The sequence below is a fragment of the Haliotis rufescens genome, unplaced genomic scaffold (assembly GCF_023055435.1).
Source record: "Haliotis rufescens isolate VD_foot unplaced genomic scaffold, xgHalRufe1.0.p SCAF_16, whole genome shotgun sequence".
In the NCBI taxonomy this organism is placed as follows: Eukaryota; Metazoa; Mollusca; class Gastropoda; order Lepetellida; family Haliotidae; genus Haliotis; species Haliotis rufescens.
Window position 1 is genome coordinate 514,216 of NW_025963846.1, and position 121,673 is coordinate 635,888.

Below are 121,673 nucleotides of genomic sequence, written 5' to 3' on the forward strand. Positions count from 1 at the left end.
GCCTTTGCATAGCTTTAAAATGTATATCTGTTCCATCAACCACTAGCATGGCTATCTTAAAGAACATCGTAATTGGTATTTATGTTCAAAGAGGGTGCGAACCCATATCATCGGGTTTTATTACACATCACGGAAAGTTCCGACAAAGCTCATTGAATTTCTGTTATATAAGGAAAGTAGCCTTGGGCAGGTGGTTGGACAATGCTGTCATGGTGCTCAGATAATCTGGGCCAATCATCACAAGTTCCCCGCCTGTCTGGGTGTAAGTGAAAGCTGCTTAAAACATGCATAAAATAGGATTTAGGGAAGCTTTAGTTAACCAGCTGGGTCCTATTTTTAGTGATTAAATTACTGCTTGTGGTACATACATATGGTAGGCTTGTGTAATATGAGCTTATTTCACGTGTTTTCTTATGGGGTCGTGAATGTAGTTGTTAGTTGCAGTGGTGCTGTTGGCTGTAGTTGTAGCTGCAGTACAACTAATAGTGATATTATAGTTACAGTAACAGTGGGGATGGAATGGTAACAGTATGTGTGAGAGAGTGAGAGTGTGTGTGTGAGGGAGAGCTTTGTGCGAGAGAGAGAGAGACAGAGAGAGAGAGCATGTGTGTGTGTGTGCGAGAGAAAGAGACAGCGTGTGTGCGAGAGAGAGTATGTGTGTGTTTGAGAGAGAGAGAGAGCGTGTGTGTGTGAGTGTGAGGAAGAGAGCCTGTGTTTGTGTGTGTGGGATAGCGTGTGTGTGAATGAGAGCGTGTGAGAGAGAAAGGGAGAGAGAGCGTGTGTGAGGGAGAGCGTGTTCTCGAGAGAGAGCATGTGTGTGTGCGAGAGAAAGATAGAGCATGTGTGCGAGAGAGAACGAGTATGTGTGTGTATGTGTTTGTTTGAGAGAGAGCGTGTGAGTGTGAGGAATAGAACGTGTGTGTCTGTGTGTCGGGGGGGGGGGGGGGGGGTAGCATGTGTGTGAACGAGAGAGTGTGAGAGAGTGAGATCGTGTGTGCGAGAGAAAGAGTGTGAGAGAGCGTGTGTGCGAGAGAGAGAGAGAGCTTGAGTGAGAGAGTGTGAGGGAGAGAGCGTGTGTGAGAGAGGGTGAGCATGTGTATGAGAGAGCGTGTTTGTGAGAGAGAGAAAGCGTGTGTGTGAGAGAGAGTGTGAAAGAGAGTGTGTGTGTGTGTGTGCGAGAGAGAGAGAGAGCATGTGTGTGTGTGAGAGAGAGAGAAAGCATGTGTGTGTGTGTGAGAGCGTGTGTGCGAGAGAGTGTGTGTGTGTGAGAGAGAGAGAGAGAGAGCATGTGTGTGTGAGAGAGAGAGAGAGAGCGAGCATGTGTGTGCGAGAGTAAGAGAGCATGTGTGTGTGAGAGAGAAAGCATGTGTGTGAGAGAGAGAAAGAGAGAGAGTATGTGTGTGTGTGTGAAAGAGAGAACGTGTGTGAGCGAGAGAAAGATAGAGCATGTGTGCGAGAGAGAGTATGTGTGTGTGTGTGTGTGTTTGTTTGAGAGAGAGCGTGTGAGTGTGAGAAATAGAACGTGTGTTAGTGTGTGTGTGTGTGGGGGGGGGGGGGGGGGTAGCATGTGTGTGAACGAGAGTGTGAGCGAGTGAGAGAGTGAGATCGTGTGTGCGAGAGAAAGAGTGTGAGAGAGCGTGTGTGCGAGAGAGAGAGAGCGTGTGTGAGAGAGAGTGAGCATGTGTGACAGAGCGTGTTTGTGAGAGAGAGAACGCGTGTGTGTGACAGAGCGTGTGTGAAAGAGAGTGTGTGTGTGAGAGAGAGAGAGCATGTGTGAGAGAGAGAGAGAGAGAGAGAGAAAGCATGTGTGTGAACGAGAGAGTGTGAGAGAGTGAGATCGTGTGTGCGAGAGAAAGAGTGCGAGAGAGCGTGTGTGCGAGAGAGAGAGAGAGCGTGTGTGTGTGAGAGAGAGAGCATGTGTTTGAGAGAGAGAAAGAAAGCATGTGTGTGCGTGAGAGAGCGTGTGTGCGAGAAAGTGTGCGTGTGCGAGAGAGAGAGAGAGCATTTGTGTGCGAGAGTAAGAAAGCATGTGTGTGTGAGAGAGAGCGTGTGTGTGAGAGAGTGTGTGTGTGTGCGAGAGAGAGAGAGAGCATGTGTATGAGAGAGAGAGAGAGAGCCTGTGTGTGCGAGAGTAAGAGAGCATGTGTGTGTGAGAGAGAGCGTGTGTGAGAGAGAGTGTGTATGTGCGAGAGAGAGAGAGAGCATGTGTGTGAGAGAGAGAGAGAAAGCATGGGTGTGAGAGAGAGAAAGAGAGCGTGTGAGTGTGGGAGAGAGCGTGTGTGTGAAAGAGAGATAACGTGTGTGAGCGAGAGAAAGTGTGTGTGTGTGAGAGAGATAGCGTGTGTTTGACAGAGAGAGCGTGTGAGTGTGAGGGAGAGAGCAGTGTGTGTGTGTGTGTGAGAGAGAGAGAGAGAGCGCGCACGTTTGTGTGTGGGTGCATGTATGTGTGTGTTGTGGAACGCCGCACTCAGCAATATTCAAGCTATGTGATGGCGATCTGTAAATATTCAAATCTGAGCCAGACAATCCAGTAAATAATATTGTGAGCAACGATCCACGCTGTCGGACTTAGGGGTACCCGCAATCAACCAAGTCACCGAGCCTGTAGTAGCCAGTAGTAGTAGTGGTAGTAGTTGAAACAGCAGTAGTAGTAGTAGTAGTAGTAGTTGTAGTAATGGCAGTAGAAGAAGTAATGTCAGTAGTAGTAGTAGTAGTAGTAGTTGCAGCAGCAGCAGCAGCAGCAGTAGTAGTAGTAGTAGTAGTAATGATAGTAGAAGAAGTAATGGCAGTAGTAGTAGTAGTAGTTGCAACAGCAGTAGTAGTAGTAGTAGTAGTTGTAGTAATGGCAGTAGAAGAAGTAATGTCAGTAGTAGTAGTAGTAGTAGTAGTTGCAGCAGCAGCAGCAGCAGCAGTAGTAGTAGTAGTAGTAGTAATGATAGTAGAAGAAGTAATGGCAGTAGTAGTAGTAGTAGTTGCAACAGCAGTAGTAGTACTAGTAATAGTAGTAGTAGTTGCAGTAGCAGTAGTGATAGTATCAGCAGCAGCAGTAGTAGTAACAGTTGCAACAGTAGTAGTAGTAGTAGTAGTTGCAGCAGCAGTAATAGTAATAGTAGTAGTAGTAGTAGTTGCAGCAGCAGTAGTAGTAGTAATAGTAGTAGCAGTTGCAGCAGCAGTAGTAGTAGTAGTTGCAGCAGCAGTAGTAGTGACAGTAGAAGAAGTAATGGCAGTAGAAGAAATAATGGCAGTAGTAGTAGTAGTAGTAGTAGTAGTTGCAACAGCAGTAGTAGTACTAGTAGTAGTAGTAGTAGTAGTAGTAGTTGTAGTAATGGCAGTAGAAGAAGTAATGTCAGTAGTAGTAGTTGCAGCAGCAGCAGCAGTAGAAGTAGTAGTAGTAGTAATGGTAGTAGAAGAAGTAATGGCAGTAGTAGTAGTAATAGTAGTAGTAGTTGCAGTAGCAGTAGTGATAGTATCAGCAGCAGCAGTAGTAGTAACAGTTGCAACAGTAGTAGTATTAGTAGTTGCGGCACCAGTAGCAGTAGTAGTAGTAGTAGCAGCAGCAGCAGCAGTAGTAGTGGCGGAAGCGACATCAGTAGCATTAGTAGTAGTAATAGTAGTAGCAGTAGCAGCTGTAGTCAGTAGTAGTAGTAGTAGTAGTAGTAGCAGCTGTAGGCAGTAGTAGTAGTAGTTGCAGCAGAAGCTGTAGTAGCAGTAGCAGTAGTAGTAGTAGTATCAGCATTAGTAGTAGTATCGGTACTGGTAGTAGTAGTAGTAGTAGTAGCAGTAGTAGTAGTACTAATTGCAGTAGTAGTAGTAGTAGTAGTTCTAATTGCAGTAGTAGTAGTAATTGCAGTAGTAGTAGTAGTAGTAGTCATTGCAGTAGTAGTAGTAGTTGCAGTAGTAGTCGTAATTGCAGTAGTAGTAGTAGTACTAATTGCAGTAGTAGTAGTAATTGCAGTAGTAGTAGTAGTAGTAGTAGTAGTAGTAGTAGTCGTAATTGCAGTAGTAGTAGTAATTGCAGTAGTAGTAGATGCATGTGGCTGTACGCCACTGTACGTCTTCAAACACCTGTTCAATGACACACTACTATCTACGTATATGCATGTATTTACAGATCAGGATGAAAGTTGCTGAAATCTAAAACAGAAAATATGGATCGCCATCCTTCGTCTTTGTTTCCCTCAATTTTAACATGTTCCGCGATAGATGTCGCCCGGTATGTCGTCTGCCACCACGGCACGTGCTGTGAGGAACAGTATTATCGCCTGACAAACAAGTCAGTCAGCAAGGACAGTGAGATATCTCCTGCTGGCCTTGTGGCGTGACCTCAGACAAGGAGACTTAGATAATAGGCCTAGATTGAACAGAATGATATAGCACGCAATCAGATTGTCTCTCGTATCCGATATTGAATAATCAATTACGATGCTGTCCATTTTATATACGCTCCTATATTCGGGATAACACTGATCGACAGTATAAATCGTTGCATGTAACGATGAACACGGGCCGTATCAGTGGTTATAGTTGTGTAACATTTAGTGCTGTTTAAAAGCCTAAGGTTTTCTAACCTTAAAATGGATCCTATTGAAAGGTCTTAATCTCGCAAATCGACACTTAAAATAGAATACATATCACTTCGTATTTGGAAGTCGACAATTTCCGGCAAGGTTAGAAAATCTTCGGAATGAAATGTATATTTACGAACGCATCAATCGCGTTGTAAAAATGTGAATGGTACGCAATAGCGGTGATTGAGTGATTATTGTTTAGGTCATCAGCCATATTCAAGCTACGACAGCCTGTGAATAATCAAAGCCTGGACTAGACAAACCAATGTCATTTACCCCGGAATCCCCACATGGATGGTAGCTAAAAAGCCTACCTTGAAACCATGCATTGTCACTATTCTATTCCTGTCCGATGTGAAATGTGAGGTGAGGTGAAATGGGGTTTAACGTCGCATCCAAGATTATTGCACTTATATAGCGACGTGCATGCACGTGTGTGTGGCTGCTTGTACTTGTCCGGACTGATGCCGATGTATAGAGCTGGCCCACCGAGATACCATGCCGCAGTTTAACATGAATACCCCACTCAGATACAGTATACTGACTCCGAGCCGACCATTCCTTGTTTTAGCCCCTTAATGCCGAGCGCCAGACAGGGTAACAACAAGTACCATCTGTTATCGTATTTTAGTATTACGTGGCCGGGTATCGAACCCCGGACCTCGCGCTCTCCGTGCGGACGCTGTACCACTAGACCACGGAGGCGGTCCGATTTGCGTGTGTGAGTATGGTTTTACGCAATATCACGGCGGGAGACACTAGAAATGGGCTTCACACATTGCAGCCACGTGGAGAATCGAACCCGGGCTTTCAGCGAGACGAGCTAACGCTTTATTCACTAGGCTACCTCACCGCCACCGCCTGATGTATTAAGGGCGGTCGGGTAGCCTACTGGTTAAAGCGTTCGCTCGTCACGCCGAAGACCAGGGTTCGATTCCCGACATGGGTACAATGTGTGAAGCCCATTTTTCTGGTGTCCCCGCCGTGATATTGCTGGAATACTGCTAAAAGCGGCGTAAAAACATACTCACTCACTCACTAACTCTGATGTTTTGTCGCGGAATAAGCCGAGAAGACCCAAGTACGTCGAAATTGTGTGTGTGTGTGTGTGTGTGTGTGTGTGTGTGTGTGTGTGTGTGTGTGTGTGTGTGTGTGTGTGTGTGTGTGTGTGTGTGTGTGTGTGTGTGTGTGTGTGTGTGTGTGTGCTTGGCAATGGAGTATGTCTCTCTGCAGTGAGTGAGTGTATGAGTTGGATTTTGCGCCGCTTTTAGCAATATTCCAGCTAGCGAATCGAGTCTTGACCAGACTATCCAGTTATTGATATTGTGAACAATGATCCACGACGTCGGGGTACGATGACACGCAATCAACCATCACAGAACATGTCCACCTGATACATTGGGTCGCCTGTTACATCCAGTGGGACGTTCGGGTAGCCTAGTGGTTAAAGCGTTCTCTCGTCACGCCGAAGACCCGGGTTCGATTCCCCACATGGGTACAATGCGTGAAGCCCATTTCTGGTGGCCCCGCCGTGATATTGTTGGAATATTGCTAAAGGCGGCATAAAACCATACTCACTCATTCTTACATCCAGCACAGGTTGCTGTGGACCAATTCTAACCCGGATTCGTCACGGGGTATATATCAGTAGCACGATCGTATCAATATTGTAATGGTTGTTGCTGACAAGAAAAATAAAACGTCGGTACTCAGACATACGACTCGGAGGGGAATACATAAAACACAAATCAATTTAACTTGAACATCACGTTTTTTGTTTCGATCATATCAATATATTATCCTGCGAAAACATGTGATGAACCTTTTGATGAACATTACCTGATTCCGTATGGAATGTTCTGCATACGTTTGTACTGAACCTCTTCATGGCGATGCCGGTTTTTTTCCAGTCTTTGCAAGTAAGCAGACGACATATCACTGTGCTTGGTAATGATTCCGTCAAGGTCGCGTGACGTCGACCAACCTTCAACCGTACTCCCATCCAAAGGGAGACAACGCTCTGACGTCATCGGATGGAAATGTTTTCTGCTTTTATTACCATCCATGACAACTTCTCCTTGAATGGACTAGAAGTGAAGTGAAGGGAAGTGCGACAGGCGTTGATATTCTGTCATAAAGAGTCGGATCTCTAATTTCGTCTCCATCAACTTCAACGTCAGCAAACCGACGCCACCTTGGCGTCACCAAGAGTATGCTTCACAGTTGTCACGACGTTGAACACAAAATGGACACGGTGTGTCACCAGGAACACCCTCGTATCATTGTAGGTATTCAGTTTTCAGAAACGCCTTCCTAAATATCCTGGAACACTTGGATCAAGATGGCGTCTCTTGGTTTGTTAGGAACAATACTCATTCAACGTTCATTGCCATGTTTCATACTGTTTTTACGTGCTTGGTTAAAAAGGTTTTGTCATCAAAGCCCGGAATTTATCGCTTAATCACACAGGCGGTACAAAGCGCTACACACCAATATCTGAAAGTGTGTGAAACTGTAACAAGATCCGTTCTCCCGTTGTTTCCGAGCCTCTTGGGCAAGTCATGAACATACACACAATGGAACCTGCCGTAGTGATTGTTGAAACAAGTGTATCTGTATTGACAAGTCCAGTGTCTCAGACCATCGTCATTCCAGACAATAATCGCCCAATTTGGAAGAACTACTTCAGGGAGATATTCCAATGATTTGTCATTAAAACACACGCGAGGAGATGTGGCTGATTCTCATTTATCACGAACAAGGTAACACGAGTGATGAGAGCTGTTGTTCCGTGCAATAAACACAAGTTGTATATATGGAATGATGGAATAGAAGTACTTACAACAGCAATAAAAGTGTGGCAGTTATGTTTCTGGGTTTCGAGAAATTCAATTTCCGTTCCGTCAAATCTGATTGAAACTGTTGAAACTCTTATGCATTAGAAATGCATTTTTATCAGATCTGACACACGCAGCAGGTACGGTGTATTCTCGTGGAGCAGACTTCTTTATAGATCGCACTGTCGTCTGCCCAGGACCTCGTGCACAGAGTACGCCAAGTACAGGAGTCACAATGGGAACGTCCCGCACTGTTCCTATAGCCCCAAGAAAGAAAGAAACGACTTCAATTCAGTTTAAATGTATGGCAACATGAGCACATTATCACAAGATCATTTTAACTTTTCCTAAAAGACGACCCGAGGCTGTTCCTGTGAGATCCGGTTATTGATACTGTCTATCCTGGGGTTTGTCTCAGGGGCATATCCTTTGTACATCTATGCCATCAGACACACATTTTTAAACTCATATTTTCCGCAGCTTGAGGGACACAAAATGTCATCCAAACTGAATTAGAACAAAAATGTCCTTTACGACACCGATTGTTCATTACCACACTGACTTGAAGCGTTGCCCAGGTGCAGGTGTGGTAGGTATTAGTATCAAGAATATTGTATTGGTCAATATCAAGGACGTAAGTCCTCCATATCCGTAAATCCGCAATCGTAAGACGCCGGGTAAACAGACATGTCAAACTGTTGACGTCTCAATAACACTATGTGTTGTCCCAGATACACTACGCGAAGTGTCGGTAAATATGTAACATTGAGCATTCCGACGATAATGAATGTCGTCCTCAATCGTTCCCGGGCCTGAAACCTGAATCTGCTGGTGTTTTTGTGTTCTTATATAACGACCGTCCCATTATGCCGCTTTTCATAACGAACATCAATCAGAATGTCGTCTCCCTTCTCTTTATCACCAAACTGTTTCACCTTTGTACCAAACATATTCAAACGCTTTTGGATTCAGTGAATCACTTTTCTTGATGCTTTCTTGACAAGCGTATTACGAACACTTAACACGCTCGTTTAATTTATCCGCAATTCAAAATGATTGATTAGAAAATCAATAGCAAAAGTGGTTATCTTTATGCTGGCGTCCCTCAAATAAATAATTGTAGCCAGTTTCCAAACACACATACCATGTTCGTGTTCCAAGTGTCTACACTGATGGCCAAACAATGTAATGCTTTAGAATCCCGGTTTTGGAGACTTGTCAAAAGCTGTCGTCTATTCGTTTCAAGAACAAGACTTGAGTCGATCATATTCAAACTTGTTTTTTCCGCCCAAAGCCATCTATCCCCAGAAGGAGTATTTTAGGAGATCGCGAACGAAAAAACACTCCAGTATTTCTCCTGGCGTTTCTTACGATCAAGGCAGCTGTTCGGCATCCTGCATGGCAAACAATTTGTCGTCTGCTGATAATCATAGTCCAAACACCAAATCACCCTCGTGGCTCTGTTTGGCCATGATTTCAACACTCTGACACCAGTTATTAATTCCCCTCGCTGAAAACTATCACAATCAAATTGTCGTCTGCTTTCATGTGAGTCATGACTGACATCGCGGCGCGCGGAAAGCCACTCCAAACGGTGGGTCAATGGGTCCGATAAATCTACTAAATTGTAATACGACCATTGGGATCATAGGGCATTGACAATTGATCACAATCAATCGCTTATTGACTTGCTACCCCCTGGTAATAATACGGACCCATTTATCAGCCCATACCAGCAGGCCGCTAATGTGAAGGGTGTTCGCTCATATTTGCTTCTCAATAACAGTGTCGATGTGTGTGTGCGTGGGTGAAAAGACGTTGAATTCCTTTAAACTAAATGTACTTTTTTACGCCGGCTGTAATGAAAACAAGCCTATTTATTACACTACTACGACATGCAGCTACCAAACTGTAATTTGTCCGGACACAATATTGACTTCATGAGCATGAATAGAAGCAACAGGAATTGCCTCGTAAAGGAACAGTCGCAGATATGTTTAAGATCAATATGGCTTAACGAACCAATATATTCATCGATCTACAGATTAACTGCCTCTTCAGGCAAACGTTAACGTCGAAGAAGGTCGGTCGTTTTTATGGGATAACAAGAAACACAGGGGAGTCAAGGCCGAGTTTGAATCGGGCCCTCCAGTGACTGCAACCTACTCGAATTCCCGTTGTAAATCCATAAAGCACTTACTGGATCTCTTCAGGTGTTGACGTGGATTAGAATGTAACCATTTAATACCTAGGTCAACTTGGTAACACTTGCGAGTATCGTGTCAAGATGCATATACGAGAATTTGATTTACCAAGAGTTGATTCTTAACGATGTGAGGTTTAACATTTGAGCCCGTGGGGATGTGACGTAATTTCAAGTGTACGAATAGCACTTGAAGTAAGAGGGAGGTGAGGTGAGGTGAAATGGGGCTTAACGTCCTTCCAAGATTATTGCACTTATATAGCGACGTGCATGCACGTGTGTGTGTGTGGCTGCTTGTACTAGTCCGGACTGATGCCGATTTATAGTGCAAGCACACAGAGATACCATGTCGAATACTCCACTCAGACACAGTATACTGACTCCAAGCCGACCAGTCCTTGTTTTAGCCCCTTAATGCCGAGCGCCAGACAGGGTAACAACAAGCACCATCTTTTAACGTCTGTTGGTATGACGCAGCCGGGGATCGAACCCCGGACCTTCCGCTCTCCGGGCGGACGCTCTACCACTAGACCACGGAGGCGGTCTGTAGTAAGAGGGGTTTATATTACTGCTTCGTATATTTTTGTAGGTAAGCCAATAAACGTTAGTGTGCAAACGTAATTTGGAATGTGAAGATGTTCGTCGGGAATTTATTCCATCGATGAATTAACGTGAAATGGTCCCATAAAGATAAACTGACGGATGATAAAAACAACGTCGAGCCTGAACGTCAGATGATGAGTTTTTAAAAAATACACTGAAATGTACAGGTTCACACTGAGTGTGTGAGTGAGTGAGTTGGGTTTTACGCCGCTTTAGGGGCGGTCGGGTAGCCTAGTGGTTATAGCGTTCGCTCGTCATGCCGAAGACCCGGGTTCGATTCCCGACTTGGGTACAAATTATGAAGCCCATTTCTGGTGTCCCAGATATTGCTGAAATATTGCTAAAAGCGGCGTAAAACCATACTTACTCACTTAAAGCCGCTTTAATCAGTTTTTTCAGTCCTATCACGGCCTACCAGCTTGATGTGGGAGAAAAGCCAGAAGTGATGCATATCTAAGATGCTTACCTCCTTGGGCCCACTTGCACAAAGCGATCTTAGTGCTAAGATGATCGTAACTCCCATACTTTAACATAGGCTTACAATAGTCGTAGCACTAAGATCGCTTTGTGCAAGTGGGCCCAAGTGAGACCCACGGGCATAGGTGTGGTGTCAAACCCAGAATCACAATCAGCACGAATCTGGCAATCGAACGCATAATCACAGAATTCTAACATGAACAAGGAATTGTCCTAATTCCGGCGCCTGAGATTGGACCCAAGACATCCTCAAAGGCTGTACTGAAAGATAAGTCCATGGATGTGTAGTAATTCTACCCTCCTAATAGGCAAGTCTAGATATGTGGATTCCATTCTCTTATGGGGATAGCGTGTTCTTTTTATTTACATGAACTAGAAATTGTTTATGTTTCACGCCGTTTTATGCCATTTTATGAATATCTCAGCCTTGTCTCGGTATGAGGGATCTTGGACATGCTTCACACATGGTACCCAAGTGGGGAATCGAACCCAGGTTTTAGGCGCAGCAAGCCACCGTTTTAAGCAGTGGTCTACCCCATCACCTCCTGTGAACCTGTTGATGGGCTAAATAATCAGCCCCGTTACTAGGATATGATCTGTCTTTTCTTAGTTTTTCTCATCAACACGTTATCCTTCAACGAAACAGCATAATATATGTATGTTTTATATATAGCAGGTGGGTCAGTATAGGTTTGTGAATAATAGCATGTGTTTGCCGATATAACGTATATTGCCTGTATATTGGTAGACCTGACACGGGGCGGGCGCGTGCGTGCGTTGGCGTGAATGCGTGAGTGTTTTATTTATTTTCCTATTCACATCCTCGACATGTAACCTTTGTTCGTTTTGTTTGTTTGTTGTTTAACGCCGCACTCAGCAATTGTCCAGCTATATGACGACGGTCTGTAAATAATCGATTCTGGACCAGACAATCCAGTGATTGACAGCATGAGCGTCGATCCACTCAATTGGGATACGATAACATGCATCAACCTAGTCAGCGAGCCTGACCACCCGATCCCGTTAGTCGCCTCTTACGACAAGCATAGTCGCCTTTTACGGCAAGCATGGGTTGCTGAAGACCTATTCTACCCCGGAATCTTCACGGGTCACATGTAACCTCCTCGCCTTAAGTACTCAACGTAAAATGTCAGTTTGTTCAAGTACACATGTCCGACAAAGTTACTAGTCAACATACCTTTCATAACCTATACAACGACTGTAGCAAGGTGCATTGTGGCCAATCAATTATTTCACCCTACATTATACGTCAAGTAGAGGACAAAGGGCTGTATAAACACAGTTCAAAAGAAATAATCACATCCGTCGGAAACCAGAATTAGAAGTCGATAGAAGTTCATCGCGTGTGTTAGTAATATAACCTGTATGTTTGTGCGTCTGTAGCGTGATTGAGAATACTCCATTTTGTAGCGGAGGGAATCGACACAAACAGCCGGAATAAACATACAATGAAATGGGTGTGTTATTGTCGTGCAGTCACACACAGTGATACATTATTCTGGTTGTATTGGGCAATGGAGATGGATTGTGCAACTGTAGATGTGGCAACCAAGACATTCATCCCTGTTTGTTTTGCTGTGATCATAATCTACATGTGACCGTCTCAAATTCCGGTTTCATCATAATCCTTGTGGACCGCCACTGTGACCTAGTGGTGGAGCGTCCGGGGTTCGTCATACCAAAAGACGTTAAAAAATGGTACTTGTTGTTACCCTGTCTAGCGCTCGGCATTAAAGGGCTAAAGCCAGACTGTTTTTGTTTGTTTGTTGTTTAACGCCGCACTCAGCAATATTCCAGCTTTATGACGGCGGTCTGTAAATAATCGAGTCTGGACCAGACAATCCAGTGATTGACATCATGAGCATCAATTCACGCGATTGAGATCCATAACAAGGACTGGTCGGCTCGGAGTCGGTATACTGTGCCTGAGTGGGGTATTCATGTTAAACTGCGGCATGGTATCTCAGTGAGCTAGCACTATAAATCGGCATCAGTCCGGACTAGCACAAGCAGACAGACAGACAGACAGACAGACAGACAGACACGTGGCGATATAAGTGCAATTATCTTGGACGCGACGATAAACCCAATTTCACCTCACCTCACCATGATACTTGTCCTGTGTAATAGATCTGCTAAAACAGTCCATGGGACACGAAATGAACATGAACAGTTAAATAATAGTGATAATACAAATAATAGACGACTTATATAATAGTATTACGTGTTTCTTTGTTCTTTTAACACCGCACTCAACATTATTCGTATTAGGGGCGGTGGGGTAGCCTAGTGGTTATAGCGTTCGCTCGTCACGCCGAAGACCCGGGTTCGATTCCCCACATGGGTACAATGTGTGAACGCCACTTCTGGTGTCCCCGCCGTGATATTGCTGGAATATTGCTAAAGGCGGCGTAAAACCATACTCACTCACTCGGCAATATTACACCTATATGTGACGGCGTTCTGTAAATAATGTGGACCAGACAATCCAGTAATTGACATCATGAGCATCGATCCACGCAGTTGGGATCAATGACATGCATCAACCAAGTCAGCGAGCCTGACCACCCGATCCCGTTAGTCGCCTCTTACGACAAGCATAGTGGCCTTTTACGGCAAGCATGGGTTGCTGAAGACCTATTCTAACCCGGAATCTTCACGGGTCACATGTAACCTCCTCGCCTTAAGTACTCACGTAAAATGTCAGATTGTTCAAGTACACATGTCCGACAAAGTTACTAGTCAACATACCTTTCATAACCTATACAACGACTGTAGCAAGGTGCACTGTGGCCAATCAATTATTTCACCCTACATTATACGTCAAGTAGAGGGCAAAGGGCTGTATAAACACAGTTCAAAAGAAATAATCACATCCGTCGGAAACCAGAATTAGCAGTCGATAGAAGTTCATCGCGTGTGTTAGTAATATAACCTGTATGTTTGTGCGTCTGTAGCGTGATTGAGAATACTCCATTTTGTAGCGGAGGGAATCGATACAAACAGCCGGAATAAACATACAATGAAATGGGTGTGTTATTGTCGTGCAGTCACACACAGTGATACATTATTCTGGTTGTATTGGGCAATGGAGATGGATTGTGCAACTGTAGATGTGGCAACCAAGACATTCATCCCTGTTTGTTTTGCTGTGATCATAATCTACATGTGACTGTCTCAAATTCCGGTTTCATCATAATCCTTGTGGACCGCCACTGTGACCTAGTGGTGGAGCGTCCGGGGTTCGTCATACCAAAAGACGTTAAAAAATGGTACTTGTTGTTACCCTTTCTAGCGCTCGGCATTAAAGGGATAAAGCCAGGCTGTTTTTGTTTGTTTGTTGTTTAACGCCGCACTCAGCAATATTCCAGCTATATGACGGCGGTCTGTAAATAATCGAGTCTGGACCAGACAATCCAGTGATTGATATCATGAGCATCGATTCACGCGATTGGGATCCATAACAAGGACTGGTCGGCTCGGAGTCGGTATACTGTGCCTGAGTGGGGTATTCATGTTAAACTCCAGCATGGTATCTCTGTGTGCTAGCACTATAAACTCAGCATCAGTCCGGACTAGCACAAGCAGACAGACAGACAGACACGTGGCGATATAAGTGCAATTATCTTGGACGCGACGATAAATCCCATTTCACCTCACCTCACCATGATATTTGTCCTGTGTAATAGATCTGCTAAAACAGTCCATGGGACACGAAATGAACATGAACAGTTAAATAATAGTGATAATACAAATAATAGACGACTTATATAATAGTATTACGTGTTTCTTTGTTCTTTTAACACCGCACTCAACATTATTCGTATTAGGGGCGGTGGGGTAGCCTAGTGGTTATAGCGTTCGCTCGTCACGCCGAAGACCCGGGTTCGATTCCCCACATTGGTACAATGTGTGAACGCCACTTCTGGTGTTACCGCCGTGATATTGCTGGAATATTGCTAAAGGCGGCATAAAACCATACTCACTCACTCGGCAATATTACACCTATATGTGACGGCGTTCTGTAAATAATGTGGATCAGACAATCCAGTGATTGATATTATGAACAGCGATCCACGCAGACGAGGTACGAGGACACCAGAAAGGTCACTGAGCCTGACCACCATAGGTTACTGGGGACCTGTGCTCTAACCCGGAATACCAGCTGGGATATATAGCAGTAGCATCTTATAGCTTCATGTGTTCTGTGTTCATTCAAATTCATTCTCGAATCTCAGAACAGCCATCTATTTTAACGATAACAATAATTTCATGTTTTGTGAGCAGACCAAGCAGAAACTGTCACATCACTGATGATGATGATGATGATGATGATGATGATGATGATGCATACTGACTATAGGTTTATTCCACTTGTTATCCGGATCCGTGAAGATATCCGCGTTAGAATAGGTTATCGTATCCCAATTGCGTGGATCGATGCTCATGATGTCAATCACTGGATTGTCTGGTCCAGACTCGATTATTTACAGCCGCCGTCATATGGCTGAAATATTGCTGAGCGCCGCGTTAAACAACAAACAAACAAATATGGATTGGTTTTATAAACCCAACGTTTGTAAATGCATTGGGAAATTAGAGATTTTAGGTAAGTGTAGCTCTCATTACAGTCCGATGCAGATGGCAACGTAGGGAGCGTCCATCAGTGGTGAAAATAATGAATACATGTAGTTTGTTTGGTTGAAAATACCCAAACGTCAAATGGTTGGTGTTAATTGTGAAAATGGATAGATTGTTTTTTGGTCCTCGGTAAATAGATATTTTGTTTGGTTGAAAATACCCAAAACGTCAAGAGTTTGGTGTTAATAGTAAAAATGGATAGATGGTTTGATGGTCCTCAGTAAATAGATAGTTTGTTTGGTTGAAAATACCCAAAACGTCAAGAGTTGGGTGTTAATAGTAAAAATGGATAGATTGTTTGATGGCCCTCAGTGAACAGATTGTTTTGTGGAAAATTCCAAACTAGTTAGTTCAAGATGGTTGTAGCCCGTTTACATGCTCCTAAAATACACCACGTGAGTATATTCATCACGCAAACGCAAATACATACCTGTGTATATGGTGCAAACTGCACCTAGTCCTAGTCCTAGTATGTGCAAAGTACTTTTACATATGCAATGTCACGCCAGGAGTATTGCTATGACAACTCGTTCATTGACCCTTATTGGATCTTGGACTGCAATGCCCCGTCGCTTTTGTCAGTACGCTTTTACGCCGCTTTTAGCAATATTCCAGCAATATTACGACAGGGGACACCAGAAATGGTCTTCACACATTGTACCCATGTCGAGAATCGAACCCGGGTCTTCGGCGTGACGAGCGAACGCTTTAACCACTAGGCTACCCGACCGCTTTCCGATTTTACTCATCTTAACAATCACATATATCAGTAAAAAATGCATACGTGTGGATTATACACATGTAAGCATATATGAGCATGTATGCGGCGTCTACCAGGATCATATCTGTACCTGGCTCTGTGCTATTCTGATATGTTGTATTTTAACTTGCTATCACAAAACGCACCATTCCTTTTCACAAAAAGCTGTATTCCCACCTGCCGAGTGTTCTGTGCTCAATAACGATAGACAACCACAGCAATGCGTGTACGGAGCATCGGTTTCCATGTTAAACCGTTTCACATTGTAAAACTCTTTGGGAAGTGACAATGTTCAAAACCGGATGGCTGTGTTGAAGCAAGTTGGAGATGATTATCTGTCATGTAGGTCGTTTGTTCCTGAAAACACAACCTGTTTCCATTCTCCTGGTTTCAAACCCCGTGAGCACTCTATTGTTTGTCTAAGTGTCAACTGACTTTAATCGCGTGATCAGGGGATGGACACACTTGTTGCTTGGGTGTCATCGTACCCTGGCGTGGGGCGGCGCTCATTACATCAACCACTGGTTTATCTTTCCCAGACTCAATTATTTACAGGCCGCCGTGATGTAGTATGTATATAGCTGGGGTGAGTGCGTGGGTTTGTTTTACGCCGCTTTTAGCAATACTCCAGCAATATCAGGGCGGGGGACACCAGAAATGGGCTTCACACATTGTACCCATGTCTGGAATCGAACCCAGGTCTTCGGCGTGACGAGTGAACGGTTTCACCACTCCGACCGACTTTGGCCGGGTCTTTGGCGTGATGAACTAACGCTTTAACCACTAGGCTACCCGACCGCCCAGTATAGAGCTGGGACATTCCCACTACCGGGGCGGTCGGGTAGCCTAGTGGTTAAAGCGTTCGCTCGTCACGCCGAAGACCCGGGTACGATTCCCGACATGGGTACAATGTGTGAAGCCCATTTCTTGTGTCCCCCGCCGTGATATTGCTGGAATATTGCTAAAAGCGGCGTAAAACCATATTCACTCATTCCCACTACCGAGGGGGACTTTAAACTCACTTGATCATCGTGTTGATTCAGATAAGTGCATGCAGCTTTAGGAAACCGCCCAGAAAAGAACGAGGGGGTGATTAATATGAAAGATGGGTGATTAATATTAAGGGTGAGGGGTGGGAGAATAATGAGAAGGGTAAATGGGTGATTGATGTGAAGGGCGGGTGTATTTGTGATTAAAATGAAGGGTAGAGGGTGATTGATGTGAAGGGGCAGGCACCACGTCCAGGAAGTACCCCAAGATAACCCGATATCAGTCCTCCCCTACCTGTCACCAGGCTGCAGTGGAGACCCAGCACTCTTGCTCAAAGACATGCAAGCCACGGCAGATTATCGCTAGTGTTCTATCGGTGGCTGTTAGGGGTGTTTTAGGTAAAGGTTGGAGTTGAAATATCAGTTAAAGCCAGATGCCATCTCCACTATAGAACTTGAAACACTTCCTAGTTATTGTTCATAGAACCTGGACATCTGGCATATTTAAACAGAATTGTTTTGATAACCGTATTTAAAAAGACATTCAAGACCTCTGTTTAGGCGTGATGAACTGTGCGAGTCGCCACCATATAGTGCACGTACAATGTTCACTGAGCTTATTCACGTGCACGTTATGTCCTGGGGCAAGATAGTCACGCACGCACAAATCCAAAGATTCGTCTTTTGTGTTACATGTTATTTGGAGTTAGTTGGTTTAATACTTCATTTAACAGTATTTCAGTTATATGTCTGCTTAATGTGGGAGGAAAGCCCGAAGTGATGCCGGTCTCAGACGTTTACCACTTAGGTGAAACCCACGAGCAGGTATTTGGCAAACCAAGAAATATCAGGCGAACCCGGTTTTGAATTATGTCTATGGAGTCCTAGCGTTTCTTGATGTTGTATGTTGTTTGCTTTCAAATATTTATGGTTATGTCGCATGTAGGTTATAATGTTATATTATTCATCTTTCAAATCTAAGTGTTTCCTCTATATGCATGTTGTATCTATATGTGACATGTATACAGAACATCAAAGTAACCTAGTGAACAACATACTTTGTCCTTTTCACAAATCTTGCTTTTCATTGAAAACCATCTTCCCGAGGCAAGGATTAACTGATTGTAAAAGTCTAGTCTCCACCCTTGCCGAACTAGGTCGGAATTTCTGGATTCGATGGTAGCGCCACCAGTGGCTATTACGAGTTATGTCCCTTCTATGTCCCACCTATTGACCAATCAGATTCCACCGCTGATATCACTTGCATTTGTTTTAAACAAAACGAGCGAGGCCAGTGAACACTATCTGATCGATAATCAAGATCTATTTTGTAATAAAACAGGTCTTGCTGAACGAAGTACATCACATCCCTTGATTAAAAACATGGAATAGTCAGTTAGTTCCCTTGCTTGGGAAGATGTTGAAAACAAAACAAAGTGTCATTTTATCAACATTTATTGATGTCAGAACTCCCACAGAATGCTTCCTCTCAGTCACCAACCTCACAATGACAATGGGCATGTACAATGAATGATGTTCATGAATTACTTCTTGACAAGACAGCTGTAAACATGAAGGTTGTAGACTGCTATATGAAAGGAATGAAAAATATTTTATCATGTACAGATATACAAAATGTTCATAGGTTCGTCCTCAGGATCATATGATTTGTTTGTTTGTTGTTTAACGCTACACTTAGCAATATTCCAGCTACATACAGTGGTTTGTAAATAATTGAGTTTCGACCAGACAATCCAGTGACTGACATCATGAGCATCGATCCACACAATCGAGACGATGACATGCATCAACCAAGTCAGCTAGCCTGACCACCCGATCCGTTAGTCACCTCATAATGATATGACAAGCAGTCTCCGCTTAAAACAAGCATAGTCGCCTCTTACGGCAAGCATGGGTTGCTGGATTATATATGAAGCGCCCCTTTCTACCAACCTGGTACACACACATATATTGATGCATGAGTGTCAGCACACCCTAAAACCCTGGTTGTGCTATTCCACACATGCCCCTTTGATAACTGGGCAGCTAGGTAGCCTAGTGGTTAAGGCTAGTGGTTAAAGCATTCGCTCGTCACGCCGAAGGCCCGGGTTTCGATTCCCGAGATGGGCACAATGTGTGAAGCCCATTTCTGGAGTCCCCTCCCATGATATTGCTGGAATATTGCTAAAAGTAGCGTAAAACCATACTCATTCCCTCACTCACTCACTCCCAATGATAACTGCTCCTTGTTGCAATATTGCTGATGTAATGTTAAATATTAACTCACTCTCTCCAAATCTAACAAAGAGACTTTCAAGAATATGTCAGTTTGTTGTTTAACGCTGCACTCAGCAATATTCCAGCTATATGACGGCGGTCTGTAAATAATCGAGTCTGGACAAGACAATCCAGTGATTGACATCATGAGTATCCATCATGCGGGTTTGTTTGTTTGTTGTTTAACGCTGCACTCAGCAGTAGCTAGCTACATCATGGCATCCTGTAAACAATCGAGTATGGACTAGACAATCCAGTGATTGATGTTATGAGTAGTGATCCACGTCATCGAAGTACAACACTTTATCAACTCAGTCACCGAGCCTGACCAGCATAGGTTACTGTGGACTATTGTATTCTAACCCAGAATTAACACAATTATCAATAATCTCATGAAGAGAGTCCAGTAAAAATCTCATTGTATCAAACGACAAAACTGACAGCATACAATTTAACCCTATGAATCTCTCTTTTCATGCATTTGATGCACCACATATATTACATACTTAATAGCAATATATTTATTGACAGCAGTATTCAACAGAGTAAAAGAGGAGAGAGAATTCCAGGAGAAATAAGCGCTGGCCCTCTGTAGCCGATTCCCAGGGGTTTGTGTGACACCTCAAGTTGGCAAACATAACAAAATTCCCCTGCATTGCGAGGGTGGTCCGATCAATCCCTCCACCCATCCAATCTTAGGCCAAACAACAAAACACTTGATTTTCAGGTCACCTGGACCAGAGACGTATAGGTTTGTAGGTGGGATTGTTTGTTCTTTCGCAAAATTTTAAAAGAAAATTATATCTATTATTAGCTCAAAATAGCTAAAGAAACAATATATCAGATTACTTACTAAATGTTAAAATTGGATTTCTTGAGGGCTTTCCACCTGTGATAAAAACATTTGGGTCGAAAGTGAAAGAATGGATCGATCGGGTTACCTGAAACACCATTATTTTTATTTTTTGACCTTATTAGCACCAAGATAATGGTATAACAATGGACGTATATGGACTCCCGGAGAAGTATTCTTTTGTGTGATTAAAACCAACATGTATTCAGAGGAAACTGTACACTTCTTTATCGTATGCACTTGTAAAACATATTATCATTATGAGAAAATCCACTACTTATTAGTGTAACTTGCAACACAGACTCTGCCCTCCTAAGTGTTGACATCCAACCATCTGCCTACATGGGGCATTAATCGTCATTCGTTGATGGCAGACTGATTCTCCCCAAGGGCCTCAAGACACTGACACAAGGTTTTAATCTTTGTGATGTAGATGTAATTCCAAGGGCTGCATCAACCCATGGGCCAGCCATCCCCTGTGAGCCCTGCCTGCAGTGTGACCCAGCACAGACAACACTGATAGCACTATGTGTTGGAGTCTCAGTTGAAGATCCACATGATGTTCAGTCCAGACATGCCGATGTTGACTCTCCTACAAAAAAAACAAGAAATAAAAATAAAATACTGTTTTCGACGTAATAAGAGCGATATTTGCTGATATATTGGCTAGTGAACAATCCCAATTAGCACCCCTTCCGATTTATCAATGTACACATGACTTATTTATTCGCGTATAATACACACTCGTTTGTTATATGCACCCTTAATTATGGGCAATTAAATTCTGAAAAAATATATCTGTCGTACATAAACATTTCAGGCTGTCGCCATAAACCACGAAGTTTATCTTTCAACACTGTTTTTTTCCACCCAAATAATATTCTAATAAGAGCCCCCTATTTCTAATTTTGAGAGCACCCTGGGTGCTTATTGTGTCAAATACGGTAATTCATTTTCACAGAAAGTCATGTAGTCATCTGCTGTAGGCTCAAGGCTGCTCAGCATGTGCAACAATATGACAAATCAAAAGTAATATTCTAATAAGAGCCCCCTATTTCTAATTTTGAGATCGCCCTGGGCGCTTATTACGTCGAATACGGTACAGCCAAAATTGAATGTCAGTGAGGGAGGTTAAATATCAGCTTTGTAAAGTTTTTCAATCATATTTTGTTTGTTTGTTTATTTGTTGTTTAACGCCACACTTAGCAATATTCAAGCTATATGACTGTGATCTGTAAATACTCGAGTCTGGACCAGACAACCCAGTGATTGACAACATGAGCATTAATCCACGCAATTAGGACACGATGCCATGCATCAACAAAGTCAGCGAGCCTGACCACCTGATCCCGTTAGTCGCCTCTTACCTTTTACAAATTTCAGTCACATAACAGCGTGTAAGCTTGAAGTGGGAGCATGTTTGAAATGAAAGCAATTGCCAGACTGCCATCAGAACCAACAGACTTTAGAAGCAGCAGGCCCTGACTAAACACTTCGGGCCCTCATACAAAAAACTGCAGCTTCTTTTTACAAATAAATCGACACAAAAATTTTGACAGAAAGATTTACTGCAGGGTATAAGAGCCATACAAATTTGCAACAACAGGCCCGACAGAAGGTCAATTGCTAGGGGCAGGCATTTATTTCAAACACTGTGTGGGAGTAAAGCCTGAAGTGATGCAGGTCACGGGTGTTTACCACTTTGGTGAGTGAGTTGAGTGTAACGCCACTTTTAACAGCATTCCTCTAATCTCACAGCTAGAGTTGGGAGGAAAGCCTAAAGTGATGCAGGTCACGGGTGTTTACCACTTTGGTGAGTGAGTTGAGTGTAACGCCGCTTTTAACAGCATTCCTCTAATCTCACAGCTAGAGTTGGGAGGAAAGCCTAAAGTGATGCAGGTCACGGGTGTTTACCACTTTGGTGAGTGAGTTGAGTGTAACGCCACTTTTAACAGCATTCCTCTAATCTCACAGCTAGAGTTGGGAGGAAAGCCTAAAGTGATGCAGGTCACGGGTGTTTACCACTTTGGTGAGTGAGTTGAGTGTAACGCCACTTTTAACATCATTCCTCTAATGCCACAGCCAGAGTTGGGAGGAAAGCCTAAAGTGATGCAGATCTCAGGGCGAACCGTGATTTAAACCCACGACCATAGGTTTCTGGCATGCCCAAGATACGCAACTCTGCACTGCAAATTGTGGCGTCTTAGACGACTGGGCTATCTGCGCCCGACTACATTGGTGAAACTCACGAACAATGGTATGCTGCCAATAACAAGGATCATCTTGGAGATTTGAACCCATGATTAGCCGATCTTGGCAGCTAAGGCATGCAACTTTGTGACATCATAGACGACCGGACCAGACGTGACACAGCAACATGTTTCATATGGACCATTATTCAACCCACACATCTATTCAGTTTCCAGGCAACTGTGTCCCAGACACTCACCCCAGCATACCACCACGCTTCATCTTGATGTAGAAAAAGAACAGCAGAATAGCCTGGAACATATTGTTCCTGCCCTGGAACAAACAAGAACATCTCATACAGGCTCATGTTTTATTTCAGTTTAAATAAGGAATTATGTTTTAAGCTACTCTGGCTAAAGCATCAAACTACAAGATATAGTGGTCCCTGGATTCAAATACCACAGAAGACCTCAAGGGCTCTTAGGCCCCAACTTAATTTCGAGTGAGTGAGTATGGTTTTATGCCGCTTTTAGAAATATTCCAGCAATATCACGGTGGGGGACACCAGAAATGGGCTTCACACATTGTACCCATGTCTGGAATCGAACACAGGTCTTCGGCGTGATGAGTGAACGCTTTAACTTCTAGGCTACCCGACCGCGCAACATAATTTCAATGTCTTATACGATGGTATATGTATATGCTGGCATACTTTTAAACACTATATGCTGGAATACTTCCATGATGGAACACATGGATTGGTTATCACTGTGTCTGAAATTTCTGCCTGCTTGACCTCTTGGGGCAGGCAATTCTTATCTTCCAGTTCACCTGCCCAGCAGACAGGCAGGATTTTATCTAGGCATGTATGTTATGACCATAGAATATAATTATTGAAAAAAAAATATGTGTGACCTAATTAATAAATTCTGTTGTTCTTTTGATTCTAATTAATATCCCTTTGGCTCCATGTTGAATGACGACCTTGGACAGGTAACTTTTTGACAAGGCAAGTTTGAGGAGTTGCCTCCCCTGTGGTCTGGTTGAAGATTTGGAGGAATTTCCTACGCTGGTCAGAAACTATTGATGCCAGCTGCCTCCTAGTATACTGACTGGACATACCTTGGGTAGGTTGAAGGTCTCATCTCCGATGATCACCTGGAAGTGGGGAGGGTTGATGGACACCTGGTACATGTACATTGCATCCTTCTTCCCCTGGTCTGATGGACAAGAAGCAACCTCATCATCAATACAGTCAAATACATCACTGTCATCTCTTTACTTGTGTGACTGTGTGGGCATCTGTGTGTCTGCTTATACTCTTGTGGACTAATGATGGTCTTGTCAGCAGTTTAACTAGGATACCTCACTCAAACACTGTATACCGACTCTGAGCCAGTCCTTGCTTTATGCAGTTAATGATGAGCACCAGGCAGAGTAACAGGTAAAGTCTTGTGGAAAGATGAGTCCTGGGATTGAACCACCTAGCAACCATCAATTCCCTATGGCAACACTTTGCAACCATCAATTCCCTATGGTAACACTTAGCAACCATCAATTCCCTATGGTAACACTTAGCAACCATCAATTCCTTACTGCCACACGTAGCAACCATCAATTCCTTACTGCCACACACAGCAACCATCAATTCCTTACTGCCACACACAGCAACCACAATTCCAGGGTTAGAAACAAACAGTTTTTGTCCACTAGTCCTCATAATGATAACATATAGCAAAACCCTTAAAATGAGCCAATTTCTACAAGTCCTTAGGATACCTTTACTATTGGGCAGTTTGGTAAGGACTACAGGACTAGTGCCAATTTCTAACGCTGAATTCTCTACTGCCACACCCAGCAACCATCAATTCTCTACTACCACACCCAGCAACCATCAATTCTCTACTGCCACACCCAGCAACCATCAATTCTCTACTGCCACACCCAGCAACCATCAATTCTCTACTGCCACACCCAGCAACCATCAATTCTCTACTGCCACACCCAGCAACCATCAATTCTCTACTGCCACACCCAGCAACCATCAATTCTCTACTGGCACACCCAGCAACCATCAATTCTCTACTGGCACACCCAGCAACCATCAATTCTCTACTGGTACACCCAGCAACCATCAATTCTCTACTGCCACACCCGGCAACCAGCAATTCTCTACTGGCACACTCAGCAACCAGCAATTCTCTACTGGCACACCCAGCAACCATCAATTCTTTACTGGCACACCTAGCAACCATCAATTCTCTACTACCACACCCAGCAACCATCAATTCTCTACTGCCACTCCCAGCAACCATCAATTCTCTACTGGCACACCCAGCAACCATCAATTCTCTACTGCCACACCCAGCAACCATCAATTTTCTACTGCCACACCCAGCAACTATCAATTCTCTACTGCCACACCTAGCAATCATCAATTCTCTACTGCCACAACCAGCAACCAGCAATTCTCTACTGGCACACCTAGCAACCAGCAATTCTCTACTGGCACACCTAGCAACCATCAATTCTCTACTGGCACACCTAGCAACCATCAATTCTCTACTGCCACACCCAGCAACCATCAATTCTCTACTGCCACACCCAGCAACCATCAATTCTCTACTGCCACACTCAGCAACCATAAATTCTCTGCTGCCACACCCAGCAACCATCAATTGTCTACTGCCACACCTAGCAACCATCAATTCTCTACTGCCATGCCCAGCAACCATCAATTCTCTACTGCCACACCCAGCAACCATCAATTCTCTACTGCCACACCCAGCAACCATCAATTCTCTACTGCCATGCCTAGCAACCATCAATTCTCTACTGCCACACCCAGCAACCATCAATTCTCTACTGGCACACCCAGCAACCATCAATTCTCTACTGGCACACCCAGCAACCATCAATTCTCTACTGCCACACCCAGCAACCATCAATTCTCTACTGCCACACTCAGCAACCATAAATTCTCTACTGCCACACCCAGCAACCAGCAATTGTCTACTGCCACACCCAGCAACCATCAATTCTCTACTGCCACACTCAGCAACCAGCAATTCTCTACTGCCACACCCAGCAACCAGCAATTCTCTACTGCCACACCCAGCAACCAGCAATTGTCTACTGCCACACTCAGCAACCATAAATTCTCTACTGCCACACCCAGCAACCATCAATTGTCTACTGCCACACCTAGCAACCATCAATTCTCTACTGCCACGCCTAGCAACCATCAATTCTCTACTACCACACCCAGCAACCATCAATTCTCTACTGCCACGCCTAGCAACCATCAATTCTCTACTGCCAGCCATGATGAAACTCACCAGGTTGATCAGGGGTCTTCACAAAGTGCTGGGAGGTGAACGTCTTGCCATCTGGGTACCTGGGCTGTGTGGGCAACAGAGAGTCCAGGTAGGTGCACAGTAGGTGCATCAACAGCTGCAACACAGAACACACAACCTTGGGGTACGCAGACACACAGCCATGTCACCAAGCCAGACCACTAGATTGATTTGGTTGCCTTTTACAACCAGCATCAGGTGTTAGGGACCTATTCCATCCCGGAATCCCCATGGGTTTACTGTATTCAAAGCCAATGTCAGCAACATCACATCCCTATCATCATGATCATGGTAGACAGTAAAATATCAAATCAGGTGAGGTGAAATGAGGTTTCACGTCACGTCCAAGATATTGCACTTATATAGCAACGTGAATGCATGTGTTTGTGTGGCTGCTTGTACAGAGATAACATGCTGCAGTTTAACATGAATACCCCACTCAAACACAGTTTACTGACTCCAAGTCGACCAGTCCTTGTTTTAGCCCCTCAATGCTGAGCGCCAGAGAGGTAACAACAAGTACCATCTTTTCACATCTTTTGGTATGATGCGGCCGGGGATCAATCCACGGACCTTCCGTTCTCTTGGCAGACGCCCTACCATTAGACCACGAAGACAGTCATATCCAATCAGATACAGACAAACCTGTGGTTGAAAGCATGAGCAACCAGTCATGGTACTTGGGAACTGAGACATACAATCAACCAGGTAAAACACTCTAACTGCCCAATATTCATTAGACACCTCTTACAACAAGCATAGGTAACCATGGTAACTGGGGAGTATTCTGCACATGAAACCTCACAGGAAGAAAACAGTGCGGTTACCTAGCAGTAAATTGTACTTCAAAACATGCTAACACAGACCAATACTGAAAGGCTATGGCTAAAAAAAATAATAGTCTTGGTTCTCAGGCACCGCCCACATCATCATAAAGTTTGCCGCACGTTTCGTTTTTATTTCCGTTTTTATTTCCATTTTAAAAAAAAAAAATTAAAAAATCTAATCCAACTGTTTATATTCCAAGTCCAACGGTAGTCAAATACTGTATTCCAGTATTTAACTCATCAAGAAATAGATTTATGTAGGGAGGACTTTTCCCAGGTTGATTGTACACAGTTGTTTATTGGTTACATACCAGTTTGAACAACCAAAACAAGAAAAAGACACCGCCCGCCCGCACTATATTTTCAAAAACCATTGCCTGAGAAACAATTCTTTTATTTTTTAAAGCCTATTAAGTGCATTCCCCTTACCACGGAGTCTGTGGGGAGATGCTCCCCCCACGGCTTGCCGTAACTACCTCCACTGTTCCATGCAAAGGCGGACATGGCGCCTGTAGCCAGGTCTGCAATGAAATACAATATTTGAAGATTCTACCATGACACTGAAGAATGCTTGATTCTAATTGGTTAAAAAGAGGTTTCCTTTTTGCTACAAAAACCTGTTTTAACACAAAAAACATGCCTATGAATACATAGATAGTCTGCATATCGATTCATAAAAAATGGCTGCCAATCGATCACCAACAGGAACTGTAAAACGCATTGATATTTGCCCTATTACATGCTGGGTCTCTAATACAAGCCAGGTCTCTAATACACGGCGAGTCACATTTCTCGCAAAATTAATAGACGGCCTTGCATCTAATAGAGGAAATACGGTAATTTGATACCAGATGTTCTTGGCACCTGAATATGAAATACTATATTTGTAGAAAAGAGAATTGCATGATCCAAACATCGCACAAACAAGTGACATATTGTTTGTTTCTTTGTTGTTTATTGGCACACTCAGCAATATTGAAGCATATGAGGACGGCCTGTCAATAATCAAGTCAAGCCAGACAAACCAGTGATCGATATTGTAAGTACAAAATTAATCAAGAAAGTCATTAATCATTACACTTAATCAGCAACTAATCATCAATTACATACAGTAACATAGAGGCAGTGTTCGAAATAATTTCAAAACGCAAAAAAAAGAGTGAGGCAGGTGACCCATAAGTGTTGCCTTCCCATCTTCAAACTTACTTGCCCACATACTGGTAAACACTAAGACACAAATCATGTCTTGATTCAGCTGAAATAATGCTCACATTTACTTTAGATTCTAGAAGGAGATATAATCAAACTGAATACATATTAAAGCAGTCTTAATATTATCTGCCTGAGTGAGTGAGTGAGTGAGTATGGTTTTACGCCGCTTTTAGCAATATTCCAGCAATATCACGGCAGGGGACACCAGAAATGGGCTTCACACATTGTACCCATGTCGGGAATCGAACCGGGGTCTTCGGCGTGACGAGCCAATTATCTGCCTGAGAGTCGGGCAGGTGGAGGGAAAGTTACCATCCACGGGCAGGCAGTCATTTCAGACACTGCAGAGAGGTGTAGGTCTGCCACACTCAGCACTAGGCCGGATATGACAGCAGCCTCTGGACCAGACAATCCAGTGATCGCTATGGTTACAATGTTGGGGTATGATCACACGCAATCAACAAAGTCGCAGATCCTGACCACCCGATCTATTTGGTCGCCTCTTACGACATCGTGAGATAATTAATTTTGCCAAAGTTGGGTTTTCTTTTTCTTTAGCTCTATTGCCGGCTATATGATGGCTGTTTGTTAATGATCAAGTCAGGACCAGACAAGTCAGTGACTGATATAATGAGCAACGATCAACGCCATCAGGGTATGTTGACACCCAATCCACCGAGCCTGACCACCCAATCCATTAAGTTGTCTCATACAACAAGCGTAGGATGCTTGGGACCAATTCTAATCGGGAATCGTGACACGGGGTAGTTGACACAGTATTTCATACCTCGTATACGTTTGACGACATACTCCTGGTTTGACGACACATCCAGATATGGTATGATGGTGTTTAAAGATGGTACAAAATTTCCTTTCGTCAAAGCCAGCTGTTTTAACGTAGACACACTCACATCTGTGGGAGAGATGAGGTGAGTGAGTGAATGTTGTTTTATACACATGTCAGCATTATTACATCACATTACAGGGAGCGTGAAATGGAAGAAAGCAAAAGACAATAGACCTACAACATTATATTAAGATCTGGACTGGTTTGAAGGAGCAATATCTGAGAGCAAGGAAATTTCATCAGAATATTGAAATTTAGCAATGAGAAATACATTGGCAGTTCAGAGTTCAGAGTTCAGAGTTCAGAGTGAGTGAGTGAGTGAGTGAGAGAGTCAGCGAGTGAGTGTGGATTTATGCTGCTTTTTAAGGAATATTCCAGCAATATCATGGCGGGGGACAACAGAAATTGGCTTCACACATTGGTCCCATGTCGGGAAAGGAACACGGGTTTTCCGCGGGACAAGCGAACACTTTAACCACTCTGCTACCCTACCCAACCCAACCCAAACCCCCCCCCCCCCCCCCCCCCCCCAACATAATTTCGAACCCTTTCTTATACAAGGCAGCAATCAACACTTCTTCATTGCAGTCGGTATTCGTTTCTCGTTTTTACATCATTCCAGCCATAGAAGATAGTCTGTAAATAATAGCCTGTAAATAATTGAGCCTGGGACCAGACAACTCAGTGATCGATACTGTGAGCAACGATCCACGTCATTGGGGATTGCTGGCATTCAACCAACCAAGTTTCCAAGCCTGACCACCCGATCCATTTGTTCACCTCTTACGGCCAGAAATATTCCAAGCATTCCAGACAAAACGGTCACACTATGAACAATGATCTTCAATGTCAGGTATTTTGACAAGTAATCAACCAAGTCACCGAGCCTGACCACCCGATCCATTTGTTCACCTCTTACGGCCAGAAATATTCCAAGCATTCCAGACAAAACGGTCACACTATGAACAATGATCTTCACTGTCAGGTATTTTGACAAGTTATCAACCAAGTCATCAAGCCAGTCCACCTGATCTAACAAATTGCCCCATACAACCAGTACAGGTTGAGGGACTTAGTCTGACCCGGAATCAGGACAGGGGGCAGTCTGTGAGTGAGTGAGTGAGTGAGTTGGGTTTAACGACGTTTTTAACAGTATTCCAGTCATATCACGGCGTGTCAGCTTAATGTGGGAGGAAAGCCCGAAGTGATGCAGACGTTTTCCACTTCGGTGAAACCCACGAGCACGGGTATGGCAGTCTGTGAGTGAACATGATCAGTATGTTGACACACAGAAAGAAGATGACACAGTATTGTCACCAAATCCTCATTCATGCCCCTCAGTACAACAATTGGGGTACTTGGTCCCTATTCTGTACTGGAATACCGTGTTTCAGTGTGTTGACAGTGCCGATTCTGTCGGTCATGATAATAGTTGAGGGCCTTGTGTCATCACATTCAGTCCACATGACAGTTTGATCTGCTGCCACTACCCACTCATTTTATAACAACTTTTCTGAATGCCTCACTCATGTTATAACATCGGAATCTGTATGACCCACTCATGTTATAAGTGATTGCATGAGTTGGGTTTAACGCCACTTTTAACAGTATTCCAGTTATATCGTGGCGTGTCAGCTTAATGTGGGAGGAAAGCCCGAAGAGATGCAGATCTCAGTCGTTTACCACTTCGGTGAAACCCACAAGCATGGGTATGGTGCTGACAAACCTAGAAACATAATTGGGGCGAACCAGGAATCGAACCCACAATCACAGGTTTCTGGCATGCCCAAGGGAGGCAACTCTGCACAGCGAATCGCGGCGCCTAAGACGACTGGGCCATCCTTGCCCCCCCCACTCATGTTATAACATCAGTATGTCACACTCATGATTATGATATAACATCTGTATCTGTATGCCCCACTCATGTTATAACATCAGTATGTCAAACTCTGACATGATTATGATATAACATCTGTATCTGTATGCCCCCATTCATGTTATAACATCTGTATATGTATGCCCCACACCCATGTTATAACATCTGTATCTGTATGCTACTCATGTTATAACAATTGTATCTTCATGCCCCTACTCACGTTGTAACATCTGTATCTGAATGCCCCACCCGTGTTATTACGTTTGCCCCCCACTCATGTTATAACATCTGTATCTGTATGCCCCACACTCATGTTATAACATCTGTATCTGTATGCCCCACACCCATGTTATAACATCTGTATCTGTATGCCACTCATGTTATAACAATTGTATCTTCATGCCCCTACTCAAGTTGTAACATCTGTATCTGTATGCCCCACCCGTGTTATTACGTTTGCCCCCCACTCATGTTATAACATCTGTATCTGTATGCCCCACACTCATGTTATAATATCTGTATCTGTATGCCCCACACTCATGTTATAACATCTCTATCTGTATGCCCCACACTCATGTTATAACATCTGTATCTGTATGCCCCACCCGTGTTATTACATGTTTGCCCCCCACTCATGTTATAACATCTGTATCTGTATGCCCCACACCCATGTTATAACATCTGTATCTGTATGCCCCACACCCATGTTATAACATCTGTATCTGTATGCCCCACACCCATGTTATAACATCTGTATCTGTATGCCCCACACCCATGTTATAACGTCCACTACCTCCTGCCTGCAGCTCCTCACAGCCGATGCACCTCAGCGTATTGTTGACTCTCTCAAGTTCATTGGCCAGCTTGATGATCAAGGTAAGACTCAGCCACTGAAACAAGATGACATCATCAGCACTGCAGGGGAGAATTACATAACCTGGTCTATCTATTTTCCAGGCCAGGGAACTCTCAAGCTCAGTCATAATTTCTTGGGAGTCCAAAACATGAACATTGGCACCCAAGGCTAGCAAAATGTGTCAAGCTTCTTTTGATTTGTCATATTGTTGCACATGCTGAGCAGCCTTGAGCCTACAGCAGATGACTACATGACTTTCTGTAAAAATGAATTACCGTATTTGACACAATAAGCACCCAGGGCGCCCTCAAAATTAGAAATAGGGGGCTCTTATTAGAATATTATTTGGGTGGAAAAAAACAGTGTTGAAAGATAAACTTCATGGTTTATGCTGACAGCCTGAAATGTTTATATGCGACAGATATAGTTTTCCAGAATTAAATTGCCCATAATTAAGGGTGCATATAACACACGAGTGTGTATTATACGCGAATAAATAAGTCTTTTGTACATTGATCAATGGGAAGGGGTGCTAATTGGGATTGTTTACTAGCATATATATTAGCAAATATCGCTGTGGGCACTAATTAGAGTGGGGCGCTTATTACGTCGAATACAGTACGTCCTTTTGATTTAATCAGTCACCTTCATAGTTTTCGTTCTTTCGTCAACAAGTTGGACATTTTGCTGTTACTGAGGGCATTTGCATGTCAATACAAATCATGCTTGACACTGTTGGTTGAGACAGATTGTCTAGCGGAACGAGGACATGAAGTTTAACATGAATTAGAGACTGGAGAATGAATAGCTCACTTTTCGGAGTCTCTCTGTCCACAGGTACAAGTTGTCCTCAGTTACTCCAAAGCTACTCCACACCTGGAAACATAACAGCACAATCAGGAACACTTTTACAATCAGGAACACTATCACAATCAGGAACACTATCACAATCAGGAACACTATCACAATCAGGAACACTGTCACAATAAGGAACACTATCACAATCAGGAACACTATCACAATCAGGAACACTATCACAATCAGGAACACTATCACAATAAGGAACCCTATCACAATAAGGAACACTATCACAATAAGGAACACTATCACAATCAGGAACACTGTCACAATCAGGAACACTATCACAATAAGGAACACTATCACAATAAGGAACACTATCACAATCAGGAACACTATCACAATAAGGAACCCTATCACAATAAGGAACACTATCACAATCAGGAACACTATCACAATAAGGAACACTATCACAATAAGGAACACTATCACAATAAGGAACACTATCACAATAAGGACATTTTCGGAAACAGAATATCAACATGATCAAGTGGTCAGCCTAATGATCATCACTTTTGTTTGTATTTAATACCAACGGTTACAGGTGATATTTTTCTTGCATTACAGTGAAAGCTCTAAAGTACTCACGGAAATGAAAAACACCCTGTTTTTTCGATCTCAGATTTAAAATAAATGCAGTTAATATACAAAATATATAAATATTCAAACAACTCAATTAGTACTAATTGGGCCTTGGCACAAATACAGCGTATCAAAGTGTGTAAAAATATGAACAAAACAGACTATTGTGAAACTGAGCATAACCAGGTGTTAGTAGATCAAGGTGAATGTCCATGACCTATGACACCTTGACGACAGGTGAAAACAGGTGCTTGAAACCCACGTGCATGTGATTTGTCAGTGGTTAGTGATTTATGAGTGGCATTGTGGGATAGTGAATCATCGTCAAAATATCAGAACGTAAAAGTAACATATTCCCTTCTCAAACAACAACTTACATGTCATTATTATTATGTACATAAACATAGCTGTTATTTTAATTGTTGTTTTGATAACTTTTTTCCAGGCTAATTTGTATAATTTGTATTTGTAGCCTTTTTCTGACATGTCAATTTGGACTTGGTTTTATTTTTGAATGTTGAAAGTGCCTCCAAATTACCTCCTGTAAAGTACATTTTGTATTGAGCACTGAGATAAAACTAGCAAATCCAGACTAGTACTTTTCCAGTTGTTTTGTTATTTCGTATTTACATCTACGTAATGCTTTGTGTCGATTATTAAATCCAGCAAAACAGTTTTTTTTCATTTCCATGAGTACTTTAGGACGACCAGTGCTGCTCTCTCCTTCTGATCTACCCCTGCCTATGTACTTGCCTCTTCCAGCCCTGATGACACGGACTGATCGCTGCTGCTGGCTTTAGCTGTCGGTGACTGGGGCGACCGTGTGGCGACCTGATACTGGTATTTTCTCAGTACGTTGACATGATCCATTGGACTGGATCCAAAACTCCAGAATGAGGCTCCTTGACTACTGGTATCAGGGGAAGCTTTCCATAAAAGAAATTTATTCAGTCAACAACCTTTTATATCATGTATTTTCAGTCTGTTATCTGGTAACTGAATTCAAAATCTGGTGTATTTAATGAGATTTCCTATAATTTCCATTACAATAATTGATCTTCTGCTCATAATCAGACTTCAATACTACCACCAACATAAATAACTAGTAATTATGAACACAGTGCTATTTAGAAAGCGGTCAAATGAAACAAATGTTATATTTTGGAAAACACTTTCTTAGTAAAGTACACATTCTCATACTTTTGGGGGTTGAGTTCCATCTGGGATTCGAGTGAGTGAGTTGGGTTGGGTTTAACGCCGCTTTTAACATTATTCCAGTTATATCGCGGTGTGTCAGCTTAATGTAGGAGGAAAGCCCGAAGGGATGCAGGTGTCAGACGTTTACTACTTCGGTGAAACCCACGAGCACAGGTATGGTGCTGACACACCTAGAAACATAATTGGGGTGAACCGGGATTCAAACCCACAATCATAGGTTTCTGCCGTGCCCAAGGGGCGCGATTCTGCACAGCGAATGGCGGCGCCTTAGATGACTGGGCCACCCTTGCCCCCTATCTGGGATTCGAACCCACACTGCCAGAGTGAGGCACCTAATCGCCAGCACACAAAGTCAGCGATCTAACCCACTCAGCCACCGAGGAGAAAGTGTTTTCCCAAATATAACATTTGTTAAACTAGTCATCAGACAGATGGTATCCAGTCTGTCCAGCATACCTTGCAAACCTCTTCTTTCCTTCTCCTCCTGTTCTTTCAGATAGCGAGCCAAGGTGGACATGTCAGAGATGGTGTCGTAAGTAGAAGCTGAATAGACACACAATGACATTACAGTCAGGCCTGTCAAGCTTACTTGGTGAACCGGTTATGATTTTATTAAAATTCATAACCAGTTCAAATGTGTGAAACTGGTATTCGTAATCCTACCTTAATATCATTTAGAATCAGTTATAAGCGTGTTTAAAGAGTTTAACATTTGCAGTGAGTCCATGTGAAACAGGACATAATGCAGTGAGTGAGTGAGTGAGTGAGTGAGTGAGTGAGTGAGTGAGTGAGTGAGTGAGTGAGTGAGTGAGTGAGTGAGTGAGTGAGTGAGTGAGGTATTTCAGCAATATCACGGCGGGGGACACCAGAAATTGGCTTCACACATTGTACCAGTGTCAAGTGTTAAAATATCCATATGCTGGAATACTTCCATGTTGGAACACATGAGTTGGTTATCACTGTGTCTGAAATTTCTTGTATTGTTGATGTTAAATGTTTTGATATAATGTTTGTTTGTTGTTTAAAGCCGCACTCAGCAATATTCCAGCTATATGACGGCAGTCTGTACATAACTTAGTCTGGACCAGACAATCCAGTGATTGACATCATGAGCATCAATCCATGCAATTGAGATACGATGACATGCATCAACGAAGTCAGAGGGGCACTCTGCCCCAGAATCCCCACAGGGAGACAAGCATGGGGTACAGGGGATCTACTCTGCCCTGGAATCCCCACAGGGAGACAAGCATGGGGTACTGGGGATGTACTCTGCCCTGGAATCCCCACAGAGAGACAAGCATGGGGTACTGGGGATGTACTCTGCCCTGGAATCCCCACAGAGAGACAAGCATGGGGTACTGGGGATCTACCCTGCTCTGGAATCCCCACAGAGAGACAAGCATGGGGTACTGGGGATCTACCCTGCCCTGGAATCCCCACAGAGAGACAAGCATGGGGTACTGGGAATCTACCCTGCCCTGGGGATCTACACCTAGAAACATAATTGGGGTGAACCGGGATTCAAACCCACAATCATAGGTTTCTGCCATGCAGACCTGATTTTCCACGTTTCCGCTTAATCTTAATCTCGAATGGCCACAGACAGTTACAGTATTGAGGTTTGAATTCAAAGATGATGGTTTGCTAAGACTAACCTGGTGATAGTTTTGTGTAGGTGGCGTTGTGTCTGGACCTCAGACCACTATGGTCACTAACATCAAACCGGGTGGAAGAATTGTTGGCAGAACTCAGGTTCGCACTCTTAAACGAAAAGCAGATCGTTAATGTCATCGGTCATCTAGTTACTAAAATTAGTACAGACCGCCTCCATGGTCTAGTGGTAGAGCATCTGCATGGAGAGCGAAAGGCCTGGGGTCTGATCCCAGGCCACGTCATACCAAAAGTTAAAAGGTGGGCCAGCACTACAAAATCTGGTATTAGTCCCCCTCCCCACCCAAACACCCACACCGCCATATAAGTGCAATAATCTTGAACACGACGTTAAACCCCATTTCACCTCACCTCACTAAAAATAAAACAATGAACTTCTTTTCCATTTGTTTTATTAATGAGACAGATAATACCAAGACAAACTTATTACTGCAGAGTTTCAGGCTGATGTGAATACTGTAAATATTTGATGGGCCAAGTATCAGAAATATAGTGTGGTCAGCAATACTCAAGCAGTATGATGGCAGCCTGTAAATAATAAAGTATAGACCAGACAATCGAGTGACCGATATTGTGAACAATTCATACTGCCATAGTAAAATGACATGCAATCAGCCAAGTCACTTAGTTGGGCCACCCACTCCATTTATTCGCCTATTACATGAAGAATAGGTTGTTGGGGACCAATTTGAACCTGCAATCACCACTTGGCCAGAAATATAGGAGAAAGAGAACTATTGTGCTCAGAAATGTTGAAATATTCTTCTTATTTTCTATGTCCAAGACCCCTGGCAATCTGAAGCACTGATAACACAGCACAACTGTACATAAAAAGACGGAAAAAAGAAGTACTTTTCAGCATGAAGAGCCAATCAGGGTTTTACATGGCCTTGTAAATATGGGAGTCATGATGACTCACCACATATTTTTGGGGGATGGGTCGGGTCATTTTCTAAATTTGGGAGCCATGATCTAAAAAGAATCGAGACCCCAGTTTTTGAAAGGCATGGCGGCCATGTTTGTTGCTCACAAATACATTGTGACTGTAGTAACGCTAGTCAGAAATACTCGCAGCTGATTGGCCGATATGTAGTCATACAAGATAAGCAATGTGACAGCAATCTATAAATGGACATTTATGAAAGTTATTTCAGTCTCATTTAATACTGAAAGTAGATTTGTTTTATTTTAAACAAGTAGCGGAGTAGCGGTGAATATTTTTATAAAAATATTGTTACTAATCAATCAGAAATTGAGTAAAATGTTTGCATCAAATACGCAGGAATTATGACCCAGCCCAATGTCAGTTGTTTGGTTTGGAAAATAAACATACGAAATTTGTAACCTACCCTATCAAATGACTGTGAGTGTGATGGAGAGAGCGTTGATGAGGACACCGACTGATAGGCTGTGGGGCTGTGCTGTGAGAACATGAACGACCCCCCGTACGGAGACTGAGACAGGTAGGAGGATGGACTATGGCGGGATCCATCACTGGCAAAACTTGTTTGTGTCACAGGAGTGCTTGCCGAGAAGATGAAACTATTCTGTGCCGATTGGTCACCTACAGGTTTCCGCGGTGACACCTTGAAACCTCGCTCTGAAAATTGACAAGATGACATTTTGATGACTTTGGTACCAGCTTCTAAATATTCAATGATTAGCTGGTCTTTTTGTAAGTCTCAATTTACCAAACAGCTCATTATTGTCAACTATATTTAATACATAAAATAATAAATTAAAACAAAAACGTGTTTAATAACTAGTTTTTTCTTCGAACATGTTAATGTTATTTCTCAAATATGCATATAAAATACATGTAATGATGTATCTTATTACCTCAGAGCTTTTAGGATTTTAGAAAAATCTAAATAATTTTTACGTTTGTATACTTATCCTGCATTACTCCTTAATGCATCCTTAGATTGGTTGGTTGGTTTGTTGTTTAAAGCCGCACTCAGCAATATTCCAGCTATATGACGGCTGTCTGTAAATAATCGAGTCTGGACCAGACAATCCAGTGATTGACATCATGCGCATCTATCCGCGCAATTGGGACCAATGACATGCATCAATCAAGTCAGGGAGCCTGACCATCTGATCCCGTTAGTCGCCTTTTACGACAAGCATAGTCGCCTTTTACGGCAAGCATGGGTTGCTGAAGACCTATTCTACCCCGGATCTTCATGGGTCGCGACGTAGTAATGCAGGGTAAGTAACAAATATCCTGATTATGGCAAATGTGGAATACAGTACCATTCTTTTGAACTCGGAGTAGTCTAGCTTGCTCTTCAGTTAGCTCAACTACTTCTCCAAAGAAATAATCCCTTGTATACGACACCAGATACACGATACTTGGAACCAGTCGGAACAGCCAGAAGATGATGCCCACACACTCTGAAACATTACAAAATTTACTACTGCTTACTACTGAAATGACATTCACGAGGTACTGGCAGCCATAATTGTAACCACTTACTTTAACAACATAAACTGTTTTCTTAAACTAGCAAGGAAAGCTTCCCCAGGCAAGGGAGTTAACTGACTATAAAAGTCCAGTTTCCATCCTTGCCAAACTAGGCTGGAATAATGGAGTTATATCTTGGCTGAAGTCTATGCATAGTCCAATCAAAATAATGTAACGAAATCAACATCCGGTTCGTAACTGCCATGCAGATTTCGATCGATTGCAGGATTTTCAAAGCATGTATACTGTCAACAGATATTTTCCTAATCTATTCATGTTTTTAATCAAGGTGCTCACGTGATTGATGCATTTTGCAAGGTATATTACATCATAGATCTTGATTATCGATCAGATCGTCTTGGGCGCCATTTTGCCATTCGACACAGAAGGGACATAACTCATAATTGCCACTGGTGGCGCTATGGTCGAGCACAGAAATTCCAGGCTACTTATTGCGCAAGGGTGGAAACTGGACTGTTACAATCTACACACACACAATGCCTTACAATATTCATGTATTACAGTAAAGGCCAACTTCCTTTAAAAAGATGAACCTGCCAACATGGGCATCATTTATGATGGCTTAAGCAGCAGCAGCAGCAGCTTCTTCATTCGTTCAGATTCCGCATCCAGGGTTGTCTCTGGTGACAGTTCTTCATCATAAAGTCCAAGGTTAGTTCGTTAAAAGTGCCACAAAGTTTTAAATGTTTGTTCTTGGAACCTATAACAGTCTTGTAAACGGATTTTCTTCTTTCAGAAAGTTTCGCTGCTTGTTGTCAAAACATCTCATGCAGGTAAGATGAGGTGAAATGGGGTTCAAGATTATTGTACTAATATAGCGACGTGCATGCATGTTTGAGTGTGTCTACTTTGTACTAGTTCGGACTGATGCCGATTTATAGTGCCAGCTCACTGAGACACCATGCAGCAGTTTAACATGAAAACCCCACTCAGACACAGTATACTGACTCCGAGCTGACCAGTCCTTGTTTTAGCCCCTTAATGCTGAGCGTCAGACAGGGTAACAACAAGTACCATCTTTTTAGGTCTTTTAGCATGTTTAGTATGGCCAGGAATTGAACCCAGACCTTTTGCTCTCCAGGCATACGCTCTACCACTAGACCACGGAGGTGGTCCCCCTTGCATGCAGACAGGGTCCTGTGGCTTGTATACTGATTCAGCTAGTTGTTTCTTCCCATCAGAAAGCTGATCTGCCTTTCTCTCCTTCTCACATCTCCAAAGATTTCCCTTTTCTTGTTAAGTCGCTTGTTTGGTGAACTTGCTGTGTCTTGTGCAGGCCTTCAGATTTCTCAGAGCAATTCTTCAGCAGTTCTTCCTGTACCTCCACAGATTTGCTGGTAAACCAAACACATGTCTTGGTTTTTTCTGCATGTTGATGGGGCGGTCAGGTAGCCTAGTGGTTAAAGCGTTCGCTCGTCACGCCGAAGACCCGGGTTCGAATCCCGACATGGGTACAAAGTGTGAAGCCCATTTCTGGTGTCCCCCGCTGTGATAATGCTGGAATATTGCTTAAAGCGGCGTAAAACCAAACACACTCACTCACTCTGCATGTTGATTGTGCTGTTATGATGAAGGGATGCATGTCGTTAAAGATGCTGAAATCCAAAGAATGCTTCACCCATCAGGTTCACCAATCAAATTATTCATCTAATTGGCACCCTATGAGTCCAAAAGGCACACCTTGACAATGCCCCATAGCAACAATGTAAATGGATATCGTGATATGGAAAAATAGACTTACCAAAATACCACATCGCAGGATGGGCCAGCCCAAAGTAACTGCTGATGGTGCTGTAGGACCTTCAAACACAAATTTAATCAGATATCATAGTGTCAATAACAGTGGTAACATGGCTTTAATCCATCAGTTGAATCTCAGTTAACAAACTATCACATCATGTAAAAATGGCATTTTTCTTTGGCTGCCTCATCAACATTAATCCGTCAGTAGACATGTTAAAGGAGTAGTATGCTCGGGATAAATGTCAGTCCCAAAATGTGTGATTCAATCAATTAAACCAGATAGGTGCAGAAGCTCACCTTTATTAAATGATGTAACATTTGAGGGATGGGCATGTACCGAACCAGTTATTTGGTGTCAAAAAACCGAAGACCTGACACTTGGATACAATCCATAATACTTAAGAAGTTCTTAGATCATTTTGTCATGCTCTTTTTGAATAACCTCATTTTGACAGTGTATTGTTCATTTTCATTTTTGTATACCGTATTTTCTTGAGTATAGTGTGCACCCGAGTATAACATGGTATAATGCGCACCCCCCTCTAGCGGACTCAGTATTTTGGAGGGGAAAAAAATCGAATATTATGCACAGAAAAAATTACACTGTATCCCTTCAGCGAATTCTGGTAAACGAACAGGTGATGAGAAACTTGGTCAGTACAAATTTGAAATTTGAGATAAAAAATCACTAGACATGTTGATTTACCGTTTAAATTTTATTTTTTGTTCTGCTAGGCCTTGTTTTACATCCAGGGAATAAGATTACCTAACGGTATTTCTTCTACACAGCTGTGTTTTTTTGGAAAAAAAGTGTGCGCTATACTCAAGAAAATATGGTAAGTATTTTGTAGAAAGTATAAGTACCCCATACATCACGTTTTCAAGCCAAACTTCATTTCGAGCCCCTGATGATAATTTTGAAACTGAACAATCGTATTCACTAATGATGTATCTGAGCACTGCTGTTTGTAAACTTCCTGTCTGTATAGTAATGTCACGTGACTCTTCATGTTGAGCATCTATTTTTAACTTGACTGTATTAGAGGGGCTTGAATTCATGTGATGGTAACAAGATGGTGCCTGATCAACTTCGCTTGGTGAGGCATTAGCACCATAAAATTAACAAGACATGAACATTTGACATCCAAGTATTAACAGAATTTAATGTACTCAAACAAAAGAATTAATTTTACTGTATTAAGACTGTTCTTAGACATGTAATCAGTAATACTCCATAGGGGCTCAAAAACACAGTACGCGAGGATATATCTCCATGAAAAGAATCGCAATTATGGGCTAATGGGGCCATTTATTGGTCCTTGGCAGTAACTGGTCACCTGGTGTGCAGCTACGCATTTAATTTGATATTGTTTTGAATATTTTTTGGATGGGTTCTTTATTGACTGCACAACGACCATGATCATGATGATCTGATCCACTGTGCACAAATGACAATGGTGAGAAACCTGAATCTTTGAAATTCCTGTCAAGTGATTATGTCAATGTCCATCTTCCCGAGGCAAGAGAGTTAACTGACTTTGAAAGTCCAGTTTCCATCCTTGCCGAACTAGGCTGGAATTCCTGGGCACGATCGTAGCGCCATCAGTGGCTATTACGAGTGAAGTCCTTTCTATGCCTCTCCTATTGACCAATCAGATTCAACCTCTCGTATCACTTGCATTTGTTTCAAACAAAACGGTGGCGCCAAGTCAAGACGATCTGATCAATAATCAAGATCTATATTGTGATAAAACGAGTCTCACATCGCGAAGTGCATCAAATCACGTGAGCACCTTGATTAAAAACATGAAAAGATTTAGAAAATATCTGTTCAAGTGTTGACAACGAGTAAGCGGTGCACATGCTTTGCAAATCCTGCAGTCGACCAAAATCTGCATGACACTCTACGAACCGGATTTCAATTTCGGTGCGCGATTTTGATTGGACTATGCATAGACTCGTTAGTCCAGCCAAAATGTAACTCCATAATACCAGCCTAGTTCTGCAAGGGTGGAAACTGGACTTTTATAGTCAGTTAACTCACTTGCCTCGGGAAGATGGTCAATGTCTGGATGGTTTATGAACTTGATCTGTTTACTGTTGCAAGAGGGGGCACGGGTGGTGCAGAGTTGCTTCCCTTGGGCATGCCAGAAACCTATGATTGAGGGTTGGAATCCCGGTTCGCCCCAATTATGTTTCTAGGTTTGTCAGCCCCATACCCGTGCTCGTGGGTTTCACCGAAGTGGTAAACGTCTGAGACCTGCATCACTTCAGGCTTTCCTCCCACATTAAGATGACACGCCGCAATATAACTGTAATACTGTTAAAAGTGGCGTTAAACATGTTAAACCCAACTCACTCACTCACTACTGTTGAAAGAAAACTATGATGTATTTATTTCAACTACATTTTAGGGCAGTGGTAACGATGCAGTTTATCTGGCGTAGGTTAGTATAGCATGAAAAGTCTCAAGCTGCAGACTGTGGCTCTCGCTTCACCGATGTTGTGTGCCTCTTCGATCCTTAGGGTAAGTTGTTTTAGGGTTAGGGTAGGTTACCTCTTTGATCAAACACCCCTTCACAATCCTTAAGTGTGAGGTAGGGGTTGGGTTAGATATTTCTGTTAACGAATTATCCAATGTAATTTGAATAAACTCCGTCCAATTTTTGTCAAGTTTGATTTTCTCATTAACCAACCTTAGCTTCAATCTCTGAAGGTGAGTTCGAGCCTCCACGCGACGCTAATTGAAATCCGAAAAAGTAAAGAACACTACTCCCAGTGTCAAACTTACATGTCAATGAAGAGCAGCATGATGATCACCAGAATAAAGACAGCTGATGAGATGGCCTTTCTGGCGACAACCTTCCCATGACGTTTCCTGAATGTCTTCTCAACCACGGGACTGCTTCCCGGAGCAAGCCGTGCCATCGTGCAAAATCTACCAGTGGTCACTAATTACTTAAAATAGTTAAAGTTTGTAATCCAACATCACAACAACTATAACTTATCTCAGTCATTCAAAATTGTACCTTACGAAAACACGAGTTCGCGGTCGGATAAACTCAGTACATTGCAGTGACAGTGCCTCTCAATCGGAAAAATGTTGCGATGACTAAAATTCAGTGTAAGGAGTTTGTCGGATAAAGTTACTATCCTAGCCATAGATTCGGATGTTACGAAATTAGGAAAATACATTGATCGGTTTCGTGAATATTATAAAATCAAGAACTTTCATGACATAATAGACATTTATACAAACTTTGCGTATCAAAGAATGAATTCATTTTCAAATTTTACTGCCTTAGCATACGAAACAGCACACCGGAAAGCTGATTTACCAAAATGGCGGACGACCAAGAGCAGGTGTGCTTTTCTCGAAATTAACCGGTTAATAAGTTGTATTTTGAAACAAATATATAAGTGTCAGTCGTTAAGTTATCACATTTCAATACGGGCTCATGTTCCCAGTGAATCCTTGTTTTCTTGTATTGCCAACTGTCACTGTATGCTATGTCCAAAAGGAATCCACAGAGTTCGAATTTGAATGCAATGATATGCTGTCACGACTGTGCGCCCGCCAGTATCGGGTGTATGGCATGATACACTAATGAGTGTAGAATATTCTAAGTGCTTTTTATTTACATTTCAGCAAGTACCTGCGCAGACAGTGGAAGAACCACTGGATCTCATTCGACTCAGCCTGGATGAACGTATTTATGTGAAGATGAGAAATGACAGAGAGTTGCGAGGCAGATTGCATGTAAGACATTTTGTTTGAAAGTGACATATACATCTCTCTGAAGATATATGTCTAACAAAGTCTAATGCATCACACTCACTACAGAGGTTTAGTTAATTTAAAAAGAATTTGTTGAACTAAAGTAAACAGCTTGCGCTTACTGACAAAGAAATAAGTCCCAGTGAATGATCCCATGCTTGTCACAATAGGAGACCAGTGTTTACTCTAGTTAGGCTAGCTGCTGAAATCTACACATCCACTTTGCAACTTTGCATCAAAGCTCAAAACACTGATACTTTGTTCCCTTTAAACTAACGTAGCAGGGTTATAATGGTGTCACACACAGGAATGGTGCGAATTTCTGCTACTTCACAACATGTTGCATTGCCACCCCTCTCCAATATAAACATAAAGGCAAATTGAGTGGTTTTGCTGATGTTTTTTGCTACAAGTCCATTTTAAGTTTTCGATTTGAAATTAATTTGTATTTGAAACCATGTGCCTGGATGCCACACTCAGTTGATAATTCTTGCATTATGATTGAATTAAATGATGAATGACATGTTGTTTTTCTTTTCAGGCTTATGATCAGCATTTGAATATGATCATGGGAGAAGTTGAGGAAACAGTCACAACTGTAGAGATTGATGAGGAAACATATGAAGAAATCTACAAGGTATTAACATGATTAACATATGATTAACTGAAACAACCTTTTTACACCAACAAAAAAATCCTCAAACTTCGAAAAAACAGAGACATCTTTAGACACTGGTTGAAAATCAATAAATCTTGGACTGACAAATTGAAAAGACACCCATGGGGATTCCAGGGCTCGATCATAAGTTTGTAAAGATAAATGACACTTGTCATGTTCACATGGTGAAGGAGCCAATTAGAAACCTGAGAAAAATATTTTCGGAGTCAATTAAACTTACAAATTGTGAAAACACTTCTGTGCATTCTATATTAGCCTGTATGTCACTAGTTTAAAGCCTGATTCTTGTAAAAATTTGTAAGCTAAGCTATTAAAAGTTGATACAATAAACATGATAAAACTAAAATCTACTGAAAATAATACCAAGAGAGAAGTTTGGGCTAGTAGATTAAAAAATATTTGGCACAGACTGCTATTTGTCATCCCAAACTGGCTCCCATTTGAGATATCGCTTGGGTTAGATCTACATTGTAGATATCGCTGCAATTAAATTGCATCACAATGTTTTGCATGCCATTGTCCATTACTGTCTCCAAATTGAAAAAGTTGGAAGAATGATGTTGGATGATAAATAAAATCTCACCCTCATGTCTTTTGATATCAAATATATCAACACTTGTTGATAAAAGTGGAAAACTCCTTGGCAAGCTTCGAAGTTTTTCCACTTTTATCAATTCATGTTGATATATTTGTTATCAAAAGACACTGGGTCGAGATTCTCTTTATGTAAATATACCTTTACCATTCTTTTTCATCCATATACACGCTATAACATGCTAAACTATATATGCAAAAATGTGTATCAATATGTGCCATGATTCTCAAAACAATACCCACAGCTTGGGTCCAACTTGGGATTTAATGCAGAATAGGTCCACACGCCTGTTAGTCATATAATATAGTGATGTTTTTTTTGTCTGCTTTCCAATAACATCTCTTATAGTTTTGTGATAGTTATCATGTGCCAAAAACTTTTAAGTCTACAATCCTGAACTTTTATCCTTGCGTTTTTGTCAATAGGTTTTTGTCACAGTATATGGACTAGTGTTTACTGTTTTTACCATGTTTACGAGACCGAAAGCAATTTTTCTTTCTTTTTTCCTTTTTCCAATAGCAATTTTATTAGACTCTGGCTTCAAACAGGTGGCTAAGGCTGCAGACATCTGTTCTCATGAGAGTTACTAATGATGTGTTAACATTCCAGTCAACAAAGAGGAACATCCCCATGCTGTTTGTACGAGGAGACGGCGTCATTCTTGTTTCCCCACCCATGAGAACAGGGACATGAGTTGGAGGTCTTCACCCATTTCCCATCATCAATCATTTTAATAATACTGTGACTAACTTGTGAAGGACACTTGAAGATAGAGTGCAATCTCAACTCAATTTCTGGTCCAAGGGAAGTAACTATCAGCTTGGGTCATGAGGCTGATATTGGACATAAGTTTGATACACAAAATCTCATTGTATGACCATCATGTTGGTTATGTTCATGAAGAATAAAACAATTCATTTGTACTTGATGTGGTCATAGTTATCTGTTTTCCTTTGGAGAGGGCACGGGTTGCCTTAATCTCATTAAAATCAGATCTAAGTTCTCGCTGCAGCTAAACAAAGATCTGAGGACATCCCATTATGGGTCACGTCAGAACGACCTTTCGCGAATTTTGACCGACCACTGAAACGACTAACAAGAAGTCAACATCAGCCAATTAGAAAGCAGCTTTCTTAAGCTTTACGGCACTCGTTTCAACCTGGCGACTTCCATTTCAGACTATGCTTGAAAAATATGTTGACACAGTTCTCGATTAAAAATTTGAAAACTGAACAAACGAACATTCCAGAATGTCTAACATTCATTCTTTTTTCGTAACATTTGACAATTATTGCATACCTTTGTCCATTATTTCAACTTCAATATTTTTGTCCAATTTGCCGCCCATACTCTTGACTGAATATCATGACTGGGTTAATATGTACCCAAACAAAGAAACGCATAAGTGCCCATGGAATGATGAGAGGACAGATGATTTTGGGGGAAAGTTCAGCCCACTCAGCCTGCAGTGTATGAGGTTCAGGTTTGATGTTCCTGTGTAAGGAGATTTCCTCTGCCACCGCCATATCTGTCAATCTTCCGTACACAGTTGGCATCAAAGCAACCTTGGCAGTGTAGGGGCGGTCGGGTAGCCTAGTGGTTAAAGCGTGCGCTCGTCACACCGAAGACCCGGGTTCGATTCCCGACAACGGTACTATGTGTGAAGCCCGTTTCTGGTGTCCCCCGCCGTGATGTTGCTGGAATATTGCTAAAAGCGGTGTAAAACCATGCTCACTCACTCACTCACTCCTTGGCAGTGTTGGCACACAATGGCTGTCCAATCAATTCAATGCAGCACAAATCTTCACTTGTCCCTGAACCAAACAGTTCTCCACTGCATGCTCGACACCGCTATGTCACAGTAGAAGAAGTTATAGATGCTGCTGAGGTACACCTTCACAGCAAATGACAGAGCAGCCCTGGGCAACCATTGTAACACTGGGATGGCCTGACCTGAGTTGTCACCGTGATCTTGGTACCAATACTAGGGCTGGGACGGGTAACTCGGATACCCGGGTCAGGTGGGTACTGAGTAGGACCCGGGTACCCACAGGACAACCCGGACCAGTGGTTAGTCACATGACATATTGTCTAATGACTAAAATTATCTGGAACTCTATGGTTACACTATAAGTCATTAATGTTTGCTTTTCTTTCTGACTATGCACCCATTCTTCCTGACTTTTCATATGGTTGAATAAACATATAACTTAAGTCAACTTCAGTGTATGTATGACCAGATTGTTTAATACATGTATCTAAATACGTTCTGCCAGGGCTATGCTAAAAAAAGTTTCCATTCGGATATCTCCTGAGACCTAGAATGGGTACCCGGGTAGTAGGTAAGGTAATAGGGGGTGGGTACCCGGGTAGTAAATTTGGACTTGTCCCAGCCCTAACCAATACCAAAGTCTTGAGATGGTGCTCTTGCCGACTGATTCTTCTACTTTAACTTGTGCTCCAGTTATTTATGGCATGACTTCTGTATTCTTTCTGTATGGTTACATTGGGGTTATTAATTTTTATAACCCCCTGCATATAATGTGGTGGAATATAGCAGTCAGTCAGTCCTTCCGTCCGTCCGTTCGCCTGTCTGTCCGTAATCATTTCCTTTTCCGGGGGCAGAACTCAAAAACCATTCAGTGTATTTGATAGAAACTTAGCAAATCTATCAGTCACATACTGAAGTGGTGCCTTTTGCTATTTAGGAATTTTATATAAATTTTTATTTTTTATGTTTCCATGGCAACAAGTTGGACTTAGGTTCTATAAGGGTGGTGTTCGTTTCCAGAGCGTAACTCAAAAAACGTTAAATACTTTTTTACAAAACTTTGCATGTCTACCAGGCACATACTGAACTGGTGCCTTTTGATATTTAGCACTTTTAGAAATTTTTATTGTTTACGTTTCCATGGCAACAAGTTGGATTTAAGTTTTAATAAAAGGTGGGTTCACTTATAGAGTATAACAAATAAACTGTTAAATATTTCCTTGCCAAACATTGCATGTCTATATATAAAGTACATACTGAACTGGTGCCATTTGATATTATGGAGTTTTAGAGATGTTTATTTTAGAATTTCCATTGCAGCTATTTTGACATGGGCTAAGAGAAATGTTGGGTCAGTTACCTGGTTTGGGCCAATAACATGTTAAATTGGGTGGGGGATATAGACGACTTTGTTGACTATCCCTTGTTTAGTTATTGTTTCTTGTAATTTGTCATTTGTTTGCATAAAAAACACACACAGAAACACACTTGTTTTACTTTCTATGTCATATGGATGCGACCATGGTAGATCTTTTGTGGGTAAACAGACCGCCGTCAAACAGCTGGAATATTGCTGAGTGCAGCGTAAAACAAACAAACAAACAAAATCTTCTGTATTACAGCTGGAATATTGCGGACTGTGACAAAAAACAAACAAAAATCTGGAGAACTCTTGGAATGGAAGAAAAACAATAAAACACCTCAAGTTTTGATTGATGTTTATTTACAATATTTTCATGATATATACATTTGGATAACTGCTCTTAGCAAGAGTATAATATGGTGTTTGACAAGGACAACATAAAGGATGACATCACATTTACACAGACATTCATACAAGCATGATAATCATTAGAACTGTACAGTTTATAAATTACAAATGTCTAACAATACTGTCTACACAGATTCAACAATGTTAGCTTACCCTTGGATATTGTATCAAATATCAGTTGTATATCACCAATGATAACTACAGGCACTAAAAAGACTTGTCTGCATTTTCATCTATATCATTTAAAATCATTTGACTACACGAAATTATGACTTGCTCATTAGACAGCTAGTCACCTGGGATGTCTATTGGCACTGTGATGTTCTCACACAAGTAATTTGCATGTTATTTGTTAATTCTAAAAATCCCATTCCCAAAGCTCCAAAGGCTGCATTGATTCAAGTATGTTATCAACCGACACAAGAATACGGGAAATCTATAAGAATTATGACAAAGTCAAATTCTGTATTCGAGGCAATAAGCGCCCAGGGCGCTCTCAAAATTAGAAATAGGGGGCTCTTATTAGAATATTATTTTGGTGGAAAAAACAGAGTTGAAAGATAAATTTCGTGGTTTATGCTGACAGCCTGAAATGTTTATGTACGACATATATTTTTCCAGAATTTCATTGCCCTTAATTAAGGGTGCATATAACACACGAGTGGGTATTATACGTGAATAAATAAGTCTTGTGTACATTGATCAATCGGAAGGAGTGCTAATTGGGATTGTTCACTTGTCAATATGTTAGCAATTATCGCCGTGGGCGCTTATTACGTCGAATACGGTACTCCTAACCCCAAACCATGAATCTGCAGCAAGATGAAAGTTACAAGCTTAGAAAGTGAGGGATCCTGACCATTTTGGGGGAAATTTTAAAATTGTGTGCTCAGTCTTTGCAACAAGTGAGTGAGTTGTGTTTAACGCTGCTTTTAATAGCATTCCAGTTATATCGCGGCGTGTCAGCTTAATGTGGGAGGAAAGCCCGAAGTGTTGCAGGTCTCAGACGTTTATCACTTCGGTGAAACCCACAAGCACGGGTATGGTGCTGACAAACCTAGAAACATAATCGGGGCGAACCGGGATTCCAACCCACAATCATAGGTTTCTGGCGTGCCCAAGGGACGCAACTCTGCACAGCGAATCGCGGCGCCTTAGATGACTGGGCCACCCGTGACCCCTCTTCACAACAAGAAAATATATAAATATTCATGATCTCTAAAAATGTTTGTTCAGTATATTCTTAAGACAACGATCCCTGCACATTTTTCCTTTTTTAACAAAGACTATCACAGCATGTCCCCAGGTCCACAAGTGGAACCAGACTCGAGTGGGTCATTGCAAATTGACTGAAGAAATGTGAAGACCCTGTATCATGTCATTTCACACATTTAAATTACATAAGGTGTGAAGACTAGATCCTGAGCATGAAATAGCTGTGAGAATAGTTGACTAGGACTGGGATCATTCTGATATGTGAACGGACTATTGACTGAATGTGGTTTTACACCACTCGGCAATATTATGGACATATTGTCGTGTCATCACCCTAGGAACAAGACCTGGCAGTTGTTCACAGAACAACCCAAGTCCAGGGGTCCACGTCATAACCTTAATGACTAAAGAAGGTGTCCCATGATTCAAATACTATGGGAGCAAATCTCACCAACCCCTGGACCAACCTCAATTTCAAACACCCCTGAAGGGCTACTGTTCCAAGATCAGCATACTCACACCCCAATCTACCCACCCTGTCCATTTTCAGCAGTCATTCTGTGCACCTGATTTTCACAATGGAAATACAAATCACGTTATGTACAATTGCACCGTGCAAGACCCGCATGTGTTAATAACGGTATGTACTAGGGCTGGGACGAGTCCTAATTTACTACCCAGGTATCCATCTCCCTATTACCCGACCCTCCCCGGGTACCCATTGTAGGTCTGAAGAGATAGGTACAAAATGTCTGATTGGGTATTTTCTTACAATAGCCCTGGCAAAACATATTTAGATATATGTCTCAAACAATCTGGTCATGCATACACTGAAGTGATATCTTTATTCAACCATATGAAAAGTCAGAAGCAATGGGTGCATAGTCAGAAAGAAATGCGAACATTAGTGACTTGTAGTGTAACCATTAGAAATCGAGATAATTTTTGTCATTAAACAATGTATCACCTGACTAACCACGGGTCCGGATAGTCCTGTGGGTACCCGGGTCCTACTCAGTACCCACCTGACCCGGGTACCTGAGTTACCCGTCCCACCCCTAGTATGTCCTTACAAACAGTGACTTCACTTGTTGCATTTGGAGGACAAGAATAACCTGACACATGAACTGACACATTTAAAGCATGCATCGAATTCAAAGGCAATAGGTGATGCAAGGGTCAAAACATCTAACACTTTGCTAATTCAACAAGTAGACCATACTACCAACTGACAAGGGATAATTGCAGACCTTGCCAAGGGAACAAAGCAGTGACTTCATACCAAGAATGTGGATCACTGCTGTCTGAGTGAGCTATGTTTAATGCCGTTTGAACAATCATTCAGTTAGATCATAGGGTGACAGCTTGATGTGGGAGGAAAGCCCAGAGTGATGAAAGTCATAAATGTTTCTCTCTTTGGTGAACCCATAAGTACAGATATGATGTGACAAGTCAAGAGGATTAATTGGGGCAAATTTGTTTGTTTGTGTTTAATGCCACACTTGACAATATTCCAGCTATATGACGGCGGTCTGTAAATAATCAAGTATGGACAAGACAATCCAGTGATTGACATCATGAGCATCGATCTAAACAATCGGGATACGATGCCATGCATCAACCATGTCAGCGAGCCTGACCACCTGATCAGGTAATCACCTCATGCGACAAACATAGTCGCCTCTTTCAGCAAGCATGGGTTGCTGAAGACCTATTCTACCCGGATCTTCACAGGTTGTGGCCAACCTGAGATTCAAACCCAGGACAAGTAAAATCTTTCCAGAGCTGAAAAGAAAGAAACATGAAATTGCGGTGTCTGGAGATCTGGGAACCAATGCCCATGTGCATATGAGGAAATACGTTTCAAAATGATAATCTTTTGCACCTATTAAGTAGACACCGTGAAAGTTTTGGGTCATACACAAAGCGCCACAGGAGTTTGATCATGTACCATAATCGATGTAATCCGTCTTTTGATCCTGTGCCATATTCGATGTGATTAGTCCATCTCCCCAAACCACCACATCAAGATGCTTCCCCAAACCACAGCATCAAGATGCTAAAATCTCACACCCTCTCCTGTGTTACACATCGAACAAATTTCCAAGTAAAATCCAGAAGATGCAATACACCACATGTAGCACACTTTTCTGATGCAGATTTCAATTCCAACTGTAACATATATCCCCCCTGTTTGCTTCTGACCTGGTTAATTACCTGGTCGACTGCAGAAAATGCTTCTGAGAGAGGTATTTTCAGGATTTTGACAACATTTGAACTTCACACATGTTGCAAAATGCAGTTTGGGACTTGAACCACTGGTCTGAAGCCAGTAAAAGGCTGGTCTAGTATGCTGAGCTAATATGTGTAATAGTCCATATAATAACACTAAAATCAACTGAAAATGATGTTAAGAGCCATGTTCAAGGTAAACTAAAAAATTCATTACCGTATTCGACTTAATAAGCGCCCAGGGCTCTCTCAAAATTCGTAATACAGGGCTCTTATTAGAGTATTATTTTGGTGGAAAAGAGTTGAAAGATAAATTTCGTGGTTTGTGATGACAGCCTGAAATGTTTATGTACGACAGATATATTTTTCCAGAATTTAATTGCCCATAATTAAGGGTGCATATAACACAAGAGTGCGTATTATACGCAAATAAATAAGTCTTGTGTACATTGATCAATCAGAAGGGGTGAGTATTGGGAAAAGTTCACTTGCCAATATGTTAGCAATTATCGCTGTGGGCAATTATTAGAGCGCGGCGCTTATTATGTCGAATACGATATTCATAATAACTTGAACGCAAGAACATGTATGCCATAAAAAGAACACATATGATATGCCATTACCTGATAATAATCCACAAACACTGGACTGACCACATGGCTACAGTTCAAAACCTGTCGGTAGTGCTTGCCTCACAACTATCTACCGTTACGTAGATAACGCTTGCCTCATGACTACTTACACATGTACAATCCCTGGGTTGAGTTATTTCAGTGATAACTGGCTCTTATTCACATAAAACTACACACAATACTTCATCAGTAGCTGCCCTATGAGAGTTAGTTGATAGCTTCTATGAGATCATTAATAGTTGACTGATTAAGGATGATTATTAGTACATCAAATAGTGTCATAGCCCTGATTATCCGAGAAGTCAGTCTTATATTAGCCTGTACCTGAGAACATCTCACAACCTCAACACTACCTTTATAGTGGGCAAGTTTAACTTTCAAACAACAGCTAAAAGGCTCTTTCAAAGAGATATCGCCATTTTGTCACACAAGTGAATGTAAATCTACTCAGGTGGCATATTCAAACTTAAATGCACTTGGGAGGATCTGTACTTTGGTTGGGTTCTTAGAAAGACTGGAAACTCATAACTACATCAACAAGACAACACTAATGAGCTGGGTTTGTTTGTTTGTTTGTTTGTTGTTTAACGCCACACTCAGCAATATTCCAGCTATATGACGGTGGTCTGTAAAATAATCGAATCTGGACCAGACAATCAAGTCATTGACATCATGAGCATCGATCCACGCAATTGGGATCGATGACATTATCAACCAAGTCAGCAACCTGACAACCCGATCCCGTTAGTCACCTTTTACGACAAGCATAGTCGCCTTTTATGGCAAGTATGGGTTGCTGAAGACCTATTCTACCCCAGAGAGCTGGGTTTGACACTGCTTTGAACAGTATTCAGTTAGATGATCAAAGAAATGCTAAATGTGAGTGAGTGAGCTGGGTGAAAAGCTGCTTTGGACAGTATCCAGTTATATCAGCTTAATTTTGGAGGAAAGACCGAAGTGATGCAGGTCTCAGACGTTTTACCACTTTGGTGAAACCCACAAGCACAGGTATGGTGCTGACAAATCACAAGTTTCTGGCCTGCCCAAGGAACTCGTATCTGCACAGCAAAATGCTGTGCCTTTGACGATTAGGCATCCCATGCTGCCTGCTAAATGAGAGAGGACAACCCAAAGACTATTACCACATTGGTAAGTGATTGCGTTTGGTGTAAAGCCAATTTCAACAGTATTTCACTTGTACTACAGAGTGTCTGCTTGATGTGTGAGGAAAGCCCTAGGTGATGCAGGTCTAAGACATTTACCACCTTGGTGAAAAGCACAAGCACTGGTTACCACATTAGTGTCTCATCAGCACTGCTATGGTGCTGGAAGATCAAGGATCGTAATCAAAGCAAATTCAAGCCCACGACCAGTGGATCCTTGCAAGCCTAAGGGGTGCAACTCTACACAGAATTGTAGTGCCTGATACACTGCAACAATGTGTCCCCACAACACACTGTCCCACAACGTGTTGCTCCTCCCAGCTCACACTGACATCAACATCAGTGCTGCATCCTCATGATGTATTGTCACTTATCGTCCATCTATAAAATATTACTCATAAATCAGAACAATAAATCAACATTGTTTTAATAGTTTGATGTGGTCTAATAGATGAATAAACCACCTATCTGACATCTACAGTACCCTGCATCAATACATTAATAAAACTAACCTTGTGCATTTCTTTCCACACATGAAAGCTGGAGTGAGTGAGTTGGGTTTAATGTCGCTTTTAACGGTATTCCAGTTATATTGCGGCGTGTCAGCTTAATGTGGGAGGAAAGCCCGAAGTCATGCAGGTCTCTGACGTTTACCACTTCGGTGAAACCCAAGAGCATGGGCATGGTACAGACAAACCAAGAAACATAATTGGGGCAAACCGGGATTCTGCAACTCTGCATAGCGAATCGCGGTGCCTTGGACGACTGGGCCACCCGTGCCCCCATGAACGCTGGAAGATCATGATGATTAAAGTTGGAAATGATTGGGAACTCAGATAACATACTTTTTAAGATTCCATTGCCCCTAGCCCCAATTTACACACATCTGACAAGTTAGTTAACTATTAGTTAATGATCACATCACCTTCATCAGCAGATGGCTGTGGTTAAAACAACACAGTTGAACAGAGCCATTTTGTTATATACTATTCAAAAGAAGTTAAAGATCACCCAATTCTTTCATCTGTAAACGCCTGATTCTTTTATATTCTTATAGGTAATCTGCAACGAACACCTAATTCTATCATATTCTTTTAGTTATCTATAAACACCTGATTCTTTCATATTACTGTAGTTAATCTGTAAACGCCTGATTCTTTCATATTCTTATAGTTAATCTGCAATGAACACCTAATTCTATCATATTCTTTTAGTTATCTGTAAACACCTGATTCTTTCATATTACTGTAGTTAATCTGTAAACGCCTGATTCTTTCATATTCTTGTAGTTAATCTGCAACGAACACCTAATTCTATCATATTCTTTTAGTTAATCTGTAACAAACACCTGATTCTTTCATATTACTATAGTTAATCTGTAAACGCCTGATTCTTTCATATTCTTGTAGTTAATCTGCAACGAACACCTAATTCTATCATATTCTTTTAGTTATCTGTAAACACCTGATTCTTTCATATTACTGTAGTTAATCTGTAAACGCCTGATTCTTTCATATTCTTATAGTTAATCTGCAACGAACACCTAATTCTATCATATTCTTTTAGTTAATCTGTAACAAACACCTGATTCTTTCATATTACTATAGTTAATCTGTAAACGCCTGATTCTTTCATATTCTTGTAGTTAATCTGCAACGAACACCTGATTCTTTCATATTACTACAGTTGTCATGCCATGACAGATTAGCAAAAGAATATGAAAGAATCAGGTGTTCTTTAAATACATTTGTTGTCAGCAGTATTACAGCTATATCACAGCAGCCTGGACCAGACAAACCACTGATCTAAATGCTAGCAACCATGCAGTCAGGGAACAAGGGAACATGATCAGCTAGGCCTCAGCTGCAAGTGGTCTCTCGTAAGGTTGCCATCCCAGGTCTTTCCATCACTTCTACTCAGAAGGCATCGTGGCCAGGTGACAGTCACCTACTGCAATCAGTCTAGGGCACTGGGAAATCATTCTGACTCACAGTCACCGGACAGTCTGACTAATGTGTTAATATCATGGGTAAGTTGAATCACATCCAGACCAGCTGGTCAAAGGGAGATAACCACACTGCGCTACCTGACCCTTATCAAACCTCATGCTGATTCAAAAGTCACCTTCTCCACTTCATCCGTGAATGCCAATACAATAAGGATGACTTATATTTTAGATTAACTGATTCTAGAATATTAAACTTCAGAATTTCACCATTAACACTGTTAAAGCAATATCCTTCTGAACATGCATTAGTATTTTCATTATATTCAGTGTCTACTAATATCAGAAAATGATTGATCAAATGTGTGTAAAGATGAATTGAATACCAATCTGTGCTTATAATAACACGAACATGCTTTTACATAAAAAATTTCAATGCAACAACTCCTGGCATTGGGAGACCATTTTTCAAACTCAATAAAGATAATTCTTTTCCAAACCAGATCTGTCTGTAAGATTCATAAATACTGCACCAAGATCTACTAAAAAGTCTTGAAAGTAACTGTGACATGCAATTCCTGATTTTATCAACATATTTGCATCTTCTCAGTCACAATTACACAGACACATCCTCAAACACACACTTCCATCAGAGCATGTGCTAGTACAAATCTATACATGAAAGCCCATTGTATTGCGCAGGGGAAGCGACTCATGACGGTTGAGCAACTCTCAGTCGAACATATCCAGGCCGATTTTAGTCGAGCGGTATCAAATCCACGAGGTTTCCTTTAGGCTGCGTCATGTGATCAGGGAAGTAATTCACCAGCAAATCAAACAGATCTGTCCGACTTTGAAAATGTTCATTCACATCGGAATCTGAAAATAATGATATTTTCATTTTCATTTTCTTGTATTTAATCATATAATGGAAAGTGAGTGAGTGAGTATGGTTTTACGCCGCTTTTAGCAATATTCCAGCAATATCATGGCGGGGGACACCAGAAATGGGCTTCACACATTGTACCCATGTCGGGAATCGAACCCGGGTCTTCAGCATGTCGGGCGAACGCATTGACCACTAGGATATCCAACCGCCCTATAATGGAAGTGTTATCAATGCAATAAACCATTCTGATAAACATGGTATCACAAATCCGATAAATATGCCAATGCTGTCATCTATTGCACACTGTCAAAACTATTGCACAATGTTCACTGAATAATCTGATAGTGGTTTTCCAATGTGTGACTACTTATGTTAACAAGCAATCATTTGGAACTCTGTGTCAACACAGGCTTTGTATTGCTGCACAGTTTCTAAACATACATTAGTGAATAGCATTATGTTTTATTTAAGTAAGACATTATATAATAAAGAGATTATTACCTTTGTGTGTTTATGAATAATAAATATCAAATATTAGGAATAAAACATATGTATTACTCTCGCCAAAGGCTCACAAGAAACAATTCATATTCCTAACATATGATGTGACAGGATTCCAATAAAATGTAAGTGGGCTATAATCTCTATATTTCAAAATTTGTTCACTCAAATTTTCTATCACTGATACTAGATATATCATTACTAGACAATGTTGACAAAAAGTTGTACTCTTTTTTGAAATTATTCATTCAGAAGAAAAAGTAGTAGTTTCCATAGAAACTGTTGTAAGGAAAGTACCTTCCAGGAGTTCATTCTCTGCACCATCGTTGAACAGGGACGAGGCAAGCAGCTGAAACTGGAAACACAGTGCAATAGTACCTTCAGTCTCCTCACAGTGTGCACATGAGAGAGCAAGTGAATGTCGCTGAGCACGTAGTCAATAGTAGGCTTCAAATTTTCTAAATTACAAACAAGTGATAATAATCGATGATGGATTAGTTGCTCTCTACTGGCTGTAGTGAGTGAGTGAGTATGGTTTTACGCCGCTTTTAGCAATATTCCAGCAATATCACGGCGGGGGACACCAGAAATGGGCTTCACACATTGTACCCATGTCGGGAATCGAACCCGGGTCTTCGGCGTGACGAGCGAACGCTTTAACCACTAGGCTACCCGACCACCCCTCTACTGGCTGTAAGTGTCCATAATTGATATAATTAATTGTGGAGAAAATGACATTTGACATTAGCTTTTATTTCATAATTGTCCCTTAAATATTTCTTTGTTTTGTAAATAATTATGCACAAACAGGTTCATCATCAATATGAAATTTAAGCGAACAAGATGCTTCAAATGAAGTATTTTTGACATACAACTTCTGGAAACCTAAAAGGACAATTGATTATCAATGATCATCAATGATTGATCAGTTGGAACAAACTGAATGCGATCAATGATCGATGTTTCCCAACATTACCACACACTTAGGAAACAGTCAAACTGCACTTACCTCCCTTGTCTCCTCTGTATCTGCATGGTCGACAGTGTTTGCCAGTTCGTTCTGAAGGTAGATCATGGCATTCTTAGGGTCACTTGCAGCCAGCTCCATAAAGCGGTACTTCCTGATGAGGTAGCGACACCGACGTAGAAGATGATCCGCTGAGGGCCGACAGAGCTGGGACAAGTAGAAAGATGAGTTCTTTTATTTAAGATGGAGGAAAAGCTTGTTTGTTTGTTGTGGAACGCCACACTCCGCAATATTTCAGATATATGACGTCAACCTGTAAATAACTGAGTCAGGACCAGACAATTCAGTGATTAGTATCGTGAGCAATGATCCATGCCACTGGGAGACAGTGACACACAACAACAAAGTCACCGAGCCTAACAACCCGACAGATTTGATCGCCACTTACGACAAGCATACGTTGCTGGGTACCCGGAATTCTAACCCAGAACAGCTACTGCAAAGGTAAAGTTAGTATTTCAGCTTTCTAGCACTGCTCAAATAAAACATAATTAATAATTTGGACCGAATAATGCAATGATGCTACTCACTTGCAGTGACCAAAAATCATCAAGTCTCATTTTCGGTAAGCTGTCTTTTCCTGGATTGCCTCCAAACAGGTAGTGGACCTATGACAATAAAAGAGGACGTGTGTAAGAATATTGGATGTGATTCCGTACTGTTGGAAAGCATTGAAACAAATCAGGGTCTCCAAGATCGTTATGAAAATGCTGTCAACTACTTTCTTACATTATCTGACCACACACAAAACACAAAAAACATGACTATCAATATTAAGACAACATAAAGGAGACAAAGTCATCAGTGAGTAAAGATCTGCCTGTCATAGCATACACACAAAAATGATGACATGGACGCACCTAGATTTTCACAAATCAACATTCAGGTAGGGTGAGGTGAGGTGAAATGGGGTTTAACGTCGCGTCCAAGATTATTGCACTTATATAGCGACGTGCATGTACGTGTGTGTTTGTGTGGCTGCTTGTACTAGTCCGGACTGATGCCGATTTATAGTGCTAGCTCACTGAGATACCATGCCGCAGTTTAACACGAATGCCCCACTCAGACACAGTATACTGACTCCGAGCCGACCAGTCCTTGTTTTAGCCCCTTAATGCCGAGCACCAGACAGGGTAACAACAAGTACCATCTTTTAACGTCTTTTGGTATGACGCGGCCGGGGGTCGAACCCCGGACCTTCCGCTCTCCGGGCGGACGCTCTACCACAAGACCACGGAGGCGGTCGATTCAGGTAGGGCATGAAGGAGAAAGGCTTCTTCTTTTTAATGTCCATGTCTATATCATTTATGGATGTTTGTTTGTAATCTTACAATGAGCAATATTCCAGCTATATCATGGAGCCAGGCTAACCCAGAACTGAAAGAATAACAACATTCCATGCAGTTGGGGAACAATGACACACATCCAGTTCAGGACTTTCACTCCATTCGGTGAAGGACAAAATGGCTACTGTCAAACTGATCTCTGAGTGACCTAGATAGGTATGTGTACCCACATTCAAGACCCTGTGGACCGGAATGTGGCTTATTAGTTGACACTTTCCACAACCAACATAGAACTGTGGCTCATTCTAACCCTTGTCCAGTGATAGAGCGTCCGCCTGGAGAGCGGAAGGTCGAGGGTTGGATCCCCGGCCGTGTCATATCAAAAAACGCTAAAAGATGGTACTTGTTGTTACCCTGTCTGATGCTCAGCATTAATGGGCTAAAACATGGACTGGATTGCTGAGTGGGGTATTCATGTTTAAACTGCAGCATGGTATCTCAGTGGGCTAGCACTAAAAATATTGGCATTGGTCGGACTAGTACATACAGCCACATTGTCAGTGGATTACGCAGCTCACCTTCCTGACATGGTCATACACCAGCTGATGTGCGAACCTCGGCACTGGTTCCACATGCTGCTGTTTGATCCAGTACTGTTGCCCTGTGTTTTCATTTTTGTAGATGCATGACCTGATAAAGAAACAAATACACTTTAAGTACACTCAACACTTTAAAGTTACAGCATCACAGCAAGGTGGTGTTAAAACTGCAACCATCCACACACACCTATCACATCTCAAGCAATGTGCATGACCAAATTTATTCAGGATTTGACAAATATTCTGATCCACTAGACAAATACGCTGATCCACTAGACAAATATGCTGGTCCACTAGACAAATATTCTGGTCCACTAGACAAATATGCTGATCCACAAGACATATACACTAGTCCACTAGACAAATACGCTGGTCCACTAGACAAATATTCTGGTCCACTAGACGGATATGCTGGTCCACTAGACAAATATGCTGGTCCACCAGACAAATACGCTGATCCACAAGACATATACACTAGTCCACTAGACAAATACGCTGGTCCTATGGACAAATATTCTGGTCCACTAGACAAATATGTTGATCCACAAGACATATACACTAGTCCACTAGACAAATACGCTGGTCCTATGGACAAATATTCTGGTCCACTAGACAAATATGCTGATCCACAAGACATATACACTAGTCCACTAGACAAATACGCTGGTCCACTAGACAAATATTCTGGTCCACTAGACGGATATGCTGGTCCACTAGACAAATACGCTGATCCACAAGACATATACACTAGTCCACTAGACAAATACGCTGGTCCTATGGACAAATATTCTGGTCCACTAGACAAATATGTTGATCCACAAGACATATACACTAGTCCACTAGACAAATACGCTGGTCCTATGGACAAATATTCTGGTCCACTAGACAAATATGTTGATCCACAAGACATATACACTAGTCCACTAGACAAATACGCTGGTCCTATGGACAAATATTCTGGTCCACTAGACAAATACGCTGATCCACAAGACATATACGCTAGTCCCCTAGACAAAAACCCTGGTCCACTAGACAAATATGCTGATCCACTAGACAAATACACTGGTCCAATAGACAAATATGCTGAACCACTATACATATATGCTGGTCTACTACACAAATACACTGGTCCACTCGACAAATACACTGACCCACTAGACAAATACACTGGTCCACTAAACAAATACGCTGATCAACTAGACAAATACACTGGTCCACTAGACAAATATGTTGATCCACTAGACAAATACACTGATCCACTAGACAAATACACTGGTCCACTAGACAAATACACTGGTCCACTAGACAAATATGCTGATCCACTAGACAAATACACTGGTCCACTAGACAAATATGTTGATTCACTAGACAAATACGCTGATCCACTAGACAAATATGTTGATCCTCTAGACAAATACACTGGTCCACTTGACAAATACGCTGATCCACTAGACAAATACACTGGTCGACTAGACAAATATGTTGATCCACTAGACAAATATGTTGATCCACTTAAAACATAAACTGGTCCACTTGACAAATATGTTGATCCACTAGACAAATACGCTGGTCCACAAGACAAATATGTTGATCCACTAGACAAATATGTTGATCCACTAGACAAATACACTGGTCTACTAGACAAATATGTTGATCCAAAAGACAAATATGCTGATCCACTTGACAAATATGTTGATCCACTAGACAAATACGCTGGTCCACAAGACAAATATGTTGATCCTCTAGACAAATATCTTGATCCACTAGACAAATACACTAGTCCACTAGACAAATATGTTGATCCACTAGACAAATACGCTTATCCACTAGACAAATATGTTGATCCACTAGACAAATACACTGGTCCACTAGACAAATACACTGGTCTACTAGACAAATATGTTGATCCAAAAGACAAATATGTTGATCCACTAGACAAATACACTGGTCTACTAGACAAATATGTTGATCCAAAAGACAAATATGCTGATCCACTTGACAAATATGTTGATCCTCTAGACAAATATCTTGATCCACTAGACAAATACACTAGTCCACTAGACAAATATGTTGATCCACTAGACAAATACACTAGTCCACTAGACAAATATGTTGATCCACTAGACAAATACACTGGTCCACTAGACAAATATGTTGATCCACTAGACAAATACACTGGTCCACTTGACAAATATGTTGATTCACTAGACAAATATGTTGATCCTCTAGACAAATATGTTGATCCACTAGACAAATACACTGGTCCACTAGACAAATATGTTGATCCACTAGACAAATACACTGGTCCACTTGACAAATATGTTGATTCACTAGACAAATATGTTGATCCACTAGACAAATATGTTGATCCACTTGACAAATACACTGGTCCACTAGACAAATACACTGGTCCACTAGACTGACTAACTGACTGAGTATGGTTTTACGCCGCTTTTAGCAATATTCCAGCAATATCACGGCGGGGGACACCAGAAATGGGCTTCACACATTGTACCCATGTCGGGAATCGAACCCGGGTCTTCGGCGTGACGAGTGAACGCTTTAACCACTAGGCTACCCGACCGCCCCTGGTCCAAGAGACAAATATGTTGATCCACTAGACAAATATGTTGATCCACTAGACAAATACACCGACCCACTAGACAAATACACCGAACCACTAGACAAATACACCGATCCACTAGACAAATACGCTGATCCACTAGACAATTACAGTGGTCCACTAGACACATATGCTGATCCACTTGACAAAACCGCTGATCCACAAGACAAATATGTTGATCCACTAGACAAATATGTTGATCCACTAGACAAATATGTTGATCCACTAGACAAATATGTTGATCCACAAGACAAATATGTTGATCCACTAGACAAATATGTTGATCCACAAGACAAATATGTTGATCCACTAGACAAATATGTTGATCCACAAGACAAATATTCTTGTCCACTAGACAAATGCCAGTAGACATTCATCTTAACCAGTCATTTTAAAACTAAACAATGGGTTTTCATGCATACTAACTGTAACAGAATAAATCACACAGACTGCAACAGATTGGATCCTACCTTTCCCCTCTCTCTCTTAAACAACTCCAATCACGCATTTTTGAAACATTTAGATGCAAATCTAGTTTGTCATTTATTGTGGCCTTACCTACCAACATTTCCAAACTAGTAAGGTGTTTTATTAATCAGCATAATCAGTACACAGCTACACACAGTTATGGAGGCTGGTTTGCCTTGACCCACATTAATATCTTGTTTACATTACAGACTGAAAACTGGCATTCACATAATTGATAAAATCTTCATCACACCATGGGGCGGTCGGGTAGCCTAATGGTTAAAGCATTTGTTTGTCACACCGAAGACCTGGGTTTGATTCCTGACATGGGTACAATGTGTGAAGCCCATTTCTGGTAACCCCCGCCGTGATATTGGTGGAATACTGCTAAAAGCGGCATAAAACTAAACTCCCCCACTCACTCATCATAACATTGTGGCCATTAAAGGTCTCAAAGAAAGTTACCACTTAGAATTAGTTGTGATCTTACCATTTGTTTTTCCCAATGTCATACACCCAAAATGAGTTTTTGACATTATCTCGTTTTTCCTTATCTCGACTGAGTCCCTGCAATCAAAAATACAATACTTCAATGCATGAGATAACAACTATATTCTCAGGTTCTCAAAGTTGTGGCAGGCCAGGCTTATTTTATTACTTGTTTCATAGGCACGATTTCATTAAGATAAAACAACATGCTGTGTTCAAACTAGAGGATGATGACTTCAAGGTAACATACCAGTTCATAACCAGTTATATCTTCATTTCTTAACATTTTTTTATTCACTGACCCTCAAGACAAAAAATAGATATTTTTGCCTTTGTTTTTAGCATCTTAGCATAATAGTTGTTCCTATCATAAATTCTTACCGAAGTGAAAATGAATTGAATTAATCCGAAAATTTATATCAGGATATTTATCCTGATCCTCGATCTTATAACACAGAATCCAAAACATGCCTATCCACCAGATCACCCATCAAAAGTTTCTTGCCCAAAACTACAAATATTGAGTCCAATGTTCAGAGAAAAGGAAAGTGAGCTACTAGTGGAGGTAACTCTGATCTGGTGACCTGGACATCCTTTCACAAAGCAATCTTACACGACTATTGTAAGTCACAGTTAAAGCACGAGAGCTATGATCATCTAAGCACTAAGACTGCTTTGTCGAACGGCTCCTGGTGAAGAGACAGTGTTCCCGTTTACCGGTAAATACTAGGTTTTTTACCAGAAAAATTGGGCTTGGAGCTGTAATCTATGTGACTGCCAGTCCTTGTGGACCGGCAAATAAAGTACCTTATAAATCTGTGTTCTTGAACAAAAAAATCGCCGATATTCATATAAGTATATTTTTTTAATGAAGTCAGCTTGTCTTTTACCTTCAAGATTTCCCCTTGTCTATTTTTAGTGCAAGGAAATAACATGTTGCTTTGCTTCTAGGTTAAATATACATTTCAAGCGACTTTTGTCTTGAAAAATAAAAAAAAGAGAAAATTGTGACTGAATATGGTGTGAATGATGTGTAGATCTAAGTAACTTCAGAGATGATGTCATGTGGAATGAATTTTGTAGAATTTTCCTATTCGGAATATTCTATAAGTAATACGTTACCACTGTTATACCGAGGCTGTTGTCCCCCACAACTGCTCTTATAGCGAAATCTTCCACAGAGATCTCAATTACCTCATGCAGCACGTGCGTAGCCACCTAGCTGCCATGTGACACCCTTCACTCTTGTCTCTTGCGAGAGCAAGTGCTCTGGGGATGGACGGGCGGGCAGCAGCCTAGTGGTAACGTATTACTAATAGAATATTCCGAATAGGAAAATTCTACAAATTACATTAAGTAATACGTTACCACTGTTATACCGAGGCTGACTACCACAGTAGGCGGTGGGGAGCACCTACAACCCGAATCCTGACAGCTAGCGTTCCTTCCGGCCAGCGGAAGTAAACAACAACGCGGAAGCACTCGATGCGCATGCTCCCAGCTTGGCGTTACCATATAGGGATACCAAAGCACTGTCAAGCGCATACCGTAAGGCTCAATCGTCATTGCCAAAACGATTGGTGACTCCAAACGGCCCCACTGGATAGGTATTTCATCGCCGCAGCGGATGAGAACACAGTATCTGTGTGAGCTAAATCTTAGATCAGGTTAAACAGTCGAAAAGAATGAAATTAATTTCATTCGGACCGTATATCCCGAGAACAAGCCTACTTAAGCGTGTGTAATAGGCGCGTGACCTAAATTCAATATTGGAAAGCATGCATTACAAGGTTGCAATACACGACAGACAATTAGGTTAATAATTGTCAAATCCAAACAAAGAAACACACAGAAAGCCCCCGCTACCTGTAACCCCTGAGACAGGTACGCCAGATTGATGACAGAACGAAGCCATAACGCAATCGAGTTGCGAGTTATGTCAACCGTGCGATTAGGGTTACACGATATGAACAGATGGTCCCGCCCTTGTCTGCGTTCATTCGAAGCCTTAAGATAATACTTAAGGGCCCTAACCGGACACAGCGATCTGTCCTCGGTATCAGCAGGAGGTAAGATTTCTTTGAGGGATCTTACAGTGAATTCTCTCTCCGTTTGGCCAAATTTCTGATTCTTAGTGGCGAAGCCCATGAGCAAGCCCAGGCGGACCGCTCCTTCGTCGCCCCTATCGAATCGTACTTTGGTGACATCGAGTGTGTGTATTTCCGACACTCGTGCCGCCGTGGCAAAGGAGAGAAGTAATGCTGTTTTCCAAGTCACATGCCGGAACGAAGCACTACCCAAGGGTTCATACGGAGCCTCCGTAAGTGATTGTAACACTAAAGAGAGATCCCAGGCCGGTGCCCCAAGGCGGCCCTTTTTAAGAACTTGCTGTTTGAAACCCTTGATAATACTCCGAATCACCGGCTCTTTTGAGAGACTGGTACCCATAGCAACGTCCCGTACCATAGCAACGGACGAGACATAGTTGGCAATGGAACGCCCCGAGAGTTTCCGGGTCTCTCGTAAATGAGACATGAAACGAGCAATATCCTGAACAGATACCTTATCTGGCGAATGAATGTGATGTTTGCAACACCACTTCGTGAAAATAGCCCAATGTGCATTATACACCTTCTGGGTAGAATCACGATGCATACTAACGTATGCCCGAGACGCCCGACAAAAAACCCCTTTACTCCTCAGACGCTCGGTGACAACATCCAAGCGTGCAGATTGAACTGCCCTGCATTTGGATGAAGCTGACGGGTGTGAGGGTGGATCAGCAGATCCGGTCTCACAGGCAGTGGAAGTGGCGACTGCGTGGCCTGGGCCAGCAAGTCGGGGTACCACCATCAGTTCGGCCACATGGGCGCGATCAGTAACATTCGACAGCGAACTCCTCGGAGCCGGCTTAGAATGAGTGGTATTAAAGCTGTCGGCAGGTAAGCATAAGCGTCCATGCCCGTCCAGTCTAACGCTAGAGCATCGTGATCGATGGCCCTCAGGTCCGGGACTGGTGATACAAACAACGGGAGTTGATTGTTGAATCTGGTTTCGAACAGGTCGACCATCGGACGACCCAAACGTTCGCACAGCCACTGAAACACCACTGGGTTTAGCATCCACTCCGTGGGTCTCGGATCCCGAGGCCTCGATAGAGCGTCGGCCAGTACGTTCCGCACACCTGGGACACTGTCCACCAGAGCGTAAAACTCGAACGCGAGATCGAGTAGCGAGTGACTGTGGGTTCCCCCCAGTTTGTTCACATAGGACACTACCGTCGTGTTGTCGGTCGCCAGCATGAGCCGAGTCGATAACGGGAGTATCGGCTCAGGGAAGGACCAGTGACTACGGTAGCCGCCGCCGTACCCGTAGACCCTGCGTCCGAACCCGCAGCCACTGAAGGGGCCAGGGACGGAACAACCAGGGCCTTATCCTGAGATAAGGCCGCCTGTTTGGAGTCCACCAAATTTGGAGTCCACCAATTGCGACAACAAAGCCGCGACGGAATCCCCGGGACGACAAAAACTTCTGACAAGCGCCGCAGCGCCTGGCAGCAGGAGTAGACGGGGTGCTGGACAAATCCAATTCCATGTCAGACATTGTTCTTTGAACAAAAAGCAAAACATGGTTACAACACACACACCAAACATATTCACAAACGTAGATTTTCCGAAGAAAAACAAACAATAATAGCGAATACATAAAATACATATATTATAGATATACCGTATTCGACGTAATAAGCGCCCCGCTCTAATAAGCGCCCACGGCGACATTTGCTAAGATATTGGCTAGTGAACAATCCCAATTAGCACCCCTTACGATTGATGAATGTACACAAGACTTATTTATTCGCGTATAATACGCACTTGTGTGTTATGCACCCTTAATTATGGCGTTTAATTTTGAAAAATATATCTGTCGTACATAAACATTTCAGGCTGACAGCATAAACAACGAAATTTATCTTTCAACTCTGTTTATTTTTATACCAAATTAATATTCTAATAAGAGCCCCCTATTTCTCATTTTGAGAGCGCCCTGGGCGCTTATTACGTCGAATACGGTATATATATAAAATAATAGGTGATGCAAAAAAACACCCCACAATATACCACTAAAGGTAGACGGAAAACACAAAGTGCCGCCGCCACACCCCGTTAGTAGCGAAAAAAAAGGCACGAAAATTTAGGCGGGAAAATTTTCTAAGCGCCGTATAACGAACGCCCCATAAATTACAGTTTACTTAGGACTAAGAAACAGTAATAAATATTACCAAGGATAGCAGGAGGCTGGTAGAACGCAGAGCAGTCTATGGATACGTCTTGCGAAGGCAAGCGAAGAGACAAGAGTGAAGGGTGTCACATGGCAGCTAGGTGGCTACGCACGTGCTGCATGAGGTAATTGAGATCTCTGTGGAAGATTTCACTATAAGAGGAGTTGTGGGGGACAACAGCCTTGGTATAACAGTGGTAACGTATTACTTAATGTAATAAAACCAGATAATTGTTATTTGTTTTTTTAATTGTTGAAAGTTGGGACAGACAAAAATTAGAGGGACTGGTAAGAGAGTCCTCCAAGTGAAGAAGCATGTTTTGAGATCGGTGTTACAGATCGAAGTGGAGCAGGAAACTGTCCTCTGCTATATCAGGACAAGAAATAATTTTTAAAAATTCATCTTTTGAGCAGAACAGAATGTTACATGTTGAAATTCTAATGCAAATGACTACACTAATTAGCTCTAAAGAGGGACCCAAACACTGGGTGAAAAAGTGACTACAACATTTGAGTAAGCCCAACAAATGCAGTCCAACCACAGCTTACTGTTTGCTGGCGAGTAGGTGCCTTACTCTGAGACAGGACTCACCCCAAAAAAGTACTAGAATTTGTACTTTACTAAGAAAGTGAAATCCCAAATATAACATTGTTACATTTGACCATTCTATAGTAGGCATTGTGTATTCATAGCTGAAAGCTATCCCAATTAGATCATTAGAAATACGAATCCTATCCAAAATCAAACATTCTGCCTTGAAATGCCAACAGGCATAAAATCAAACTTGCTTATGTACATTTTACATATATAATGTCACACACATGACGCTGTTTTGTACTGTTTTCTAATCCTCTCTTCTCAACTTACCGACAACACATGGATTTCATTTAATTCCGGGTCGAGTGTTGCCCTCTGTGTGAAACCTGAGGAAGACAAAACTGTTCATATCCATGGCAATAAATATCATGGCAATTAATTCCAAATCTATATGTCAAATGAATTTTGTCTTCATTACATCAGGTCATGATAAACTAATTATCAGAAGCTCATCCGAGTTTGTTACAAACCAAGCCCAATCTCATTAAAATCAGATCTTAGTTCTCGCTACCGCTAAACAAAGATCTGAGGACATCCCATTACGGGTCATGTCAGAACAACCTTTCATCCAACCATTCAGAGGGTCCCTTACCAGATCATGAAAGTGACGGACGGAATGTGTTTTCTAATCATGCAACCTCGAAAAATTTAACAGAGGGTATTCAGAACGACAGTTACGTTGTTTTTTTTATTATATCCATATAATCTAGGCCATCTAAAAGCCATTCCAGAATGTTCTCTTTATCAGTTTTAAATATTTTAATCGAGAATACGTCAAAATATGTTTCGAAGCGTAGTCACCAGTTTGAAACTTGTGTTGTAAAGCTCGAGAAAGCTGCCTTCTTATTGGCTAATGTTGATTTCTTGTCAGTCATTTCACTGGTCAGTTAAAATTCGCGAAAGGTCGTTCTGACATGAGCCGTTATGGGATGTCCTCAGATCTTTGTTTAGCAATAGCGAAAACTAAGATCTGATTTTAATGAGATTGAGACCAAGCCCTTCCCTTACTCAAACAAATAATAAAGCCATAACAGCTTAAGATTTTGTTCTGAACATAAGATGTGAACTATAAAATCCCCACTGAGAAAATATTGTGATGGAAATCTGGTAATTAATATATTCTGGCCTAAAAGGATAAAAATCTGGTGACGTAAGGGACCACCTCTCAAACTATCTTATTTTTACATAGCTTGCACTATGAGAACATGCAGTAACCAGCTGACAACTTGAATATGATTTGTTCACTAGCAAAGGGAGTTCTGTGGGACGTTGTAATGGAGTGAGTGAGTAGAACAGTATTTCAGTCATATCACTGCATGTCAGCTTGATGTGGGGGAAAGCTCAAGTGACAGGGGTTTGACATTTACCACTAACCAGGATCATGGATCTGGTGCTGACAAACCTAGAACCATAATCAGACCTATATTCGGGATGTGTGAGCCCACAATTATAAGCTTCGGACATGCCTAAAGGATACAATCTGAATTACCACCAATCAGAGGGCTTCAACTTGAACTTAAAAAATGCAAGCTTGTCATTGAGGCCTGGGCCCACTTGCACAAAATAATCTTAGTGCTAAGACTATTGTAAGCCTATGCTAAAGTATGGGAGTTACGATCATCTTAGCGCTAAGATCGCTTTGTGCAAGTGGGCCCTGAACAGCAGAAACTTTCTAAAATGATTTGGATATTTTGAATTTGGCAACAGAAACTAAGAATTTTTAAAATGACAGATTTCTCCTGGCATGAATAAATTAGACAATCAGATCAGTCGTATGACCTTGACGAACTTGACTCACATATGAAAAAGCATTGAAGAAAGATATACACTGATACACTGATACTATGAAAGGAGTGAGTGAGTGAGTTGGGTTTAACGCCGCTTTTAACAGTATTCCAGTATATCACGGCGTGTCGGCTTAATGTGGGAGGAAAGCCCGAAGTGATGCAGGTCTCAGACGTTTACCACTTCGGTGAAACCCACGAGCACGGGTATGGTGCTGACAAACCTAGAAACATAATCGGGGCGAACCGGGATTCGAACCCACAATAATAGGTTTCTGGCGTGCCCAAGGGACGCAACTCTGCATAGCGAATCGCGGCGCCTTAGACGACTGGGCTACCCGTGCCCCCGATACTAAGAAAGGAAATGAGACATGCGATGTGAAGCATGTATGTCTACCTGCTTGACAGCCATCCCTCTTTGTGCCATCCGATATAGTCTCCACCAAACCTGTGTCCACACTGTATGTTAGAAAGTCGTTTAAATACTCTCGTGCTCGCTGACCAGCAAATATGTACAACACTCTGCGGATCTGAAATAATTTTACATGTATGACTCACCATGCAAAAACATGAAAAACAACAGGCACCAAACCTCAAGGACATATTCCTACAAGTTCTACCTGAAAAACTAATTACCGGTATACAAATATTGCATCATTTGGCTCATTGACAGGACATTAGGGCTGGGTAACTCGGGTACCCGGGTCGGGTGGGTACTGAGTAGGAGCCGGGTACCCACAGGACTACCCGGGCCTGTGGTTAGTCACGTGATATGTTGTTGAATGACAAAAATTATCTGGAACTCTATGGTTACACTACAAGTCACTAATGTTCGCATTTCTTTCTGAAATGCACCCATTCCTTCTGATTTTTTTCATATGGTTTAATAAAGATATAACTTATTTTAACTTCAGTGTATGAATGACCAGATTGTTTAATACATGTATCTAATGTCTAAATACGTTTTGCCTGGGCTATGCTAAATATGTTCCCAATTGGACATTTTAAGACATCTCCTGAGACCTACAGTGGGTACCTGGGTAGGGTTGTGTAATAGGGGGGTGGGTACCCGGGTAGTAAATTTGGACTCGTCTCAGCCCTACAGGACATGATGCCACAACTATTAATATCCATATACCCATAGTAATAATTTCAAATAGAGGAATTGCTGTGTATCTACGCCAAATTTGAGGCAAGATAAAATAAAAAGGAAAGAAATTTCTAAACATTAGCCCCACATCATCAGACATACTTATCTCATTATTTCCACAAAATCAAAACTTACTGGATGAAACAGCATTGAGTGACCAATCCTTGACCGGAGCTCTGGACTGTCCTCGATGAGACTGGACCAGGTATTGGTGGGTATATGATAGCCAAACAGGCCGCTAAATACTGGCTCATGACCTCGCTCATTCTCATTTGCACTGGAAAAGCAGGGAAAAAATTATGAAACTCACAATGAAAATAAAATTCAGAATGAAAAGAATTTTCAAATTTCAAAATATCGTAAACCAAAGTGATCAAACCTTGCAAATATTTTAAGCAATACTGCCAATCTTTACATGGGATACTAACAAAACTGACTGATTTTGGAAACTTTGAATACGACTGGAACAATGATGGGTGGCAGAGGGTACTGCTGAAACAATGATTAGTTTTGAGACTGCCTGCATCAGTATAATACTGACCAATAACACCCGTACAATCATGAATTTATTTACTCCACTCTCATTAATATTACAGACTGGAAACAATTGAACCTGGAGGAGAAAATCAGTGGTTGAGACCATGACCAATGTTTGTTTGTTGTTTAAAGCTGCACTCAGCAATAGTCAAGCTATATGACGGTGGTCTGTAAATAATCAAGTCTGGTCCAGACAATCCAGTGATTGACATCATGAGCATCAATCCACGCAATTAGGCTACGATGACATGTATCAACCAAGTCAGTGAGCCTGACCACCCAATCCCGTTAGTCACCTCTTACGACAAGCAGAGTTGCCTCTTACGGCAAGCACGGGTTGCTGAACACCATGGGTCACCATGAGCAATGATCCATGCTGTTTGGGTACATTAACACAGAATCAGCCAAGTCACATTATAACTCACAAATCCTTAATTTGTTGAGCTTGTTCAGAGAGCATGGGTTTCTTGGATCCTATTCTTCCCATCCCTCTGTGTTGAGGTGAAACGTTTGTTTGTTTGTTTGTTATTTAACGCTGCACTCAGCAATATTCCAGCTATATGACGGACTGGACAATCCAGTGATTGATATCATGAGCATGGATCCACCCATTTGGGATGTTAAGACATGGACAATCTAGTGATTGATATCATGAGCATGGATCCACCCATTTGGGATGTTATGACATGCATCAAGTCCGCGAGCCTGACCAACCGATCCCATTAGTCGCCTCTTAGGCAAGCATGGATTGCTGAAGACCTATTCTAACTAGTATCTTCACGGGGATGAGGTGTAATGGGCCTGTCACACTACCACGATTTAGAGTAACTTGCACCTAGCGTGTAAAAGACATTACGCTGTCATGCGCTTTCATCGAAAAAACAAGATTTTTGCATATCCATAGCGTATACATAACGAGAGTTTACCGTATATGTAACGCATGACTAACGTATGAGTAGCGTATCAGTGACTTATACATAACTTATGACAGCTTATAAAAGCGTATGGCCAGCGTATGCTCGCTCAGCGGAGGGGAAAGGTGCCTAAAACGGGCCGTATGGGTAACGTATATCTGGCGTATGTAAACGTACGTGGAGCGTACCTCTAACATATGCCTAACTTATAAATCATACCTTCATATGTTCCCATACACCGAAAATTTTATGCATGCACAAAAATGTTTTTAAGCCTCAGTGTACTACAACGTATAACAGCGTGCTTTTAATGTAGACAACTTATCTTAACTTATCCATAGTGTGTTTCTGCGTTGCCGGCGTCTTGGCAAAAATTCTCATACGTCGCCATACATTACTGTTATACATTGCAGTGTGGCAGGGCCATAAAATTATTCTTACCTTGTAAGTACCCGGCCTCCAAAAACATAAATAGTTTGCTTCTCAACATCAATGACCATCTGATGGTCGAAAATGAGACGCGGCCCCCCCATTGCTGCAGTGTCTTCCGTGATTTCCGTCCACCGACCTGACCCCACATCATACATGTAGAAGTCACACTGAAAGTCATACAAGCCCAACATCAGACAACCCTCCTGCACAGGCAAAAAAGATGGCAATTCAAATCAACACGTTTCTGAAGAGTATTTCAGTTTCATCAAATTGCATGTCAGCTAAGATGGGCGGTAACAATAAAGTGGGTTTAACGCGGCTTGAAACAGTATTCCAGTTATATCACATCATGTCAGCTTAATGTGAGAGGATAGCCCGAAGTGATGCAGGTCTCAGACGTTTACCACTTCAGTGAAACCCACGAGCATGGGTACGGTGCTGACAAACCTAGAAACATAATCGGGGCGAACTGGGATTGGAACCCACAATCATAGGTTTCTGGCGTGCCCAAGGGACGCAACTCTGCACAAACCTAGAAACATAATCAGGGCGAACCGGGATTCGAATCCACGATACATTTCTGGCATGCCCAAGGGAGGCAACTCTGCACAACGAACTGCAGCGCCTTAGATGACTGGTCGAGTCCCCAGTCAAGTCAGTAGAAATTAATTAATTAATTAATTAATTAATTAATTATGAAATAGATCTGTCATTGACCCCAAACTACTCTCAAGAACAGTATAACTGCTTTGGTTGTGTTGACAAATGTTGGGAAAAGGTCTTTCAAAAGTTAAAAAACAGTGAATTTAAACAAGAACTTAAACAAAGAAAACCCATGAAAACAGAAAACAAGAATGGAAATTACTTTCAAATTATCTTGTGACCTCATGGAAGCATCTAAGTATCTCCCGAGTGTAAAGATCTGCTTCCTTTCATGATCCAGACACATTTTGTGACACGACCGGGCACTTGGACCTCCCTGGAAAACAAACAGTATCGTAAAAATACAAAATATATGTGACATTTGGAGAACCATACGAGTGCAATCTTGAGTGAGTGAGTGAGTTGGGTTTAACGCCGCTTTTAACAGTATTCCAGTTATATCGCGGCATGTCAGCTTGATGTGGGAGGAAAGCCCAAAGTGATGCAGGTCTCAGACGTGTACCACTTCGGTGAAACCCACGAGCACGGGTATGGTGCTGACAAACCTAGAAACATAATCGGGGCAAACCCAGATTCAAACCCACAATCATAGGTTTCTGGCGTGCCCAAGGGACGCAAATCTGCACAGCGAATCGCGGTGCGGAGTGAGTGAGTGAGTGAGTGAGTGAGTATGGTTTTACGCCACTCTTAGCAATATTCCAGCAATATCATGGCGGGGGACACCAGAAATGGGCTTCACACATTGTACCCATGTGGGGAATCGACTTTAACCACTAGGCTACCCGAACGCCCCTCCAGCAAGATGAATGCCAGCAAGTGATCATGGCACAAGCAGTAGTGTTTGTTGCTTGACATCATGTTCAACATGTGCCAGAGTCATGTGGCTGGCTATCTGGTCAACACGCTGCTTCAATGTCAGGCAATGGTAGGGTTCACACACACAGGGTTTTACGCGACAAATGTAGAGAAAGGACGCAGACGAAAATTAAACTGCATTCCAAAGGACGCACAGTAACATTCACTGTACCTACAGCGTATCAAGAGCAGTTATGGGTGTCTTTTATCTCGCCCATCAATCATGACCACTGTCCAGATGATCATTGATTCATTACAGGCTTTAAAGTAATTATCTTAACGAACAGTACACCATTTCATTACATTACAGGACTCTCATATTGCCGGCAAGGACCCTTAAACTTAATTATGGGGGATCCCCTGAACCCCACTTTTGTAGGTCAAGGTAAAACCTTGCACACAGTTTGTGCGCTGAGTAGTCCCTATTGGTCATGTGTACTTACCAGGGACGGAGATGTAGACAAACCCATGAAGTATTGAATGACAGGGAGTCTTATTCATCACCAACGCTTGAGGCCAACAAAAACATATCTGGTAAACCCCATCAAACAAAATGTCAATGGCTTTGGAACTCTTGCACATACCATCAGAAAATAGTACTTTTAATTCCCTTTCTTACCAAAAAACATTCCTGACACATACATGTATCATTTTGTACTGATAAACAACCTCACGATACGGTGTTCCTATAGTGTCACAATAATATTGCTAATCACGAAACCTCAGAGAGTACAGCCCTCACCTCTTCCTCTGTGTTTTTCGACACACACGTCCACTGTCTGGTGGGGACATTGTAGGCCCAGAGGTCAGCTAGGTCATGATTGCCATCCCAACCCCCAAACAAGTATATTGTTTCTGGAAGAAGAAAGTAGAATCATACAACTAAAGTCATCCCTTTTTTACACTTACGACCATATTGCATGCTGTTCATGTTTGTTTGGTGTTTTTTGTTTGTTGTTTAACGCCACACTCAGAAATATTCCAGCTATTTGACGGCAGCCAGTAAATAATCAAGTCTGGACCAGACAATCCCAGTGTTCCCGTTTTCCGGTAATTACCAGTTTTTTACCTGTAAAATTAGGCTTGGACCGGTAACTCATGTGACTGCCAGTCCCTGTGGACCGGCAAATAAAGTACTTATAAATCTTTGTTGTTGAACAAAACATCAGTGATATTCATTAAGTACATTTTCGAACAAAGTCAGCTTGTCTGTTACCATCAGGGTTTCTTTCCCCTTGTCTATTTCTAGGTTAAATATCCATTTGTGGCGACTTTGTCTCGAAATATTAAAAAAACAAAGAGAAAATTGTGACTGAAGTTTGTATGAATGACGTATAGATCTAACTAAGTTACTTCAGAGATGACATCTTTGCACTGAACATGAAGATGAATGAATTAAAACCAAATAATTTTCATACGTTATTCCATTTGTTGAAAGTTGGGACTTGCAAAAATTAGGGGGACTGGTAATTTTTAGAGTTGCCAGTCCACGAGGACTGGCAGATTCAAAACCCAACAGGAACACTGCAATCCGGTGATTGACATCATGAGCATTGATCCACGCAATTGGGATCGATGACATGCATCAACCAAGTCAGTGAGCCTGAAGATACTAATGACAATGTGTGACTTTTACTCAAAATACTGTGGACAATGTCTAGACTGTTCAACATTATTCAACTGCCTTACAACATGTTCAACACTGTGTATACAATATTCTATCTAACAAGCAAAGAACCTATTCACATTTGAATTTACTATTGACTACACAAACTGTCATCTTACCTGTGTGTACATCTATACACATCTGATGTCCCCCTCGCATCCCTGGACGAAACACGGAGTTGGTATCGTTATCTACAAGAAACATATATAACATGTATAACAGGATGCTATCTATATCATTTCTAACCTGCACCATCAAGGCTTAGAAATTATTATCACTTCTTTGTGAAGGCTTAACACATCTTCCATCTCAAATTCTAGGTTCATCCTCGTGTGAGTGAGTGAGTGAGTGAGTGAGTGAGAGTGGGTGAGTGAGTGAGAGAGAGAGAGAGAGAGAGAGAGAGAGAGAGAGAGAGAGAGAGAGAGAGAGAGAGAGAGAGCGAGAGAGAGAGAGAGAGAGAGAGAGAGAGAGAGAGAGAGCACAATTTCATGAACTGTGTCTATTTACATGGGGAATACGATAAATATATCTGTCAATGTAATATGAGATGGTTATTTCTTGTTTCATGTGTTGAAAATTTGGTAGGAATTTGGTAGGTAATCCACACACAATCAGACTGGTCACTTAGTAATTTTCACTTTGGTCGCCTCTTAAAAGCTTTTGGGCAACCCAGGACACCCATGGGTGAGTGAGTGAGTGAGTATGGTTTTACATCACTTTTAGCAATATTCCAACAATATCACGGTGGGAACCCCAGAAATGGGCTTCACACATTGTACCCATGTCGGGATTCGAACTCGGGTCTTCGGCGTGACGAGCGAACACTTTAACCACTAGGCTACACAACCGCCCCAGGACAAACATAGGAACAAGGGACAGCCCATGAGGAGAACTGAATCCAGACTTGTGCCAAATGCAAATAATCCTGACATCCGAAGTTGTAGATGTTGTAAACTATTACTTACTTTTGCTGACTGGCTGAATTGCTGTCCACCTTGGTTTATAATCTTGCTGACTGATATACTGGTCAAATAGTCCCTCTGAAACAACATCACACAGATGACTTTAGCAACAGTGCAAGGTCTTCCAGCAAACAAATACCAAGATAATTACTCCTGACAATAACATTTGGGGTTGGCCATCGTTATCTGAACTGCATGATGACCATGACATATATCTTAATTACATCACTACCTTGTGAAAAGCAATGACTTTGTTCAGCCCCCTAAAATGTTTCAGAACTGATTCAAAACATCACAATTCCTGTAATGCTGCAAACAAATGATGAGAAAAAGATGTACTGTAAATCTTGAAATAAACGTGAGCTTGAATTAAATGCGAAAAATGCAAATGGTCTTTTGTTCGCATTAAGAAAACTTCGCATTTATCATTTTATGTCCCCAAAATGACTATCAACAATAAGACAGCCTCACTGCTATCCCCTTGACTATCATTAATTCAAAAGACAAAGCCATAAATATGGATTTCTTTTGCAGAACTTTGAACTTATATAATTTCCATATCTTTGAAAAACATACAATACATTAGATACATACCTTCACATGCCTTTGTAACTAACTTTTCACAAGCATCAAAATCTCCTTTCATAACCTGAAAAACAGAAAGATATGCCAGATACAGTAAAACAGGTAATCCCACATTCAGTTCATTTTGAAATCTCCCATAACAGAAGTTAAGGGGTTACAACATTTATCTTTCTCAAATTCGACTGACAGAGGAGGCACGCCACTGATAGAGTCAAATGTGTTTACCTTGGTCATATTCCAAGCAATGATATAAGGGCCTCAAATGAACAGTGTGCCGTTGTACAAATCATGGGAGTTACGATCACCTTAGTGTTAGAATCGCTTTGAACAACGGCACCCAGTGTTAGAATGGCGATGGGTCCTGGGATTCTTGGGTTCTTTCACCATGTTTGTATCTTGTCTCATGACCTACTATACTGATCAATCTATCAATAGAAACATTTGCATTATGCCTAAGGCATGACCCTTGACATTCATCCTTAATCTGAAGATAGCGAGGTGAAATGGGGTTTTATATTGCTGATATAGCGACTTCCCTGCCCATGTGATGGCTGATTGTACTAGTCCACACCAGTTTTAGAGTGCTAGCCCATGAGATACCATGCTACAGTATAATACGGATATCGCACACAAAACACAGCATACAGTCTTAGAGCCTACAACTGCCTGCTGTATCTCCTTAATGCCGAGTGCAAGGCAGGGAAACAACAAGTACCATCTTTTATTATCTTTTGGCATGACAGGGCCAGGGATCGAATCACCAACCTTCTAGCCTGACACTCTATGCACTCGACATGGAGACACCCCTTGACGTTCATCCTTAATCTGAAGATGGCGAGGTGCAATGGGGTTTCAAATCGCTGATATAGCGACTTCCCTGCCCATGTGATTGGCTGATTGTACTAGTCCACACCAGTTTTATAGTGCTAGCCCATGAGATACCATGCTACAGTATAATATGGATATCCCACTCAAAACACAGCATACAGTCTTAGAGCCTACAACTGCCTGCTGTATCTCCTTACCATCTTTTATTATTTTTTGGCTTGACGGGGCCAGGGATCGATTCACCAACCTTCCAGCCTGACACTCTATGCACTCGACATGGAGACAGTCTCCTCAATTTGGAACTCTACTCACCAGAGAGTGATGTAACTCTGTAAGTATTGGGTGTTCCAGAACAATCTTCGTCTTCTTCTGCAGAGCTTCATATGCCCCTATGTACCTCCTCTGTCGGAAGTGCTTCAAACACAATCGTATTGCCTCTCGTTCCCGATACTATAACACAAGTCTGATTATATAACAACTGCAGTCCAAAAATAGACACGACAATGAGGCCCACCTGGCAATATTACATTCATTTGAACAACGTAAAATAACAACAAAAGATGATTATTTTCAGCATGATTTACTTCACGATCATGCATCCATTGTGATATAAGCGAGTCCATCACATTGCTAAATAAGCAAACAGTAAAAAGTTTGTTTTTGTTTGTTTGTTTGTTTGTTTTTACGCCACACTCAGCAATATTCCAGCTATATGACGGCGGTCTGTAAATAATCGAGTCTGGACCAGACAATCCAGTGATTGATCTCATGAGCTTCGATCCACGCAATTGGGATCGATGACAAGCTTCAACCAAGTCAGCCAGCCTGACCAGCCGATCCCGTTAGTCGCCTTTTACAAGCATAGTCGCCTTTTACCGCAAGCATGGGTTGCTGAAGACCTATTCTACCCCGGATCTTCACGGGTCATAACAAGTTTGTAATCACATGATGTAGCTGACAAGAATGAGAGTGAGAATGGTTTTTACGCTGCTTTTAGCAATATTCCGACAATACCACAGTGGGGGACACCAGAAATGGGCTTCACACATTGTACCCATGTACCGGGTCTTCGCCGTGACGAGCAAACGCTTTAACCAGAAGGCTACCCAACCGCCCCTAGCTGACAAGAAGCTCGCAGAGAAAGGTTACACATGTCATGCTGCATGGTCAATAGTTCATGGTTCCACTAACACACAATTGATCTGATACTTGAGTGCAGTTGAGCCAAAGGTGAAACAAAGAGACATTTTTTAACAGATGTACGAAATATCCAAAATATTTCAAAGCAGTTATTTAACAAAATCTCTCTGTGTGTGTCTCTTTCTGTCTGTGCGTGTGTGTGTGTGTGTGTGTGTGTGTGGTTTTTTTAATGTCACACTCAGCGATATTTCAGCTATATGACTGCAGCCTGTAAATAATGGAGTCTGGACCAGACAATCCAGTGATTGATATTATGAGCCGCGATCCACACTGTCATGGTACAATGAGCCTGACGACCCAATCCATTAAGTCCCCTCTTACGACAAGCATTATTGTTTTTAGACCAATTCGAAACCAGAATCCCCGAGAGTTCCCAGATCAGTCGCCTCTTTTGCCTAGCAATGGATGAGGTGAGGTGAGGTGAGGTGAGGTGAGGTGAGGTGAGGTGAGGTGAGGTGAGGTGAAATGGGGTTTAACGTCGCGTCCAAGATTATTGCACTTATATAGCAACGTGCATGTACGTGTGTGTGTTTGTGTGGCTGCTTGTACTAGTTCGGACTGATGCCGATTTATATTGCTAGCTCACTGAGATACCATGCCGCAGTTGAACATGAATACCCCACTCAGACACAGTATACTGACTCTGAGCCGACCAGTCCTTGTTTTAGCCCCTTAATGCCGAGCGCCAGACAGGGTAACAACAAGTACCATCTTTTAACGTCTTTTGGTATGACGCGGTCGGGGATCGAACCCCGGACCTTCCGCTCTCCGGGCGGATGCCCTACCACTAAACCACGGAGGCGGTCCCTAGCAATGGGACACATACTAGCCCAGGTCCCTACATGGATGATTGAAGAGGACTATCATACTCACTGTATTATACCAGTTCATGCAAGGTTTCACAGCATCCCAATCATCACGTCCGTAAAGTTCAACATACCAAATACTGAAGTTAAAACTCGGGCCCCAGGCCTGAATTGGGACTGAAAAAGAAGAGCATTGTGGTTACCAAAATTATAATGCATAACATGTCCCATACCAAAATACACCTAAACATGTTTTCTGAATACCTGAATCCCGAATATACCGAATATAGGACACTGATTGATTATCATTTCAAAATTGTCCACAAGAGACGGATAAGGATAACATGACCATCCTTGTAATGACATCCGAATAATCAAGAATTGCTCTATATTCTTAGTCACAGTAATGTACAAGCCACCATTACAGTCACCATTCCTGTGTTTCAGTACATGACCTATCCTAGAGTGAGTGAGTGAGTTGGGTTTAACGCCGCTTTTAACAGTATTTCAGTTATATCACGGCGTGTCAGCTTAATGTGAGAGGAAAGCCCGAAGTGATGCAGGTCTCAGACGTTTACCACTTCAGTGAAACCCACGAGCATGGGTACGGTGCTGACAAACCTAGAAACATAGTCGGGGCGAACTGGGATTCGAACCCACAATCATAGGTTTCTGGCGTGCCCAAGGGACGCAACTCTGCACAGCCAATCGCGACGCCTTAGACGACTGGGCCACCCGTGCCCCCACCTATTCCTAAAGAGCACATATTTGAAATTAAGCATATAAGTAAAGGGGTCTTTGTCATAAGCCTAATTTTGAAAATGGATGAAGCAGGGCGTGGAGTCATCCCACAGATGACATCCTTACCTTGTCAGCTTGCTGACGGGGTTAACCTCTTTGGTCATGTTGACAAGGCGTCCGACCTCGGATCAGAAGGTCCGTGGTTCGAATCCCATCACGGGACTCAGAAATTTTATGGCCGCTACATTGGCACCCAACGTGGGGCTGAGCACGTTCATATTAATTTTGAAAAGAGGATTTGAGGATTGTTGAGATTCGTTGAATCTAGGGTCCTCAAAAAACGTCAGTCTGTAACTTTCTGAGTTACATAACAATCGTTACAAAAAACATTATGTAATTATAAAATAAAGAATACATACCTATTTTGATATATCTGCAGGGGAAATGATTGCCATCAATTTCATGTCGAAGACTGAAACATTCTGGTGTGTGATCATTCTTCAAGCCACTGAATTAAAAAATGATAAATTTCATCATTTTCTCGTCTACAGAAACAGCAAAAGAAATTTTACAACAATTGCATATTTATATCTCACACAGTGCATTTCATCCTTCTTCTTCGATCCCTGTGTGGTAACGATCCTAAAAAAGGTTTCCAGCTTCAAAAAACACCTCACCCAATAACATCCCAGCCCTAACCATGGCTACCATCACTAACAATTGACCATGCACTGCCTGATTCCCGTGCAACTTGATAACATGATGTCCCAAGCTGACTCATTTTCTTTCTGATCGCCCAGAGTGTGTTTTGTTTTTTGAGGGGAATTATATGTTTACTTTTTTTTCATTTCTGGGAAGTCAACTGAGTGCGTTATCATGGATAATCAGAAATGCAAAGTGTGTGATAATTACAGATGGACCTTTTCTGTACATGACCAATATTTAAATTGCTGCAACTGTTGTGGCCCCTCAAGCACTAAGTTGATAGCTTCCAAGTAAGTTGCGAGTGTAGTACCTTTCAGCTTCCTTGACGACCTCAAGTGCTGAAGGTATTCAACTATCTGTTGAGCTGATGCTGTAGTCGGGGATTGAATGTCCCGAGATTTAAAGGCTTCCCACATATGATCAGCTTTAGTGGAGGTACAATGTGCATCTGTAATAGTTCGAGCCACTCTAGTAGAATAACCTATGCAAAGATAGAGTATTTCCAGTGTCAGATGTAGCTGGCTTGAGTGTGGTTGAAAAAGTGGGTCTGACCTTAGGTACCTTCAATTTGCAACGTTTACGAGTCCGAAGAACCAACTTCTCACTGTCCAGAAGGGCACAACCAAATGTAGATGAAGACGTCTAGTGCCTGAGATCTTGTGTATTACCCGGGGAAGAAGGCCTGTCGGAGAGTTTGCGTAATCATCCTGTCCTTCCCAAGAGATGGCTAGCACATTTGTGATCCCAGGACCAAGGGTACGGTATGGGAGAGGTGAACCTTGGTAGTTAAGTGTCGAATCTTGTCACAAACAGATCGACTTCCGGTTCCCGGTAAAGATGGCAATTCCACCGAAAGATCTCCGTAAGGAGTTGCCAGTGCATCCGGGATGGTTGAATCTCCAGAATGTACGTGGCTTGATCTTGAATGTAAAGCGAGTCGCCCAGTTCAAAGAACTGGTTCATCGTTCATAGGAGCGATGTTGACCTCTTCTTGTTGATGTACCACACAACTGAAGCATTGTCCAATTGAACCATCAGGCGGGATGCTCGTAGAACCTCCATCTAATGTGTCATGGCTAGCACCACTACCTTGAAGTCCAAGTTGTTTGTGTGTACATTTGGTTCCTCTACAGACCAACACCTTGCCACACACAGATCTAATAGGTGTGCTCCCCAACCAATCATTGATGTGTAGGTGTGAACGGGCTCAAGAAGACTCTGCAGACGTTTGACTCCCGAAGCCACCACTAAAGGTGATGGTGTAATGATATCGGGAGTCAAATTTTGATCTTGCGTTCGTCTTTCTGTAGAAACTGGCACATAAAACAGTGTAATGGTCGAAGCTGTGGTTGACCTCTCTCGGTTAGACCTTGTGCTGAAGTTTGGAGGCCCAGGACTTCTTGCCACTGCCAAAGGATAAGTGACTCGTTGAGTGCCAACAGTCCTAGTTTCTGTATCGTCGTCCACCTGTCTAGTGGAACAAACATCTTGCCCACATTGAAGTCGCATAACTGTGTCGTCTTCCAATACACAAGGTTGTGTGGCCAGTATAGACTCAACACTGTCTGAGTGTGTTCTCTGTGAAGGTGACCGAACCTCAATAGAATCAGCTGGTGCCAGGAGTGTCTTGTCCTTATGCAAGTCCTGCTCATGAAAAGCAGTAGTCATAGCCTATAACTAATGCTTGAATGTCAGACTGGGAAGACTCTCAGGATCGAGTTTGGTGATCCCATGATGCTCCCTCCGATCGTGATGCTCCATGCAATCGTTCCAGTATGCACGATCCTGATCCCGATTGACTGTCTACCATCAAAATATGAGGATCTATAAGGTGTTCGTCTATCATGATCAGGGCTGTCAAAACTCTAGGTACATAGATGGAGGGAGCAGTTGCCACTCTCAATCCTGACTGTCGTATAAATGACAAGGTTCAAACAATTGTTAAAAGAACATCAACCCCAATCCTGGCTATCCGATCTGCAGACGATCGTTGAGGGGTACAACAATCCTGACACCTGCCAAACATCCTCCGATCATCGAATGTAAAGTTCCAATCCAAATGATCGTATCTTCGTCAATCTTTTTTTCGTCGATGACAGTGATGAATGCCAACTATATCAGCCGACTATATCAGCCGACCTCCGTGAAACCCTCTCTGAATCTTCACAACACCTTGGCCTTGGCAAGTGCAGTCGTGATAGAAGACTGGTCCAAGGGTGTAGATTTTAAGGTTGTTGAATGAACTGTGTTAAGTGTGGTCTTACAATTCTTTGCTACTGATTGGACCATGCTCTACTGATGTTGATTCAAGCATTTGCTGATGTCTCGCCTGTCACACTTGCGTTTATATGTACTGAGTGAGTGAGTGAGTTGGGTTTAATGCCTCTTTAAACAGTATTCCAGTTATATCGCGGCATGTGAGCTTGATGTGGGAGGAAAGCCCGAAGTGATGCAGGTCTCAGACATTTACCACTACTGTGAAACCCACTAACATGGGTATGTTGTTGACAAACCTAGAAACATAATCGTGGAGAACCGGGATTCGAACCCACAATCATAGGTGTCTGGCGGGCCCAAGGGACATATATGTACTCAATTCAGCCTTTGGTAGATCTTTACACTTGCTGCATCTCTTAGAGTCAGTACAACGACTGCAACAGTTGGAGCAATTTAAGTGTGGGTTATCTACAGAGAGGTCCATCTGCAATTATCACACACTTTGCGTTTCTGATTATCCATGATAACACACTCAGCTGACTCCACAGAGATAAAAAAAAAATTAAAAACATAATTCACTTCAAATATAAAAAACGTCTCCACACTAAGGCGATGAGAATAAGTAAGCTTGGGGCTTCACGTGATCAAGCTGCGCTGGAATCAGGCCGTGCACAGTCCATTGTTAGTGATGGTAGCCATGCTTACAAATGGAAGGTTTTGGGTGATGTGTTTTTCTATGCTGGAAACGTCTTTTAAGATTGTTTCCACACAGAAGGATGAAATGCACAGTGTGAGGTAGAATAATTATTACAAATATTCCTCTTTGGTAAAAATAATGATAATTTAGCAATTAAAAATTATCATACAAGTGTTATCATACAAGTGTTTCCACAGCATACTATGTGGATATACACAGTATGGACAACTTGTTCTTTTATGTTTATACATCCATAAACACAAAAAATACTGAAGTCAATCTTTAAGTATTTGTAACTCTCCTCTTATTCACATAGTGACAGGGTTAGAACTTAACACTAGCCCAGGACTAGTACCAATTTCTGTGGGCTAATACAAATTTCCAAATTTCCCCATTGTTTTAACATTACAGCCTTACCGGGTTAATAAGTTTCGTTATAACCAGAGTGATTGGTTTGTTTGTTGTTTAACGCTGCTCTCAGCAATATTCCAGCTGTATGACGGCAGTCTGTAAATAATCAAGTCTGGACCAGACAATCCAGGGATTGACATCATGAGCATCGATCCACGCAATTGGGATCGATGAAATGCATCAACCAAGTCAGCGAGGCAGATCACCCGATCCTGTTAGTTGCCTCTTACGACAAGCATAGACACCTTTTACGGCAAGCATGGGTTGCTGAAGACCTATTCTACCCTGGTTCTTCACGGGCATAACCCTGAGTGAACATGGTGAGGAGGGTTTACTGTTATCACAATCCAGTACCAGACAGTTTTAGTATTTACCTGTCTAAGATTTCAATCATATGATCTTCAGTGAGTCCTCCATGGATCTTGAACTTCTTGAGATTGCACACATGAGTTTTCTCATATTTGCCAAATGATACAGTTTCCACAATCGCTGGTCTTTCCAGTTTGAGCACCAAATACTGTAACATTAATGAACAAAAACATTAACTTTGTTGTTCAACACTTCACTCACCAATATTCCAGCAATAAGAGTGAGTGAGTGGGTGAGTTTGGTTTTAGCAATATACCAGCAATATCAGGACAGGGGACACCAGAAATGGGCTTCACACATTGTACCCATGTCGGGATTCAAACCCGGGTCTTCGGCATGACGAGCAAACGCTTTAACCACTAGGCTACCCGACCGCCTTCCAGCAATAAGAAGGTGACCTATACGTAAGCAAGTTTGGACCAGACAATGGATATGAGCAACAATCCCTCCAATTATTAAGTCTAGGGTTAGAAATTTAGAATTTTCATCAAGAAAAGGTGCCTACTACTCCCTGAATTTATCTTGTCTCAGACTTGCTGACTTATGTTAATTAATAACCCCAAAGTGTCCTTTTCCAACCAGCATAGATTGCAGGGGGCCTACTCTAATCCGGAGTTCAAATGGGGCCATCAAGTAATCAATAATCATCTGACGATACAATCACCAGCACCTTGTTTCATACAAACTACAACAAAATACTTGAAAATGTATTTTTAGAGTAAAAATATCATTTATACTTATCCTGACTCTAACCCTAACTTTAATTTTTATTTTTACTACGAACCATTAACTTGTTCTGTCTGGCTGCTGTTTGTTATTATACTTCTCCACTTTCGATAGGGATAATTACTTTCCATGACACAAACATGATTCTCATAATATATGTCAAGTGTATATCTAAATAGAATGACATATCTGATTATCCCTACTAAACGTTGAGTAGTATATCTTTACAAGTCAAGGGTGTTAACTGACTATATAAGTCCAGTTTTCACCCTTGTCGAACTAGGATGGAAGTCCAGAGTTACAGTTTGGCTGGACTAACAAGTCTATGCATGGTCAAATCAAAATTGCTTAACAAACAAACAACATCTGGTTCATAAACAACATCAATTTTAATGTCCAGATTTCGGTCACTGAATGATTTGCAAAGCATGTGTACCGCCAACTGGGCTTCGAAAGATATTCTGCAAATCTTTTCATGTTTTTTATCAAGGTGTCCAAGTGATTTAATGCACTTCACAAGGTAAGACCCGTTTAATTACAATATAAATCTTGATTATCGATCAGATCGTCTTGACTGGGCACCACCATTTTGTTTGAACAAAATGGAAGTGGCATGAGAGGTGGAATCTGATTGGTCAATAGGAGAGACATAGAAGGGACATAACTTGTAACAGCCACTGGTGGTGCTATGATCGAGCCTTGAAATTCCAGCTTAGTTCGGCAAGGTGTTAACTGTGCCTCGGGAAGATGTGAATAGTATACATGGTATAGTACAATCAAAAAATCAGTTTCGTTTGTTTATGACCAAACTTTGTTTACACATCAGAACTATCAAAACATATAATCTCAAAGAGTACAAACTGCATCTCATAGAATATTTCATCATGAATTGTCAACAAATTCTTATTACGATAGCATGTTCAACACAAGATACTTAATGTCTGATACATTCTCATATTTACCATTTACCATAATATTTACTTACCCCGGTAGAAGTTCAACGGATAGTTTTAGCTTTTATGTGTTTCAGAATTGAACCTTATCAATAAACAATTGACCTACCGTATTCGACGTAATAAGCGCCCAGGACGCTCTCGAAATTAGAAATAGGGGGCTCTTATTAGAATGTTATTTTGGAGAAAAAAACAGAGTTGAAAGATAAATTTCGTGGTTTATGCTGACAGCCTGAAATGTTTATGTACAACAGATATATTTTTCCAGTATTAAATGCCCATAATTAAGGGTGAATATAACACATGAGTGCTTTTATACGCGAATAAATAAGTCTTGTGTATATTGATCAATCGGAAGGGGTGCTACTTGGGATTGTTCACTAGCCAATATCTTTGCAAATGTCGCCGTGGGCACTTATTAGAGCGGGGTGCTTATTACATCAAATACGGTATTCCATATCAGGTACACATGCAAACCAGTATTTAAATGTTAGACTAGCAGATGATTACCTGAGGAGGGTTGTTGGAATCTGAGGACCATCTTGAAGTCTGGTCGCCTGGTTTGTCATGACATATGTTTCTGAAATGGTAAAATTTACAGGAATCTAAGAATTCTGTGTATCACTAGAATATCGTATAATAAACTTAGCCTGATACGACAAGTGTGCTATTTGCTTCTTATCTTTGACATCCCTAAACCACACATGAATGCACCTAGAAAGCGTGGTCACCAAAATAATGAGTTTACCTTGCACCCCCTTATAGACCAAAAAAAATGTCATGGACACACAATGAAATGCTGCATGAAAGGTCAACATGGTTAAGTCAGCAAGTCTCAAAAACAAATCGATCATCATGTTAGGCAAGTTAATAATAATAAATATCATAATAAATCCTTAAGTCAACACTTTCACATATTACCAGTTAGTTTCTTTACTGGCTGACATGTAAAATTTCTGAATGAGTAACTAATCAGTGTTTATAAAGATTACTTGCAGTTTTATCAAGAAGATTGTGGCTTATTCAATAGTGTAGTGTGCAGTAGACATTGTATCTTGAAACATTTATCTCATATAAAATTGATTTCTGCATGATGTCAAATATTTGTATCTTTTGACTTTCAGATCATGCATATATCGAGATAGGTGTAATGATCTTCAACTCAAAATAAAATTTACATCATGGAATGACTATTCAGATACATAGCTAATGGAAGGTTTTTGTTAACATGGTTAAATACATGTAAATGCAGAATTTTAGGGATAAATTACAACTTTTTAACTAATTAAAAAAGTTGTCAACATGGTCTACTTGCAATTTTATTTATGTTCATCTTCTTATGATAATGGCTGAACCAAGACAACACACTAATAGACATGATAGATAGCCATCTCACAGTTATAAAACTATCTAAGCACAGAGGATCAGGTGAACAGTGACTGTCAGTTCACGTATGTGGAAAAAAAAGTGTTGCCTACTTTTCACCCACATAAGCATGGTTAATGTTGATTCTAATGCAGCCATTGTAATTGTAAGGAAATCTCTACTCTCTAGGCCTACTAGAACTTTGGCTGTCGAATTATTTTCACAGCTTTGCTTTAGCGTCAACATTCACAATGATAAATTTCGTCTACGCAATAATCAGGATATTCGGGGATCAAAAGCCATACTTGCCAACAGTGATTCATAATTTACATTTTAGTATGGATAAGAGTATTATGTAGTTCACATGCTGCAGATAATTCGGCATTCACAAATGAATATCCAGCACCAATGACTGAGAAATAAACAATCTAAATTCATTGTTTCAGCATTAGAAACTGGCACTAGTCTTGTAGTCCTTGCCAAACTGCCCAATAGTTAAGGTGTCATAAGGACTAGTAGAAATTTGCCATTTTTAAGGGGTTTGCCGCTATATGTTATCATTATAAGGGCTAGTGGACTAAAACTGTTAGTTTCTACCGCTGTTGTTTTCCTTTATTCTCTCAAATAGACAACCGAAAGAATATAAATTGTAGTTTCAGTTCACTTTGTTATCTTGGATAACAGCATGCGAATACAGTTACATATAGGGAATAAATCAAATGACATGTCAACGCACTCTGGGACATAATTGTAGGAATAACTTGACCATTTCACCACAGAGTACTTAAGTCGTTGTTTGCAAGACAGGGCAGCCATTCTTCTTTATCACTCTTTTACGCTTGTGAATGGAGGGACGGAATATAAAAGTCGAACGGGAAAACACATATGGAACGGGTTTCTAAACAAAGTGCGCTGATGCCGTCAGTAACGATAAAAAGGCTCAATTCATATTCATAATATTACGTGGAGCGTATGTTAGTGTAATAAAACGGAATTATTACTCTTAGGTTTATAATACTGTTATACAAAGTTGCTTCAAGTTTCGGATTTACCCAACATTCAATTTGAGGACTGTCAAGCGCCACCTAGCGGTAGATTACTGTAGTAGAGCACCTGCCGGTTGTCTGCTAGTGACTGCTTGTTCAGCAGGTAGTCCAAAGTTCATTTGTGTGCTCAGGACATCATCATTCCATGAAAAAAATAGACCTGACTTTCGACAGCTTCGAATTTCAACATGCTGAGGACAATTGCTACAAGACCGTTAAATGGTCAGTGTGGACAATCTTTGAAAAAAGCTGCAACTTATGAAAAGGTAAGCCAGAGAAAACGATTCATTTTTGTACAGATCAGAGGAAAGTACAGCTGTTGTGGTCTTTTGGTCACGGAGTTGCTATCACATACAAGCAATTACAGTATTTTCATTATGCCTTAATTATTTTGTGTATCCGTGTGTTCTCCTTTTGTTCGCATTTAAGAACCTTTACTCGCACGACCAACTTAAACAAATGGTTTAAAACATTACATTTGATATTTATGTAGATATCTACTTGAACGATTTGTTTCTATTAAAACCAATTTAATGTGAATTCCTAGATGAAAGACTCGCTGTTAGTTAAGCAGATGACACAAAAATAGTTGCTTGTGAATACTGTTCCTATTTGGACACTCTCCCTTCGTGATGTACAGGGATGAAAGTTATATGAAGAACTATTCTGTTCACATTTACTTGTATTTTTGTTTTGTTTGAAGTCAAGGTAAGACTTCAGCCCGTATCCCTCCCTAAATAATATATGATTAAAAGGACTGAGGAGCAATTCATACATATCTAACTTTTGGAGGGGGGATACGGGTGAAAGTCTTTCTGAAATCAAAATGAATACTGGTCACCGAGCAATTATTGGGTTTTTTTCATATTATTTCTGACATATTCTGTGTGCAAAGTTGACTGTTACAATAACTTTAATTTTTATGGAACAATGAGCAAATGCACTGAATAAGATTCAGTTGATTTCTGTTATAACGCTATGATAAGGAATCAAAACAGTGGAAATAGAACTTTCCCATCGACTCACTGTACCACATATCGCCATCATGTTAACAGCACATGCACCGCTTCAGTTATACAAATTACATTTTTTAGTATCTCCGGTATCGCACTCCATTTTTATTATTGGTCAAAATGAATATGAAATGCTTTTATTAATTTGTTGTCTGCAAGCAGACAAAAAACAATACTGTATGCTACGTAATAAGCCCTCAGGGCGCTCTCAAAATTAGAAATAGGGGGCTTTTATTAGAATATTATTTTGGTGAAAAAGACAGAGTTGTAAGATCGTAAATTTTGTGGTTTATGCTGACAACCTGAAATGTTTATATATGACAGATATATTTTTCCAGAATTTAATTGCTCATAATTAAGGGTGCATGTAACACATGAGTACGTATTATACACGAATAAATAAGTCTTGTGTACATTGATCAATCGGAAGGGGTGCTAATTGGGATTGTTCACTAGCCAATATATTAGCAAATATCGCTTATTAGAGCGGGGCGCTTATTATGTCGAATACGGTATTCCAAAATTTATTTTACATATGTTTATCCTTAACACTATGTACTATGGATTTTGCGATATTTTCCGGCTATGCATTTTTGGAAATATAGCTCAAATAGGTTTCAGAATTGTATTTTGAGGAATAAATGACAGATAGATAGAAAGCAATGACAACCGAAAGTGAATCATCGTGTTGTTTGATTTATATTTTCACGTGAATTAGTCACGGGACATCGCTGCATGTCTATTCTGAAGTTTAATTTGAGCGATGTGATTATGGTGGTTTCTTTTTAATATTTCTTCACAAGAGACCGCTTTGTTCATCCTTTTCGGATAAATATTTCTCTCTTCTGATGAAAACGAGCAAAAGTAAAATGAAATAGGATCACATGCACTCTACAACGGGGAATTGGCGATTGGCGATAATTAGTCCTCTGCAATACTTTGCACTTGCCAGTAACGCTTTCTTCAGCAAATGATACATGACAACATTTACTGATTCATATATTTATTCTTGTGTTGGTATTTGTACGTTTATCATGTTTATCCGCATACGAGAACAAAGTGTTTTCATGATTGCAACATGTCATAAAAATGAGAGCCATAGGGCTCTGTAGCTCACCTAAACTATTGACAAACATTAAAGCGACAGGATATTGACCTTTCTGAAGCATTGCTTGTAAACAAAAGCTGATGACCCGGTCTTGTTGAGTAGTCATATGTTGTTAGGGCATGCACAGTAGATCATCCGGAGATGGTCACTTCAGTGAAACCCACGAGCACGGGTATGGTGTTAACAAACCTAGAAACATAATAGGGGCAAACTGGGATTCGAACCCACAATCATAGGTTTCTGGCGTGCCCAAGGGACGCAACTCTGCACAGTGAATCGCGGGTGCCTTAGACGACTGGGCCACCCGTGCCCACTTTTCTGTAGATTGTGTAGATTCATCCAAAATGACAGAGGTACTCGACTGGCCTCACAGAACTCGGGTAGGAGAGTGATTAGCTTCATACGACGGAGGCAAATGTATGTGGTAATTTAGGATTTGATAAACACCAGCTTCTAATCTAAACAAACTGGCAATTAGTATTTTGTAAGTTACCCATTAAAAAAACCACACAAGCTGTTTCTTCAATTTGTACCTAATAAAAAACATGGCCGAAGCCAGTTTACTCTGCACAGCACTTGCATTGTCAGCTTCCCTGTGCAGAGCTCCTTTGTAACTTTTAATTGTTATTTGGTTTGAGAATTGAATCGGGCATCTGTTGTAACGCCCTGAAATTATTTCATGCGTGATTTAAGAACTGTGGACATATAGTCAGAATGAAATTCTGTGTGTAGTTTTAGAAGCACCACAGCTGGCATCAAAATATGCTAAAAATTGCATCATGCGTTATTTGACACACCACATACTTGCTGCATGTCAAATGTCATAAGCATACATTAGTAGCAGATGACAGTTTTCTAATACCATCCTTTTTCATTTCATGGGTTTGTCCTACTGTTGCTCTTCTGTCAGCCTGGCAGAAGACAGTATATGTGACATGATCACTTTGTGCATGTAACTTTATGTATGTAACTTTAAGTAGGTAGGTAGGTAGGTACGTATGTATGTAGAACAACCAAATATATTGCAACTTGACCGAAAATAGTTTGCATTAAACAGCTGTTTGTAGTTGCAAAATTATATTTGTATTGTATGGTATATTTTCAATGACAACAACAAAGAGTTACGAACAAACTGCAAATATAAAAAAAGATAAAAGGCAAACAATTATTGCTAGCCACATCTCACAAAAGGTGCAAACGTGGCAAATAGAAGTTAGAGTTGTAAACATGGTAAAGATGCTGTCTGTGGCGATAGGCTAGATCTCTCACTCACTCAGATTAGATCCAGTCAACAGTGCATGACACCAAGAATTATCACTTATAGCCCATTTGGCTCTCAAGATATATATTCTGATTGCTCAGTCTGTCTGTCTGTCCTACAAGGCGACTGTGTGGATTGGACTCACTGACTTTGTTCACTGTCTGTCTGTCCTACAAGGCGACTATGTGGATTGGACTCACTGACTTTGTTGACTGTCTGTCTGTCCTACAAGGCGACTATGTGGATTGGACTCAATGCCTTTGTTGACTGTCTGGCACTCAACAACAGACAAACAAGTGAACTGGCTGTTATCCATTTTAATGTTCATATTTCTTGTCTTTTCAGTCTCTGAAAATAAGTTCTGTGGGCACAAAGAAGTTATACAGGTAAGCATGAAACAATGTCATTCTGCTCAATCATTTTCACATAAAAATTACCTTTGTCTATGATTAATTCCTTGTCCCATCACCATGAAAAGTTATGTGCAATCATGATACTTTATAATTTATTAGTCCAGTAAGGATTCCTGGTTAGGACTGGTCTTCAGCAACCCATGCTTGTCGTAAGAGACTATTGGGTGGCGAGCTGATTTTGTTGATGCATGTCATCGTGTCCCAACTGCTTGTATATAGATGCTCATGATGTCCTTCACTGGATTGTCTGGTCCAGATTTGATTACTGTACATCTTGAAATTAACGCGAGCGTGAATTAAATGCGAAAAATGTGAGAGGTCCTTGCTCCCATTATTAAACATCACATTTATATCAACAAAAAGACATTTTGGATAGCAGAAATACCAACTTTGACATATGATGAAAACAAACAACTATGTATTCCACATCAATGTTTATTGAGAAGCACTTGTAACAAGTATATAAACAATGTCATTCAAACACTAATTCCATCCTGTGAATTGTCACTGCTGGGCTCAAGACAAGATTCTACGCACTTATGTCATCACTGATCACACCTGCAAGTCCAGACAGACGCCACCCACGCAACATGGTGTCTTTGTTTTTTGTGACTGTGTCAAAGGCCAACAAGAGCCAGCGTGGATGTATTGTTTTAGCGGAAGTACTCTACTCAGCGCTAATAAGTGGTGGTATTTGGTGTGTGATTGGATTAATGTAAGGTTGGATTAAGGTGAGGATTCTCCCGTAAACCTGACAGAGGACATTTTCTTTAGATGTAAATCCACTGATGCTTGAGAGGAGGGGGTGGATGCATGAATATTGAGTCGCATTTTGGGCTAGGGGCCAGTGGTCGCATTATTTTGGAGACGCAGTAATTTTGCGATTTACAGTATTTACAGACCGCTGTCATGATATAGCTGAAATATTGCTGTGTGCAGCGTTAAACAACCAACAAACACAAATGTAATTCCATATACTAAACCCTTACAGCACTGCTCCTGATGAAAAAGAGTACCTTCATAGAAGTGTCTTACCAACATACCACTTTCAGAAGAGTTTGTTACGGTTGGGGATCCCAAAGTTGGAAAAAACTTGTGAGAGGTATCTGAAAGCTCAGAAACCTCTCTTGTCACCAGGAGAATATTCTCAGACTGAAACAACGGTGCAAAGCTTTCTTCAAAATGAAGGGCAAGGTAAGTGTGAAAGGAGGCAACTAAACGAAACTGTGACAACCTATTCCATGACATCCTGGTGACTTAAATGGATTTATTTATTGACTGCTATTATAGCCATTCCTTCTTTTCCCTACTTCAGTCTCACTGCATCTTAAGGAGACTTTGTACCTAATGCTACGCACTACTTACACATACCTGCTACTCTCTAAAGGAGACTGATCGCCTCCGTGGTCTAGTGCTAATAGCAGAGCGTCCACCCGGAGAGGGGAAGGTCCGGGGTTCGATCCCCGGCCGCGTCTTAACAAAAGACGTTAAAAGATGGTACTTGTTGTTACCCAGTCTGGCGCTTGGCATTAAAGGGCTTAAACAAGGACTGGTTGGCCTGGAGTCAGTATACTGTGTCTGAGTGGGGTATTCATGTTATACTACGGCATGGTATCTCAGTGGGCTAGCACTATAAATCGGACTTTTACAAGCAGCCACACACTCAAAACATGTGCATGCACGTTGCTATATAAGTGCAATAATCTTGAACGCGACGTTACGCCCCATTTCATCTCACCTCACCACCTCTGAAGGTGACCGTCTTCGTGGTATAGTGGATACCTACCTGCCTGGAGAGCGGAGAGTCTGTGGTTCAACGCCTGGCTGTGTCATACCTAAAGACAAAACAACATCAGCATTATTGTATACAAACTCACTGTGGTCTAGTGGTAGAGCGTCCGCCCGAAGAGCGGAAGGCCGAGGGTTCGTACCCAAGCCGCGTCATACCAAAAGACGTTAAAAGATGGTACTTGTTGTTACACTGTCTGGCGCTCGACATTAAGGTGATAAAACAAGGACTGACAAATTTATGTTACTGACATGTTTCAATCTGCCATTGTAATGGACTTACAACAAATTCAAAATTGATAGGAAACTGCTGTCCTATTGATCTACTGTTAACTTGTACTATGTCATGTGACATACACTGGCTCGGAAAAAGAGTGCAGCCTTTAGCTTTGAAGCTGAGTATAAGGGATTTATTCTCCCGCTCAGAAATCCATGTCTTCTTCATGGCTGCATGGGTAAAAGGAATTACCGGTAATTCTCCTGCTCAGAAAAACTATATTTCACTCCTATGTGGGATACATAGTATTTTATCAAGATCACGTGAACCAATCAGATTTCATCATTCTGACTTCGAGGTATGATAAGGACTATTACAGCTGAGATTACAAGACCAAACAGAGCTCAAGCTTCGGACTAGTGGCTAAATTTACAGACTGTTTCACCTCACCTCACTTATTATAGTTGTTTTGTTTCAGAACTCCACCAGGAATTGGTCGCCAATGACAAGAGCAATAAACATACAAGTTATATATCAGGTAGGAACTCAAAGGATTGGTCTGTCCGACAAAGATTTTTTATTTATATATGCCTCATTCAGCATTACAGTAAACTACATATACTTGTCATATAAGATTGATGGATATAAGGAAGATAGACACAATTTTTATGGATAACAACTTCTTTAATACTGTAAAAGGCGACGTTTCGGTATAGATCCTTATACTGTTGTCAAGCAAGACTGAATGAGGGACATAGTGCAGAATATATATAGCAAGTGGAGGATTAACAGTAGAGGATTAATAGTAACAACAAGGGCATACATGAGTGGGATAACATAGGTAGGTGTGACAACAAAGGGATTATGCTATCACAACACGATGGGCAGAAAACACATGGCTAGAAGCCACTTGCTATATATATTCTGCACTATGTCCCTCATTCAGTCTTGCTTGACAACGGTATAAGGATCTATACCGAAACGTCGCCTTTTACAGTATTAAAGAAGTTGTTATCCATAAAAATTGTGTCTATCTTGTCATCCGTCAACTTCTAAGTAATGCCTATCAAACAATGGATATAAGGAACACGCTAATAATGAAATAACAGACATAGCAAACTCACTTTGTGGTCCTGTGCATACTCTGTCAACAAAATGTTTATGTTTATAACGGGCTGTTAATCTCTGAGCTGCTCACGTGTCACAAGACCTGTGAAGATCCGGGGTAGAATAGGTCTTCAGTAACCCGTGCTTGCCATAAAAGGCGACTATGCTTGTCGTAAGAGGCGACTTACGGGATCGGGTTGTCAGCTCGCTGACTTGGTTGATGCATGTCATCGATCCAAATTGCGTGGATCGATGCTCATGATGTCAATCACTGGATTGTCTGTTCCAGACTCGATTATTTACAGACCACCGTCATATAGCTGAAATATTGCTGAGTGCGGCGTTAAACAAAAAAAAAATACGTGTCACCAATTAGCCTGTCCAAACATCCGTGGCCAAGTGTGGCTGTTCAAAGTGGCAATGAATAATTGAAGGCAAGTGATTAACTGGATTATGTACTGACAATTGTCCTCGTTAACACCCTCAATTGTCAAAAGTAACAATCAAAACTGTGTGAAACAATGTGACAACACTTGACCAGATCTGTCTTTCAACCAATGTTCAAAGCAAAGTCCCAGCTCTCTTGACTAACAGCAACCGAATCTTGTGTCACTGTGACTATATCAATTATATGTTTATAACATGTATTTACCTAGGGGCGGTCGGGTAGCCTAGTGGTTAAAGTGTTCGCTCGTCACGCTGAAGACCCGGGTTCCATTCCCGACATGGGTACAATGTGTGAAGACCATTTCTGGTGTCCCCGCCGTGATATTGCTGGTATATTGCTAAAAGCGGCATCAAACCATATTCACTCACTCACTCACTGTATTTACCTATGTTATGTATTTTATGAGATGAATAAACTCAATACAGTATACTGTATTTGTACCGTGCACACTTTTTTTTTTATCGGGGGCGGTCGGGTAGCCTAGTGGTTAAAGCGTTCGCTCGTCACGCCGAAGACCCGGGTTCGATTCCCGACATGGGTACAATGTGTGAAGCCCATTTCTGGTGTCCCCTGCCGTGATATTGCTGGAATACTGCTAAAAGCGGCGTAAAACCAAACTCACTCACTCACTCACTTTTTTTTTATCGAGTAACACGATGTGATCATCATGGGCACGCGGCTTGATCCAAGATGTCTGACACTCTAAATGCTTATGATGAACTTTGTTGAGAATGAACTAAATGAGTGGTTCCTTTGTGTTTGTTATTACTGTAGCTTACCGTATTCCATTTTTTTCTGGTACAAAAAAAATCACCTTGGCCGAAACCATCAACCAGGCCAATGCAACGAAGGACCAGGTTTGATTACTCACATGGATGTGTGAGGCCCATTTCTGGTGTCCCCTGCCATGGTATTGCTGGAATGTTGATAAAAGTGGCGTAAAACCCAACTCACTCACTCACTCACTCACTCACTCACTCACTCACTCACTCACTCACTCACTCACTCACTCACTCACTCACTCACTCACTCACTCACTCACTCACTCACTCACTCACTCACTCCTTTGGAAGTACAAACTCATTGGTATTGACCTCAAGACTGCATGATTTTTTTCAACACTTGATTGGTCACTGATTATGTGTCTCATGGCCCACACATGGCATCTCCATAAATAGTATATGTCACGTGTGGCGTGCGAGTAAGTTAAGATGAACTGTTTGAATTATTTGTTTCCAGGTCCCTGGTTTGACATGTATTTAAAGGACAGGTCACCGTTAGTGCTCACACACAATCCATTTGTAGTTTTCAACAACGATCCACGGCCAGAGTACAATGACCAGGTAAAACCCTGTATGTATGAATCTGTGTGGTAGTTGGCCAAAATAAACCAATACCAGCTGTGTAACTTAATAGGGGATGAATTTGAAACTTCAGTGGGGGTGGGCTTCTTCTTTTTAATTTCAATCATTTTGAATTTGAAACTTCAGTAGTGGCAGTTACATTTGGAATTTGATACTTTAGTAAGAGTGGTCACTTTATTAATTTGATACTTCAGTAGGGGGTGGTCATTTTCTAATTTGATACTTTAGTAAGAGTGGTCACTTTTTAATTTGATACTTGATTTGGGGTGGTCATTTTTTATTTTGATACTTCAGTAGGGGTGGTCACTTTTGGAATATTTCCGATCATGATCTGTTGTGTAGAAACAATAGCACCCTTCTTAGAATATATTCTTCTTTACCCTCTTGCAGTGTCATTCAAACTTTCCTATCTGATACATTTTCCCAAAAATATCAGGTGAGCTATAGACCTTTCTGGCTTGACTTTGATGATCACCATAACAAGCCTATCATCCTGACCATTGAAGCATGGCCCAGTCTTCTAAGGTGCAGAGTTGCGTCCCTTGAGCACGCCAGAAACCTATGATTGTGGGTTCGAATCCCAGTTCGCCCCGATTATGTTTCTAAGTTTGTCAGTACCATACCCATGCTCATGGGTTTCACCGAAGTGGTAAACATCTGAGACATGCATCACTTCGGGCTTTCCTCCCACGTTAAGCTGACATGCTGCGATGTAACTGGAATACTGTTAAAAGCGGGGTGAAACCCAACTCACACACACACACCAGTAAGTGAATCTGTGATGCAGTTTACAACAAGTAACGCACCAAGTGGAGGTAGCTATGAAAACACTTACAAGGGGACTACACTCGGCTTATTGACAGTCCTAGCAGATTTGGTTCATGTCCCTTATATAACAGTTTTTGGGTCTCCTAGGTCAAATTTTAATATGTATGTCAAGGTTACAGTTTATGGTTATTCTAACTGCACAGACACAATGTCTAAGTTTCAGACATGGTTTCAGTTACAATGTCTTCACCTGGCCAAAAAATGGACACCTGACCATGTAGCATTATCTCCCTTGAAATAGCCAGGCAATGTGTACAGCCCTGTTTCCTAAAAGCAAACATTTAGATCACTACACCTAGAACACAGTATGAAGCATATTATTCAGTCAGATGTTCTCACTACTAGGGCTGCAACGAATACACTATGAGGTGAATACGATTCGTATCATGAATCTAGGGTAACGAATACGAATATATATTAACGAATACAATAACAAGTCAGCAGTTGATGTATTTTTTCTTATATTCAGTGAAACAATAACAACATTAATTATTTGACATGGTTTGTTAATTATTAATATATTATACATTTATATACTGCACTTATCGAGGTACTAGTATCTGTTCAGATGTGACAATGACCAGTGACCACAATACTGACAAATGAAATATTAAAGAGTGTTGTCTTTGAAGAAATCTATGCATATAATGTGTTCTTATGGATATTTTAAGGGTCAGGGTATGTGAATGCACATGACTGCATATTCATTAATAGTCGATTCTATTGACCACGAATAATGAATTCAATTCATGAATGGATACGGTTCGATTCACCGAATACCCGAGTGAATCGTAACAGCCCTACTCGCTACACACTGACATTATGAGACGACATTTTCTTTTGTAGCTTGTGAGAGCAACAAACATGATAGCATCATCAGCTCGGTTCATGAAAACTTTAAAAGCAGAAGTTTTGGAGCCGGAAGTCTTTCATTTAAATGCAGCTAAAAGTGACACCCCACAGTTCAGAAAGTTTACCAGGTAAGACACAGGTCACAAGTCAAACTTATGCTAATGTAGTGGCCATAAAATTTCCGAGTCCCGTGATGGGATTCGAACCACGGACCTTCTGATCCGAGGTCGGACACCTTGTCCACATGACCAAAGAGGTTAACCCCGTCAGCAAGCTGACAAGGTAAGGATGTCATCTGTGGGATGACTCCACGCCCTGCTACACTAATAAGGAACATGACCAAAGAGGTTAACCCCGTCAGCAAGCTGACAAGGTAAGGATGTCATCTGTGGGATGACTCCACGCCCTGCTACACTAATAAGGAACATGACCAAAGAGGTTAACCCCGTCAGCAAGCTGACAAGGTAAGGATGTCATCTGTGGGATGACTCCACGCCCTGCTACACTAATAAGGAACATGACCAAAGAGGTTAACCCCGTCAGCAAGCTGACAAGGTAAGGATGTCATCTGTGGGATGACTCCACGCCCTGCTACACTAATAAGGAAAGATAAAGTCCTATATCCTGATAGCTTTAGCAGTGGAGACCCAGAGTGTAAGGTAGTGTTAGATACCCAGTTGTACTGGTAAACTTCCTTACTATACCGTACTTCGGCACATTCCAGAGTCCGTGTAGGCTACGAAAATTTCCGATGATGAATATTACGTTTCTTCATAGTTCAAGTAATATTTTTCATGTACGTGTGTTACAAACAACTAATATATTGTAAAGGACATCAGATTTTTAATAAATTTCCATAGAAAGTTATGTTTTATTTGAATTTCCCGTGCAATTCCCGTCTCGAGAGTGAACTGCATGTCTGCTTGGTAACAAAATGGCGGACTTCGTGGCCGTGAAAAGCGTGAGGGCCAAAGCTTTGGTATGGAAGTATTTGGGCCTGAAAAAACTCAAAATAGACGGTATAAATGGTGTAAATGAAGGCTTTTCTCTGTGTGTTCAAATACCATGGTATGTACCGTGGTATTTGAGCAGATACCGCGGTATACCATGGTACTGTATTTTTCGTGGTACCCATCACTACCCAAGACTATATATCAGCTATGACTGTTCAGCGGTAGAGACACTACAGGTACTATGGTGTTTTTCTTTCAGGCTTCTGCCTCAGTCTGTTGCATCGTATGGGGCTTACTGGTACAAGGCCTTCCCCCTGGATATGAGTCAGTATGGCCGACTGTTCAACTCCACCAGGATTCCCAGGTAAGTGTCATCAGTGGTTGACAATAGCTGACAGGGGACACTGACAGGACCTGTTGTGAATGTTGATCAAAGAAAAAGGTAGATGGGTGATCGTGTTCGGCAGCTTGACTCCTGAGAGTTTCTAGGGCTTCGGTTACTGCCTCACTCTGAAACACCTTTACGTGTAGTGACTCCTTAGGCAAGTGACTTTGTTTGAAATATGCTTCTGTTCACCCGGCAGCGAATGGGTACCTGATTGGTTGAAGTGGCAATGTGACTGTTAACCATTTAGAACCTCATAATGAAGCTTGGGGTGTGTACTCCCCAGGGAGCTGAGAATGAAATGCCTGCCTGTTGCCCTGCCCTCACTCGGCTTTAAAACAAGGAATGGCTGGGTTGTAGTCAGTATGCTGTGTCTGAGTGGGGTATCCATGTTAAACTGTGGCATTGTATCTCAGTGGGCTAGCACTATAAAACCAGCGTAAGTCATGACTAGGACAAGCAGCCACTACCATTAGCATGCACGTCACAAAACAAGTGACGTCTTGAACGTGATTTTAGACCCCATTTCACCTCTCCTCTTCAGAACATACAGTTTTTATTGTTTTGCATGCAAAAAATGTTTAATTACAGTATAACCCACACCTGCCCTGTGTTCGGTAGACTTTTTTTATATTTTGTGACCAAGCTTCAATTATGAGCACTTTTGGTGAAATTTGTACAATCCAATGCACAGTGAGATCAAATCAGTGTATTTTCTGTTGAATAGGAATTGGTCATTTGAAAAGATTTTCGATATAGTTTGATCCCCTATACCACACTCTGATGTTTATGCTCTCACTTTATAGACCTGAGAGAGACGAGCTGTTTACTGATAACAATGCCAGACACCTGCTAGTGTTAAGAAGGGGCAACTTCTACACATTTGATGTCCTGGATCAAGATGGTAGGTTTCAAGGCTGATCAAGTTAACACTTTACACAGAAAGTTTTGTTTACATACTCCGCCAGAATCAGATTCAAAGCCACACTGTAATAGCTGAGATTAGGTCAGATACCGTATTTCCTCGATTAAACCCTCGGGCTGGAATAAACACCGATGATAGAGGGTGCCTGAAATAAATGTGCACCCGGGCATGTAATCAAGCAAATATGGCAGGCTGATTATTGGGGCTTGTCATGATAAAATGTCTAGGTGAGACCAACAAGTTTAAAAATGCAAGATGTTTACCTACTTATTTATGTTATTAAATCAGTAACTGGTTAAAGAGTTTGTGTTTGAGATCAGAATTGTGTCAGTTGCTTCAGGATAGAGTGTATCAACTCATGACCATTACATTCTAATTGGTGGAACGGGTGGCCCAGTCGTCAAAGGCACAATTGCTGTGCAGAGTTGCATCCCTTTGGCACACCAGAAACCTAAGATTGTGGATTCAAATCCCAGTTTGCCCCAATGATGTTTCTAAGTTTGTCAGCACCATACACAAGCTTGTGGGTTTCACCAAGGTGGTAAACGTCTGAGATCTGCATCACTTTCCTCCCACATTAAGCTGACACGCCCTGATATAACTCACTCACTCTCACTCACTCTCACTCACGCCGTCATAACTGGACTACTGTTCAATTCGGCATTAAACACATCTCAGAAGAAGAAGAAGTATAAATTTGTACATTACCATGTAGTTCCACGTGGACACCATAATGGTCAGCGAATACAGATTAGACTTGTGAATTTCAACTTCTTTATTCTTTACGTACATCATTTTGGTACAGATGCTAGTTCCTTTATCAAATCAGGTGATGAGTTCTTGATTAATAAAAGTATCAGCATTTGTATCACAATGTCGCATTGAAAGAATAAAGAAGTGACATTCATAAGTCCCTGAAACCTTCTTCCCAAGGCAAGAGAGTTAACTGACTTTAAAAGTCCGGTTTCCACCCTTGCCGAACTAGGCTGGAATTCCTGGGTTCAAATGTAACGCCACCAGTGGCTATTACGAGTTATGTCCCTTCTAAGTCTCTCCAATGGACCAATCTGATTCCACCTCTCATATCACTTGCATTTGCCTCAAACAAAATGGCGGTGCCAAGTCAATCTGATCGATAATAACAATCTAAATTGTGATTAAACGGGTCTTACACTGTGAAGTACATCAAATCATGTGAGCACCTTGATTAAAAACATGAATATTTGGAAAATATCTGTTGACAATGAGTTGGTGGTGCACATGCTTTGCAAATCCTGCAATCGTCCGAAATCTGCACGACAGTTTACGAACCAGATTTCGATTTAGTTGTGCGATTTTGATTGGACTATGCATAGACTTGTTAGTCCAGCCAAGATATAACTCCATAATACCAACCTAGTTCGGCAAGTGTGGAAACTGGACTTTCATGGTCAGTTGACTCCCTTGCCACGGGAAGATGAAGTCAACCCTGTCTTCACTGATACTACAGCTTCTGTATGCCACAGCCCTGGGTGTCTGTGATATAGTGACAAGAGTAAGTCATTCAAGACCCTACACACATCAGATGTTGTTTGATGTCCCTAAGGTGCAGCTCTGTACACTGAGAGCGAGGTCTCTCGCCTATAATGCAGCGGGTGACTGGACTTTACTTCGTGAAGATTTTAGATAACATTCTCCACTCAATCAGTTCCTGAAACGTCTAAAGACATACCTGTTCCATTGACTTTTAATTATTAATATGAACCTTTGTGAGCCGTTTCAGCACACTGAAGTGTGGAGGATAGCGCTGAATAGGGGCCATATTACATATTATTATTACTTTAAGATATATGTTATGGTCCTTGGCTGCACAGATGAACTGTCTGTTGCAGGCAACATTCGACCTGCCGTTGAGATCATGGCCAATTTGAAGTACATCTTAGACGAGCCCTCCCCCCAGCCTGAGTTCCCACTGGGGGTACTGACCAGCGAGAACCGAGATGTGTGGACCGCTGTCAGGTCGCAGCTGGTAGATGCTGGTATGTAGAAAATGATTTAAGGACCCTGATCATTTGACATTCTGGGCACATGGGCCTGAATTATTTGTAAAAGATTTTCTGTTCTAGAAAATAAAATCCCAGCTCATAGCTATAATCTTCCTGACATCGGCTGAAAACAACATTCACTCACTTGTCTTTTTATCAAACTGATATTTCAAGCAATAGATATATCACTTATGTTACCATAATATTTCATAAATCTGTCACTCAAAATATCTCTCATTTCATTGCTTTTTCCATATACTTTCTGAGAGTAATCTCCCTTTATGTTGTAAATGGATGTTGATGTTGGGCTGTATGCTTAAGTTAATAAGTCAGCAGTTATCATTGCTCAGGGTTATGGCAAGGACTCCCTTGATGTTCATGCTTGATTTTGAGCACTGTGATAATATCATGCCTGCTTTACTCAGGCAACGAGGCCACGCTGAGGCATCTGGACAGTGCTATATTTGCCCTGGTGCTGGACGAGGAAGCACCACAAGATCCTGATGGCGTGTCCCGCCTCTTCCTACACGGAGATGGAATCAACAGGTACTTCAGGTGTAATCAAAGCATATAATCACTCGATCCAGCACTTGAGCATCCTCATGCATACTGTGAACAGTGTTTGTTTGTTGATTAACGCTGCCCTCAGCAATATTCCAGCTATATGACGGGGGTCTGTAAATAATGGAGTCTGGACCAGACATCATGAGCATCGATCTATGCAATCGGGATACAATGACATGCATCATCCAGGTCAGCAAGCCTGACCACCCGATCCAGTTAGTCGCCTCTAACAACAAGCATGGGTTGCTGAAGACCAATTCTAACCCGGAATAATCAGGGGTGAGGTACTGGATTTAACACCAGGTGCCATGACATATCTTACATCAGGGTTGGCCCCTGTGAACATTCTGGGGTAAAGGAAATTGGTCCCCAGCCAACTATACTGGTCATCAGAGGAAACTTAATGGATTGAGTGGCCAGATTCAGGGTGCTCGAATGTGTCTGAGTGTTGCATTAAACAGATGAATAAACAGTATTCATAAAAGTCAGCTGAGGGGGTGGTCGGGTAGCCTAGTGGTTAAAGCGTTCAATCGTCATGCCGAAAACCTGGGTTCGATTCCCGACATGGGTACAATGTGTGAAGCCCATTTCTGGTGTCCCCCGCCGTGATATTGCTGGAATATTGCTAAAAGTGGCGTAAAACCATACTCACTCACTCACTCACTCACAGTCAGCTGACCAATTTGTGAATATGAGTTGAAATTGTTTCAGGACTAAATACGAGAAATGATGGTAAATTGTAAAATCACGGTCAAAGGATTACTATATTCTAACGTGACCTAGATATTAGAATCACTGACTGTACAACTGATATTACTTCTTGTTTTTATAGATGGTTTGACAAGAGCTTCCAACTTATACTCAACTCTGCGGGCACAGCGGCCGTCAACTTCGAGCATGCGTGGGGTGATGGGGTGGCAGTTCTGCGCTACTTCAAGGAGGTGTTCAAGGATACCACGGAGAAAGCCCAAGTCGGTCCTGACACAAAGCCAGCTAACATAGACTCCAGCAGTGACGTGAAGAAGCTGGGTATGTTTAGGTTGAGGTCTGAGGACAAATCTTAAATGCCCAGGGCCCCGTTCCACAAAGCGATCTTAGCGCTAAGTCGGTCGTAACTCCCATTCTTTAACACTAACTTACGACAGTCATAGCGCTAAGATCACTTTGTGGAACGGGTCCCAGGGCCATTCCATACAGCAATCTTAGTGCTAACATGATCAGAACTCATATTCTTTAAAATAGGCATATGATAGCCATAACATTAAGAAGGCTTTATGGGACAAAAACAAGATTGTTAACCAGAAGGATTTGATCGTTTGAAAATGGTACCAAATTATTTATTCTGTTTTAGAAGATTTGCCTGGGTTGTTGGAATGAATAACCCATGTTGTCATGAACCATGAAAGAACCGTTTAAGTAATTGTCTTTTCATGAAATAGAACATGGATGAAAATATATACAAGAATTATGCTGGAATAGAAATGTTTCAGAGGAAATGTGGTTGTTGTATGGTTGTTTGTTGTGCAGATTTCAAGCTTGACGCTGGCATAAAGCAGGCCATTAAAGACGCAAAAGAGAAGTTCGACAAGAGAACCAGCTCCCTTGACCTCCACCACCTTGAGTACAGGAGATACAACAAGACGTTTGCCAAGCAGCACAAAGTTAGCCCTGATGCCATCATGCAGCTAGCAATACAGGTAAAGGGAGATAATCTGCCAAGGCATGTCCCCCGAGGGGATTCCAGGTTAGAATTGATCCCCTGGAACCCATGTTGGTCATAATAAGCTACCAAATGGATCAGGTTGCCAGACTCTGCAACATGGTTGATAGTACATCTCGCTGAATATTGATCACTGGATTGTTTGGTCTTTCAAAAGTCGTCGTGTGTGAACCAACTGTCTGTTCTTGTCTGTGTAAAGTCTGGAAGGTAATTTAAGGTACCGACGTTTACTACAATATCTGAAAAACTATCGGACCTACTCCAGTCACAGGGCCACAGGTACCTTAAATTACCTTCCAGACTATACATCTATGTTTAAATAGTATATTACATCTCTGTGATAGGAAAATACCTGCTCCACACACAGCATGATTCACAAAAATAATGATTTTTTACTTATCCTGCATTGCTCCTTAATGCATTTACTGCTTACCTTGGGACAAAAGAGACACCGCCTGCAGATGGTCCTGGGTGAAAAAAGAAAAAGCTGTTTCCATCTCACGTCTTCTTTTTGTAGGACCATTGCCGTAGTCACTTGACCAGATGTGATGTCACATTAAATCAAATTACAGCTTGTCGACAGGGAAGGACATGTCTCGTGTTTCATAATACATGTACCGTTACATAAAATGTAGGTCCATATTTCACCGCTCTCATTCATGACATATTTAAGACCACAATGAAAGAAGACGACCTCTGTGGTCTAGTGGTAGAGCGTCCGCCCGGAGAGCGGAAGGTCCAAGGTTCGATCCCCGGCCACGTCATACCAAAAGACATTAAAAGATAGTACTTGTTGTTTCCCTTTCTGGCACTCGGCATTAAGGGTCTAAAACTGGTCGGCTCGGAGTCAGTATACTATGTCTGAGTGGGGTATTCATGTTAAACTGGGGCATGGTATCTCAGTGGGCTAGCACTATAAATCGGCATCAGTCCGAACTAGTACAAGCACACACACACACACAAACACACACACACACAAACACACACAAACACACACAAACACAAACACACACACACACACACACACACGTGTCGCTATATAAGTGCAATAATCTTGGATACGGCATTAAACTCAATGTCACCTCACCTCACCACAATGAAACATTACAATCTCTTCTTCAGCTGGCGTACTACAGACAGAATGGCAGCACCGTCGGTACCTACGAGTCCTGTAGCACTGCAGCCTTCAAGCATGGCCGCACTGAAACCATGAGGCCATGCACCACCGCCACGCAGAACATGTGCCAGATGTTGTTTGATTCGAAGGAGATGCCGTCCGTCAGTGATCTTCAGCAGGGCATCCGAGAGTGTTCCACCGTGCACCAACAGCTCACTAAAGAAGCAGCAATGGGTGGGTGACATGAGTTGAGGGGTAGTAAAAACAGGGATAGACACGACCACCAGTTTGTTAGTCTAGGACTGGTGAAAATTTAGGGGGACTAGTTTACACCCCAAATCAAGTCATGTTACAATGCCTTCTAGTCTGAAATGACCCATGGTCTATTTACATATGTCCAATAGTGTCTATCTCTGATTAGGTACACTCGTGAAGATCCGGGGTAGAATAGGCCTTCAGCAACCCATGCTTTCTGTAAAAGGCGACTAACGAGACCTGTTGGTCAGACTCGCTGACTTGGTTGATGCATGTCAATCGATCCCAATTGTGTAGATCAATGCTCACGATGTCAATCACTGGATTGTCTGGTCCAGACTCGATTATTTACAGACCGCCGTCATAAAGCTGGAATATTGCTGAGTGCGGCGTAAAACAACAAACCAAACCAATCTCATTAGGTAATGTAAGGTCCACTTTTTACCTACAGGATAACCAATATAAGAGATATTTTGTAAAGAAAATGTTTGATTTTTAGGTCTGTTTGAGTGAAAAATCAGTTCACTATTGCAGTTTATTTGTTACACAGAATCTGTATCTTAAAGCAGTTCGTTATTACTGTCAATACTGAAGTTCTGTTACATCATGTGCTCACATCAGGCACTCTACATTGCAATCGGGGTGGTGGGGTGGGGTAGCCTGGTGGTTATAGTGTTTGCTCGTCACACCGAAGACCGGGTAAAATATGTGAAGCCCATTTCTGGTGTCCCCCGCCATGATGTTGCTGGAATATTGCTAAAAGTGGCATAAAACCATACTCACTCACTCACTCACTACATCGCAATCTATATGTTTTAGATAACCATGGAAGAGATATATACTCTTCATATGTTTGTGTCTACAATTAACATAGAATGGTATATTTTTTACTTATCCTGCATTACTCCTTAATGCATTCACTGCTTACTTACGACAACTAGAAGGACAGCGTTGCGAAGGTCCTGGGTGAAGAAATAAAGTTGTTGTTCTCAAGTCCCAATCAGTGGCCTTCCGTCGCTGTCCTGTGACCTTGATGACACCTAAGGTCATCTTCACATCACTGCTTGTCGCAGCACAGCTAGGACGTGTCCAAGCGGAGCTCTCCTTTTGGATTAATTTTAGACCTTCAGTTTGTCTACAATCTTAAAAATTGATCTGCGATGGGTGATGTGTTCTTTTCATATTACTTTCACCATTTCACGCTTGTCTTTTTTCCCGCCAAAATATTGTTGTTCGCCGCCATTTTGAATTGTGTTACAATCGTTTGCCTGCCAAGGTAGTCATATTGTTTACAATTCTCAGCTACGTATGTATAACATATTCTTATGTTCTTAAATATTACTAGCTTTGGCGTAACAGTGAGTTGCGTATACTAAAATTATTGTATACTTTTTCAACTCGTTAAAAATATGGTTGCCGATAGATTAATATCAAATCTACGGCTTTCTTCCAGTCCCGCTTCATCAACAATTCTTTTATTGCGTACCTATGTTTATGCGATTTAATAGTTTTTTGTTGGTATTTTTGGTTTTACATTGAGTTGCGTATATGAACTATTGTATACTCTTGCAACTCGTAGTTTTTGCCGATAGATTATTGTTCAATTCTATGGCATTCTTCCAGTACCGCCTCATCAACAATGGCGTAATTGTGTTTGTTTTAAACATATTTTATTGACATATATGGTCAACGGGATTGGGCAAAAGTTATCCAACTTAGGTGGCCCTTTCCCTACTCTATATGTACAGACATTGAATATACATATATATATGTAATTGTGTAACTTATGATTGAGCGTGGTATTAATTGTCGTGGGAAAAATCTTACAAAGATTATCATCCACGTTGTTTGGTTTGTGCGCAGATGTGCTCTCCAAACCCTAAATGAAAATATAAATACCCTTGGTTTACATTGGGTTGCGCATACAAAAATATTGTATATCCTTGCAACTCATAAATTTGCCGATAGATTAGTGTTCAAATTCTTCGGCACTCTTCCAGTATTATCTCATCAACAAGGGTGTCATTGCGTAACATACCTTTGAGCATTTTACTAATTGTCGTGGAAAAAACCTTACAAGATTATCATCCACGATTGGTTGGTTTGCGCGCGGATGTGCTCTCCAATCTCTAAATGTAAATAGCCTTGGTTTACATTGAATTGCGTATATAAAAATATTTTATACCCTTGCAATTCGTATTTTTGCCGATAGATTACTGTTCAATTCTACGGCATTCTTCCAGTACCATTTCTTCAATGGTTTAATTGCGTAACATAATTATGTTTGCTCGGTGTACATATTGTCGTGGAATAATCGCCCAAAGCTCTTTATCCACGGTCATAGGCATGCACGTAGATGTGCTCGCCAAAATTCAAAATGTAATTTTTATGTAAATCTCTAATCCAACGAGTTTACTATATAAAAGCAGATTACTCACAATCATATTTTGCAGTTATTCCGTCGTGGGACGAGAGGAATGTCATTATCGCAGAATAGCGAATGACATATGGTTCTGTCATTACCACCCAACCGTTATTATCGGCAAGTATTATGACGACTGTGATTGCAGAAGTACACCATCCACCGAAATCAACAATACCGGAGGATTTTGTGAGTATCGTAACTGCTCCTATTTTTTCAGCCGCCGGACACTTCCAGATACATGTATGATAATCTGTGACGTCGGCGACAGCACCAGCACCAGCGTATCGAGATGCTATGATGGGGGTAGATTAGACGCAAGCCTTGATCCAGTCAATACTTTTGAGCTTTGTGTCTGATTTATCTGCGCCGAGCGCAGCACTTGACTTCAACCCAAGCACTTCTATTACGCAAGCGGCGCACGATCAGCTTAGCGCTGTTCCAACATATCCAACATATCCAGCATAGACCTGCGCCGAGCGCAGCGTCTGACTGATACCCAAGCGCTCCTATCACGCCAGTGACGCACGATCAGCTTAGCGCTGTTCCAACATATCCAGCATAGACCTGCGCCGAGCGCAGCGTCTGACTGCTACCCAAAGCGCTCCTATTACGCAAACGTCGCACGATCAGCTTAGCGCTGTTCCAACATTCCAGACCTGCGCTGAGCGCAGCGTCTGCGTATCAATCAAGGTCTCTACAATGACGTTAGCCCAAGGCTTACAGTGTACTCGGTTACGTAACCGGCACATGATCAGCTTAGCACATGTACCCGATTGGGAAGCAGACCATCTCGTGTCAGTAACGCCCTCCCCTGATAACAGGGTAAATAAGAGGGACACCACGAGGTCATTGGAGGAAGCCTTCTCCAAAACTCACATTTGCTCCGTGATTTAAGCGACCAATATCGTCAATGTTTGCAGTGGATCAGAATCTATTAGAGGATAACCCTATCTGATTAGATCACTTCCAAACTATGGTGTTTTTCCTACAGCGTCAGTTTGACCACAGGAAAATTCATCTTGAGACCGTTCTGACGGTGATTACCGTTACACCCAAGACTTTATAGCGTTTCCAACTGAGATGCTGGTTTCAAGGGCAGTCTATTACGTCAACCTTGATCATCTACTCCCCTGTTCAACGAACAGATCGCAGACACGCACGTCAAGTTCCCAAAAAGCTTGGAAAGTCCAAGTCAGGGAATTATAAGCCTAGACGCGCGTTTCTCAGGGAAGACCAGCATTCCCTTACTGAGAAAGGGAGTGGCAGAGACAAGTCTCAAGGACGATTTCGTACTTATCGCACTATATCATGGTGTCCGTATAAGGGTAGAGTTAACCCCACCGTTGACAACAGTTTGATTGGGAAAATCCAACATAGACATACTGTTGGTAAGAAGAGCTGTAGAGTGGGTTCACAACCCAGTCTTTACTCCGGGGTTTTATCCTCGCACCTACCTGGTACTCATGAAGGACCCAGACAAGATGAGAATGATCCACAATCTCTGTGTTCAACGAACGTTTGATTCTTCATCAGTCTCGACTATCCATCCCAACCGTAGACTTTTCAGGTTCAGTTCATTGGGGTTCACTACCAATGGTAGTATTTCCCATTTGACATGTCAGGGACACTTATGGCTATTTACAGGAGTAATGAAGCCAATAACTATCTACACGTGACGAACACTTGGTTCGAGTCGTAGATGGAGGGCGATCTACTGTATCATCAACACATGTCAATAACTGGGATAGACAATCAACGAGGCGAAGTCGGGAGTATTCTCCTTCCTATTGACTTCAGTTCATAGGAGACCTGTTTAAGACAGACCAGGATATCCTATCTGTACCGAGGGACAGATGGCACAAGTCTCTACTTCTTTTGTCATCTACTCTACACCAACCACACACACACTTCGCCAGTGGCAAGTGGTGCTAGGGTTAATCACCTCGGCACAGGAGTTAACTAGCATGGGCCGCTTACAACAGCGACCAATTCAATTTTTTCCTGAACCCTTACATCAGGAGTCAGGATCCACTCAAGGCCATCACTCTACCAACTAAGCTAGAGCCTTGCCTCAATTTGTGGCGCTGAATGTCTGCGGAGTCTGTTTATTCGGGTTTTCCCCGAATACACACCTGTTTGTGGACGTCCCCTTTCAGGGGTGGAGTCTTCACTTACAAGACCAGATAATCTCAGGGCTATGGCCCGGCGCACAATGGAAGTTAGCCCGACTCGCTATATCCACAGACAACAGCACTGCGGTGTGGTGCCTGTGCAATCGGGGAACAACACACTCCCACTCTCCACTTCTAAGGACATTCAGATTTCTTCCATCTAGTGGATCGGCTGTGACTAAGGTTCATAGTTCAGCACATCCCCGGATGTAGAAACATACTGGCCAATACTTTATCACGTCCAGACAGGGTGGCTCCCACTGAGTGGAAATTTCTCACAGAAGCATTCCAGTTACTGCTTCAGGAATTCAGGCAACCAAACATTGACTTGTTTATTACTTGCCTAGGCCACCAACTCATGACGTATATCTCCCCGTTGCCGGATCCGCAGACTTGGGCGGTGGACGAGTTCAGTATCACTTGGGAAGGGCAAAGAACTAAAACTCTTCTGCCACCACTTTTACTTCCCAAGGTGCTACAGGGGATCAAGGAGACAAGGTATCTCGATCTCTCCTTTGGTCGCACCATGGTAACCGGCGAGAGGGTAGTTCGTCAAGCTCGGAAAAATCTAAAACGATTCACTTCCCCTCTCACAGTGGTCCAACCTACTCATCCACCCTCAACAGAAAATTGCCTCACCCAAGGTCTGCACGCATGGTTCGTCTTTAAAAGGCGTTTAAGTGCGAAGGGTTATTTCGACACGGGCAGCAAAGCTATAGCTTTAGTTCATCGTTACTCTCCAAGAGACGACGATGACAAGTGGGGATCACTTGAGACTTTTTACAGGGAAGAAAAGAATCAAGACCCTACGATTGCGTCACAATTCCTAGAGGAATACCTCCTACATTGCGTACCCAAAAACACTTGGAAGGTAGCACCATTACTACGTAATTGGCTGCAATTATCTTAGTGTTGGCCGTTTCCGGAAAATCACAGTGTGATTAAGGTCACGGAACTACAGGCCATATTATGCTCATTCAGGTTTGAGGATCAGAAGGCCAAGTTCCAGCCACCTGATTGGGACTTGAACGTGGTACTTCGAGGTTTGCGAGGGCCCCCTTCGAGCCCCTCATTGCATCCTCATTTTCAAGCTCCTTCCCAGCGCGTGACACCTTCGTTACACTCTCGGTATAGTATAGAGAGCTCCGCGAACGGGCTATCGCTGTGAGGAGCTTGGACACCACCAAGGAAACAATGGTTTCTCTTGGCATTAGCAATGGCGGTACGGGTGAGCGAACTACATGTGATCGACTCAACCCGGATCCGTTTTGAGCATGGGACGCACGGAACGGGACATCTAGGGTTATGCTGGGATTTTATTGCTAAAATCTACTACCAGGCCAACCCGACCGTTCTTCACCATCCCACCGATATCGACTATTGTGGGAATCGTACATGGTGAAGTTCTCCTGGGCTCGGTGCGAGCAGTTCGAGTTTTCATTCGACGCTCCAAGACAAGGCGTGGTTCGTCCACGACAGAAGTTAGTCGCATAATCGCAAACACCATATCTATATGGTTACGCGCAGTAATCCTTCAGGCCTACGAGATCATCAACGGAACTCGCCGAGAGCGAATTACCCTCAAGATCTCAAGGTGTCAGCCTTACCAGGGCTCAACACGGCAATTGTGGTATTGGAACAATCACGGAAGGATATTTCTGGAGATTCGACACATATTTTTGTTAGTCATAACCTTCGCGTTGTGACTCTCGAGGATGTCGAAGACGTTCGAAGTTTGGCCCTCTGGTTGTTATCCTGCAGATTGCCAACCACTGACGCAAATAATGAACTCGCCCTATACAGAGCCAGTCAACTTCCATGTGCAGTCACTCAGTCGCCACCAGTGGAAGAATATTAGACAATCTTGTTTGTCAGCGACGGCTCTATGACGCAGTAAGTAAAGAATTAGCTGAATAGCTATTATTTTCTTTATTACTAAGCGTGTATAGGGAATTTCTCTTTAATTCCTATGTTCAATGTTTTTGATTTTTGAACAACCCTACCGTAGTGGCGTTTTTGTCTGAACTTTTCCGCTTCACGGTTTATCGACCAAATGGGGTCGTATTGCAGGGTGTGAATTATTGAGGTTTCTGTATTCTGAAGGTTTACCCACCTCCAAACCGTCCGATACAGATGCATTAAGGAGTAATGCAGGATAAGTAAAAAATTTAGTAAAATCTAAATATTTTTTACATTTGTATACTTATCCTGCATTACTACGCTTAAGGCCCACCCGTCGTTAGACTTGCCTCCCCACTTTGGCTTCAGAAACCTCAAAAGTATGTTTTTCTAAGAGCTTGGGCGACAGGCAGTGATGTGAAGATGACCTTAGGTGTCATCAAGGTCACAGGACAGCGACGGAAGGCCACTGATTGGGACTTGAGAACAACAACTTTATTTCTTCACCCAGGACCTTCGCAGCGCTGTCCTTCTAGTTGTCGTAAGTAAGCAGTGAATGCATTAAGGAGTAATGCAGGATAAGTATACAAATGTAAAAAATATTTAGATTTTACTAAATTTTTCCAGGACAGGGTTTTGACAGACACATGTTTGCTATGCGGACACTTGCCGAGTCTCACGGCAAAGTCCCAGACATATTCCAAGACCCAGCTTACAAGAAGATCAACTATAACATCCTCTCCACGTCCACTCTGTCCGACCCAGCAGTCCTCATCGGAGGCTTTGCTCCAGTAGTACCGGATGGATATGGCATAGGTAGGTTCAGTGCAGGGGTCCGGGAACGGTCATATGCCCCGGACATGTCTGATTGGGAATCTCAAATGTCTGAGATGGGGGGAAAACATTGTGTCATTGGAAATATTGAGTTTACTAAAAATGTTAGTAAATTTTGGGAGCCATGCTTTACCGCGCTATAACCAAAGCGCTCAATAACGAGGGAACACTGAATGTAACAACTTGTAATGTGTGTGAAAAGTCGCACGAAAATATGCTATTTGAAGGGGGCGTGGCCTAAATGCAAATGTCCAATTGGGATTTTAAATTTTTCGGACTCCTGATTCAGTGTTTTATACCTTCACGTTTACTGGCACACATTTTTAAAGCCCTGTGAAGTTATTGTTGTGCAAGAACTGCAGTCACGTTCGCTTTCCTCTCAGGACAAAAATGCACAGAGACATAGAATAAGGAATTATCTGTCTCGATTCACTGACTTAGCTAATTCCGTGTCATTGTACACGGGATCATTGCTCATGATATCAATCAATGGATTGTCTGGCCCAGACTCGATTATTTACAGGCAGCCGTCATACAGCTGGAACAATGCCGAGTCCAGTGAAACAACAAACAAATACAACGTCTTGCCCCATAGTTGTCATGTTACACTATCACAGATATTTTGTCGTTAATACAATTACATTTCTATTTCAGGGTACTCAATAGAGAACAACAGAATAGGTTTCAACATCACAAGTTATCCCCCTCCGAGAGATGTCCGAGACTTCATCCAGTGCTGTAGCAATAGTCTAGATGACATCTATGATATACTAGAAGGCAACGCTCCAGCCAGGAAGACATGAGACAGCCTTAGTCAGCTCTTGCAGTATGTCAGTGATGCAATGTAACACGAGTGTGTCCAGAGTGTGAGAGTATTCCGTGTGGCCTCATACCAATGCATCATCAGTACTACACAGGCTTGTGAACACAATGCTGCACCAGGATGGTTGGTTGGTTGGTTGTTTAACGCCGCACCCAGCAATATTCCAGCTATATGACGGCGGTCTGTAAATAATCGAGTTTGGACCAGACAATCCAGTGATTAATATCATGAGCATCGATCCACACAATTGGGACCGATGACATGCATCAACCAAGTCAGCGAGCCTGACCATGCGATCCCGTTAGCCGCCTTTTACGACAAGCATAGTCGCCTTTTACAGCAAGCATGGGTTGCTGAAGACCTATTCTACCCCGGAATCTTCACGGGTCGCTCCAGGATGAAAGTGGGTAGGTAGTGGATACAAGCCTGTGAAGCTATTGTTGATGATACTTGTGATGGACACAAACATTGAAGATGCCACTATTAAAGAGGACCAGTCATACTATGACTATCAATGGGTCCAGTTGAAATATATGCTACTCAAAAAATGGTTACGGATCACCTGATTCTTTCATATTACTAGAGTTAATCTTTCATGCCTTAGCTTTTCTTGAGTAGCATATGTCGAACTGTTTTTCCAAGAAATTGTGATTCAGTGATGGTGCAGGTGACGTGATTTTGTTTTGTGTGTGAAAACATGTTATCCAGATTTAAGAATTGTCTTTATTAATAAGGCACATGTCTTTATTTGTTTCATTTGAGGGGAATATCAGCCAAGCTACATGACCACATTGACTGATACACTGGTTATAATGCAGGGAAAGCTCCATGTGTTTCTCTTTGAATTGATACTGTAAGGGACCGCACATTTCTTATTTGGGCAGAGGCTGGGAATGTTTTGATAAAAAATTAATTGTCCCCGAAAAAGCTTAAAACATAGTTATACTTCAGACTGTTGAAATTAGTTTTAATTAAAAAAATATATCTGGTTTTGCAGCTGTAGCTGTAAAACATCTTAGCCTTCATAAGTACCAGGCTGCCCCAACAGAATATTTAATGGCTGGTCCCTAAGTGACATGATGCACACAGGTATTTATTGGAGGCAAGCAAAGGGAAGCTATCCTCAATGGACCACAGTTTCATATATGTACCTACATTTGTCTGTGTATATTTATATTCATATCTCCTCTTCCTATGATATATCATAACATGAAAGTGCTAAGTCAGTTTCAGTCAGTATGTTGAAGTTGCTTGTTGAAACATTTAGGAAAGAAAAGTTACCGTATTCGACATAATACGTGCCCAGGGAGCTCTTAAAATTAGAATAAGAAGGCTATTATAAGAATAAAATTTTGGTGAAAAAAAGAGTTGAAAGAACATAAATTACGTGGTTTATGCTGACAGCCTGAAATGATACAAAAGAAAAATCTGTGTGTATTATATACGACAGATATATTTTTCCAGAATTAAATTGCCCATAATTAAGGGTGCATATAACATACGAGTGCGTATTATACACGAATAAATAAGTCTTGTGTACAATGATCAATCAAAAGGAATTGGAATTGATCACCAGCCAGTATATTAGCAAATATCGGTGTGGGTGCTTATTAGAGCGGGGCGCTTATTACGTCGAATACGGTACATCAATTTGTTGAAAGTCAGGAAATAGATGCAAATAAGGCCAGTGAACATGGAATAAATTGCATGTCTTATTCTTTCATTGATTAAGAATGAATAGTGAATACTATGCAATCCAATTACAAGAGAAACTTTTAATGTCCGAACGAATGTAATTATTTTCTTTAGAATTACTTATTTTGACTGCTATGCCTGACAATGAAGGAAGAACATCACTGTAAGACTGTTGTTGCTAAGATCTGTGATTAGGTATTCTTACCTATTTTCAAATTATAAACTATTCTTTGCACACACTTGAGTTTTGTCTTCTTTATCAGGGGCCACGAATGGCCCAGTCCTCTAAGGCACCGCGATTCGCTGTGCAGAGTTGCGTCCCTTGGGCACGCCAGAAACCTATGATTGTGGGTTCGAATCCCGGTTTGCACCGATTATGTTTCTAGGTTTGTCAGCACCATACCCGTGCTCGTGGGTTTCACTGAAGTGGTAAACGTCTGACACCTGCATTACTTCGGGCTTTCCTCCCACATTAAGCTGACAGGCTGTGATAAAACTGGAATAATGTTAAAAGCGGCGTTAAACCCAACTCACTCACACTTCTGTATCAGAATTTGTTTTACATTCACAAGTATTTTTGTGAATATGTCAAGTTGTTCAGCCTGAGGAAAAGAAGCTTGACTAGTTGCAAGTAGTTTTGAGCAAAATATATTAAAAAAATGATATATTGGCCTTTTTCTATGTGGTGACTCCAGGGCAGAATGGAGCCATAGCGAGTTGCTTGTAATAAGATGAGTGTGTGTGATCGTGAGCAGATAGATTATGTTTTAAGGTTTGTCAGCACCATAACCACTAAAGTGGTTAAGGTTGATATTTGCATCGCTGAAATACTGTTCAAAGCGGTGTTGTCCGGGGTTCGATCCCCGGCCGCGTCATACCAAAAGACGTTAAAAGATGGTACTTGTTGTTACCCTGTCTGGCGCTCAGCATTAAGGGGCTAAAACAAGGACTGGTCTGCTCGGAGTCAGTATACTGTGTCTGAGTGGGGTATTCATGTTAAACTGCGGCATGGTATCTCAGTGAGCTAGCACTATAAATCGGCATCAGTCCAGACTAGTACAAGCAGCCACACAAACACACACGTACATGCACGTCGCTATATAAGTGCAATAATCTTGGACGCGACGTTAAACCCCATTTCACCTCACCTCACCTCAAAGCGGTGTTAAACCCAACTCACTCCATCTGTGTGCAGCGAACAGGGACAACCTTGGAAGAACAGCTACCAACTGTGAACGGCAAGGTCAGATCTACACACTATTAACCACTGGTCTGCTTGCTCCATGGCACGTTAGGTCCGACTGCTGACATGAGCGGTGGTGTGGCCATGTGGCTTATTGCTCATGTGAGAAGTGTCAGGTGCCTTATGTATCAGATCTTCAGGGTTGGTTGGTTGGTTGGTTTGTTGTTTAACGCTGCGCTCAGCAATATTCCAGCTATATGACGGCGGTCTGTAAATAATCGAGTCTGGACCAGACAATCCATCGATCCCCGGCCGCGTCATACCAAAAGGATGGCCACTCACACTTGCCGTGAAATCGGACCGCATACATGTGTCTGCAATTCCCCAATGTGTGAACCCGTGAAGATCCGGGGTAGAATAGGCCTTCAGCAACCGTGACTTGGTTGACGCATGTCATCGATCCCAATTGCGTGGATTGATGCTCATGATGTCAATCACTGGATTGTCCGGTCCAGATTTGATTATTTACAGACCGCCGTCATATAGCTGGAATATTGCTGAGTGCGGCCTTAAACAACAAACTAAACCAAATCATACCAAAAGAGGTCAATGGTGGTATAATTTTCTATTTGTTATGGTCTGCTTCTGTTTTTGCATTTATTAAATGTGATTCTCTTAAATATGATTTTACAAGCAACTAAATATGCTTCTATTTAATAACATGAGTTGAAACTAGTGACAAATAAAATGAAACTATATCACAGTGGAGGCCAAAATATTCTTTTGGAAATATATTTACTTCAGGTAGCATTCTAACTTGTGATAGATCGGCCAATCGTTTCACCCTGAGCACCTGTCTGTTGAAACGTGAAATCCGTCAATCAACTATCAATGCACAACAATGCATGACGGGTAATGGTGACACAGTTCCATGCACATACGACCTGAAACACATTTTATATTGGCTTAATTATTTGTGACAGCATCAGCAATTCCACCAAACAAGATTTGCTAGTCCATATACATCTTTTGGTCTAAGAAACACATTATCGGCCATCTTCCCGAGGCAAGGGCGTTACCTGACCATAAAAGTCCAGTTCCCACCCTTGCCGAACTACGCTGGAATTTCCAGGCTCGATCGTAGCTCCACCAGTGGCTATTACGAGTTACGTCCCTTCTATGTCCCTTCTATTGACCAATCAGATTCCATCACTCACATCACACCATCAAAATGGCGGCGCCCTGTCAGGACGATCCGATCGATAATCAAGTCTTTATTGTAAAAAAACGGGTCTTACCCCGCGAAGTGCATCAAATCACTTCAGCATTTTGATTAAAAACATGAACAGATTTGCAAAATATCTGTCGACGCCCAGTTGGTGGTACACATGCTTTGCAAATCCTGCAGTCGACCAAAATCTGCGCGTTGATATCCATGTTGTGTACGAACCGGATGTCTACTTCGTTACGCGATTTTGATTGGACAATGCATAGACCCGTTAGTCTAGCCAAAATGTAACTCCGGAATTCCAGCCTCGTACGGCAAGGGTGGAAACAGGACTTTTATAGTCAGTTAACTCCCTTGCCTAGGAAAGATGATTATTGCCATTCGAAAGCCTCCATCTACAACGGGCATTTACGGTTACAGTTTATGCCATATCCAATTAACAGCATAAATGATTTAATATTGACAAACAAGACCCGTGAAGATTCCGGGGTAGAATAGGTCTTCAGCAACCCATGCTTGTCGTAAAAGGTGACTATGCTTGTCGTAAAAGGCGACTAACGGGATCGGGTGGCCAGGCTCGCTGACTTGGTTGATGCATGTCATTGGTCCCATTTCCGTGGATCGATGCTCATGATGTCAATCACTGGATTGTCTGGTCCAGACTCGATTATTTACAGACCGCCGTCATATAGCTGGAATATTACTGAGTGCGGCGTTAAACAACAAACCAACCAAACAATAATATTGACAAATGTACTTCAAACTTCATATATATGATTATTTTTAGTCACTGAGTCAGTAATCTGTAAATAATAAATTTATGATTAGCAACTGCCTGCAGACCGTTTCGGAAACCAGAGTGTTGTTGAACATGATCTCTGTCAGGTCTTTAAAATAACGAGACTTTCGATTATTACATTCCTTTTAAAATTAGATGATAATTAGCCTTTGAAGACAAAGTCACTA

General features: G+C 41.8%; 5 protein-coding genes across 7 annotated transcripts in view; 2 read left to right on the top strand and 3 right to left on the bottom strand.

The window, feature by feature from the left end:
• Window positions 1–8,952, bottom strand: part of LOC124146135 — a 16,635-nt gene extending 7,683 nt beyond the window's left edge. Inside the window, exons 1-2 of one of the 2 annotated variants that reach the window (XM_048396768.1) lie at window positions 8,550–8,952; window positions 6,408–7,662 (exon numbers count right to left, since the gene is read on the bottom strand). In XM_048396768.1, the coding sequence (XP_048252725.1) occupies window positions 6,408–6,634 (227 nt within the window). In that variant the 5' untranslated portion in view covers window positions 6,635–7,662; window positions 8,550–8,952. Of the gene's footprint in view, window positions 102–6,407; window positions 7,663–8,549 lie in introns of those variants that run through there. The other variant, XR_006862640.2, reaches the window with a different exon arrangement.
• Window positions 8,953–18,538: 9,586 nt separating this feature from the next.
• LOC124146137 (transmembrane protein 209-like) lies at window positions 18,539–43,036 on the bottom strand. Its single transcript, XM_046516270.2, has 15 exons — window positions 42,748–43,036; window positions 39,955–40,013; window positions 37,982–38,122; window positions 37,075–37,325; window positions 35,710–35,815; window positions 34,508–34,594; window positions 33,587–33,759; window positions 32,207–32,269; window positions 31,331–31,427; window positions 28,602–28,727; window positions 27,032–27,123; window positions 25,758–25,872; window positions 23,542–23,639; window positions 22,679–22,752; window positions 18,539–20,821 (listed from the first exon to the last, which is right to left on the bottom strand). Exons 1-15 carry the CDS (start codon window positions 42,882–42,884, stop codon window positions 20,770–20,772), a joined length of 1,671 nt encoding a protein of 556 aa, XP_046372226.2. The 5' UTR covers window positions 42,885–43,036; the 3' UTR covers window positions 18,539–20,769.
• A 125-nt stretch (window positions 43,037–43,161) lies between these two features.
• On the top strand, window positions 43,162–45,931 carry LOC124146140 (U6 snRNA-associated Sm-like protein LSm3). Its single transcript, XM_046516274.2, has 4 exons — window positions 43,162–43,319; window positions 43,606–43,716; window positions 44,276–44,371; window positions 45,618–45,931. The coding sequence occupies exons 1-4, from the start codon at window positions 43,299–43,301 to the stop codon at window positions 45,699–45,701; spliced, it is 312 nt and encodes a 103-aa protein (XP_046372230.1). The 5' UTR covers window positions 43,162–43,298; the 3' UTR covers window positions 45,702–45,931.
• A 10,284-nt stretch (window positions 45,932–56,215) lies between these two features.
• On the bottom strand, window positions 56,216–89,923 carry LOC124146141 (muskelin-like). Of its 2 annotated transcripts, none has more exons than XM_046516276.2 (21): window positions 89,798–89,923; window positions 88,207–88,276; window positions 86,023–86,165; window positions 82,038–82,126; window positions 80,945–81,054; window positions 79,184–79,321; window positions 78,053–78,107; window positions 77,462–77,536; window positions 76,616–76,687; window positions 75,573–75,685; window positions 74,178–74,291; window positions 73,322–73,479; window positions 71,565–71,706; window positions 70,677–70,809; window positions 68,766–68,821; window positions 63,621–63,697; window positions 60,019–60,130; window positions 58,685–58,762; window positions 58,137–58,301; window positions 57,425–57,482; window positions 56,216–56,616 (listed from the first exon to the last, which is right to left on the bottom strand). In XM_046516276.2, exons 1-21 carry the CDS (start codon window positions 89,875–89,877, stop codon window positions 56,495–56,497), a joined length of 2,160 nt encoding a protein of 719 aa, XP_046372232.1. In that variant the 5' UTR covers window positions 89,878–89,923; the 3' UTR covers window positions 56,216–56,494. The 2 variants fall into 2 exon arrangements, with proteins under 2 accessions (XP_046372232.1, XP_046372231.1); XM_046516275.2 differs by having other exon boundaries at window positions 68,766–68,836.
• A 214-nt stretch (window positions 89,924–90,137) lies between these two features.
• LOC124146142 (carnitine O-palmitoyltransferase 2, mitochondrial-like) lies at window positions 90,138–117,538 on the top strand. The gene is made up of 15 exons (XM_046516277.2): window positions 90,138–90,373; window positions 93,835–93,875; window positions 94,894–95,096; window positions 96,386–96,445; window positions 98,702–98,805; window positions 100,501–100,634; window positions 101,719–101,823; window positions 102,651–102,748; window positions 104,641–104,787; window positions 105,219–105,339; window positions 106,190–106,386; window positions 106,885–107,054; window positions 108,200–108,428; window positions 115,572–115,760; window positions 116,433–117,538. Exons 1-15 carry the CDS (start codon window positions 90,296–90,298, stop codon window positions 116,579–116,581), a joined length of 2,025 nt encoding a protein of 674 aa, XP_046372233.1. The 5' UTR covers window positions 90,138–90,295; the 3' UTR covers window positions 116,582–117,538.
• Window positions 117,539–121,673: the final 4,135 nt, after the last annotated feature.

Coding starts and splice junctions, on each gene's coding strand:
- LOC124146137 (XM_046516270.2), bottom strand. CDS start 42,884: ATGGCACGGCTTGCTCCGGGAAGCAGTCCCGTGGTTGAGAAGACATTC. Junction 23,640..25,757: donor GAAGACCCCTGATCAACCTG/GTGAGTTTCATC, acceptor CTTGTCCATCAG/ACCAGGGGAAGAAGGATGCA. Junction 20,822..22,678: donor AAGCGTGGTGGTATGCTGGG/GTGAGTGTCTGG, acceptor TTTTTTTTGTAG/GAGAGTCAACATCGGCATGT.
- LOC124146140 (XM_046516274.2), top strand. CDS start 43,299: ATGGCGGACGACCAAGAGCAG. Junction 43,717..44,275: donor AGTTGCGAGGCAGATTGCAT/GTAAGACATTTT, acceptor TTTTCTTTTCAG/GCTTATGATCAGCATTTGAA. Junction 44,372..45,617: donor CATATGAAGAAATCTACAAG/GTATTAACATGA, acceptor TTAACATTCCAG/TCAACAAAGAGGAACATCCC.
- LOC124146141 (XM_046516275.2), bottom strand. CDS start 89,877: ATGGCTGCCCTGTCTTGCAAACAACGACTTAAGTACTCTGTGGTGAAA. Junction 75,686..76,615: donor GTGTATAGATGTACACACAG/GTAAGATGACAG, acceptor TTCTTCTTCCAG/AAACAATATACTTGTTTGGG. Junction 68,837..70,676: donor GAGGGATGGCTGTCAAGCAG/GTAGACATACAT, acceptor GGATATGAACAG/TTTTGTCTTCCTCAGGTTTC.
- LOC124146142 (XM_046516277.2), top strand. CDS start 90,296: ATGCTGAGGACAATTGCTACAAGACCGTTAAATGGTCAGTGTGGACAA. Junction 95,097..96,385: donor TCTTCAAAATGAAGGGCAAG/GTAAGTGTGAAA, acceptor GTTTTGTTTCAG/AACTCCACCAGGAATTGGTC. Junction 115,761..116,432: donor ACCGGATGGATATGGCATAG/GTAGGTTCAGTG, acceptor TTTCTATTTCAG/GGTACTCAATAGAGAACAAC.